The 144,179-nt window shown below is 47.4% G+C and overlaps 3 protein-coding genes and 1 long non-coding RNA gene across 6 annotated transcripts in view; 3 read left to right on the forward strand and 1 right to left on the reverse strand.

The window, feature by feature from the left end:
• Positions 1–2,319: 2,319 nt before the first annotated feature.
• ankrd1b (ankyrin repeat domain 1b (cardiac muscle)) lies at positions 2,320–12,278 on the reverse strand. The gene is made up of 9 exons (XM_070876932.1): positions 12,165–12,278; positions 10,534–10,740; positions 10,185–10,316; positions 9,993–10,100; positions 9,805–9,903; positions 9,372–9,470; positions 9,176–9,274; positions 6,059–6,157; positions 2,320–3,686 (listed from the first exon to the last, which is right to left on the reverse strand). Exons 1-9 carry the CDS (start codon positions 12,189–12,191, stop codon positions 3,588–3,590), a joined length of 969 nt encoding a protein of 322 aa, XP_070733033.1. The 5' UTR covers positions 12,192–12,278; the 3' UTR covers positions 2,320–3,587.
• A 538-nt stretch (positions 12,279–12,816) lies between these two features.
• On the forward strand, positions 12,817–83,160 carry LOC139260381 (uncharacterized). 3 transcript variants are annotated; one of them, XM_070876935.1, is made up of 5 exons: positions 12,817–12,945; positions 23,933–24,104; positions 74,892–75,043; positions 75,218–75,489; positions 80,253–83,160. In XM_070876935.1, exons 1-5 carry the CDS (start codon positions 12,891–12,893, stop codon positions 80,406–80,408), a joined length of 807 nt encoding a protein of 268 aa, XP_070733036.1. In that variant the 5' UTR covers positions 12,817–12,890; the 3' UTR covers positions 80,409–83,160. The 3 variants fall into 3 exon arrangements, with proteins under 3 accessions (XP_070733036.1, XP_070733035.1, XP_070733038.1); XM_070876934.1 differs by having other exon boundaries at positions 78,971–80,343; XM_070876937.1 differs by lacking the exon at positions 80,253–83,160 and adding an exon at positions 78,971–78,993 and having other exon boundaries at positions 75,218–75,319.
• On the forward strand, positions 12,988–13,923 carry LOC139260382 (uncharacterized). Its single transcript, XR_011592789.1, has 2 exons — positions 12,988–13,031; positions 13,113–13,923. It is a non-coding gene; the product is annotated as an uncharacterized lncRNA (long non-coding RNA).
• Positions 83,161–86,617: 3,457 nt separating the features above from the next.
• pcgf5b (polycomb group ring finger 5b) overlaps positions 86,618–144,179 on the forward strand; it is a 245,589-nt gene continuing 188,027 nt past the window's right edge. Inside the window, exon 1 of the mRNA XM_070876943.1 lies at positions 86,618–86,702. The gene's annotated coding sequence lies outside the window, so the exon portion shown is untranslated. The remainder of the gene's footprint in view (positions 86,703–144,179) is intronic.

Here is a 144,179-nt window from a genome sequence, read left to right on the forward strand (position 1 = left end):
AGTTAATACAGAGGAGGACTGCAGCAAAATACAGGAAGGCATTAATAAATTTGCAGCATCAGTGTATAATTGACAAATTAACTTCAATGTAGGTAAGTGTGAGGTGATACGTGTTGCTAGGAAAAATAAGGAGGCCACGTGCTCCTTGGAAAATAAGTCTAAATGGGATAGAGGAACTGGGGGTACAGATATGCAAATCATTAAAAGTAGCAACGCTGGTTAATAAGGCCATTTAAAAAAGCAAACAAAGCATTGGGGTTCATTTCTGGAGAGATAGAATTGAAAAGTGGAGAAGTTGTGTTAAACTTGAATAGACCACACTTGTGGAGTACTGAACAGTTCTGGTTTCCATATTATAAAAAGGATATAGAGGTGCAAAATAGATTTGCTAGAATGATACCAGAACTGAGAGGTTATACCTATAAGGACAAATTAAACAGGCTGGGGCTCATTTCTCTAGAAAAGAAGACTGAGGGGTGACCTGATGGAGGTCTTTAAAATAATGAAAAGGTTTGATGGGGTAGAAGTAGAGGTGTTTTCACTTGGGAAGACCAAAACTAGGGGCCATAAATATAAGGCAGCCACTAATAAATCCAATAGGGAATTCAGGAGAAACTTTATTACCCAGTTAATGGTTAGAATGTGGAACTCGCTTCCACAAAGAGTAGTTGAGGCAACGAGCATAGATGCATTTAAGGGGAAGCTAGACAAACACGAGGGGAAAAAGGAATAGAAGGCTATATTGATGGGGTTAGATGAAGAAGGGTAAGAGGAGGCTCGTGGAGAATAAATACCAGCATAGACCTGTTTGAATAAATAGCCTCTTTCTATGCTGTAAATACTATGTACTATTATGAAGAATTAACGAGACAAATGGGGAAATGATAACTAGAGACATTAAAGTACACAGGACTTGAGAATACCTGAGACCTTTGGGGTGTGAAAAGAAAAATCTGGTAAACTGGAACAGAATCTGGTAGCTTTGGAGAAGAACAAAGCAGGCTGACGCTATAGGTGCAGAACACCCTGAAGCGCTCGCACGGAGTGCCCACCTGTCACTGCCCACCCATCCCTGTGAAATGCTGCCATGCCCATCATACATTGCCTGAAAATCCTGCCCAAAGAAAACAGGAACTAAAGTTTAGGTGTGAAGATATAAAAATCAGTGTTAAAGCCAGACGGCTGAAAAGTGCAGGCATGGAGCGACAGGGTGCTGTTTTGCAAACTTAGGTTGACCTTCATAAAAAGTCAAAGACGGAGGTCCAAACAGGAGTGCGATGAGGAATTGAAGTGACAAGCAGTTGGGCTCGAGGTTGCCTTTGCAGGCACATGTTCAGGAGTGTTGTCACATAATCCTGCATTTGATTTCCCCAATGTAGAGGAGACTGCAACATGAATAGTAGATAAAGTATACTAGTTTGCAGGAAATACATGTAAAATGCTGTCTTACACAGAAGGAATGTTTGAGGCCCTGGACAGTGGTGTGGGAGGAGGTAAGTGGATAGATGTTGCAACTCCTGAACTTACATGGGAAGGTGCCAATGAAAGGACAGCAATCAGTAGGGGTCTCAGAAGATTGAATCAGGATATAGAGGGAGGGGAGAATGCATTTGCTGGTGGGATCATGTTGGATGCGGCAGAAATGGGGAGGGGGGGGGGGGTGATCTAGTGAATATGGAAGCTGACGGGGAGAAAAAATGAGTACCCTATCCTTGTGGGGTGGCTGGTGAAGGCAAAAGAATGTGAAATGGGAAGGACCACAGCAGAAAGCGATCATCGACTGAGAAAAGGACATTTCCAAACTCTGGTGTGGAAAGTGTCATCACCAGAATAAATGTGACAATTAGGAGAAAGGAATGGAGTCCAAAAGCAGCACAGGAAGAAGTATAATGTAGATAGTTATAGGGATTGGTGGGCTTGTGATAGAAATTAGTGGAAAGTCCATCACTAGAGATAAAGGGTTCCCTTAGCAACACTTTGTGTGAAGGAAGTTGTGGTTTAGATGCAATGTTGAAGTTGATCCTCAGTGCAGGCCTAACTTTTCAGCTCAATTATCAATTTCTATTTCATGGTTTCTGTAATGATTAGTTATCCAACTATTTGTATCTCTGCTCTGTCACACACCGAATTGACAGCATTAGCCTTACAGCAGAAGATTAGTGGGTCTTTTGAATTACTTAATCACACTTGCCTATCAGGTAGCATTGATATCTTAATGGGCTGTGGTTTTGTATCCTTTATCTTCACAAATGTCAGCACTGTGATATGGATATGAATATAGATGTAGTTACTAACATGCCTAAAATGATAGAAAATGTCTCAATGCCAGATTCATACTTTATTTTTGTTCTGCGTACAATGTTGTTTTCATTGTTTGGAGAAAATCCAAAGTAAAAGTCCAGAAAAAAAAATACAAAAGCTTTTGTTTAAAATAAAACTCAATATAACTTAAAATATTATGTGAGAAAACGTCCTTTTTATGTCGAAGACATGAGGGTGCTAGCAGAGCTCACACGCATGTAATCTCGGGCAGCCTGGCCATGATTATCCAAAAGGACAGATTGGGCACGAGAGCCCGCCAGAGGAGCAAGGGCCTCGCCAACATTTGCTGAGCTTGTGTTGCATTCTGTTCTGCCACGTGCCACATTGGTACAACAGTAAAAATTCCCAAGTCTTCCTGTCCTCGCAGCAGCCACTAATATCAACATTCGGAGACATCCGTCCTTGGTAAACTTGCCTCCAGCTGCACGCCATTATTGTGCACCCAATATTAAAGAAAACGCATTCATTCACATTTTATCCAAACTATTGGAATCATATCCCCTTTGTAAAAGTAACCTTGCTTCTCTTTGCTTCAGGTGCAGATAAATAACAGTAAATAATTAAAATGTGTTCAAAATTTACAAATTTAAAACCTATAAATATACAAATTATGCATCATAAATATAGCCAATTACATCTTAATGATTCAGTTCACAAGCTTCATATATCCTCAGTCATTGACATTCCATATACAGGACTTACCCATACCTTCATTTCATCCAAGATCCCAGTTTAAAATCCAACTATCTTTTACATAAAAATGTCTTAATAGCCGAATTGCCATTCTAATAGACATAACGGAGGGATGGTTATAAAAAATTAATTTCATCATTGCTAATTAGTTGTAGAATAATGAAACCCTTTAATCAGGTGTTGAAAAACTTCATCCCTCCCAGTTTGTCTAAAACCCTACATCAACAAACCACTCCAATTTTCAGCTCTCCAGTGCCCTCCAATCTTGTTCCTTCAAATTCAAATTCCCAGAGTAAACTTTGGTATTGACAGTCAAAAATGTCAACAGAGATTCCAATCTTCATTAAAAACAATCTTGACTTTCCAAGTCTCAGTCCATTTTCATCAAGTCACCAACTGAAGCGATTGCAATAGATTGTCATGTTATCACATCGAGATTTGATTATTGAACTCGATTCTAATGACATGTATATTATGAGTGTGTCAAATTTCTCAAAAAGTGTCACATCCTGAGAATGCACCTGGCATCCTTGGTGGAGGGGTGGTAATTTTTCTCCGCACTGCAGCAAACTTCATTTTGATGAATTCTGCGACTTTTCCATAAATTGGTTAAGGATTTCCTTTGTGCCAATTTGCCATTGCAGAACAAGATCTAATGGTGTCTGCCCATTCTGTAATAAGACAGCACTAATTACATAATGCAATTATTACAATGCAATATTGTAACAAGAAAGTGCTAAAATGATATTAAATTCTAATGGAAATACTCTTCTACTTATTCTCAAAACTTCAACGGTTTTACAGTGTGATTACATTATGTGTACATAACAGGAAAGGCTTTTGGGGCTTTGGTACTCCATTCTATTTGCCAGCTTCTGTTCTCATTTCAGACCTAATCTACAGGCTTTCAATCCAGTTTCTTCCCACTGCCTCAGCTATTCACATGTTCTTTGCCTCTCAAAAATCTTTCTCTCATATTTCTCTATTATCTGATGTAAAAATCATGTTGGTCATTGAATAATTTCTGCTTTTTCTTTTTAGCAGGTGTCAGGTTAGTCCACCAACACTTCTTTCTCTCCCCCTTAGTTCTGATACTATTAAATGCTCGCTAATCTTTCATTTTTTTCAGTTCTGATGAAGGGCTATATCCTGAAACATTAAGTTATCTGTTTTCTCCACTATTGCTGACTGACCTGTAATATTGCTAACTTTTGACTTTAAAAGGTTTGCAGTACTTCTCCTCTTTAGTTTTGTTTTGAAATTTGTGTTAAGTTACAAGATAAATATGTATTGATTTTGCAAACTGATCATATTTGGAGTCCAGACAATTCCTGTACTACACTTTACTCACATCTCCCAAAGCTCTCCCTAAGGACTACTGCTGAGTTTGAAGTGAGCAACCCTGTTGAGATCAATGCTGTGGAGATGTAGACTTTACAGAGCCTGTTGGGGTAAATATGGTGCTGTGGAGTTGAGCACAGCGTCTGCTGAATGTAACACTGCCTGGCACAGCAATCGGTTGGTCTTACATTCAACACGCACTTTATTCAATCGTACAAGAACATGTTTAAACAGGATCTGTAAACTTGTCAACTCCACAATAGTATCAATGGGGTGGATGTCTTTAAAATCAACTGATTACTCTGCAATCTATGCCGCTTATAGTTATTTAATTCAAATTATCTTGCAATTCAATTGTTTAAGCACTGAATTCCCAATTTGCTGTGATAGTTAATGGAAATTGTTGGACATTCAAATTTTCCAGTATGAAAAATTACTTCAGATAATCAGCAGTAGACATTACTCACTAATTTTGAAGATTCTCACTGCATACTCAATATATTGTATAGCCAATGTCTATCCACAAACAACACAATTATCATGGCTACACTGCCTGTCAATGAAGGTTGAGTGAACTTTGGAAATCAATGACAAAAAGTATTAAGTGTTTGAATGTATTTTGCATTCTATCTTAGGAATTCCCACTTGCCAATATTACTTTACAAAGTTTAAACAAGGAAGATGTGAAGATTTAAAAATATTTATAGCCTGTATACTGTTCCAACGAATCTGATACAGCATGTGGTCCTTCTAATTGTGTGTAATTGACTGAAGAGAAAATCGACTGATGTGCTTTCCGATATATTTGTTTATTCCACCGGTGTGTGAAAAACAATATGCTCCATCTAGTTATAATTATACATTATTAATCATAAATAAGCCTTCTGATTTCACGGTTCCACCTGATTAAACCCGATAACTACCACTCAAAACACAAATTCCGAAATTAAACTTAAATCCCCACGGAAATATACTCTGTTAAAAGTATTTTTTCCTTCCAAAATTGCTTTGCTGATTAAGCACGAAATGTTCTGGTTATGAAGATTCTTGACCTGAAAGCGCAGATATTAGGGCGAGGAGTGAATTCTCTCAGAGCTTCTTACGTTCCACCGCCGTAACTTTGACAAACTCCGCTTAAACTTGCAAACGGATTTTCCGCCGAAGTTACAGCGGTGGAGTGGAAAAAGCCCGGAGGAAATTCTCGCCCGCTAGCGGCGCTATGTATTTGCTGGTAGCCGATTTCCCCAAACTTTTTGATACACATTTAAGAGAAAAATAAAACTCGAAAATCAAAGGGCCTTATAGCAGGAATGTTTACAGTAGGTCCTAATGTTGTCTTGGTGATTGTTATATCATCTTCTCAAATGTGCTTTAACCTAACCTAACCATGGCATTAATCATCCATTCACTATCCTAATATAGGCTCTTCAAAGATGTGTCATAAATTGTGATTTTTTTTTTAACAATCTTCAAAGAATCTAACTTAAGCAATTCAGCTTTAAATCCTGTAAAGGTTTGTTGATTATTCAAGAGGGAGTTAGATATGGCCCTTACGGCTAAAGGGATCAAGGGGTATGGAGAGAAAGCAGGAAAGGGGTACTGAGGTGAATGATCAGCCATGATCTTATTGAATGGTGGTGCAGGCTCAAAGGGCCGAATGGCCTACTCCTGCACCTATTTTCTATATTTCTATTGTACTTACGCAGTTCTTTAAAGTCGGTTTGGCTCCGTAAATCATCAGAAGCTTCATAAATCGGTAACGGCTCAGTCTGATTGCATCGTGCATAGGAGTGTCCCCTTCCTTCAGAAAGTGAAAGTTAAAGGTTACTATTCAACAAAAAAAATCTTGCTTTCAACAGCTGCAGAGAAAGACACAAGCGAAAACCCATCTCCATGTTTAAAATTTTCCAAACCAAACCACTGATAAATCCGCAGAAGTAAAGCGTCCGTTTACCCCCAAAACCAGCGCATTCTCTGGATGTAGGGACACACCCCACTCACCCAAAGTTAGCACAGCTTAGGCACAGGTTGACAAAGCCAAGACTTCGGGAGCTAGCCAGTGATGTGAATATCCTCTATTACTAAGCAACAGGCAGAAGACAGGTACAGTACCCAAATTGAAGTGATTGCAATGCTGATACAATTGTAAGCTCCCATAAAGAAATATTAAAACGTGGGCTGATTTTCCTCCCCGCCCCCAGCCTGGGCACAATGTTCACAAGCCCTTCCATGACTGGCCTCCACTTGACCTGAAATGAACCAGCCTGAATTTCTAGGTTCTGATCATTTACAGATACCCAATGTTCCCCATGTGCAGACCCACCCCTTAGTAGGGGGTGGAGGAAAGTCAACGATTGCAGCAAGCCCACGAGGCCGTCAACTTTAACACCTTGGCCTAGAAATTGGCCTCTTTAGCGCCTCCCGAGGGGCGATAACAGGGCACTAACCACTTACTGACCGGGCGCGGAGAGATGGAATGGCTCCCTCTAACTTTGACGGAAGGTTTGCGACTGCAGTAAGACACTGCGCCCCAATCTCCTTCGCCCGGAGATCGTGATGTCATTGCCATGCGTAGTGCCCTGGACCAGAATTTCAGTTCTGCCCCCTGCAGTATCGGCGGATAAAAACACCGACAGCTGCAGGAGGTGTCCATCGGGAGGCCGGGTGCTTCAGGGGCGAAGGTTCAAGGGGAGGTGGCCAAGGTAAGTACAAACATTTCTACAATGCTGTTTCTCAATTTTTTTTTATACCTCTTTGGCTGCGATCAATCAGCCCGGCACTCTGCTGCAGTGCATCGTGCTGATCAAGCCCATGGCTGCCATCGAGGACCAGCTAACTGGTCCCAATGCATAGCCTGGAGTGATGGTCCTTCTCTTTAAGGGAGAGAAGGAGCGTCAGAACGCAACAATGCTGCACCACCCATTGTTCACAACTACCTCCCTGCCTGTGTCCTGTAGCACTCCAGGAAGGAAGTGGAGCACTTGATTTGGCACTCCCCTTCCTTCCTGGAGAGCAAGCACTATTTTTTTTTTTAAAGCTGGGAATCATTAACGCCTGGCGCAAATGATTCCTAGCTTTCAAAAGTTAGCGCCCAAACAGGGTGCTCCAGAATTTCTCCCCCCTTATGTCCAAAAACAGCAACCAAGGGCTTCCAGCCACAATAGTCATCCTGTTAAGCCCATGAAAAGTGGCCTACTTTTTCACTGCATGCAGAATTGTGCTCCCAGCCCTTTCTCAGATCGGAACGAGCTGGGTGCAAGTTAAGCCCATTTGTTAGGCATGCTTCTACAGTTGGATTCCACCTGTACATTGATCTGTTGGTGTGGCATTTTTGTTAAGGAATCAGGAGAACATGGTGAGCTTCAATGCCTGGTGTTTGGTACTTCAGTTAGTGAATAGTGTTAATCCTGGACATGGTATCCCAACATAGCACATGTAAGGGAAATATTTTCAGATCATTGGAGTTGTTGGAAATCGCCTTTTCAGCATGAGTGCTAGTATTTCAGACTTGCATATCAATTATAGTTCCATCTACTTTGCCCCAACAATCGGCTTTCATCTGAACTTTAACCAGGCATCTTCTGTTACCAGGATGGCATTTCCATTTTCCACACCAGGTTTCCTCGTGTGTTTAAATTTAACGCTCTCAGGATGTGGGCATCACTGGCAAGGCCAGCAGTTATTGCCCATCCATCGTCGCCTTGACAAGGTGGTGGTGCGCCTTCTTCTTAAACCATGATACAATGTAGTGGCTTGCTAGGCCACTTCAGAGGGCAGTTAAGAGTCAACCACGTTGGTGTGGAACCAGGGTCTCATATAGACCAGACCAGGTAAGGGTGGACGGTTTCCTTAACTAAAGGAAAACAGTAACCCAGTTGGGCTCTTTGGATAACCGGACAGCTTCATGGTCACTTTTACTGTTCAGTTTTAGCTCGTTTTGTGTTGTGGTTCCATGCTCCTTAAGAACTGGGTTGAAAAGTTCCAAACTCCTTGCAGATAGTATAATTCTATCTGAAAAGTTAGGGCTGGATTTGAACGCTGGTCCCAGTGGTCTAATGAGTTAACACGTGGTACCATTTGGTCATCGTGTTGTAATTTATATAACACTGAGGAATTAAGACACTGTGTAACAACCTGGTCTTTTACAACAGTCTTTTACAGAAGAAACAAGTCCAATGTAATCATACTATAATAGACAGATAGATAGCTAGCAGGAGTAGGCCATTTGACCTCTCGAGCCTGCTTGCCATTTAATACGATCATGGCTGATCTGATCATGGACTCAGCTCCACTTCCCTGCCCGCTCCCCATAACCCCTTATCGGTTAAGAAACTGTCTGTCTTAAGTTTATTCAATGACCCAGCTTCCACAGCTCTCTGAGGCAGCGAATTCCACAGATTTACAACCCTCTGAGAGAAGAATTCCTCCTCATCTCAGTTTTAAATGGCCGGCCCCTTATTCTAAGATTATGCCCCCTAGTTCTAGTCTCCCCCATCAGTGGAAACATCCACTCTACATCCACCTTGTCGAGCCCCCTCATAATCTTATACATTTCGATAAGATCACCTTCTCATTCTTCTGAATTCCAATGAATCCCAACCGACTCAAACTTTCCTCATAAGTCAACCCCCTCATCTCCGGAATGAACCTAGTGAACCTTCTCTGAACAGCCTGCAATGCAAATATATCCTTCCTTAAATATGGAGACCCAAATTGCACGCAGTACTCTAGGTGAAATATTAAGTTCACCTAGAAAGAAATTCCTCTAGAAAGAAGTTCATCTAGAAAGAAATTCCTCTGTACATGAGGTGATACTTACTATATCTCTGGCATTCAGATCTGCTCCGCATGCGATAAGGTGTTCTGCACATTCGTAATGTCCAGTTCTGACAGCAACATGTAAGGGAGTACTACATAACTGTATTAAACACAATAAAAGACAGCAATTATTGTCAAATTGACTTTACTGCAAGTAAATCTTGGTGAGATGTTTGGTTATATGGAAAACTGCTCACCTTGTCTTTGGCGTTTACATTTGCATCTTTGTTTAACAACATTTTCAGAACCTCCAGGCTACCTCCGCGACAGGACCAATGGGCTGCCGTTGCACTGAGCTGTATCAGAAGCAAGTTTACATTATTGTTGTTATTATGGGCAGTGAATAGTTGTCAATTAATGTGAATTAAAGTGTAATGACAAAGGTTTGCAATCTCATGATGTGATGGCATAAATCAGGCCAAATCAGACTCAGCTCCTTGTGCCTCGTGTCCCTCCTCAAACCAAAAAAAAATGGCTAATACTTCTCTATGCAGTCATTGTAAGTAATCATTAAAGTTAATAGTCTCTTAACCCAAAATGCTGCCTTTAAGTACATGACTTTTGCATCACTCAGTGCACCCGATGGCGTGTTTGAATGGTACAGAAAGATAATGATGAGGAGATCAGTACCATATCTCGGCACTCAGTGGAGGCTCCAGCTTCGAGTAGTTTCAAGACAATCTCTCCATTTCCCTCTGAGCAGGCGCGGTGCATGGCAGTCCTGTTAAACTGTAGGGAAGAAACGGAGATTGTTTCGTTTCTTTTCATCAACCAGGAGTACAAAAAACATTGCCTTGATTGGATTGGCCTTTGTGTACCTGGTCGCAGACATCTGGATTGCCCCCATCCGCCAGGTACTTCTCAATCACCAGAAGTTTATTGTCCACTGCCGCCTTCCAAAAGGTTTCCACATCTACAGCTTCAGTCTGGGACAGAACACAAGGTGGGTTAGTTTTCAGAGCTCCTTTTCATCATTCCCTTCCTTGTTTTATCTGTTGCCTTTAACTTACTATAGTGTCCGGTTCCCGCTCTTTTGGGGGTTCCACGACATTGGCCTTGGATTGCTTCTTCTTCTTCAACCTGACGATGAGCTGAAGATCGTCGATAGTTTCCAGTTTCAGCCTCTGTTCCGCCGGCTTTATCTAAAAACAGCAACAATCGTTAATGCAAGCTAAGCACATCCCAGCGCTGGGACGCCCCATCATCTCAAATACAAAGTCGGAAGGTAAATGAATTGTAATGCGGATGGTATCAGGTTGCATATAGAATTAAAATGAGACCCGCTGCTCGATATGAGCAGGAGCAAGACTCGGGAAGTCTGCTGGCCATGTTACATTCACGTGTTCCCATGGGACGTACATTTTTGCAGTGTGGCACTGGCTGCAGTTTCTCCGTCTGGTGCCTGTGGCTGGGTATGAACGGGAAGGGCTCAGTCTGTGTTTTCAAGTCATCCTGTTTCTCGATTGCCATCGCAGAACAGTACTCTCCATGTCCAAATTCCTGGTGAACCCTCCGCGGACCGGCCTCCCGGCCCCCGGATTTAACCTCACTCTTCTTCCCAGTCACCTGGTGGAAAAGACACACGATCAGTTTGGATGAAGGAGACTCCTTCCAGCCCCATTGAGCTCAGCCTTGCAGAACCCAGTTCACTGGCGCAGCTATCGTCCAGTGTCCCGGCCTCATCCAGTACAGAAGACTTGCAAGAACTCCAGTTTTCCAAATTCGAAATACAATTTAGGAGGAACTAGTGTCATTGTGGATGAAAGTACAGGCAATATCCTAGCCCAGTTAAACTGTTCGATAAGCCCATCTGAAATATATTTTTAAACAATGAATTTCACGTCTGAAAACATAGCCAGTGCCACCTAATGACATGCACTGTCCATGAAGTGTAGGAGTGTTGGCTGGCTTAATAATGTATCTTTCTCAGCAATAATATACCATCGCTGCTGTAGCCGTTTAAACGCCAAGTTATCCTGGTTCATTGTGTATCCAACTCCCACCAATAAAGACACGATTATATATACATGATATTGTGTCTTATTCTCATTCAGTAATTTATCATTACCAGTCTGTATAATCACATAAAAACATATGAAATAGGAGCAGGAGTAGGCCATACGGCCCCTCGAGCCTGCTCCGCCATTCAATAAGTTCATGGCTGATCCGATCATGGACTCAGCTCCACTTCCCCGCCCGCTCCCCATAAACCCTTATCCCCTTATCAGAAACTGTCTATTTCTGTCTTAAATTTATTCAATGTCCCGGCTTCCACAGCTCTTTGAGACAACAAATTTCACAGATCCACAACTCTTATCAGTTAAGAAACTGTCTGTCTTAAGTTTATTCAATGACCCAGCTTCCACAGCTCTCTGAGGCAGTGAATTCCACAGATTTACAACTCTCTGAGAGAAGAAATTCCTCCTCATCTCAGTTTTAAATGGGCGGCCCCTTATTCTAAGATCATGCCCCCTAGTTCTAATCTCCCCCATCAGTGGAAACATCCTCTCTGCATCCACCTTGTCAAACCCCCTCATAATCTTATATGTTTGATAAGATCACCTCTCATTCTTCTGAATTCCAATGAGTAGAGGCCCAACCTATTCAACCTTTCCTCATAAGTCAACCCCCTCATTCCTGGAATCAACCGAGTGAACCTTCTCTGAACTGCCCCCAAAGCAATGTATTAAATTGTTAACGCGTTTCCCTATCTGTTATTAAACATTTAGTTGTGACTGTTATAGGCATTGCTGAAATAAACGAATGCAAGATCATATGTAATCAAGTATTGTTCCTATTACCTGTATTAGCGAATCCTATGTTCTAAGACAATTTACAATTGATGAATGACAAGAGAGACACAAAACAAAAACCTGGGTGTAGGATATTTATCTCTAACAGGGACATACATATAAACCGTAATTCATGCTTAATTAAACATTGCATATGGTATCTTTAATAATATGGGTTGATTGCATTAAAGTTCCTACCAGATCTTCAACGCGTAGCATCACCATGTTGCCAGTAGTTCTTGGGACGCAGGACTCCTGGAATACAGCTGAGATTCCTCAGTGACCAACTGCAAGCTTCTGCTGAGACTCCCAGCGTCAACCTCGCTTATATCTAAAACTGGTGCCTCTGAATGAGGTCATGTTCCAAGCTGGGAGCTTTACCCAGGGCTCGGTCAGGGCCACAGCTTCCTTGTCATTCCGGGCATAGTGGTAGGCGTGATCTCATGTCACAAGACCTTTTTAACCCGGGATGAAAGGCGCCTTTAACACAGACAAAACCACATATATGAAAGATCTGAAATGTAATCCGGGTGCTATTAGAACTGACTAAAGAAGCAAACTATGCTAATCACGTTGCCACCTCATGTTTTGCGTGACAGCTGTCTTGCTGGATTCCAGAGATTTCTTTGAGCAGCCCAGTAGATCGAGCGAGAAACAAGAACGCGAAAAATGCATTCATGTTGCAATTCACCTTGACTCACATCAGGGCACAAACACAACCCGGACTGCGGTTGAGTTCCCGTTCCATCCTATTTTAAATTTAATACGCCTCTCGTTTTGCAAGACCGATTTGTCACCGAGACAAAAACAAGCACATTACCAACCCGTATGACCAACTTCTTGGTCAGAGCGACATTTCTGCATGACTTCATCTGCATTCGCATCGCCTGGTTGGGATCAACATCCCGACCGTGCTTCCCGCAGATGATGAAGTCACAGGCAGTGGAGGTCATGGTTTTCGGAAATGCTGCTCCCAAGGGTAAGAGGATTGGCTGCTCTGTATCGCTATCCAGTCTGTGCAAGGATCAATAGCTGGGCTGTGAGGTTTATTAACAAAACACAGAGGTGCCTGCAGCAGGTTCATCAACAGCTTCCCAATGGCGCTTTCAATGTGCATTTGACTGACAAATATTTCTTTTTCCACAGATGCTGCTGAACGTTTCCAGCAGTTCCAGTTTTTATTTCAGATTTGCAGCAGTAGTTTGCTTCAGTTTCCTCGATTCATTACTAAATGTAATGCATGTTATTACAGCCTCCCAGCTTTTATGTGTTGTACTAAATGGCGTTGTATGTGTCCTTCCTTCACTTTCCCCAGCCCCTATCCACTCGCTGAATTGTTGTATTTTCATTCTGTTAGCACTTTTAAACATGATTTAGTAAACCTCTTGTGAATTTCTTTCGACAGGATTCCATGAACCGGCAAAAGGAAAGGGCTCCCGGCGACCTAGTGAGGAGGGCTGGGGGCCATGCAGCTTTAGTAAACATTTTACAATTGCAGCCCACAGTGCTTTCAGTTTGCTAATTCAGTCTTGGCTTCGTGCAGTGTGATGATGAGTGACGCCTCTGTAGTGAGCGGGGCTGCAGATGGAGTTAGATAGATAGCCAAACATAGTATAAATTATTACCAATGACACGGCCACCGTTTGACAACGAAAACACAGATGTTATACAAATTCACAAAGTGCCAATGTTTATTATTGGTTGCCAAATCAGATAAGTAGACGAAATATTGCATTGGAGCCTGAATGGAAGATATGAAATCCGAGTTGCGGTTCTAATAATATTTACTTTGATTATGTAAGCGTGATATTTATTCATGGTATAACTTAACACGTTTATTTGTGCTTGTCTTCTAAGAACGTGACACACTCAATCCAAAGTGCTTGCCCCTTTGTGGATTTGATTGATATATATCGACTACATGCCCAAGTACAAATAAACAACCATTCATGAAGGACTCCTGAGACTCGGCTGTTTTATTTGTACTAAGAATAATAGCTTCCAGTCTCGCTAGCTATGAATTGAGTTCAAACTGCTGTACTGTACCTAAAATAAGGAGAATTGTACTGTACCGTTCTGAAGAAAACAACATTCTTTTCAAGTAGGCTGTCTGCGTCACGTACATTTATATTAATATTGGGACTGCAGGCATCATATCTGGGTTTGAAGTTATCCTGGTGTCTTATTATAGCATTTCTGGCCATGTTTAAAGTATTTGTGAAGACGTGTTAGCTCCCACAGTCTGTGAGGTTACCCCAAACACCATGTGCAGGGAGAGCACAATTCTTCCGCCGGAGAATGATAGAAGGACTCAACGGGGAAATGCATTCTGAGTGCAAAGATATTCGCACAGGAAACGTGCTTGTGCTTCGGATTTCTCAGCATCAGTCACTCGACCTGGCTGATTTTTGGGGGACTGGTGCGGGGAACACGTATATTCATTCTTCAATGGGGAAGGCGGGCAGGGAAACTATTTTGTGTTAGGGAAACTATTTTTTTGACTTTACCCTTTGAAGTTCCTCCTTAAATTACACGGGGCGGGGCAATTTCTAGTGCAAATCGCACTGTGAGAGTTGTAAAATACTTTTCAGTTCAGCTATGAAGAATATATGACGATTCAAAGTTTAAATTATATGAACTTTCAAGACTATCAGCTACCGATTTGTAACACTATTTTAGCAATCTATGATATGAATTAAATGCAAGAACATCAATATAATTATCGCTTGAAATCATCATCATCATCAGAGGCAGTCCCTCGGGATCGAGGAAGACTTGCTTCCACTCTTAGCATGAGTTCTTAGGTGGCTGTACAATCCAATACGAGAACTACAGTCTCTGTCAAAGGTGGGACAGATAGTCGTTGAGGGAAAGGGTGGGTGGGACTGGTTTGCCGCACGCTTTTTCCGCTGCCTGCGCTTGCTTTCTGCATGCTCTCGGCGATGAGACTCAAGGTGCTCAGCACTCTCCTGAATGCACTTCCTCCACTTAGGGCAGTCTATGGCCAGGGTCTCCCAGGTGTCAGTGGGGATGTTGCACTTTATCAGGGAGACTTTGAGGGTGTCCTTGTAATATTTCTGCTGCCCGCCTTTGGCTCGTTTGCCGTGGACGAGTTTCGAGTAGAGCGCTTGCTTTGGGAGTCTCGTGTCCGGCATATGAACTATGTGGCCTGCCCAACGGAGCTGATCAAGTGTGGTCAGTGCTTCAATGCTGGGGATGTTGGTCGGGACGAGGCCACTAATGTTTGTGCATTTGTCCTCCCAGGGGATTTGCAGGATCTTGCAGAGACATCGCTGGTGGTATTTCTCCAGCGACTTGAGGTGTCTACTGTACATGGTCCACGTCTCTGAGTCTCTGAGGAGGGCGGGGATTACTACAGCCCTGTAGACCATGAGCCTGGTGACAGTTTTGAGGTACTGATCTTCAAACACTCTTTTCCTCAGGCGGCCGAAGGCTGCACTGGCGCATTGGAGGCAGTGTTGGATCTCAGCATCAATGTCTGCTCTTGTTGATAGGAGGCTCCCGAGATAGGGGAAATGGTTATGGTGTCCAGGGCCATGCCGTGGATCTTGAGGTTTGGGGGCAGTGCTGTGCGGCGAGGACAGGCTGGTGTAGGACCTGTCTTACTAATGTTTAGCGTAAGGCCCATGCTTTCATATGCCTCGGTAAATACGTCGACTATGTCCTGGAGTTCAGCCTCCGTGTTTGCTAAATCACTGATTATAAGAACAATATGTGCTGATCAAATGTAACAGTACCTACAGTGACTTATCAAATATTTCATAGAATTACATAGAATTTACAGCACAGTAAGACCTCAACAAGTCCATGTCAGTGTTTATGCTCCATATGAGCCTCCTCCTGTTGTGTTCCGAACACAGATGAGACTGCACACAGGGAGCTTAAAATAACAGTGACCTCAGTCTTTATTAAGACACTCCAGAGTGAAGAACAGGCCTTAGGGGCCGGCTTATATATAGTGCTCCCAAGGGATGCTGGGATCCCTTGGGACTTCAGGGGACGCACTCCCTGGTGGCGGAACATGGGAGTGCATGCTTTACAGATACACAACATCACTCTCCCCGCAAAATCAAAGTGAAAACTATTTACAAGGTGAGGTGGTCAGGAGCCTTTCTTTCCCTGGTGGACTGCCTCCGTACAAATGTCTGTTCTGGTGTGTTGGCTGTGCCCTCGCTGGGCTGGCGTGTTGTTGGCCCTGCAGGGCTGCTGGGTGAGCCTGGCCTTGCTTGGCTGTTGGGCATGATGGGTTCAATTTCCTGGTCCGGCGGGGTGTTGTTGATCCTTTGGGTGTGTGCTGTGGGCTCGAAAAAGGTGGTGTCTGCTGTGGGTTGTTCAGGGCAGTCTGTGAACCGCAGCCTCGTTTGGTCCAGGTGCTTTCTGCAAATTTGTCCATTGTCGAGTTTGACTACAAACACCCTACTCCCTTCTTTAGCTATCACCGTGCCCGCGATCCACTTGGGACCATGTCCATAGTTTAGCGCATACACAGGGTCATTCAGATCAATTTCCCGTGACACAGTGGTGCGACCATTATTTACATTTTGTTGCTGCCGCCTGCTCTCTACCTGATCATGCAGGTTGGGGTGGACCAGCGAGAGTCTGGTTTTAAGTGTCCTTTTCATGAGTAGCTCAACCGGGGGCACCCTTGTGAGTGAGTGGGTCTCGTGCGATAGCTGAGCAGTACTCGGGACAGGCGGGTTTGGAGTGAGCCTTCTGTGACTCGTTTGAGGCTCTGATTGATTGTTTATATTGCCCGCTCTGCCTGCCCATTGGAGGCTGGTTTAAACGGAACCGAGGTGACATGTTTGATCCTATTGCAGGTCATGAATTCTTTAAATTTGGTGCTGGTGAAACATGGCCCGTTGTCACTGACCAGTGTGTCAGACAGGCCGTGGGTGACAAACATGGCCCTCAGACTTTCAATGGTGGTGGTGGCGGTGCTTCCCGATATTATTTCACATTCAATCCATTTTGAAAAAGCATCCACCACCACCAGGAACATTTTACCGAGAAACGGGCCCGCATAGTCGACATGGATCCTCGACCATGGTCTGGAAGGCCAGGACCACAAATTTAGTGGTGCCTCTCTGGGCGCATTGCTCAACTGAGCACACACGCTGCATTGCCGTACACAGGACTCTAAGTCAGAGTCGATACCGGGCCACCACACGTGGGATCTGGCTATCGCTTTCATCATCACTATACCCGGGTGTGTGATCTGGAGATCCGAGATGAACGTCTCTCTGCCCTTTTTTGGTAGCACTACGCGGTTACCCAACAACAGGCAGTCTGCCTGAATGGACAGTTCTTCCTTTCGCTGCTGAAATGGCTTGATTGGCTCTTGCATTTCAACGGGGATGCTGGCCCAACTCCCATGCACTATACAGTTTTTTTACTAGGGACAGCAGAGGATCTTGGCTGGTCCAAGTCCTAATCTGGCGGGCCGTGACAGGTGAGTATTCATTTTCAAACGCTTCCATGACCATCAACAAGTCTGCGGGCTGCGCCACCATCAACAAGTTTGCAGGCTGCGCCATTTCCACCCCCATGGTGGGCAATGGTAGCCGACTGAGAACATCTGCACATTTCTCGGTCCCTGGCTTGTGGCGGATGGTATAGTTATACGCTGATAGCGCGAGTGCCAACCTTTGTATGCGGGCTGAGGCATTGGTATTTATCCCCTTGTTTTCAGCGAACAGGGATATGAGGGGCTTGTGATCGGTTTCTAGCTCAAATTTGAGGCCAAACAGGTACTGATGCATTTTCTTTACCCCAAACACACATGCTAATGCCTCTTTCTCAATCATGCTGTAGGCCCTCTCGGCCTTAGACAAGCTCCTGGAGGCATAGGCGACAGGTTTCAACTTCACCGCAACGTTAGCTTGTTGTAATACACACCCGACTCCGTACGACGACGCATCACATGCTAGGACAAGTCTTTTACACGGGTTATACAATACAAGCAGCTTGATGGAGCATAAAATATTTCTGACTTTCTCAAAAGCAATTACTTGATTTTTTTCCCCATACCCAGTTCTCACCTTTATGCAATAACACATGTCGGGGCTCTAAGAGGGTGCTTAACCCCGGTAGGAAGTTACCAAAATAGTTGAGGAGTCCCAGGAACGACCGCAGCTCCGTGACATTCTGTGGCCTGGGCACGTTCCTGATAGCCTCTGACTTGGCGCCTGTGGGCAGAATGCCGTCCGCTGCGATCTTTCTCCCCAAAAATTCCACTTCTGTTGCCACGAAGACGCATTTCGACTTTTTCAGCCGCAGCCCTACATGATCCAGTCGCTGGATGACCTCCTCCAGGTTTTGTAGGTGCTCTACGGTGTCCCAACCCATGAAGAATATGTCATCCTGAAAAACCACCGTTCATGGTATCGACTTGAGCAGGCTCTCCATGTTTCTCTGCAGCTGACCGAATTCCAAACGGGCATCTGTTGGAGATGAACAGTCCCTTGTGCATGTTGATGCAAGTGAGGCCCTTCAAAGACTCCTCCAGCTCCTGCGTCATGTAGTCCGAAGTCAGGTCGAGCTTGGTGAACGTCTTGCCTCCTGCCAGCGTCACAAATAGGTCATCTGCCTTAGGTAGTGGGTATTGATCCTGTAGCGAGAAACAATTAATAGTTACTTTATAATTGCCGCAAATCCTGACCGTGCCATCACTTTTGAGTACTGGAACAATCGGGCTGGCCCACTCACTGAATTCCACTGGGGAGATGATGCCCTCGCGTTGCAAACTGTCCAGCTCGATTTCCACTCTCTCCCTCATCGTGTGAGGTACCGCTCGCGCCTTGTGGTGAATGGGTCGTGCCTCTGGGACCAAGTGGATCCGCACCTTCGCCCCAGAAAAGTTTCCAATGCCTGGCTCAAAAAGGAATGGAAATTTGTTAAGAACCTGGGTACATGAGGCCTCATCGACATGTGATAGCACTCAGATGTCATCCCAGTTCCAGCAGATTTTGCCCAGCTAGCTCCTTCCAAGCAGTGTGGGGCCATCGCCCGGGACAATCCAGAGTGGCAGTCCGTGCACCGTGCCCTTGTAGGTGACCTTGACCATGGCGCTGCCCAGGACAGTGATAAACTCTTTAGTGTACGTTCTCAATTTCGTGTGGATGGGGCTCAGGGCTGGTCTGGATGCCTTGTTACACCACAGTCTCTCAAACATCTTTTTACTCATGATGGATTGGCTAGTGGCAGTGCCCAGTTCCATGGCTATGGGTAAGCCATTCAATTTTACATTTAGCATTATAGGTGGACATTTCGTTGAAAATGTGTGCACCCCGTGTACTTCAGCATCTGCCTCCTCTTTCTGAGGCTCGAAATTGCTTTGATCCACCATTGACTGATCTTCCTCTGCCACGTGGTGGTTAGCAGGTTTTGCAGAGCTTGCAGCTCATCTGCAAGCTCGTTGGTGGTGCCCCATTGTTCCACAGCTCTTGCAAACATACCCTTTGAAGTGGCATGAATAGGCTGAATGGAAGCCTCCACAATGCCAACAATGTATGAATTGCCTTGCATTCATCCTTTGTTGCAGATTCTGAGTCATTTGGGTCACCTGAGGCCTGCTGGCAGTTGCAGACTCGTGGTTTCTGCCCTGTACATTTCTGCTCACAAACACAGTTCCAGTTCATTTATGAACATTGCTAGCACTTGTATGCTGAGAGATTTGTTTGGTGTTATCACTGGTGAACATAAACGCCTGTGCTATCGCAATGGCCTTACTGAGGGTCGGTGTCTCTACAATCAAAAGTTTTCGTAGGATGGTCTCGTGGCCAATGCCCAGTACAAAAAAGTCTCTGAGCATTTGCTCCAGGTAGCCATCACACTCACATTGTCCTGCAAGTCGCCTTAGCTCGGTGATGTAGCTCGCCACTTCCTGACCTTCAGATCTCTGGCACATGTAGATCCGATACCTCACCATCAGCACGCTCTCCCTCGGGTTAAGATGCTCCCGAACCAGTGTACACAGCTCCTCATACGACTTATCTGTGGGTTTCACCGGAGCCAAAAGATTCTTCATGAGGCTGTAGGTTGGTGCCCCGCAGACCGTGAGGAGGACCGCTCTCATTTTTGCAGCGCTTCCTTCTCCGTCCAGCTCATTGGCTACAAAGTACTGGTCTAGCCGTTCAACATAGGCTTCCCAGTCCTCACCCTCCGAGAACTTCTTCAGGATATCCACAGTTTGCTGCATCTTTGCGTTGGATTTGTGTACTCGTCGCCAGTTGTTGTGTTCCGAGCACAGATGAGACTGCACACAGGGAGGTTAAAGTAACAGTGACCTCAGTCTTTATTAAGACACTCCAGAGTGAGGAACAGGCCTTAGGGGCCGGCTTATATACAGTGCTCCCAAGGGATGCTGGGATCCCTTGGGACTTCATGGGATGCGCTCCCTGGTGGCGGAACATGGGAGTGCATGCTTTACAGATACACAACATCTCCCACCCCTTTTCATCTAACGCTATCTGCACACCTTCCATTCCTTTGTTCCTCATGCACTTATCCAGCTTCCCCTGAAAGGCATCTTTGCTCGTTGCCTCAACTGTTCCTTGTGGTACCATGTTCTACATTCCAACCACTCTCTGGGTAAAGAACTTTCTCCTGAATTCTTTATTGCATTTATTAATGACTGTCTCATATTTATTTTTAGTTAACAATTGTGGAACTGATGGACTGTTGATTTTCATCAGAGTGGTGCAACTCTAATTATACCATTCATCTTAAAGGTCATCACCATCACAGGCAGTCCCTCGGAATCGAGGAAGACTTGATTCCACTCCTGAAGTGAGTTCTTTGGTGGCTGAACAGTCCAATATGAGAACCACAGTCTCTGTCACAGTTGGGGCAGATAGTCGTTGAGGGATGGGGTGGGTGGGACTGGTTTGCCACACGCTCTTTCCGCTGCCTGCGCTTGATTTCTGTATGCTCTCGGCGTTCAGACTCGAGGAGCTCAGCGCCCTCCCGGATGCACTTCCTCCACTTTGGTCAGGGACTCCCAGGAGTCAGTGGGGATGTTGCACTTTATCAGGGAGGCTTTGATGGTGCTCTTGTAGTGTTTCCGCTGCCCACCTTTGGCTCGTTTGCGTGAAGGAGTTCCGAGTAGAGCACTTGATTTGGGAGTCTCGTGTCTGGCATGCGGACTATGTGGCCTGCCCAGCGGAGCTGATCGAGTGTAGTCTGTGCTTCAATGCTGGGGATGTTGGCCTGGACGAGGACGCTGATGTTGGTGTGCCTGTCCTCCCAGGGGATTTGTAGGATCTTGCAGAGACATCGTTGGTAATATTTCTCCAACAACTTGAGGTGTCTGCTATACATGGTCCACATCTCTGAGCCATACAGGAGGGCAGGTATGACTACAGCCCTGTAGACCATGAGCTTGGTGGCAGTTTTGAGGGCCTGCTCTTCAAACACTCTTTTCCTCAGGTGGCCGAAGGCTGCACTGGTGCACTGGAGGCGGTGTTAGATCTTGTCGCTTATGCCTGCACTTGTTGATTGGGTGCTCCGGAGATAAGGGAAGTGGTCCACGGTGTCCAGAGCCGTGTCGTGGATCTTGATGACTGGGAGGCAGTTCTGTGCGGTGAGGACAGGCTGGTGGAGGACCTTTGTCTTACGGACGTAGGCGTCGTCCGCGTACTGTAGCTCGACGACAGAGGTTGGGATGGTCTTGGACCTGGCCTGGAGGCGACGAAGGTTGAACAGGTTCCCACTGGTTCTGTAGTTTAGTTCCACTCCAGCGGGGAGCTTGTCGACTGTGAGGTGGAGCATGGCGGCGAGAAAGATTGAGAAGAGGGTTGGGGCGATGACGCAGCCCTGCTTGACCCCGGTCCGGACGTGGATTAGGTCTGTGGTGGATCCGTTGGTAAGGATCACGGCCTGCATGTCGTCGTGGAGCAGGCGGAGGATGGTGACAAACTTTTGGGGGCATCCGAAACGGAGGAGGGCACTCCATAGACCCTCGCGGTTGACAGTGTCAAAGGCCTTTGTAAGGTCGAAGAAGGCCACATATAAGGTACAATCGTGATAAATGACAATAAGATCACAACTCAGTTTAATATGTCATAAAACTATCGTGCAGACACGCAGGAGTTGACCATTCATACTTGTTTGATTATGTATGAAATGAGTCCACAGTGAGCCCTGTATATTTACTATCCCAGCCCAGGCAGCATATGTAGAAGATTGCGATGGCATTCGGAAGAAGCAGTCCTTTCACCATGTGTGGGAAGCTGTCACAGTCTCCCACTTGTGTAGAACACCCCTGTCTACTCAGAAAATGGACACAATATTACACCTTTGCCAGCTGTTTCCTTTTATTTAAATTTATAAATCTCCACTGACTGTTTCAGATTGCAGAGACCACACTTGACCCATTCAGCGAAACTGATAGAAGCAGCAAAAGAATCAGCCCACAGCAGTGACTTAAAGCAGAGAGAAGGAGAGGGAAAGAGAGAGAGATAAAGAGAGAGGATATTGTTACGATCCAGGCTTTCTCCCAACATTTTATTTGGTGCTCACAATAAAAGCAGATTAAGTTTTTATGAACCAAATCCTGCATCTTTTATGCATGCCATGATTATTATGATTAATATACCGGAAACCATATGGGATGCCCTCCATATTCTTCTGTACACGCCAAACGGTGGTAAATACCACACTATCAATCTGTTATAGCCTGATTTATTTATAAGTAGGGTAATTAAACAGAACATAAGCAATTATAGATGGCACAAATACTTAGAAACAATAAAGACAGAATCAGTCCACAAAGTGTCCAGAATATATTCCTCACACAGTCCCGTAACCTTCAAGATGTGTGGAAGAAGCAATCTTTCATAGACTTGCTGATGTGATGTTTGTATGAGAGTGAGAGAATATCCTTGCTCACTGTATGGGGTCCAAGTGTCAAGTTAGGGAATTAAACCAAGCTGGAAACTGAAGTAAAGATATTGACAAAGGAGAACCAGGAGGTGTGGTGGATTGGACACTGGCTTGTCACCTCTATGACTTGGGTTAAATCTGGTACAGACAGGATGTAATTGTTTTGTTTGATACATGGTAAAAGCACTACTTCTGGCTTAAACAAATGGAGGATTGGGAACTTATTGGGCCAAAATGTAAATGTTATTTTAATAAAACCTGCAGCTTTAACATACATTAGTATTGCTTCTCACTAAAGTAAGTAAATTAAAAAAAAAAAGCATTTTCTCCATTTCGGGTATCCCCCTGCATCTGTTTCCACCAGCTGTAAAATTTCCATACTTATTTTCTGGGCAATTGGTGGGCAAATAGCCCAACTCTGCACCAGCAATTAGGTTTTTGGTGGCGGAACGGATGGCCTGTTAATGCATACATTGACAGACCGCAAGTTCTGGATTGAGTGCATGCACTGAAGTCCTGAACCTGCAGTGGATTTCACAGGCGGTATGTCGGTGGCCCTTCAATGTACACCAACTTGACTCCAGCAAAGGAGGAGGAGCTGCAAATAGCTGGAGTTGCAGAGCTGCTGGCGGTGGGAGACAGAGAGAGGGACCTCCCAGCAACCTGGTGACAGAATTAAATACAACAATCACTCATGGTGACTTGATGGCAAAGCCAGTGAAATGTCATCATTTGCATAATGATAGCTGTCATGTATGTAACCTTCATACAACTGTAACCTTCATGCAACCACACTGTACACTGTATATATGTCCTGGAAATGCACACCTTGACCACAGGGGGTGAACTTGTGGGAGACACTCCTCACCCGGGCACTCAGGTACTTAAAGGGAGGTCCCACACAGGGTCAGCACTCCTTGGTCCTGGGAACAAAGGAAGGTCACGCAGTGACCGTGTCTGCAGTACATGCCTCGTGTGATTCAGTAGCAAGGTGCAGGGACACCACAATAGCGTCGCGCATTCTTATTACATTTCTAATTCATGTCTTTACTGTCCCACAGGTCCATCAAGTGCCCTCTCCCCACCCCCAACTGTCGAGTCAGAGGAGGAAGACAACTCCTCGGAGGAAGTTCCGCTCTATGAGGTTGCACTGTCACCAGACCCATGCGCACTCAGCACTTCGGTGGGTCCAGCGAGACATGGTGTGGTCACCTGGTGTCACACGGATCACAAGTGAGTAAGAGCAGATGGTAGAGCCAGAGACAGCAGTGGAGCATTCTCGCCAGAGGGCGCAGGACACTCCCAGCTCTGCTCAGCTGCATAGAGATGCTGAACCTCGGGGGCCGTGAAGTAAGAGGGTGATCTTGTAGCAGCAGCAACAAATGCGTGAGGCTCTGGCAGCTGATGCAGCTGTGATGTGTGCGACTGTACAGGGAATGGAGGAGTCCATCTCCAACACGAGCACCACCATCTCACAAGCAATGAGGACAATGTGTTGTTCCATGGAATGGATGGCAACCTGCACGGAACAGTAAATCCGCCAGTCAAACGAGAACGTGCTTGGTGTGAACAACAGATTGCAGACTCACATTAATCTCATCTTGAGGAAGGTTACCAACTTAGACTTGGGCGTTCATCACCTTACTGATATGCAGCAAGGCGCTCTCCAGCTCCTTGTTAGCAAGCAAGTGCGGGTGGCCCATAAGACGGATGATAGTGACAGGGGAAATGTGGGCTCTGCTCGGATGGCACTCTGCTCATGCTGCTTGGGATCCTGATGGCCAAGACTGCCCTGCACAGTCCAGGAGGAGCAGTCTTTGGCGGGTCCTCACAGACTTCAAAACTCAAGAGGACGTCCGCCAAAAGTGTCTGAGCAGCTCCAGCAGGGAAATGAGCATCCTGCCTCTACCTCTGCTGAAGCCACGGGGGTAGCACATCATAGGAGCACGCGGAAAAGAAAAAAGACACAATCATAGATGCACAAGGGTATGCACATGGTTGTTTGCTAAAATGCTAGTGTTAAGTTTTAGTTTTATTTATGACACACATACATTTATTTCTTTGCATTACTTTTTCATCTTGCCCATTTTTGCCTGCTACATGGGAAGTGACTTTGTCACTTGGAGTTAATGGTGAGACATTATTGAACATCAAGCAACAGGGGTTTAGGTGACAGGAATGGCTTGGTCATTGTCGGACTGCTTTGTGGTGCAGTTGGGGGTGGGAGGAAGTTGGCACAACATCTGGGAGCCAGATGTGTGCATTGGTGCAACTTAACTAAATGGGGCTATGATGAGACCATCCTGAGCCTCCCGGGCAGCAATGTGCGTCGCTGCTGCTGTCATCTCCACCTCAAGTTCCGTCTTTTCCTCCTCCTCCTCCCCCTAGTGTTCCACCTGTTCCTCCTCCGAAGAGGCAGTGTGCTCTGCACCTTGCTCCTCCTGCAGCTCAGACCCTCACTGCTGCACTATGTTGTACAGCGTGCAGCATACGGCGATGAGTCTGGAGAATCTGGCCGGTGCATACAGGAGGGCTCCTCCAGATCTCTCAAAGCATCTGAAGCGCATCTTCAGCATGCCAATTTCTTGCTCTGGGACACATCTGGTGGACACGTGGCTATCATTATAGTGCTCCTGGGCCCCATTGCCTGGCCTCCTCAACAATGTCACCAAACCCATTTTCAGTGGATAACCCTGGTCTCCAAGAAGCTAGCTGGAAAGTCTGTTTGGAGGAGCGAAGAGCTCAGGGAGGGTGGACTGGCGCAGCATGGAAGATTCATGACAGTTGCCAGGAAATCTGGCACAAATCTGGCATGATGATCTTCCTATGGTTGTAGACCAGCTGCACATTGAGGAAGTGGAAGCCCTTGCGGTTGCCAAAGACACCTGGAGGATGATAGGGTGCCCTGATAGCCACATGTGTGCAGTTGATGATGCCCTGCACCCGTGGGAAGCCAAGCAGAGCTGCAAAGCCGAGCGCCCGCTCAGTCACACTGGCTTCATCAGTGGCAAACTTCACATCATTGGCTGACTTGTGAAACATGGCGTCCGTCACCTGGGTGATGCATCTGTGGGCGGATGAGTGTGAGATGCCGCCAATGTCTGCTGTAGATCCTTGGAAGGAGCCTGAAGTGATGAAGCTGAGAGCACTGGTAAGGGCTCAGGACTTGTTCCAGCAAGCTACAAATGTCTGCGATGACCTGGCACAACAGCCTGAGCCTCCTGAAGCCGTGTCCAGGAAGCTCATCCTCTGCCTGTATTTGCTGTGTTGGGGGTAATGCCTCTGGTGCGCTGCAGCCCTGTGATGTCCCCCTCTCTCCTGTGGAGCATCAGGTCATTGAGGAGAAGACTGCTGTTGTGGTTACTGCTTCTGCTGCTGTGGCTTCTGTTGGTGCTGGGGCACATTTTGGTCTCATTCTGAGGTCCAAGATGAGACAGCATAAGCAGCACCCATAGATGGCAGGTAAAGTGGAGATCAGAGGCACAATCCTCCAATGTACTGAGAGCGACTAGCAATACGGTGAGAGTGGCTTCAGAGGTTGCAGAAATCAGCTGCAAACTGCGGAAGCTTAAATCTCTACATAAACTGGCGTCAGGAAGAGCCTTTCCCTCTGGCAAGGAAGCAGTTGTAAGGTGTGTGTATTAAAGTGCTTTTTTCAGAGGTCACTTAGTGAACTCGCACAATGGCCGCTAAACTTCCACCTCACGTTCACAGGCAAGGTTCCCGAGGTGCGTGAATCCTGTGCACAACCAGTTAAAGTTCAAACTTGATGTTAAAAAGGCAGTTAAGTGTCTGTAAATGAACAGTTAAGTACCTCAATGAGGTCACCCACCTCTCATGAGTGGGACCGTGACATACCTCGAAACGCGTCCCAATGAAAGGTGGAAGTTGGTGGGCTGACGGCAGGTTCCCGACGCGCTGTCAATTTCTGCGTTTATAACTGTTGACCCACCTCCAAACCCACACGCTCTCCAATATGAAAATTCCAGACCATAATCGAGGACAAATTAATTGGCATTTGGAAAAGTATGGGCTAATAAATGTGTTGCGTATGCAATAACTCAATAGGCTTAGTACCGTGAACTCAATCAGGTGTGACCTGACTCTACTTTATTAGTAATATGTCTCTATTTACCTGTAGAATAACTCCACAAGGACCAGTGCTGTGCTTGAACTGCTGTGACCTGAGTCTCTTTATTCAAACTGCAGAGTGAGGCAGCAGCCTTTTATACAGCTGCTGCCTGGGCCTCCCACAGTTGCACCCTCTAGTGATACCAGCATAGTATGTACAGAGTATACATATATGACAACATTCCCCCCCAAAGTCTTTGATGCGAGTTAGTTACAGGTTGAGGCGATCTGGAACTCTGCGCTCCCTGGTTGATCGTCTGAGTGTCACTTCTGGCATGGGTGAGTTGGTCAGGCCACTGCTGTCTTGCAGCGCTGTTAGTCTGACTGGATTGCTGGAGATGGTGGGATCATCCTCGTGGTTGGCAGCGAGGTCTGTTGCTGATTGGGTGTGTGTAGGTGGATCGCTGAAGGTAAGGTCCTCTCCCGGTAGTTCCTGGTTACCTGTAAATCGCAATTTGGTCTGGTCCAAATGCTTTCTGCATGTTTGTCCGTTAAGCAGTTTGACAAAAAAAACACTCTATTCCCCTCCTTGGCTAAAACAGAGCCTGTGATCCATTTGGGGCCATGACCATGATTCAGCACAAACCCCGGGTCATTTACAGTGATGTCATGTGATACAGCTGCGCGATCATGGTGCATGTTTTGCCGATAACGCCTGGTTTCCACCTGATCATTGAGATCAGGGTGGACTAAGGAGAGCCTGGTTTTGAGTGCTCGTTTCATTAGTAGCTCTACAGGGGGGACCCCGGAAAGTGAGTGGGGTCGTGTCCTATAATTGGTCAGCACCCAGGATAGGCGGGTTTGTAAGGAGCCTTCCGTGATGCATTTCAAGCTCTGCTTTATGGTTTGGATTGCCCGCTCCACTTGGCCGTTGGATGCGGGCTTGAACCGGGCAGATCTGACATGCTTGATGCCATTGCAGGTCATGAATTCATTGAATTCCGAGCTGGTGAAACACAGACTATTGTCGTTGACCAGAATGTCGGGCAAGCCATGGGTGGTGAACATGGCCATGAGGCTTTCAATAGTGGCGGTGGACGTGCTGGATGCCATTATTACACATTCAATCCACTTAGGCGTCCACTACAATGAAGAACATTTTTCCTAGAAAGGGGCCCGCATCATCTACATGGATCCTGGACTATGGTTTTGAGGGCCAGGACCACAGACTAAGTGGAGCCTCCCTGGGGGCATTGCTCAATTGTCAGCAAGTGTTACACTGGCGCGCGCATGACTCCAAGTCCGAGTCAATGCCGGGCCACCAGATGTGGGACCTGGCTATAGCCTCATCATGACTATGCCTGGGTGGGCACTGTGTAGGTCGTGTATGAAGGTTGCCCCGCCTTTTTTTGGCAGGACGACACGGTTGCCCCATAAGAGGCAATCCGATTGGATAGACATTTCGTCTTTACGATGGTAAAACGGTTTTATCTCATCTTGCATTTCTCTTGGGACCACGGACCAGCCCCCATTGAGGACGCAACATTTTACAAGAGATAACACGGGATCCTGGTTGGTCCAGGTCCTGATCTGGTGGGCCGTTACGGGTGACCCTTCGCTTTCGAAGATGTCCATGACCAGGCACAGGTCTGCGGGCTGCGCCATTTCCACCCCGGTGGTGGGCAACGGTAGCCGGCTGAGGACATCGGCGCAGTTCTCAGTGCCTTGCCTGTGGTGGATCGTATAATCGTAGGCCGACAGTGTTAGAGCCCATCTTTGGATTCGCGATGAAGCATTGGTGTTTATGCCTTTGCTTTCCGAAAACAGTGAGATTAGGGGCTTGTGGTTGGTTTCTAACTCGAACCTGAGTCCGATCAAGTACTGGTGCATTTTTTTTACCCCATAGACACAGGCCAAAGCCTCCTTCTCGACCATACTGTAGGCTCTTTTGGCCTTGGATAAACTTCTAGATGCATATGCAACCGGTTGGAGTTTGCCCGCTACGTTTGCTTGCTGTAAAACACGCCCGACACCGTACGATGATGCGTCACATTCTAAAACTAGACGTTTGCTTGGGTCATACAATACAAGCAACTTGTTCGAACACAGCAAGTTCCTGGCCTTTTTGAAGGCGGCCTCTTGATTTTAACCCCAAACCCAGTCGTCTCCCTTGCGTAGCAACTTGTGCAATGGTTCGAACAAGGTACTCAACCCTGGAAGAAAGTTACCAAAATAATTGAGGAGTCCCAGGAATGAGCGCAGCTCTGTTACATCTCGTGGTCTTGATGGCCTCTGTCTTCAAGTCCGTGGGCCTGATGCCACCTGCTGCAATCTTCCTCCCCAGGAATTCTACCTCTGGTGCCAGGAAGACACACTTGGATCGTTTCAGCCAGAGTCCAACTCTGTTTAGTCGACTTAAAGCCTCTTGCAGGTTGTGCAGGTGTTCGGTGGTGTCACGACCAGTGATTAGGATGTCATCCTGAAATACAACAGTGTATGGAACCGATTTCAACAGACTCTCCATGTTCCTTTGGAAGATGGTTGCAGCCAAGCGGATCCCGAACGGGCACCTGTGATACAAAAACAGTCCCTTGTGTGTTAATGCACGTTAATTTTTTCGACAACTCATCCAGCTCCTGGGTCATGTAAGCGGAGGTTAGATCCAGCTTGGTGAATGCCCTTTCCCCAGCTGATGTTGCAAAGAGATCATCGGCTTTGGGTAGCGAGTACTGGTCCTGTAATGAAACTCGGTTGATCGTTACCTTGTAGTTGCCGCAGATTCTGACCGTGCCATCGCTCTTTAGTACCAGAACAATCGGGCTGGCCCACTCATTGAACTCGACTGGCGATATGATTCCCTCGCGTTGAAGTCTGTCCGATTTGATCTCCACTTTCTCCCTCATCATGTAAGGGACCACTCGAGCCTTGTGATGAACAGGCCGTGCCTCGGGGACAAGTGGATCTGCACTTTGGTGCCTGTGAAGTTGACGATGCCTGGTTCAAATAGGGATGGAAACTTGCTCAGCACTTGAGCACAGGAAGCATCGTCCACTGAAGATAGTGCTTTGACGTCTTCCCAGTGCCACCGAATCTTCCCCATCCAGCTTCTGCCAAGCAACGTTGGCCCATCGCCTGGTACAACCCACAGTGGCAATTCGTGAATCTCTCCATCATAGGATACCTTTACGTTTGCACTGCCGCTAACTGGGATCAGTTCCTTGGTGTAAGTGCGCAGCTTTGTCTGAATTGGGCTCAGCTTAGGTCATTGTTCTTTGTTGCCCCACAGCCTCTCAAATGCCTTCTGGCTCATAAGTGACTGACTCGTCCCCGTGTCCAACTCCATGGAGACAGGAATGCCATCTATCTTGACTTTCATCATCATGGGGGGACTTTTGGTGGTGAAGGTGTGCACCCTGTGCACTGCTTCCTCGAACTGAGTCGCCTCTCTGGCTTGTACTTTATGATCCTTGTTGGATCGGAAACCTCCTGCCGATTCCTCTGCTACGTTTTGAGTCGCAGTTCTTCTGCACATTCGCTGTGGGTGGCTCTTTTGGCCGCAGCCTTTGCACACATAGTGTCTGAATCGACACAGACAGACCTGATGGTTACCCCAGCAACGCCAGCATGTTAAACGATTCACATTTACACCCCTTGGCGGACTCTGATTCTTTGATCAACAGTTATTTTCTGCACAGTGTTTGCCAGTGAGTTTTGATTCTGGGAGAATCTCAACGTTGGGGTCGTGAACGCCTGGCTTAAGGTGATGGTCTGCTTCATGGCCCGTCCCGTCGCAAAAACGTCCCGCAACACATTGTTGAGGAGTTCGCCAAATTCACACGGTTCCGCGAGCCTTCGTAGGACTGCGACATATTCCGCTAAATCCTGACCCTCGGTACGGCGGTGTGTGTAGAACCGATACCTGGCCAGCGTAACCCGAGTAAAGGCTTCATCCTCTGTAAACTTTTCTAAACTACCAACAGCAGCCATCTCTGCGTGTAAGTCCGTGATCTGTTCTCATCGCCAGTTAATATGTCTCGACCTATCTGTAGAATAACTCCACGAGGCCTAGTGCTGCGTTTGAACTGCTGTGACCTTAGTCTCTTTATTGTGTGGCAGCAATGTGGTGTCCAGCCTTTTATACAGCCGCTGCCTGGGCCTCCCACAGTTGCACCCTCTAGTGGTACCAGCAGAGTATGTACAGAGTATACATATATAACAATTAGCTCTAAAAGTGAGGATTAAACATGGAGGCTTTCTTTATATACATGCTGCACATGTGTGTCTGTGGCCCAATGACGGTCACTCCCCCTGGTGGCAGGTAAACCCAGGCATACCATGTTTGCCACACATGGTCTGCCAGACATCGTTGTCAGCGACAATGGACCGTGTTTCACAAGCCTGGAGTTTCAAGAGTTCATGAAACGCAATGGTATAAAACACGTAAGGTCAGCCCCGTTCAAACCCGTGTCCAATAGTCAAGCGGAGCGGGCAGTTCAAACCATCAAGCAGAGCCTGAAACGTGTAACTCATGGTTCCTTGCAGACATGCTGTCACACATACTGCTCAGTTACAGGACAAGGCCACACATGCTCACTGGGGTCCTGCCTGCAGGACTATTGATGAAGAGAAGCCTCAAAACCAGGCTCTCTCTAGTCCATCCTGACCTTAACGATCATGTCGAAACCCGACATCAACGCCAGCACTGGTATCATGACCGCGCCGCAGTGTCATGTGACCTATCTGTAAATGACCCAGTGTATGTACTTAACCATGGTCAAGGGCCCAAGTGGCTCCCGGGCAATGTTACAGATAAGGAGGGTAACCGGGTGTCTATGGTTAAGCTCAAGAATGGGCAGAAGTGCAGGAAACACATCGATCAAATCAAGCTAAGATACAATGACGAACCGGAACAGTTGGAAGGAGACACCGCGAGCTTAGACGACCAACCAACTCACATCCAGCCATCAGAAGAACCCACTGTGGTCAACGCCCAGCTCCAAGTTGTGAGAGACTCGGAAAGCACTGGGATTGTACTGAGGCGGTCAACCAGGGAGCGAAGTGCTCCGGACCGTCTGAACTTGTAATAAGGACTTGTGCCAAGAACTGGGGGGGAATGGTGTAATGTATGTACATAAGGTCTGTCCACCACCAGGGGGCACTACTGTCGGAGGTCCTAGGGTCACAGGTACGCTCGTGCTGGGCCCGGTATGTAACCTGAACTTCACCTTTGTATCTTCACTTCTGGAAGCCATTAAAGACTGACCAGGTTACACCTAGTCACTGGCTCACAGTACGGAGTTCATTGTATGATTTCATACACCACAATTCCCTCCCAAGATCTTGGTATCAGTCCTATTTACAAATTGAGAGGGTCTGGGGTTTTCCGCTCCCTAGTTGATCGTCTCAGTTCAATTCCAGATCTGGGTGAGCTCTCCGAGTCATTCATGACAAGGCTGGGTAGCCGATCTAATGGGAGTGGCAGTGTCCATATCGGGGATTGAAGGTCCAGATTCATTGACAACAGCAGGGTCTTCTGATGGCTGAATATGACTCAGTTGGTCATTGATGGTGTCTCCTTCAAGCTGTTCCAGTTCGTCTGTGTGCCGCAACTTTGTCTGATCAATGTGCCTCCTGCATGTTTGCCCATTAGTGAGCCTGACAATAAGCACCCTGTCACCCTCCTTGGCCGTAACAGTACCAGTGACCCACTTGGGGCCTTGACCATAATTTAACACATACACAGGATCATTAATAGAGATGTCGCGTGACACGGCAGTGCGATCATGGTACCACTGCTGATGTTGACGTCTGTTTTCGACGTGATCATTAAGATCAGGGTGGACAAGCGAGAGCTTGGTCTAGAGACCTCTCTTCATCAACAGTTCAGCAGGGGGGACCCCGGTAAGCATGTAGGGTCTCGTCCTGTAACTAAGCAGTATGCGTGATAAGCGAGTCTGCAAAGAACCATGAGTTACGCGTGTCATGTATCTCACACTACTGTACACAACTGTATCTTACCATGCTATATATGACTGTAATAAGATATGACCTGTAGTCACCAGCATACCTTACCACCAGGGGTGCACTTGCAGGAGAAACTGGATACCTGTTCCAGACAGGTATATAAGGACAGGTCTCAGGCAAGTGTGGTATTCGAGAGCTGTGTAATAAAGGTGCAGGTCCTGAGTGACCTTGACTTCACTATGTGCCTCGTGTGAATCTGTACTGAGGGGACAGGACTTTACAATGCGTTTCAGGCTCTGCTTGATGGTTTGGACGGCCTGCTCTGCTTGACCATTGGACGGGGGTTTAAATGGTGCTGACCTTACGTGCTTGATACCATTGAGTCTCATAAACTCTTGAAACTCCAAACTCGTGAAGCACGATCCGTTGTCGCTCACAACAATGTCGGGCAGACCATGAGTGGCGAACATGGCACGAAGGCTCTCAATGGTGGCTGTGAATGCGCTGGATGACATGATTACACATTCTATCCATTTGGAATATGCATCCACCAGCACCAAAAACATTTTGCCCAGGAAAGGACCCGCATCGTCGGTGTGGATCCTCGACCATGGTTTGGATGGCCACAACCACAGACTTAGCGGAGATTCCACTGACTGCATTGCTTGACTGCATGCAAGTGTTGCACTGATGCACACATGACTCCAAATCAGAGTCAATGCCAGGCCAGCAAACGTGAGAGCTGGCAATGGCCTTCATCATCACAATACCGGGATGGGTACTGTATAAATCCCGTACAAATCTCTCCCTGCCTTTCTTGGGAATAACAATACGATTACCCCAGAGCAAACAATAAGATTGAATGGATAATTCGTCCTTGCGACGGTTGTAAGGTTTTGTCTCATCACACACTTCCCTGGGGATGGCCGACCAATCACCAATAAGGACACAATGTTTTACAATCGATAAGATAGGACCCTGGCTGGTCCAGGTCTTGACTTGTTGAGCAGTGACAGGCGACCCTTCACTCTCAAAGGCATCCATGACCAACAGTAGGTCTGCGAGCTGTGGCGTTTCCACCTCCGGCGTGGGCAACAGTAAATGGCTCAATGCATCGGCACAATTTTCGATGCCAGGTCTATGGCGAATGACATAATCATAGGCAGATAATGTCAGCGCCCACCTCTGGATGCGGGACGAGGCATTGGTATTGATACCTCTATGCTCTGAAAGCAAAGATATGAGCGGCTTGTGATCGGTTTCAAACTCTAAATTAAGTCCAAACAGATACTGGTGCATCTTTTTAACCCCATATACGCAGGCTAAAGCTTCTTTCTCTCATTTCATAGGCTCTTTCCGCTTTAGACATGCTTCTCGATGCGTACGCAACGGGTTGTAGTTTGCCCGACTCATTGGATTGTTGGAGCACGCAACCAACCCCAAGTGATGCAGCGTCACAGGCCAATACTAAACGCTTGCACGGGTCATAATGTAGCAGCAATTTGTTGGAACAAAGCAGACTTCTAGCCTTCTCGAAGGCCCTGCCTTGAGATACACCCCAAAGCCAGTTGTCGCCTTTTCTAAGCAGCATGTGCAGTGGCTCTACTAATGTGCTCAATTTAGGTAAGAGATTACCGAAGTAGTTGAGAAGACCAAGGAACAAATGCAGCTCCATCACATTCTGGGGTCTGGGTGCATTTTAGATGGCCTCTGTTTTCGAGTCTGTAGGCCTGATGCCGTCTGCAGCAAACTTCTTTCCCAGGAATTCGACTTCCAGTGCCATAAAGATGCACTTTGAATGTTTCAGCCTGAGACCCATTTTGTCCAGACGACGTAGAACCTCTTCCAGGTTGTGCAGGTGTTCGGCAGTGTCACGACCTGAGACCAGAATTTTGTCTTGGAACACCACGGTTCTAGGGACGGACTTCAGTAAACTCTCCATGTTTCTCTGAAATATGGCTGCAGCCGAGCGAATTCCGAAAGGACACCTGTTGTAAATGAACAGCCCTTTATGTGTATTGATGCACGTAAGTTTCTTCAATAATTCGACAAGCTCCATTGTCATATAGGCCAACGTCAGATCCAATTTGGTGAACGACTTCCCCCGGCTAGCGTTGCAAACAGGTCATCGGCCTTTGGTAACGGGTACTGATCCTGTTTCAAAACTCGGTTGATTGTAACCTTGTAGTCTCCACAAATCCTGACAGTGCCATCACTCTTCAGCACAGGAACAATGGGACTAGCCCATTCATTAAATTCGACCGGTGAAATGACCCCTTCACATTGGAGTCTGTCCACTTCGATTTCGACATTCTCCCTCATCATGTACGGGACTGCCCTGGCTTTGTGATGGACGGGTCTTGCGTCCGAGTCCAGCTGGATCTGCACCTTGGCTCCCGTGAAGTTGCCGATGTTCAAACAGAGAGGGAAATTTGCTCAGCACTTGAGCACACAACGCGTCATCCACCGATGACAAAGTTTTAATATCGTTCCAGTTCCACTTTATTTTTTCGAGCCAACTCCTGCCAAACAGCGTTGGACCATTGCCTGGAATGATCCACAGCGATAGATCATAAACCGCCCCATCGTACGACACCTTGACTGCTGCGCTGCCAATCACTGGTATGAGCTCTTTGGTGTCGGTACGCAATTTTGCATTTACTGGACTCAGCTTGGGTTTCACGGCCTTGGTGTCCCACAACTTTTCGGATGCCCTCTGGCTCGTAATTGACTGACTCGCACCCGTGTCTAATTCCATAGATACCGGCACGACGTTCAGTTTTATTTCAATCATTATCGGTTGGCTCTTTGTCAGGAACGAATGTACACTATACACTTCCCCCTCGGGTATCTCGGGTTGCATTGCCGGATCCGCTCCGGATCGGTCATCATCATCCACGTGGTGTGTTGCAGCACGCTTGCTGAGCTGTGACACATCCGCTGAAGGTGCCCCATTTACGCACAGCCTCTACAAATATACTGACTGAAACGGCACTGATGAGGTCGATGATTGCCCCCACAACGCCAGCAGGGTGAAATCGGATTCGTGCCCAATGGCGGACTTTGAGCAGCTACAGGTTTTGCAAACACAGTCGGGTAGGCCCTGCCAGGTGCAGCTCTGCCAACCGACGACACAATCTGGTGCACAGTACTTGCCGTGGAGTTCCGACTCTGCGAGGATATCTGCTTTGTACTATCGACCGTGGTCAGGCAAGCCTGGGCGATCGTGATGGCCCTGCTCAGATCCAGCGTCTCCGCAGCCAGCAGCCTCTGCAGGATCACCTCGTGGTGTATGCCTATTACAAAGACGTCATGCAGCATGTCTTCCACCGCGGTTCCAAACTTACACGGCCCAATGAGAAGTCTCAGGTCGGCAATAAATTCCGCCACGGCCTGGCTCTCAGAACGAACATGCTTGTAAAAGCATTATCTCGAGATAATGATGCCTTCTTTAGGTTTGAGATGGTCCCAAATCAGAGCATACAATTCCTCATAGGTCTTTTCCGTTGGACGTGCAGGTGAGAGCAGATTCTTTATGAGGCCATAGATTTTTGGACCACAAACCGTGAGGAAAATCGCCCTGTGCCTAACTGCGTCTTCATCCATCTTGTTGACCACGAAGTACTGGTCGAGGCGATCTGTAAAATCTTCCCAGTCTTCTCCCTCCACGAATCGCTCCAGGATTCCAACGGTGCTCATTTTTTTTTGTGCGTGAAAGTTCATATTGTGCCTTGTCGCCAAATGTTGCGTATGCAATAACTCAATAGGCTTAGTCCCGTGAACTCCATCAGATGCGACCTGAATACTTTATTAGCTCTCAAAGTGAGGAGTAAACATGGAGGCTTTCTTTATATACAAGGGCTGCACGTGTGTGTCTGTGGCCCAATGACCTCCGATGGTCACTCCCCCTGGTGGCAGATAAACCCAGGCATACATACATTACAAAATGAAAGTCAGCATGGATTTGTTAAAGGCAAATCGAGTTTGACTAACGATCGAATTCTTTGACAGAAACTGTTGATGAGAGTAATCCGGATGATGTGTATATGGATTTTCAAAAGGCGTTTGACAAAGTACCACATAATTGACTTGTTAGCAAAATTTAAGCCCTGGAGATTAAGGGGACAGTGGCAGTATGGATACAAAATTGGCTAAGGGATACAAAGCAAAGAGTTGTTGTAACGGTTGTTCTTCAGACTGGAGGGAGGTGTTCCCTGGGGTTCAATAGTAGGAGTACTGCTCTTTTTGATATATATTAATGACGTGGACTTGGGTATACAGGACTTAATTTCAAAGTTTGCAGATGATACAAAACTTGGAACTGCAGTAAACAATGACGAGGATAGTAACAGGCTTCAGGAGGACATAGACAGACTGGTGAGGTGGCATGGCCAGACATATGATGGATGACATTTAATGCAGAGAAGTGTAAAATGATACATTTTGGCAGGAAGAATGAGGGGAGGCAAAATGAACTAAATGGTACAATTTTAAAGGGATGTAGGAATAGTGAGACCTGGGGTGTATGTACACATTTTTTTGAAGGTAGCAGGGCAAGTTGAGAAGGTTGTTAAAAAAGCATATGGGATCCTTGGCTTTATTAATAGACGACTAGAGTACAAAAGCAAGGAAGTCATGCTAAACCTTTATAAAACGTGGCAGGGCAAGTTGAGATTACCATTAAAAAAGTATACGGGATCCTGGGCTTCATAAATAGAGGCATAGAGTACAAAAGCGTGGAAGTTATGATAAGCCTTTATAAAACACTGGTCCGACATCAACGGGAGTATTGTGTCCCATTCTGGACACCACACTTTAGGAAGGATGTGAAGGCCTTGGAGAGGGTGCAGGAAAGATTTACGAGAATGGTTCCAGGGATGAGGGACTTCAGTTACGTGGATAGACTGGAGAAGCTGTTCTCCTGAGAGCAGAGAAGGTTAAGAGGAAATTTATTAGAGGTGTTCAAAATCATGAGGGGTCTAGACAGAGTAGATGGAGAGAAACTGTTCCCATTGGCGGAAGGGTCGAGAACCAGAGGGCACAGATTTAAGGTGATTGGCAGAAGGCCCAAAGGCGGCATGTGGAAAACTATTTTACGCAGCAAGTGGTTAGGATCTGGAATGCACGGCCTGAGAGGGTGCTGGAAGCAGATTCAATCGTGGTTTTCATAAGGGAATTGGACAAATGCCTGAAGGAAAAACATTTTCAGAGCTACGGGGAAAGGGCGGGGGAGAGGGACTAGCTGAAGTGCTCTGGCAGAGAGCCAGCACGGGCTCGACGGGCTGAATGGTCTCCTTCTGTGCTGTAATCATTCTATGAAACACTGGCTAGGCCTCAGCTAGAGTATTGTGTCCAATTCTGTGCACCGCACTTTTCGAGGGATGTTAAGTCCTCGGAGAGGGTGTACAAGAAATTCACTAGAGTGGTACCAGGAACGAGAAATTTCAGTTATGTGGAGGGACATACAGTCCCTGACCACTACGTGTGCGGGAAGTGTATCTGCCTCCAGCTCCTGACGGACTGCGTTGCGGAATTGGAACTGGAGGTGGATTCATTCTGGAGCATCCACGATGCTGAGAATGACATGAATAGCACGTTTAGTGAGTTGGTCTTACCGCAGGTAAAGGGTCCACAGCCAGATAGGGAATGGAAGACCAACAGGAAGAGCAGTGCAGGGAAGGTAGTGCAGGGATCCCCTGCGGTCATCCCACTGCAAAACAGATACACCGCTTTGAGTACTGTTGAGGGGGATGACTCATCAGGGGAGGGCAGCAGCAGCCAAGTTCATGGCACCATGGGTGGCTCTGTTGCACAGGAGGGCAGGAAAAAGAGTGGGAGAGCGATAGTGATAGGGGATTCAATTGTAAGGGGAATAGATAGGCATTTCTGCGGCCACAACCGAGACTCCAGGATGGTATGTTGCCTCCCTGGTGCAAGGGTCAAGGATGTCTCGGAGCGGGTGCAGGACATTCTGAAAAGGGAGGGTGAACAGTCAGTTGTCGTGGTGCATATTGGTACCAACGATATAGGTAAAAAAAGGGAAGAGGTCCTACGAGACGAATTTAAGGAGCTAGGAGCTAAATTAAAAAGTAGGACCTCAAAAATAGTAATCTCGGGATTGCTACCAGTGCCACGTGGTAGTCAGAGTAGGAATCACAGGATAGCTCAGATGAATACGTGGCTTGAGCAGTGGTGCAGCAGGGAGGGATTCAAATTCCTGGGGCATTGGAACCGGTTCTGGGGGAGGTGGGACCAGTATAAATCGGACGGTCTGCACCTAGGCAGGACCGGAACCAATGTCCTAGGAGGAGTGTTTGCTAGTGCTGTTGGGGAGGAGTTAAACTAATATGGCAGGGGGATGGGAACCAATGCAGGGAGACAGAGGGAAACAAAATTGAGACAGAAGCAAAAGACAGAAAGGAGATGAGTAAAAGTGGAGGGCAGAGAAACCCAAGGCAAAAAACAAAAAGGGCCACTTTGCAGCAAAATTCTAAAGGGTCTACGTGCGTTAAAAAGGCAAGCCTGAAGGCTCTGTGCCTGAATGCGAGGAGTATCCGCAATAAGGTGGATGAATTAACTGTGCAGATAGCAGTTAACAGATACGATGTGGTTGGCATCACAGAGACATGGCTCCAGGGTGACCAAGGCTGGGAACTCAACATCCAAGGGTATTCAACATTTAGGAAAGATAGACAAAAAGGAAAAGGAGGTGGGGTGGCGTTGCTGGTTAAAGAGGAAATTAATGTATTGTAAGGAAAGACATTAGTTTGGATGATGTGGAATCGGTATGGGTGGAGCTACGGAATATCAAGGGGCAGAAAACGTGAGTGGGAGTTGTGTACAGACCTCCAAACAGTAGTAGTGATGTTGGGGAGGGCATCAAACAGGAAATTAGGGGTGCATGCAATAAAGGTGCAGCAGTTATCATGGGTGACTTTAATATGCATTTGGATTGGGCTAACCAAACTGGAAACAATATGGTGGAGGAGGATTTCCTGGCGTGCATAAGGGATGGTTTCCTAGAACAATATGTCGAGGAACCAACTAGCGGGGAGGCTATCCTAGAGTGGGTGTTGCGTAATGAGAGAGGATTAATTAGCAATCTTGTTGTGCGAGGCCCCTTGGGGAAGAGTAACCATAATATGGTGGAATTCTACATTAGGATGGAGAATGAAACAGTTAATTCAGAGACCATGGTCCAGAACTTAAAGAAGTGTAACTTTGAAGGTATGAGGTGTGAATTGGCTAGGATAGATTGGCGAATGATACTTAAGGGGTTGACAGTGGATGGGCAATGGCAGACATTTAGAGACCGCATGGATGAACTACAACAATTGTACATCCCTATCTGGCGTAAAAATAAAAAAGGGAAGGTGGCTCAACCGTGGCTATCAAGGGAAATCAGGGATAATATTAAAGCCAAGGAAGTGGCATACAAATTGGCCAGAAATAGCAGCGAACCCGGGGACTGGGAGAAATTTAGAACTCAGCAGAGGTGGACAAAGGGTTTGATTAGGGCAGGGAAAATGGAGTACGAGAGGAAGCTTGCAGGGAACATTAAAACGGACTGCAAAAGTTTCTATAGATATGTAAAGAGAAAAAGGTTAGTAAAGACAAATGTAGGTCCCCTGCAGTCAGAATCAGGGGAAGTCATAACTGGGAACAAAGAAATGGCAGACCAATTGAACAAGTACTTTGGTCCGGTATTCACTAAGGAGAACACAAATAACCTTCCGGATATAAAAGGGGTCAGAGGGTCTAGTAAGAAGGAGGATCTGAGGGAAATCCTTATCAGTCAGGAAATTGTGTTGGGGAAATTGATGGGATTGAAGGCCGATAAATCCCCAGGGCGTGATGGACTGCATCCCAGAGTACTTAAGGAGGTGGCCTTGGAAATAGCGGATGCATTGACAGTCATTTTCCAACGTTCCATAGACTCTGGATCAGTTCCTATGGAGTAGAGGGTAGCCAATGTAACCCCACTTTTTAAAAAAGGAGGGAGAGACAAAACAGGGAATTATAGACCGGTCAGCCTGACATCGGTAGTGGGTAAAATGATGGAATCAATTATTAAGGATGTCATAGCAGCACATTTGGAAAGAGGTGACATGATAGGTCCAAGTCAGCATGGATTTGTGAAAGGGAAATCATGCTTGACAAATCTTCTGGAATATTTTGAGGATGTTTCCAATAGAGTGGACAAGGGAGAACCAGTTGATGTGGTGTATTTGGACTTTCAGAAGGCTTTCGTCAAGGTCCCACACAAGAGATTAATGTGCAAAGTTAAAGCACATAGGATTGGGGGTAGTGTGCTGACATGGATTGAGAACTGGTTGGCAGACAGGAAGCAAGGAGTAGGAGTAAATGGGTACTTTTCAGAATGGCAGGCAGTGACTAGTGGGGTACCGCAAGGTTCTGTGCTGGGGCCCCAGCTGTTTACATTGTACATTAATGATTTGGACGAGGGGATTAAATGTAGTATCTCCAAATTTGTGGATGACACTAAGTTGGGTGGCAGTGTGAGCTGCGAGGAGGATGCTATGAGGCTGCAGAGTGACTTGGATAGGTAGGTGAGTGGGCAAATGCATGGCAGATGAAGTATAATGTGGATAAATGTGAGGTTATCCACTTTGGTGATAAAAACAGAGAGACAGACTATTATCTGAATGGTGACAGATTAGGTAAAGGGGAGGTGCAACGAGACCTGGGTGTCATGGTACATCAGTTATTGAAGGTTGGCATGCAGGTACAACAGGTGGTTAAGAAAGCAAATGGCATGTTGGCCTTCATAGCGAGGGGATTTGAGTACAGGGGCAGGGAGGTGTTACTACAGTTGTATAGGGCCTTGGTGAGGCCACACCTGGAGTACTGTGTTCAGTTTTGGTCTCCTAACTTGAAGAAGGACATTCTTGCTATTGAGGGAGTGCAGCGAAGGTTCACCAGACTGATTCCCGGGATGGCGGGACTGACCTGTCAAGAAAGACTGGATCAACTGGGCTTGTATTCACTGGAGTTCAGAAGAATGAGAGGGGATCTCATAGAAACGTTTAAAATTCTGACGGGTTTAGACAGGTTAGATGCAGGAAGAATGTTCCCAATGTTGGGGAAGTCCAGAACCAGGGGTCACTGCCTAAGGATAAGGGGTAAGCCATTTAGGACCGAGGTGAGGAGAAACTTCTTCACCCAGAGAGTGCTGAACCTGTGGAATTCTCTACCAAAGAAAGTTGTTGAGGCCAATTCACTAAATATATTCAAAAAGGAGTTAGATGTAGTCCTTACTACTAGGGGGATCAAGGGGTATGGCGAGAAAGCAGGAATGGGGTACTGAAGTTGCATGTTCAGCCATGATCTTATCGAATGGCGGTGCAGGCTAGAAGGGCCGAATGGCCGACTCCTGCACCTATTTTCTATGTTTCTATGTTTCTCCTTAGAACAGAGAAAGTTAAGAGGAGATTTGATAGAGGTGTTCAAAATCAGGAATGGTTTTAATAGAGTAAATAAGGAGAAATTGTTTCCAGGGCAGAAAGGTCGGTGACCAGAGGAGACAGATTTAAGGTGATTGGGAAAAGAACCAGAGGCAACATTTTTTTACAGAGCAAGTTGATGTGATCGGGAATGCACTGCCAGATTCACAAGTAACATTCAAAAGAGAATTGGATAAATACTTGAAGGGAAAAAAATTCCCTGGCCATGGGGAAAGAGCGGGGAGTGGGATTAATTGGATAGATCTACCAAAGAGCTGGCACAGGCAAGATGTGCCGAATGGCCTCCTTCTGTGCCAAACCATTCTATGATTCTACTTTTATAACAGAATCTTGACGATATCAGCCTAAGTATGGCTGAACGGGTAACTTCATGCTTGCTGAAGTGATAAGTGAATTATGATCATGTTCCTGAGCAGAGATACTCACACGGCTGGACATAGCCTTTTCTCTGTCGAACATGTGATTGTTATAAAACAAAAACTATGGTATTTTAATCATTTCTGGAGTTCACTGTGATATCTGATCAGTGAAAATGTGATTTTATTTCAATCAAAGCATTTTCAACATGTATTAAGTAGTTAGCCAAGATAAGAAATATTTTAGTAGAAGGATAAGACTGTGCAATCAAAAGAACAGGGAACCCGATCTTAATGCTGCATCCCAGAGTACTCCACTACATTCTCGTGATAAAGCAAAATTGTTAAATGCCACATTTAATAACACGTTATTTGACATCCAAGGTAAGGTACCAAGATTCCTACCGAAGTGTAGCAACCCATGAGTTATGACATCAGAATCCCATGGGTGTTTCACTGCCTTTTAACACACTTCATTGTCTTTGATTATTCTCCATTTTATATATCAGTTTGGTTATTTCCATGTAACATTCAGTTAAAATAAAAATATACTTAATTACAGATACTACATCCTGCGAATTTACTGTTCTACCCCAGGCCCAGGAATACCCCATCTCAATGCTACTAGCCCAATGTGCCCTTTTGCTACTATCTTGTCTCCTCCCAGTAATAACATATCTTGGGACCCTCAGCTCCCACTGTACCCCCACCCCTCACCCCACTGTTCATAGTCCATAAAATTCCACTCCCTAGCATTGCCAGACACCAGCACCCCCATCCCCCGCTAGGCCTGAGCCCACTCTAGTATATGCAGCTAGACCTATGCCCCTCTCCCAGAGCTCCAGACACTGGCACCACCTAAGGACTTACTGTTCTATGTACCCCAGTACCACTCCCCAATGCTCGCAGATGCCTGGCTGCTCCCACTGTGATATAATAGCTGGGAGCCAGCAAGTACTGCCAAATCTTGGGTTCCTCTCCCACTACTGGCAGTTTCCAGGAATCGCCCAACCAATCAATACCCACATTCTGCCCTCCATTGCTGCTAAAATCCAGCTTCTCCCCTCCAGAGTGCTACCACGCCTCCGAACTCCCCCACCCCCTTCCATAATGTTGTTGGTAAACCCAAAAACAGCCCCTTCGACTTTCGTTGCACCAGCCTCCAATCTGCTGCAGGTTGCCTGACATTTTTCTTTGTGTCCTGGGCTTTAAAATAGATAAACGATAAACACTAGGGGCTAGACTTTCCACTTTAATTGTTATCGCCCCAAAATGGGTGCTATTTCTGGCCTTAGTGGATTTTTTATTTTTCAGGATCGCTGGACTATCGCCTATTTTAAAAACCGCTAGTTTTGCCTTTTTAATTTGGGCGACATCCTTAGCATTGTGAAATGGGCGACAGCCATGTATTCAGTTGTGCAAAGCCGAAGTCCATAGCAACGACCGTTCTGCGCATGCGCGTTTTCTTTTCGGACAAAGAACTTTTCCCGCGATTCGGGAGGCCAGGGGTAGTCTGCGCATGCTCAGAGGGTAAAGGGAGGGAGAGAAAGAAGGAAGCTTTTTGAGGAGATATTTTTTTGAAGGAGCTGTGAAGAATTTAAGATGGAGATGTCCCACGAGGAGTCGGGAGAGAATCTGGAGGAGGTTTCAGGGAGAAGGAGGGCGAAAGCCTTCTCGGAAGAAGCAAACGAGGCCTTAGTGCACGAGGTCGAGACTCGGTGGGGCCAATTAACCCGGGGTGGGTGTGAGAAACCTCCACCTCAGAATTACCAAAGACTCTGGGCGGATATTGTCACTGTTGTCTCATCTGTGGCCCACGATAGGTGTGAGGCAGACCAGTGCCGCAAGCGTTGGAACAGTCCTGTTTCATCGGCAAGAGTAAGTATTAAATTATTACATTTAAAATTGTAATGATGCACTGACTCATTAATTAGAATGTAAATCTGCTGGATTGTAATTAAACTGTAATCTTGGGTAGCTTCCCTGTTCAGATTTGGACTGGGGTCGGAACCTGCGCCCTTTAGCTCTAACTATGCTGAGATACCTTAAACTTAATCGACAGTATTAATTATTACTTAAACGCATTGATCAAAAATTGGGGCCAAAGGAATGATTGGAAACAGACAGACCGCAAACACTCGGCATTTCTATCACTTTAGATTAGAAGGAGAGGAGAATTATTTAATTATATCGCTGCTTGTGTGCTGTGAGCAGCTCTTTAACTTGGGCACCGTCTCCGTTTTGGTTACGTTGGTGGATGGGGCACGACTGAGCATTGAGGGGTTTATGGTCTTGTCATTGCCGAGCTCACCAGCGGTCCTGATTTCCCCCCTCCCCGGGGACCTCCATCAATTCAAATAAACCGCCTACCTCCCCTCAGGCACCGAATGGCACGGCACGTGGATGGAGCCTTTTGTGGAGATTGTACGCGAGATGTTTGCTGTCAAGCATTAGTTCCTAAACACGATCTTATTAAATATTTTCTCTGAACGTAGATGTTATAACCATGCATCCATTGTAGATAAACACCGTATTAGCATTTAATGTTAAAGTTATGGATGAATAGAATGTGGGATTGCAATATCTGTTGTGTTTCCGTAATAGTACCTAGTCAATTAGCTTATGCCATGCTCTTGTCACGTTTGCAGAGGAAGCTATCTAACAATCAGGCAGAGCAGAGGCGGACTGGAGGAGGGCCTACTGACTTGCACCCTTTCACTGATCTCAAGGAGCATGCCACAGCCTTAGTGGGTAGGCATAATCGTTCTACCACCCGTGGTGGTGCAGATCCCGTTGTTGCACCACGAGAGTAATGTGTAAAGCAGTGATAAACCAGTGGTAATTTAAAGTCATTTAATGCCACTTGATTATAATCTATGAATGATGCAATGTTATGCATGCAGCTTCTGCACTCTTCTGCACTCGCATGTTAATCATCAACGGATGAAGTAGCGGGGTCAAAAATTTTAATAATTTAACAACTGCTTTAATTTTTTTTAACAAACTATATATAACACCACCCCCCCCAAGTCATCCAGTGCCCACGCCAACCCCGCAGAGGTTGAGTTGGCGAGGTAGGCACGCACAGTGATGGGCAAATGTGAACAAGGACATGGTGTCACTGTTTGAGGGCAAGTGTTGACATAGGTCGAGAGCTCCTCCAGGCGCTTGGTGGGTTGACTGGCAACACTTGCTGCCAGAATATCGGAGGGTATGGGGCAGATGGTTGCGGCAAGGGGTACTGAGGTGAATGATCAGCCATGATCTTATTGAACGGTGGTGCAGGCTCGAAGGGCCGAATGGCCCACTCCTGCACCTATTTTCTATGGTACTATGTTTCTATGAATGACCGACTCTGTCGATGTCTTGCGGCACGCGATAGTTTCGCGAGACGGCACTGCGCCCCAAGGTGCCGTACCACCAACCAGTACGACAGATGCGAGATAGTAGGAAGAACTTCCTTCTGACTCGGAAGACGTTTCTTCGCAAACGTCTTCTCCTCCAGCCACTGAGGTCATTCTGCCAACGTCACCCCCACCCCACAGCAGCAGGTGCTGTGCTGCAAGACGTCTTGGTTCTGTTACTAGGGCATTACATGGGAAACTGGGGGTTATAACAAGGGGGGGTTCAAGTTAGAGAAGGGAAGTGTGGCCGCAGGTAGGGTGGGGGGGGGAACGTATATTATTGTTTTATTATTATTAAAAAATGTGTTGATTGTTGACTGTTGGGGATGGTGGGAGCGGGGGGGTGTTATATACAGTTTGTTAAAAAAAATTGTTATATTGTTGTTGAAAAAATGTTGTTCACTGTTGGGGCTTGGGGGGGTGGGGGGGGGGGGTGGTGGTGTTATATATAGTTTGTTAAAAAAAATTAAAGCAGTTGTTAAATTATTAAAAATTTTTATTTAAATTTACAATTGTTGGGAGTGTCTTCTAATGATGTAAGGTAAAAGATCAATACAAGAGTTGGAACGAATGGCCAGGCCAGGCCAGGCAAGGATGAAACGTCATGTAACTGTAACTCTCGCCAATGTAATTTCATGCAAAGCATTCATTTATGAGCTGCTGATGCAAGAGTTTTGCAGCTGTGTAACTACCACGGGGCTTTTCCAGTGTTGTGTGGGAGGGGCAGTGGAGGCGGGGGGGAGAGACGGGACAGGCATGGGGGCATGGGTTCATCGCCAGACTGATTGTTCTTCCCGAGATCCTCGTCCCCCTCTTCCGCCTCCCCTCTCTCCTGAGGTGTGCCGGCAGTCCCATCTGGCAATTGTTGTCCTCTCCTGATAGCTAGGTTATACAACATGCAGCACACCACAATGAACTCAGCGACCTGCTCAGGGTGGTATTGTAGGTTGCCTCCTGAGTGGTCCAGGCATCTCCAACACTGCTTCAGCACTCCAATTGTCTTTTCGACGATATTGCATGTAGCTATATGGCTTTCATTGTAGCATTCTCAGCTTCCATCTGGGGATTACGCAGGGGGGTCATGAGCCAGTTGGCAAGGCCATATCCTTTATCCCCCAGCATCCAACTGTGACCTTGTGGCTGACTCTTAAACAGGTCAGAGACGTTGCTCTCACGCAAGATGTGCGCATCATGGGTGTTGCCTGGAAAATTTGCATTTACTGCCATGATTATTTGCTTGTGGTCGACAACGAGCTACACATTCAGGGAGCGGAATCCCTTTGGGTTCCGAAACACCTCTGCATCCTGTAAAGGTGCTCACAGGGCGATGTGCATGCAGTCTATTGCTCCCTGCACCTTGGAGAAGTTTGCTATTCTTGAGAAACCCAAAGCCCTCTCACTCTGTGCCTCCCTGGTCATAGGGAAGTTTATAAAATCCATCCTGCGTGTGTAAAGGGCTTCAGTCACCTACCGACTGCAGCACTGTGTGGCATGCTGGGAGATACCGCAAATGTCGCCAGCTGAGGCCTGAAAGGAGCCCGATGCGTAGAAGGAAAGTGCCGCAGTTACTTTAAACTCAAAGGGTAGTGCGGTCCTGATGGTGCTGTTAGGCTGCAGATCTCCCTTAATTAGCTGGCATATCTCACTGATGACCTCCTTTCAGAATCGCAGCCTTCTAACGCACGTGTTATCGGAAAAGTCCAGGTATGATCGCTTATCCCTGTAAATGCGTTGGGTGTAAGGTCTCCTCCTCCTCAGCAGTCTGCCATCTCTTTGATTGGGCACATAATGCTCTTCAGTGAACCTTTTCCCATCTCTATTCTGCAGCATGTGAATAGTCAGCAATACTGGTTGAGAAATTACAGGCCCATCACTATAAGTCATTATAACTGCCCTAATATGTCTTCTTAAATTGTCCTCAACAAATTCAGTGATTAGATGATTGGCAAGATTCAAAAACGCCCTTAAAATCGCTCACAAATTGCTTCTCCTCCCAACCACTTTAAGCAGCCTTTTATTAAAGATCCTCCGAGTTACAAAATGGCGTCTGTAGTGCTGAGTTAAGGTCAGGTGAGTGCAGCTTTTCTTGAGTGTCTTTTTGGGCAAGCGATCATTTGGGTGAATTATGGGTGAAATGCTTTCCATTATAAGCAGTATTCTGTACCTTGCATGAGGATGTCGTCGTATATTTTTTTTTAAATTGGCCGGGCAATGCAGCTCATTCCTGTATGCTGAAAGTTGCGCTGATGATAAATGGCCTCTAGTTTCCATTATTCATCAAATATGGGCGATAGCCTGAATCTCAGCGCTTATATGGGCGCTAAATGGGCACTAAATGGGCGCTAAATGGCGATGATGTGCTGTAGGGGGTGATCTCGGGGTGGTCAAGTTCACCTCTGACCTTCTGAGCGGTTCGAATCGCTCCCACTTCCTGGGTTCTAGACTTTAGATTTATTTGGGGATGTGACGATGTGCAAGAGACAACTGTTTTTGGTGCAAAGAACTTCGATTTTATGAAGGACAAGAACGTACAATGTCGAGCTTATAATTACTAGAATAAAAACCACTTTATTACACATTCAAAGGGGGTTACAGAAAAATAATACACCTCCCACCTCCCAATGCCTAACTCTGACTAGGTTGAACTCCAGGGCAAACAGGGATTATGCTCACCGATCCTTTTATTGTCAGTTAGCGATGGCTCGCGAATTTGGGGTTTGCTGGACTCTGTAGGTTCTGCTTGCCGTACCCCGAACGTCGTGGAAGACTTCTTACTGCGTAGTCTTCAGTTGGGTGGTGTCCGTTGCTGCGGTAGGGTGCGTATTGGACTTATGGGGTGAGTACCCACTTTCTTCCGTCAGCAGTAGGTTTCAAAGTCTCCTTAGGTAATGTTTCACCTGTTGGTAGCTAGGAACAGATTGTAGAGGGGAAACTTTCCAATCTTCAGTTTCTTCTTGAGGAGTTTTGTTGATAGAATTTGTCGATCGCGGTGTTTTCGATGTTACCACGTTGGCTATGGTCAGTTGCTGCCACGATGATGATGTCCGAAGTTACTGGGAACTGCTTTCCCTGCCGTGATGATGTTCTTTCTTCTCCTTCGGTAGCAAGGCAGTGTGGCCCAGGAGTGTCGTCGAGGCTGGAGATGTTGGTGCTCAGAACAGCTGCGTAGGAGGTTGTGTTGCAAGCTCTCTCCTGTTTCCCTCCTTCCCCTTCTCCTTTCGTTAAAAAACAGAGCTCCAATTATACTTCGGGAGCCGTTCTAATCTGCGCGCCAAATCAGCCCCGATTCTTTGTTTTAATTTTGGCGGGCTTGATATCTCTTTGTTATATTTTGGCGGGCCCATTAATGGTAACCTGTCTCGGATGTGTCGATCTTTCAAATTTGTTTCTTGATCGGGAAAATTAGCTTTTTTGGTATTTGCAATGTTTGTCTAGGCCTGGGTTTTCCATGCGGGCTGGATGGCCCATTATGTATACGCTGGATGGGTTTCCTGCTCAGAGTGATGGCTGGCTATCTCTGGGTTGATTGTTGCTATGTTAAAGTCTCCCGGGGAGAAGGGTTTTCGAGTTTACACAATTCCCCAGGCAATTTGTTTAGCTTCAATACCCCAGACAACTTCAATACCCAAAACTGGTTTCCTTGAAGGATCATTATCCTTTAGTTCTCAGCCCTTTCCACATGGACCCAATCCACCTTGTAATATCCTAAATTCGATTAAAACTCGTAGTTTCTTCCATATGCACTTTAGGATCCCAAACTTTCTGGTTGATAGTTCCAAATTAAATTTCCTTTCTAGTGAGTCCAAACACTGGGGGGGGGGGGGGGGGGGGCGGGGAGGTTCCCACGAATTTTGCAATCCTACAGTGCCGAAAGTCTAGCCCCTAGGTGCCTAGGTAAATGAGCATATAACAATCAAAGTCACTCATTTATCATTTTCATGGGAAAATTAAAAATCTGAGAATTGAATGCTAAAAATACAAGTAAAAATCTTTTAACACCATCTAATAAAAATAGACTTTGGTTTTTAGTCACCATAAATCAGTAATAATACATTTTGCATTACATGGTAGAGAATTCCTGTCATTATATAACAGCCTATTCTTCAACTCACTAAGCAATTCTTCAAGAGATTCACTGTCCATCTATGTATGTATATATATATATATATATATATATAAAAATATAACAAACAAAAGCTGGAGCTGCAGGGCCGATAATTGGCACATGCAGAAATTCTTCTCCGTCGAATTCAGCATCTCTTTTTGCTCTCTCTCAGGCAAGAGAGTCAAGACAGTGGTTAAAACAGCAGCTTTATTTAGGTACTAGGATCATTTCATCCAGGACTGGCCAGCACTGCCAAATAGAACACCAGATGGCAGATTGTCACATTCAGAACAGACATTTTCTCAGGAAATCAAAAACCGCTGGTATAAAATTTTTAAATCTAAATTTATCTGACCTGCGTTACATGAACTAAAGACTGTCAACAATGGGTATAACCCTCTGTTTTAACCGTGTTTTTCTTTCAATTTTAAACACATCTTTAAACATTAATAGTTTGTGTTAGACATCTTTTTACTTTACCTTCATGGTTAGAGGTTTAAAATACAATATCCTCAAAATGACTGATTAATGATATTAGTGGATCAATGCCCAACATTTTTATATAACATTCCACTTTCTGATGTTTTAATGAGAGCCTTAACCCATTTAAAATAGATATAATATCTCCATTATAATAGAGGCTGGAGGAATGCCATCAGTAACTTGAATAATACAAATTATGTTTACTTTCTAAAGTTTTCTGAGAGAGACAGCAATTTGTTACCGAGTTTCTCAAATGGACAGACTGTCCCACTTGATTTGGGTTAAACTTTGTTTTAAAGAAGGTCAAAGGTTAAATTAATATATATCTTTCTTACTTGTCTAAGTATAACTACAATAGTACTTATTGTAACTCAAATATTCTGTTTAAATAAGCATAGTTTCAAAAATGAACATGTCAAATGAACATATTTAAATCTTGAACTTTTATTCAGACCTCCCTACAAAGTTGAATAATAGTCTAATCCCTCCAAGGCATGTGACTTTTTTCTTTTGGTTGCTTCTGAGACATCAAAAATTGGCAACACTTCATGTCACACCTATAGAGAGAGAACTGAAAAGTGCCAAGAGCAAAGGCCAAGCTGAACAAAGCAAACTCTGGGGAAATAGCAAAACCCAAGCCCTAGGCTCTTGCGAGCTTTGGAGGCAAAACGAATTGGGTAGATTTCCAAGAGGATGTAAAAAATGTTATCAATAACTTTAATTTATTCTATTGCAAATCAGTTACTTTTTATGCAAATTTTTTTTGTACTTTGTTCCTCAGGTTACTGACAAAACAAGAGGGCAGATGAAGGAGCTTCAAAAAATATTTAGAGCAATTTCCCTGGGTCCCTTTCTTTGTTTATTGGTATGGTTTGATGACTGCCAATTTATGATTGGTGATTTTCATTTGCATTTGCTACTCGTTCATTGGAACATTGAATATTTGTTGATGCTTTATGAAAACAATACTTGAACCAGTCAAGGTGCAAGTGTTTAATGTACGCCTTGAAGTGAGATACTTTGAGATGTCACAGTGTGACAGTTTGAGGCGTGATTGATGTGAGCAGGTAAAACAGTGACAGATGGAGTTCAATGTGAAAAAGTGTGAGGTCATCCACTTCGGATTCAAGAAAGATAAATCAGAATGATTTTCTAAATAGCGAAAGACTAGGAATTGTGGAGGATCGGAGATATTTGGGCATTCAGGTATACAAATCACTAAACACTAGTGCACAGGCACAAAGAGTAATCAAAAAGAATAATGGCGGCCTTTATCTCAAGGAGGCTGGAATACAAAGGGGAGGAAGTGATGCTTCAGTTGTACAGAGCCTTGGTCAGACCCCATTTAGAGCATTGCGTTCCCTTTGGGCACCACACCTCACGAAGGATATATCAGTGGAGATTCAGCAGAATTATACCAGGGCTTACAGGCTTAAATTATGAACACAGGTTGCGTAAATTTGACAGGTATTGCCTTGAGTTCAAAAGGTTGAAGGGTGGTCTAATTGAGGTGTTTAACATGATAAAAGGATTCATTAGGTAAATACAGAGAAACTATTTCCTCTGGTGGAGGAATCCAGAACAAGAATCTTAAAATTTTAGCAAAGCCATACAGGAGTGAAATCAGGAGGCACAGAGTGCAGTGGATAATAGCTCAATATAAATATTCAAAGACTGAGATCGACAGATTTTTGTCAGGTAAGGGTGTGAAGGACAATGGATCAAAGGCGGGTAATTGGAGTTAAGGAACAGACCACCAGGATCTAATTGAATAGCAGAGTGGGTGCGATGGTCTCTCCTGTTCCGATGTGCGTTAGACGCAAGGCATTTACGTATATCAGTAGATCTCCTGTGGCATTGTTCACAGCTGGGAGAGGACACTGTGCAGAGAATAGAGCGGCCAGTTGGGGAAATAAAGCACAAGGCCAGAAAGTGAAGCTGTGGATGAAGATGTAGAGGTCCATGTTGAAGCAGGGTTGGAATACGCTCAGTTGTTGGGGAGCAGCTACCCAGCTGTTAAAAATCAGGCAGCAGGAGGTCGCGGCCGGGGACCCAGGGGAACCGACCCCGCCACAAGGTAAGTGGAGCTCAGCAGGAGAATTGTGGTCCCCAGGAATGGAGGGGGAAGCCCAGGGGAAGGTTGGCGCAAGTCTTCCTTGTGGGGCCCCAGTGGAGCACGCCTACTCCTCCTGGCCCACAAGGAAGCAAATATAATTTAAAAAACTTACCTTGCTGAGCCTTGTCTGACCCTCCCTGCTGTTCCTGGCCTGCTGGGGAAGCCATCATTAATCTCTGGCTCAGGTCTCAGGTTAAAATAGCAGATTGGGCCTTGATGACATCACCAGATCCAATCTGCCAATTTAAACAGGACCCTGCCAGCTTGTGGCAGATGTCCTTGCCACCTGCAATTTAAAACTCCTCTCTTTATTTTAACTGTCTGGTTTCCACCAGACAGAGCGAGTTCAAATTGAGGTCGTTATTTCTACCTACATATACTGATCCAAGCAAAGAACGAAAATAGTGGTCAAGACCAGTGTGAGGAAATTATTTGAGAAATTTTCAGTTCTGTGGTGTTTGTTGGTTCGTGACTGATAGCTTTGAAAAATATTGAGGATTTGTTTAGTCTTCTGCTGGTTGCTTGTTACTTGTGAGTGTTTTTTGCTCATTTTTATTCCTTAACATTTAGACAAACAGACGTTTCATTGGTAACTTAGCAGATGAGGCATTCGTTCTTTCTGATGTATGACACTTCTGAGGAGTGATGAGTCTGTGGCAAACTGTGACGCTGTTTGAAATGTGTTGCACTGTGGATATGCGCTCGACACACAACTTTTAATTCTAAAATTTAAAATGAGCCATTTTGCATCATGGAGTTTAAGATACTGACAGAGATGTGCAGCTGTTCACTTGTGGAGTCATTTGTCTGGGAATTTTAAAGAGATAATAAATGTGTGAATGGGAGAGTTCAGGCTAGATTCTCCATGTAACCTCAACAGCTGTCGAACTTCTGGTAATGAATATGCTAGGAATGCAAGTGCTGCGCTTAAATATTACCCTCAGACATAGTTAGAGCTGCAAGTGTTGGATCCCAGCTACAATGACTCAGATATCTCAGATCTGCATTGTTTGATAACCAACTCAATATTATGGTTCGTTTTGTCAATATTTGTACAGTTGTGAACCATTTTAACCATCATTATGCGTATCCACAATTTATCAATGATCAGGAGCTCTTTACTCTTTTTGGAGTTCACCTGCAAAACATAAAACATTAAACGGTGCCACCCGACCTGGGTGACACTCCAGACATTTATAAGGCCCTTTTTTTTTCCCCCCCTTTTTTTTGTTTTTTTTTGTGTTTTTCTTTTTTTGGTTTTTTTTTTTGGGCACTAAAATCACAATTTTCCCCAGTGCCCCCTATAAAAGGGAAGGGGGACACTAAAAGCACCGGCAATTAAAAAAAAATTAAACTTAAAAAACGTAAAATCAAATTAAAATTTGGTTGCCGGGCGTGATGATGCACTCCAGTCCCTCCGGTGCCCACCTCTCGCGGAAGGCCGCGAGCGTACCGGTGGACACCGCGTGCTCCATCTCCAAGGACACCCTGGACCGGATGTAAGAGCGGAAGAGAGGCAGGCAGTCAGGTTGAACGACCCCCTCGACCGCCCACTGACTGGACCGGCTGATGGCACCCTTGGCCGTGCCCAGGAGCAGTCCTACGAGGAGGCCTTCGGACCTACCCGCTTCAGGAGCTCTTTTGACTGATTGCCATCTGTCAGCTGTAGCTCATTGTCAGCACTCTCGTCACTGAGTCAGGAAGTCATGGGTTCAAATCCCACTCCAGAGACTTGAGCATAAAATTTAAGCTAGCATCTCAGTGCAGTACAGAGGGAATGCTTCAATTTCAGAGATTCTGTCTTTCAGATAAGATATTAAACGGAGGCCTCTCAGGTTGATGTTAAAGATCCCATGTCACGATTTGAAGAAGAGCAGGTCCTGGCCAATATTTATGCCTCAACCAACATTGCTAAAAACAGATTATCTGGTCATTATCTCATTGCGGTTTATGGGACCTTGTTGTGCACAAAGGCTGTCATTGTCAGTAAAGTACTTTGGGGCTGAGGTTGTGAAAGACATTATATAAATGCAAATCTTTCTTTCTGTTGGCGACCTCGGCAATTTTGCAGTCTGATCTTCAGTCCATTAGCATGAAGCAACTGTTATTTTCATCAACCCTGGCGCCTTTATTACAATTTCCAGTTTATCCTCAATTTCTAATGTTGCTGCGTACGACCTTCCTTTATAACAGCTCATTACGTCTCATCGTCGGAGCGATGGCCCACCACATCATCATCGGTTACCATTCTGCAATTAAGACTGCTTCCTTTGTCATCATGTGATCTTCAAAATTAAAATCCAGCAGCATCCAGCCCAACCATTGTCAGTTGCTGCGTCGGGGAGGACTGCAACTGTTCAAGGGAAAGTCCCACCACCCGGGGTAATTAGAGTTGGGCAATTAACGCGGCCTTGCCCATACCCTGAGAACAATACACTTGTTTTTAAAAAGCAAGAAACTGGCAACAAAACTCGAGAGACAGGATCCATTGGGAGCACTCACTCCATCAGAGTCTTAAAAAAATACAAACCACTGCAGCATTTCCTCACAGGAGAGCTTCACTCCATATATTACTGTTGGTAGGTGGCTTGTGGAAAAGAGGACATTTTAAAAGAGAGCACCAGGGAGAAGAACATTTAAAAGGGGAATGCATCTACCAGAGAGAGTAAGATTTGTACACTCTCCAGATTCAAATTCTAGGTTTCTCAAGCTTAATGGGGACATTCTTTTTTTTGATTATCGACATGGAAAACTCTCTAAATGTTTTGGCCTGGATTCTCCTGCTAGTGTGGTGGGGAGGTGAAACAGTCATTAACCGACCCCAATTTCCTCCCGGAATCCTGATTAGCCCTGCAGAGCGGTTTGGAGGCTCGAGATATAGCCTTCGTTGGACTACCACTGCTGGGTAGTGATAGAAATGCTGTTCCGGTGTATCACTTTTCAGCAAGGCGGGAGAAGGAGCAGCAACCTCGGGATTATCAGCAACTGTCAGGACTCAGATTTTCCAGTGTATCCATGGAGCTGTTGCTGGCAGAACTGAGGGCCAGGAGAGACCGTCCGATGGGTAGGAGGCCCCATAAGAGAATGCTCTAGGCTGCCTGGGGTGAGATGGCAGAGGCGGTCAGTTCACCACTTCAAGAACTGCCACACAATGCGGGAAGAGGTTCAATGATCCCACAAGGCCGGTCAAGGTCAGTCAAGGCTCTGGTGCCAATACAGACAGCTTCAGTCATCTTACCTATCATATTCTTTCTCTCTCAGCAGCTGGGTGTCAAGGAAACTCATTTCTGCAAAGGGAAACATCTGTAAACACGTAAGCACAGGTTTTACTCAAAATCACTCTCTCCACTCACTTTTCCGGCCACAAGGCCTGCGACTAATCTTCACTTAAAGGGGCATTCACCTCATCATCATCATGGTGTACGTGACCTCATTTCGGGCAAGTCTCCATTACACTCACAGGCCTGTAGCATTCAATAGTAGTGATGTAGTGGCAGTAACTCATTGGGGGCAAAGGTATTAGTCACGCCCACTTGACACCATTGAAATATAGTGGAATGGTCTTCTTACAGGCTTTAAAAGGAACAGGTGGGTTTTTGTGAGGAGAATGGAACTGCATGTTTTTTTGTGGCAGGTTTGAGGTAGTGGCTTTTGAGAACACATTTTGTTCTTTATAATGTTCCAAATCCACCACAAATGGGCAGTAATTCAGAGGATAATCCAGGCCTGGAAGTTATTAGTAGGATAAAGTCTGTAGGAAAACTGCTGTTATCTTATCTATTTTCTTGGATTCCTTCAGCTCTTACCTTCTTATCTTGGTGACTCCATACCTGGGGTTGAATTCTCTCTCAGGTTACGCTGGGAGAAGGAGCTAAGAGGTGGGGAGAGCCCATCATGCTGGGTCCTCACCACTTTTTATGCCCAGCAGAAAGAGACAAAGAATGGGATTTGTGAGGTATCGATGGTCAATATGAGGAAGCCAATGAATGCTGGGGGAGGAGGTGTTCCACTAGACTGGAAACAAACTAATGTGATGCCTATTTTCAAAACATCTGATAAAACAGACTAAAGTTCTGCAGACCCATCCGCCTCACATTTATGTCAGGCAAAATAATGGAATTTTTCAGGAGCAAACAAAAAATTCCTGTAAATAACCTAGTAAATAGCACCCAATTTGGATTCAGAAAGGGTAGGTCTTGCCCGACCAGTCTCCCTGTTTTTTTGAGAATTGACATCCCAAGCAGGCTGTGAGATGACACAGGATACCCAGACCACCAAAAAGTCTTTGACAAAGTGCTGCAGGAAAGACTGATACTTAAAGCAGTAGGGATACAGGATAAAACCTGGGAATGAATAAGAATTTCGATGAAGAGAAAGTAGCAGCGAGATATTGTTAGAGAAGCGATGTCAGGGTAGATGGAGGCAAAGGGGTTGAAATTCATCAACTCACCGCCCGCTGCAGACCCACCCAGTGCCACTTTCGAGGTGCCCTGGAGCGGGCGGGAGGAGAGAGCCGCTAGGAACCACCCGCTGATGTCAGCGGGCGACCGAGTGTGGCACAACTGACCACCTGCCCGCCGAGCTCCCATATCGATGCGGGCGGAAGTCGGCAACAGAACGGGGTGGACCACTACAAGGAGGCTGGTCCGTTCCCAACGGTAAGTATGAGGAACCTGAAAAAAAGCTAAGTGAACATTTTTTTAAAAAAAAACCCCACAGCAACTTACCTGGATGGGGTCCCCTGAAGGTCTTCCGATTAGTGCTTTTTTTTTTTTGCTGATGATTTTTTTTTTCAGGTCTTCGATCCTCCGTGGGCCCAACTCCATCCTCGGCGGCACTTGGACGGCAAGCGCCTCTGCCGCCGAGAATGGGACCTCCCGCCCGCTACCGCCCAGATTGGCGGCGTACGTCGTCCATTTTCCGCCCGCTGACCTTCGAGGGACCTCGGCGATGAATATCCCGCGCCAAAGTACCGTCCGGTACCCTGGCGACCATCAGCGGCACTTTGGGCGGGTGGAGGCCCTGATCAACATTGGCCCCAAAGTCTGAGTGGGATGCTCCAGGGATCAGTGTTGGGACCCCCTATGGTTTCTAATCTACATTAATTGTCTAGATTCACAAGTTCAATGCAAACTCATGCAATTCACAGTAGAGGGCAATTCAATGTGAAAAGGCAGCCAAGGAACATAGAATGAATTTTATAACATGTATAAATTGGCAGAACAGTGGTGAAGAAATCCTAACATGGACAAGTGTAAAATATTGCACAAAGGAAAAAAATGTTGTCACACATACTCTGTGGATGGTGTCAAAGTAGCAAGAGATCAGCACTCGGCACTTCCATTCACCATGGAGCAGCAATCAACAAAGCAAGTTGAATACTGGACTATATAGCCAAAATGGAACACAAGAAAGAGGGACTCACCCTCAAACTCAGATCACACCTTGAATACTGTATCCAATCTGGTCAGCACGACACAGGTGAATCATTCAAGTTTTGGAGGTATTGCAGAGTAAGGCCATGAAGTTGGTCTCTCGTGTTACAGCACAGATTTATGAAGAAAGAATCGAGAAACATGGGCGTTTCAGCATTGAAATGACGTGATGCCGGAGTCCATTATTAAGGAAGCAGTAGCAGGACATTTGGAAAAGCATAGTTCAATCAAGCAGAGTCAGCATGGTTTTATGAAACGGAAATCATGTTTGACGAATTTGCTGGAGTTCTTTGAGGATGTAACGAGCAGGGTGGATAAGGGGGAACCAGTGGATGTGGTGTATTTGGATTTCCAGAAGGCATTTGATAAGGTGCCACATAAAAGGTTACTGCACAAGATGAAAGCTCACAGGGTTGGGGGTAATATATTAGCATGGATAGCGGATTGGCTAACGAACAGAAAACAGAGAGTCAGGATAAATGGGTCATTTTCCGGTTGGCAAACAGTAAGTAGTGGGGTGCCACAGGGATCGGTGTTGGGGCCTCAACTATTTACAATCTATATTAATGACTTGGATGAAGGGACCGAGTGTAATGTAGCCAAGTTTGCTGATGATACGAAGATGGGTGGGAAAGCAAATTGTGAGAAGGACACAAAAAAGTTTGCAAAGGGATATAGACAGGCTAAGTGAGTGGGCAAAAAGTTGGCAGATGGAGTATAATGTGAGAAAATGTGAGGTTATCCACTTTGGCAGAAAGAATAGAAAAGTAAATTATTTTTTAAATGGAGAAAAATTGCAAAGTGCTGCAGTACAGAGAGACCTGGGGGTACTTGTGCATGAAACAGTTAGTATGCAGGTACAGCAAGTGATCAGGAAGGCAAATGGAATGTTGGCCTTTATTGCAATGGGGATGGAGTATAAAAGCAGAGAAGTCCTGCTACAACTGTATAGGGTATTGGTGAGGCCACACCTAGAGTACTGCGTACAGTTTTGGTCTCCGTACTTAAGTAAGGGTATACTTGCATTGGTGGCAGTTCAGAGAAGGTTCACTAGGTTGATTCCGGAGATGAGGGGGTTGACTTATGAAGATAGGTTGAGTAGGTTGGGCCTCTACTCATTGGAGTTCAGAAGAATGAGAGGTGATCTTATTGAAACATATAAGATAATGAGGGGGCTTCACAAGGTGGATGCAATGAGGATATTTCCACATAGAGGAAACTAGAACTAGGGGGCATAGAATAAGTGGCTGCCCATTTAAAACTGAGTTGAGGAGGAATTTCTTCTCTCAGAGAGTTGTAAATCTGTGGAATTCTCTGCCCCAGAGAGCTGTGGAGGCTGATCATTGAAAATATTTAAGGCGGAGATAGACAGATTTTTAAGCGATAAGGGAATAAAGGGTTATGGTGAGCGGGCAGGGAAGTGGAGCTGAGTCCATGATCAGATCAGCTATGATCTTATTAAATGGTGGAGCAGGCTCAAGGGGCCAAATGGCCTACTCCTGCTCCTATTTCTTATGTTCTTATGTTATAGAGGTATATAATGTCATAAAAAGTAGATCCCCAAAAATATTTCAAATTAAATTGTTAGAGTAGAACAAGGTTGATGTTGAGGCCGAATTTAGAACTGATGTTTTCACACAAGTGAGCATCACATGGAATGGACTTCTGGGTAGAATAGTGGAGATGATAACTCTGAAATCAGTAATAGTCAACTGGATGCTGTGAAAGAGAGGCCATAGGTCCTATTTGGATGATTGAAACAAGATGAATTGAATGACTTCCCTCATCTGTGAATCTTCTGATGTTGTATTTATTGTGATGTACATTCATCATCTATACATGCTGGGTGGGACCTCACCAAACAGAATAGTAGCAAGCGTTTGTAATTAATGATTCATTTGTTTTCTAGGTTTAACAACAGCAACAACAACTTTTAATTATATCGCGCCTTTAAAATGTCCCAAGCTGCTTCAAGACAAGACAGATGAATGTGACCCCAAGTCACATAAGAAGAAATTACAGCAGATGACCAAAAGCTTGGTCAAAGAGGTAGGTTTTAAGTAGCGTCTTAAAGGAGGAAAGAGAGGTACTGAGGCAGAGAGGTTTAGGGAGGGAGTTGCAGAGCTTAGGGCCCAGGCAGCTGAAGGCACGGCCACCGATGGTTGTTATAATCAGGGATCAGTTCAAGGGGGCAGAATTTGAGGAGCGCAGACATCTCATGGGGTTGTGAGGCTGAAAGAGATTCTATGACAATCTCCCTTGTTTCAACTTCACATCAAAATCTGCCCAGTTAGATATCTACACAAAAATACAAATCAGAAGCAGAGCTACATTGTCATCTTCTATCCCACAAGACATTATGGGGCATCAATTACAATCTCGGGCATTTCTAAAGTACAATTTCTCTCTCAATGCTTTCACAACTATAAATCGATCCTTTCTACTCTGACACCAAAGCAATATCTTTTTTTTAAATTTGCCTTTATTGATTATTATGATCAGAGGCCTAACAAAGGCCCTAATTGCAGTAATCCGTTTTTTTTTAGATTAAACATCATTGGAGCAATATGATGGGGTTTGGGAGTGAAAATACCACAGGCATCAAACTTAGGCCACCCGAAACCCGCTGGGGTTAAAATCTATCCCGTATTTTAGTTTTTGTAATATTAATAAAAATGAATAAGAATCCTTTTAAAACAGTTCTTCAAACTGCATGCTTTTAATAATAAATATAATAACAATGTAATAAAATAATGGTACTGACTGATCAGTCTATTTGTCTGACAGTTCTGAAAATATGTGATACTGGAAGCCTGGAGGCAGAACACCATCCCACTTGTCAGACAAGCAGTATACTGTTGCTACAATCTCATCTTTAATTTAAGTGACCTGTGGGAGGTTGGCATTGAATATGTGAACTGGACTTTTAACCTAGTCCTGTAGGGGGCACTAACTATCAATGTTCTTAAATTATTGACTGTTGTGAATCAAGAAGCTTTCAGGCTACTTTCTGATAACGTGTTCAAATTATTAATTCAACGCAACACACAAAGTGCCAAGAGCTGTCCTTACTGCATTTACAATACAAACTCAGTGTGAGTGCAATGTCACCTGGTTAGGATAGACTGCTCGAAGCTCCTGCAAAAGTTTCCTAAGTCCACTTCCATCAACTCGTATCCTGCGCCTGGTGCCATTTCTCCTCTCTGCAGTCTTTGCCGCTCACCTTCCATGTATGTGCCCATTGTCAGTTTCAGCAGGTTCACCACTGAAACCTCCCACTTAAACTGGCTTTGTCTCTGCTAACCAAGGCATGCAACCCTCAGTGCCTCCGACGTAGTGCCTTTAGCCTCAACAGTCATCCAAGCATCCAGACCTCTCTCTTACTGTAGCACTCGAAAATCCGACCTGGTCCCGTATTCCTCATTCACCAGCTAGACATGAACTTCACCCCCATAATTTTTTGGTTGCCACATTCTGTCTTTGTGGGATCTTGTTCCTTTCCTGTTGTGGTGATGAATGGTGTTTCATCACCACTATCTCTGCTTCTTGTCCAGTCTCCAGCCTCACAGATGCCTCTGTCCCTGACTGGCTCCTGGCTGCCCATCAGACAAGAGCCCACTCCCTCTCCAGGATCATTAATACCCTGACCAAGGAAACCAATCATGAGTTGAGCATGCATTCAAACCCCACGCATAGCTGTGGGCAAAGGCACCAGGACACCAAGACTCTAAGCTGCTGTTGAGGAGACACCAAACTCTGCAACAGGTGAGAGATAGCTCATGCAATGCTAGACCAATGCCAACAAAGCCCCAGGCCTTCATGTCATGCTCCCTCACGACCAGTCTTATCCATTAAGTACCCACAGACTACTGCTCTCTCCAGATCATCACTTTCCTTGCAGTCTCTGACCTTCAGACTGCCTCACATTTCCCCCACCTCCTGACTGCCTGCTTAACAGCTATGCACCACGACCACAAGACAAACATGGACCGCAACTATCAGTGTTTTACCTCAGGATCAATTAATACAGGCCCTAGTCTCTATTCACATTCGAGGCCTTAGCATGCAATCTTCAAGGCATGCCTGGATTCTCGATTGGTTACCTCTACTCTTCAAGTTCTGAAATTAAGGACTTCCTTACTAGACTTTGTCCTAAACCAAGCCCTCACCCCCACCACCAACCGCCCCGCCCCCAACCCCGCCCCCACCCCACTGCCATTCTCGCCTTCAACAACAACTTGCATTTATATAGTGCCTTTAACATAATAAAACATCCCAAGGTGCTTCAGAGGAGCGTTATCAAACAAACTTTGACACCAAGCCACATAAGGTGATAGTCGGACAAATAACCAAAAACTTGGTCAAAGAGGTAGGTTTTAAGGAGCATTTTAAAGGAGGAGAGAGAGGTGGAAAGACAGACAGGTTTAGGGAGGGAATTGCTGAGCTTGGGGCCTAGGCAGATAAAGGCACTGCCGCCAATGGTGGAGCGATTAAAATAGGGGATGTGCAAGAGGCCAGAACTAGAGGAGTTCTCGGATGGTTGTAGGGCTGGTGAAGGTTACAGAGATAGGGAGAGGCGAGGCCATGGAGGGATTTAAAGCAAAGATTTGAAAACAATCTTTCAGCCAAATGCTGGCCGTTTTTTGTGCTATTTTCCCCTTCCATCTCCTACTCCCCCGGGATCATCCTGGAGGGTAACAACAATCCATAATTCTTTACTCCATGGCCAACTACCTTCTCAAACCCTCTTCCATCTTCATTTGTAACATTAAATGCAAGGAGCTCATAGATTTATTCATCGCAAGTGTTGGAGGATGGATTCTAATTATGATTACATGTGCTATCTATTTCTCAAAATCAATAAAGTTCTTGAAATATTGAGATTAAGCATCATAGATTTATTAAGCACACACTACATGCAGTATTACTAAAATATACACTTAATAGATACACTTACAACCGGACCCTGAAATGAGCTGTCGACCACATAACTAAGACGGCCTATTTCCACCTGCGTAACATCACCCGTCTCCGCCCTTGCCTCAGCTCATCCGTTGCTGAGGCCCTCATCCATGCCTTTGTTACCTCTAGACTTGATTATTCCAACGCACTCCTGGCCTCCCACATTCTACCCTATGTAAACTAGAGGTGATCCAAAACTCGGCTAACTCCCGTGTCCTAACTCGTACCAAGTCCCACTCAACCATTACCCCTGTGCTTGTTGACCTATATTGGTTTCCGGTTAAGCAATGCCTCAATTACAAAATTCTCATCCTTATTTTCAAACCTGTCCATGGCCCTCGCCCCTCCCTATCTCTGTAATCTCCTTCAGCCTCACAACCCCCCGAGGTGCCTGCGCTCCTCTAATTCTGTCCTCTTGAGCATCCCTGATTATAATTGCTCAATCGTTGGTGGCCGTGCCTTCTGTTGCCTGGGCCCCAAGCTCTGGAACTCCCTGTCTAAACCTCTCCACCTCTCTACCTCTTTCCTCCTTCAAGACGCGAATAAAACATAACTCTTTGATGTAGCTTTTGGTCACCTGCCTCTACTTATGTGGCTCGCTGTCAAATTTTTATCGCATAATATTCCTGTGAAGTGACTTGGGACGTTTTGCTACGTTAAAGGCACTATATAAATACAAGTTGTTGTTGTTGATGGTTGGGGACACATTACAGTTCTGAGCTCAGCATATAAGTTGATCAAAAACTTTTGAATCCTAACTTTCTGTACAAATGCACGTTTTACAGATTTCTCTCACCCCAACAACATGTCAATTCACACATTTCTGCTTTACACGATTATACAAAAGTTAAATTGCAACTCCATATAAGGGAAATTTAATTGAGCTCGTCCCTCATCAATGGGAGTCGGGATAAATGGGTCATTTTCAGTTTGGCAAACTGCAACTAATGGGGTGCCACAGGGATCAGTGCTGGAGTCTCAACTATTTACAATTTATATTAATGATTTGGATGAAGGGACCGAGTGTAACGTAACCAAATTTGCTGATGATACAAAGATAGGTAGGAAAGCAAGTTGTGAGAAGGCCATAAAGAATCTACAAAAGGATATATATAGGCTTAGTGAGTGGGCAAAAACTTGGTAGATGGAGTATAATGTGGGAAATGTGAGGTTATCCACTTTGGTAGGAAAAATAAAAAAGCAATTACTGTTTAAATGGGGAGAGATTACAAAATGCTGCAGTACAGAGGGATCTGGGGGTTCTTGTACACGAAACAAAAAGTTAGCATGCAGGTACAGCAAGTAATCAGGAAGGCAAATGGAATGTTGGCCTTTATTGCAAGGGGGATAGAGTATAAAAACAGGGAAGTCCTGCTCCAACTGTACAGGGCATTGGTAAGACTACACCTGGAATACTGCATACAGTTTTGGTCTCCGTATTTGAGGAAGGATATACTTGCATTGGAGGCAGTTCAGAGAAGGTTCACAAGGTTGATTCCTGAGTTGAAGGGGTTGTCTTATGGAGACAGGTTGAGAAGGTAGAAGAATGAGAGGTGATCTTATTGAAACATATAAGATTCTGAGGGGTCTTGACAGGGTAGATGCAGAGAGGATGTTTCCCCTTATGGGGGAATCTAGAACTAGGGGACATAATTTCAGAATAAGGGGTCATGCATTTAAGACAGAAATGAGGAGGAATTTCTTCCCTCAGTGGGTCGTGAATCTTTGGATTTCACTATCCCAGGGAGCTGTGGAGGCTGGGTCATTGAATATATTTAAGGTGGAGATCAACAGATTTTTGAATGATAAGGGAGTCAAGGGTTGTGGGGATCGGGCAGGGAAGTGGTGTTGAGGCCAGGATCAGATCAGCCATGACCTTATTGAATGGGGGAGCAGGATCGAGGGGCCAAATGGCCTACTCCTGTTCCTATTTCTTATGTTCTTTTGTTCTTATGAGAGAAACAGAGTTAACGGGCCATAAATTGCTGCCTCTCTGGGTGCGTTCAAAGTGCACACGTGTCCGAAGAGACCCCGTAAATTCTGGGTTTAGGCGCACAAAATGCATGCACTTGCGATCCGTTAACATTTCCTTCGACAGATCGCACGCATCCCCAGGAGAAAGGCCTTCGCGGCTGGAGATTTGGGCTATTTGCACAACACTTGCCCAGTGAATGACCTTAAAACTCTTACGTCTGGTAAAAGCAGGCGTAAGTCTTGCTTTTACCAGCGTATGAGTTTGAAGAGATAGAAAAATTAAATTTTATCACTAATTTTTGTATTAAAAACCCTGCCTATTAAGATAAAAATAAAACGGGGATGATGGCTCAACTGTGGCTAACAAGGGAAATTAGCGATAGTGTTAAATCCAAGGAAGAGGCATATAAATTGGCCAGAAAAAGCAGCAAACCTGAGGACTGGGAGAAATTTAGAATTCAGCAGAGGAGGACTAAGGGTTTAATTAGGAGAGGGGAAAATAGAGTATGAGAGTAAACTTGCAGGAAACATAAAAACTGACTGCAAAAGCTTCTATAGATATGTGAAGAGAAAAAGAATAGTGAAGACTAATGTAGGTCCCTTGCGGTCAGAATCAGGTGAATTCATAATGGGGAACAAGGAAATGGCAGACCAATTGAACAAATATTTTGGTTCTCTCTTCACTAAGGAAGACACGAATAACCTCCAGAAAATAATAGGGCACCGAGGGTCTAGCGAGAAGGAGGAACTGAAGGAAATCCTTATTAGTCAGGAAATTGTGTTAGGGAAATTGATGGGATTGAAAGCCGATAAATCCCCATGGCCTGATAGTCTACATCCCAGAGTACTTAAGGAAGTGGCCCTAGAAATAATGGATGCATTGGTGATCATTTTCCAACATTCTATAGATTCTGGATCAGTTCCTATGGATTGGAGGGTAGCTAATGTAACCCCGCTTTTTAAGAAAAGTGGGAGAGAGAAAACAGGGAATTATAGACCGGTTAGCCTGACATCGGTAGTGGGTAAAATGTTGGAATCAATTATTAAAGATGTAACAGCAGTGCATTTGGAAAGCAGTGACAGGATCGGTCCAAGTCAGCATGGATTTATGAAAGAGAAATCATGCTTGACAAATCTTCTAGAATTTTTTGAGGATGTAACTGCTGGAGTGGACAAGGGAGAACCAGTGGATGTAGTGTATTTGGACTTTCAAAAGGCTTTTGACAACGTCCCACACAAGAGATTAGTGTGCAAAATTAAAGCATATGGTATTGGGGATAATGTATTGACGTGGATAGAGAACTGGTTGGCAGACAGGAAGCAAAGAGTAGGAAGAAACGGGTCCTTGTCAGAATGGCAGGCAGTGACTAGTGGGGTACCGCAGGGTTCCGTGCTGGGACTCCAGCTATTTACAATATACATTAATGATTTAGACAAAGGAATTGAATGTAATTTCTCCAAGTTTGCAGATGATACTAAGCTGGGTGGCAGTGTAAGTTGTGAGGAGGATGCTAAGAGGTTGCAGGGTGACTTGGACAGGTTAGGTGAGTGGGCAAATGCATGGCAGATGCAGTATAATGTAGATAAATGTGAGGTTATCCACTTTGGTTGCAAAAACAGGAAGGCAGAATATTATCTGAATGGTGACAGATTAGGAAAAGGGGAGGTGCAATGAGACCTGGGTGTCATGGTACATTAGTCATTGAAAGTTGGCAGGCAGGTACAGCAGGCGGTGAAGAAGGCAAATGGCATGTTGGCCTTCATAGCGAAAGGATTTGAGTATAGGAGCAGGGTCGTCTTGCTGCAGTTGTACAGGGCCTTGGTGAGGCCACACCTTGAATATTGTGTACAGTTTTGGTCTCTTAATCTGAGGAAGGACATTCTTGCTATTGAGGGAGTGCAGCGAAGATTCACCAGACTGATTCCCAGGATGGCAGGATTGACATATGAAGAAAGACTGGATCAACTAGACTTATATTCACTGGAATTTAGAAGAATGAGAGGGGATCTCATAGAAACATATAAAATTCTGACGGGATTGGACAGGTTAGATGCAGGAAGAATGTTCCCGATGTTGGGGAAGTCCTGAACCAGGGGTCACAGTCTAAGGATAAGGAGTAAGCCATTTAGGACTGAGATGAGGAGAAACTTCTTCACTCAAAGAATTGCGAACCTGTGGAATTCTCTACCACAGAAAATTGTTGAGGCCAGTTCGTTAGATATATTCAAAAGGGAGTTCGATGTGGCCCTTATGGCTAAAGGGATCAAGGGGTATGGAGAGAAAGCAGGAATGGGGTATTGAAGTTGCATGATCAGCCATGGTCATATTGAATGGTGGTGCAGGCTCGAAGGGCCAAATGGCCTGCTCCTGCACCTACTTTCTATGTTTCTTTTTTTCTATGTAAGTTTATTTTTTACCCTTTTAAAATATTTTTAAAAAAATGAATTATTTTCTAAAACATTTAATTTAATTGAATTTCAATTAATTTTAAATATGTGAGGTGTTTTTTTGTTAATGTATTGTGTTTCTGTGTTTTGGGGGGTATTCTCATTGACAGTAATGGGAGGTCTGTACAAACGGAACTCACCAATATTATCAATGAGAATGCTCCATGTTCATTGGTGGTCCAGGCCCACGTGATCGCAGGGCGCGCCTGCGCTCCTGGGATGTGTGGGCCTCTGCGCTGGGCTGCACACCTCGGCCTCGGAGCCAAAGTGTTCATTCCTCCACGGTCACCAGCTGCATTCGTAAAAGAAATTCTGGTTGGAGACCTCCAACCTCAATTTCTGGCCCACTGCTTCATGTCAATGACCCTCCGTCAGAACTGGAAAAAGATAGAGAATAACAGAATTTTAAGTAAGTGTCGGGGCAGTGAAACGGGGGAGGGGAGGAAAGAACAAAAGGGAAGGTCTGTGGTAGGATGTAAAGCAGAAGAGATTAAGAGACAAAAGGGATGTTGGTGCAAGGCAATAGGAGATGGTAATGGGACAAGTTAAGAAAGAAAAGATGAGTCTAGTTGAGCTGTTCTAACGAAGGGTCACAGACCTGAAACGTTAACTCTGTTTCTTGCCACAGATGCTGCCTGACCCGATGAGATTTCCAGCATTTTCTGTTTTTAGTTCAGATTCCAGCATCTGAGGTATAAATGGAATTGGCAGAGTAACCAACAGCTGCCATGGGGCAGAGAAAAAATAGGGCCAGAGGTTATGGTCTGAAATTGTTGAACCCGATGTTGAGTCCAGAAATGCTGTAAAGTGCCTAATCGAAAGCTAAGCTGCTGTTGCTCGAGCTGACGTTGAGCTTCATTGGAACAGTGTAAGAGGCCGTGGTCAGAGAGGTCAGAGTGAGAGTGGAGCGGAGAATTAAAGTGACAGGCGACCGGACGCTCGGGGTAACATTTACGGACTGAACGAAGGTGTTCCTCGAAGCGCTCACCCAATCTGCATTTGGTTTCCCCAATTTAGAGGAGACCACATCGTGAGCAGCGAATACAGTATACTAAATTGAAAGAATTACAAGTAAATCGCTGTTTCACCTGGAAGGAGTGTCTGGGGCCCTGGACAGTGGGAAGGGAGGGGGTCAAAGGGCAGGTGTTGCATCTCCTGTGCTTGCACGGGAAGGTACCGTGGGGAGGGGAGGGGGTGCTGGGGGTGACTGCGGAATGGACCAGGGTGTCGCGGAGGGTGCGGTCTCTTCGGAATGCTGAGGGGGGGGGGGGGGGGGAAGATGTGATTGGTGGTGGGATCGCGCTGGAGGTGGTGGAAATGGCGGAGAATGATCCGTTGAATATGGAGGCTGGTGGGGTGAAAGGTGAGGGCAAGGGGAACCCTGTCATGGTTCTGGGAGGGAGGGGAAGGGGTGAGAGCAGAGGTGTAGGAAATAGAGCAGACACGGTGGAGGGCCATGTCAACCATGGTAGAGGGAATTCTTCATTTGAGAAAAAAGGAAAACGTATCAGAAGCACTACTGTGGAAGGTGGCATCGTCAGAACAAATGTGACAGAGAAACTAGGAAAATAGAATGGAATCCTTACAGGAAGTGGGGTGGGAGGACGTGTAGTCCAGGTAGCTGTGGGAGCCAATGGGCTTTTAGTGAATGTTTGTCAATAGCGTATCTCCAGAAATGGAGACGGAGAAGTTGAGGAAGGGAAGGGAAGAGTCAGAGAGGGACCATGTGAAAGTGAGGGAAGGGTGCAAAGTGAATGAAATTTTCTGGTTCAAGGCAAGAGCAGGAAACGGCACCGATATAGTCATCAATGTATTGGAAAAAGGGGTGCGGGCAGAGACCTGAGCAGGACTGGAGCAAAGAAGGTTCCACATATCGCACGAAAAGGCAGGCATAGCTAGGGCACACGTGGGTTCGCATAGCAACACCTTTAATGTGGAGGAAGTGAGTGGAGTACCGGTTTCCAATTCAGTGCCAGAAAACCACAAGAAGGCAAAAAGGGGAGTTTGGATCCAATGAGCAACCCCTCTTCAAAAGAAGGCAGTCAGTGTCCATCACTAAGAATTTCTGGATTTTATATCACTTCAAAAATAGTTATAGAATTAATTAAGAATAGTTCTGTCACCATATAGATCTGTAGGGAATGAAATTGGGCTTGGTGGCCCCCGTATTCTGGGCGCTAAGAGTGTCATTAGGGTTCCGAAATGGCTTCTGTGGCGTGCGTGCACACTTCTGATGGGAAATGGCTCAACGCCATCTTGGTAAAGGGGTCAGCGCTCACTTGGGAGTTCCAGGTTTCCCCACACGCTGTGGAACTCCACAGCATGCTTGCGACGTAATGGACAGGCTTGGCTTCCAGTCGGGCAGGAAACGCTGGCTAGGGACACCGCAGGGCCAGTTAGCTGCGGGGTCCGGTGGGGGGTGGGGGTTCCAAGCCGGGGGGGGGGGGGGTCCGATTCCCGACCCCGAGGCTGAGTTTTATCCCCGGGGTGGGGTTGGGGGTCTCCGGTCCCTTACCCCGGGGACGGGGTGGTTGTAGGCTGGTGGTGGGTGAGATTTAGGGGCCGGGAGGAAGCGGTCCTGCTCACCTCGACCCACAAGGATTGCCACCCAAGGCTGCGCTCGCCTTGCTGCAGCTATGGGAAATCCCGAGCCCCAGGATCCCTGGCTGCCTGCAGTAAAACCTGTACAGCAGGTTAAAGTGGAGGCTTCACGCCTCATTATAATATCGAAATTGACAACCCACCTACTGGCAATGGGTTGGCTGCCCGCCCCCTGTCCCGCCTGAATAAAAGATGAAAGTGGACAGGTTGGAGGTGGGTGTGGGGTCAGATTTTAAAGATTAAAATTTTAACTTCCCAGCCTCCAACCTGTCTATCTTGTCAGGTGAAAGTTCCCGTCTTAATGTCCCTCGGAAGTATGCAGGGCAGGCAGATCATGACGTCAATCAGTATGCAATGCTGAATTGACACCCATCAGTGCTATTTAAAGGGATCATCAACTCTTTATCGATTAGTTACTGGTTAATTTCTTCTGGCTGTTATTACAATTCTACACATTTTTGGCGCTTTGCATAGTTGTTTCACGTTTCAAAAGTAGTGGGGCAGGTGCTGAGGTACTTTTTTGCTGATTTAAAAGCTTCTGCACAAATCAGTTGCTCGCGGACGTGGGCGCGCGAGGAGGCCTTCCTCTTGGAATCGAGCATGATTGGGAGAATGAGCAGAGGCCACGCAGAGCAGGACAAGCTGCTCGAAGAGGGAGGAGGAGGAGGGGGAGCAGGGTTCTCAGCAGAACTCCGTATCTGCCCAGGGTGTTCAGGGAACAATTGTTCAGTGACGACCAGTATTTGAGATGTTTGCGTTCTTTAAGGAGGCCGTCACTGAAATCCTCCGACTGCTGCAGCCAAAACTGTAACCTCAGAGCAGGGCACGGACCACATTGCCAGTGGCTGTGATGGTGACCGTGGCGATGAAGATTTATGGGTCTGGCTCCTTCCAGGCTGGTGCTGGGGATATTAGCAACATCTCGCAGTTTGAAGACCACTGTTGGGTAAGGGAGGCCACTGACGCTCTCTATTCAAAGAGAGACAACTTCCTTTCTTTCCCTCTCGCCAGAGACAAACAGCTGGAGCGAGCACAAGGGTTTGCTCATCTTGCACTCCTCCCCATGGTGCAGGGTGCCATTGACTGCATGCACGTTGCTTTGTGGGCGCCACATGTTAACTCTGCCTTGTACTGGAACCAAAAGCGATTGCGCTTGCTCAACGTGCAGCTGGCGTGTGACCAGCAGCGTGCAGGTCAATGCTCGGTATCCTGGCAGCAGTCATGATGACTTCATTCTGCGGCAGTCCGCTGGGCTCGCTGTATTTCAGCCAGTAGGGAAAACCAAAAGATGGCTACTGGGCGACAAGGACTATCCTCTGACAACATGGCTCATGATTCTGGTTTGCAACCCATGCACATGTGCGGAGCTGCCACAAGACACCCTGATAGAGCAGACCATTAGCACGCTGGAGTAATGACTCTCCGGCCTGGACCGCTCTTGAGGAGCCCTGAAGTACTCGACTGATCGGGTATCAAGATTTGTCGTGGTGTGCTGCATGCTGCACAATCTGGCCATCATGAGGGAACAGCCCTTGCCACCACCTATCAGGCAAGAGGCTGAGGAGCAGGAGCGTGAGGAGGAGGAGGAGGAGGAAGAAGAGGATAAGGAGGAAGAGGAACGGAGGATGCAACCTAGACAGTCCCTTTCTGCCCAGACTGCACGTGAGAAATTAATTCAAGTGTGATACAAGTAACCTTAACCCCAATTCCCCATTCACCAACAGTCCCACACGCTTTTACCTTCCCTCTGTAACTGGCCATCACGTCGTCCTCTTGGCCACAATACAAAAACAAAAGCCAACACAAAATACACATTCCAAACAAAATTTATAAATTAAATCATGCCATACTGCATACAAACATTAACTGATCACCCTCGTGCATTCCCTTAGTTCAGGCAACTGAGGAAGAGAGTGTTCGAAGATCAGGCCCTCAAATCTGGCACCAAGCTCATGGTCTACAGGGCAGTAGTGATACCCGCCCTCCTGTATGGCTCAGAGACGTGGACCATATACAGCAGACACCTCAAATCGCTGGAGAAATACCACCAACGATGTCTCCGCAAGATCCTGCAAATCCCCTGGGAGGATAGACGCACCAACGTCAGTGTTCTCGATCAGGCCAACATCCCCAACATCGAAGCACTGACCACACTCGACCAGCTCCGTTGGGCGGGCCACATTGTCCACATGCCCGACACAAGACTCCCAAAGCAAGCGCTCTACTCGGAACTCCTACACGGCAAACGAGCCCCAGGTGGGCAGAGGAAATGCTTCAAGGACACCCTCAAAGCCTCCCTGATAAAGTACAACATCCCCACCGACACCTGGGAGTCCCTGGCCAAAGACTGCCCTAAGTGGAGGAAGTGCATCCGGGAGGGTGCTGAGCACTTCGAGTCTTGTTGCCGAGAGCATGCAGAAACCAAGCGCAGGCAGCGGAAGGAGCGTGTGGCAAACCAGACTCCCCACCCACCCCTTCCCTCAACCACTGTCTGTCCCACCTGTGACAGACTGTAATTCCCGTATTGGACTGTACAGCCACCTGAGAACTCACTTTTTGAGTGGAAGCAAGTCTTCCTCGATTTCGAAAGACTGCCTATGATGATGATGGGGTTAGTTCCTGCTGCCTACGGTTATGCGCCATCTTCTCTTGCAAGAGAGAGAGAAGTGTGTCAGTAAGTATCATGCAATATTTTCATTTGGCTGACATGGTTGAATAGCTGGTAGAGTGTGCAAACTGTGAGACATGGGTGTGAGGCTTGCAGCAGTGCTAAGTATGTGAGGGTAAGGTGATGTTATGAATGTGAGGTATGAGGCCTGACTGATAGAGATTGTTGGTAGGTGAGTGATGGGGGTGTGGTGAATTGAGCAGTGTGTGAGGCTAGTGGTGTAGTCAGTAAGATATGGCATTTGAAGATTCATTCACTGACCTGAACCACTCTTGTGAGGTCAGTAATCTTCTTCCTGTATCCTCATCCTTGAGACTGCACTCCTGGCATTAACCTCTGCAGGTATCTGTTCCCACTACCTTCTCGTTGTGTGTCTGGAGGGTTTCCTGCCCCCCTGCCGAGACAGGACATTTCTGTTCCTTTCCAGCTCCTCCACCAAGACCTGCAGTACAGCGTTGGAAAACCTTGGTGCATGCTCTCTTCCATGGTCAGCCATTGTTCTTTGTTGCACAGCACTATTCCAAATGATGTCAGCACCTCCAGCAACCACAATGCACCTTCCATTTAGGAAGTGCAGACTAGCTTTAAGCAATGCAAGCTAGTTTTAAGTCGTGCCAGCAAGTAACAATATTGAGCCCCCAATTGTGCGTCTGGAGGTTCTCCTGCCCACCTGCAGAAACAGAACATTTCTGTTCCTAGCTGCACACAGAAATCGTGATAATGACCACTATGGGGCACCTTCACACAGTTAGCATCGTTATCTCCGTGCCTGTTTTCAGGGGATATCTAATTTAGCTCCCATAGTGTGAGTGACCAATCGTGTGTGTGGAGCTTACCTCAGTGCTTTATCCTATCCTTGTTTCTACATCCTTGTGGGACTGTTTTCAGGGCTACAGTGTCAAAGATGTCTTACCTGCAGCTCAAACTTGGGGGGAAAAAAATGAAGAAAAAAAGTTTGGTTGAGGGAGGTTGCCAAGTAAGTGAGCAAAGATGTAACAGTGGGCTGGATTTTCATTTTTTTTGTGTTTTTGAGCCTTTCTGGCGCAATTCACAGCGGAGCGAAAAATTTAGCGCCGGGATAATGTTAGCACCAGAACGAGGAACTTTTGCCAAATGAAAGTTCACGAGGAGCATTAGCGTTAACTCCGGCGTGGCAGCACAGACTGTGCGCCGGAGCTGAAAGTTTCGGCGTTGACGCAATCTGCCGTTTTGCATATGCGCTTTTTTCCCCCCTGCCCTTCCAAGCGCTAATGCAGGGCACGGCCACTTCCTGCGCGCGCATGGGCAGTACAACCGGGGCAGAATCAGCCATTTCGGACTTTGAATTTGATGATGGAGGAGGACGAGGGAAGACAGCATGCAAGGAGCTTCAGCCACGAGGCTAATAAGGCTTTAGTGGGGGCTCTGGGATGGAGATGGCAGGAGTTACATCTTCGGGGTGGTTCTAGGCCACTGCCCGCTATATTCAAGAGGATGTGGAGAAACATCGCAGAGGAGGTCTCTGCCTCGGACACTGTGGTGAGGTCTGGCACACAGTGCCAAAAGAAATTTAACGATCTCACCAGGGTCGTCAGACTGAGTACCATTTTCATCGATGCACTCCTTCATTACTTCAAGGATAAATCCAACACACTATTTGTTCTCTTGCTGTTGGTGCCTCTCAACACTCTGTGGGTTGCCTCCAAAAATGCATGACACATAGGTAGGCTTAGTTCGACACCCTATTTGCCATGAATGATCTCCACACATTATTAAGATTGCTTTCTGAGATTTCATAAGATGGCTCCCCACTTCAATGTCCTCCTGATGAACCACGTGGCTACGTCCAAGGCCATTAAACAGAGGACTGTATTACATTCAGACAGTATGGTATAAGTGCTTTGATGGCTAGCTGTGCCACAAGAGCTGATGGACCCTCTTGTAACCACTCCCATTTTCATCTTTGCAGACCAAGATATCTCATAATCACCGCGAGCAGGTGCAGGCCGTGGCGGTGGTCCACCTTAGATCCTGCCATTCACCAACATCGAGGAGGCCTCATCGGCATCACAGGTCTGGCAGCTGCCACTGGGGGCGCTGACCCTCGCTCGGATACTGAGGGTAGGTCCTGTACTCTCCCTGGGCTGGGTTGGGGCAATGTCATGCAGTGCCTCTGGACTAGATATAATGGAGTAGCGGCGGTGCTTCAAGTGGCCCTGTGTTATGCGTCCTTCCTCATGTCACCCTGCTCCCTCCCCTGCTGCTAACCACTCGTCTGTTGCTTTCTACTTCCAGATGACCAGCCACAGGCACCACATCCCTCAAGGGACCCCTCCACATCAGGCCACCATCTGGAGAAGGAGGCAGAGGAGGAGGAGGAGGAAGAGGAGGATAAGGGTGAGCCGAATTCAGCGCAGCATCCTACAACCCCTGCTCCACCACCGGCACTCAGCTCCTCTGGGGACGACATGACGTTCTCGGGGTTCGAGGATTGCGAGGCTCCTGGAACCAGTGGCGTGCAGCAACGCAGTGCGGGGGTTGAATCCCGTGGGCCAACTCTCCAGAGGGTGAGTCGGCAAAATTGGTTTGCTGACAGACAGGCAAATATGGAATTGGACATGGTGGGAATGTCCAGGGAGAGCATCCTAATCAGCCGTCAGCTCCTTGATGTTTTGGGAAGGACTCCCGCGAGCATTGACAGTCTGAAAGCGACAATTACTGAGGTAGGGTCGCACATTGTCAGTGCGAGCAGTGATACCAGCAAGGCCATCAATGCCCACACGAGGCTGGTGGCCTGCAGCAGTGACAGTGGAGTCCCGGAGAGTGTGGCGTGAGCCCTTGCAGAAGGTGGCGCATCACGGGCATGAGCTCTGCTTCAGCTTGGGCAGGTGATGTAGTCCATGCCTGCCACCATACTCTCTACGTCACACGGGGAAGTGACGGTTCCGAAGCAGGCCAGCAAGGCTTACATCGTGCTTCGGTTGTTAGGGGCCAGCCATATCAGCGACTGAGTGGCTCCAGGGATATGGGAAGTGGTTGTCTTTCCTCCAGATGACAGCATTCCGTCTCCCCCGACTCAGTCACCAACCAAGCATCAGCGACGGCTTTCACCCAAACCACCTGTGACTGGTGATGCCGATGAAGAGGTTAGCCAGTCAGAAGTCAGGCCTTCCACGCCACGAGCTGGTCCAGTGCATCCCTCGATGCCATCTGCATTGTCTCTCCCCCCAACACAGTAGCACTCTGGCAGCCTTACTGGTGCCACTTTGATGAGGAACAGCAGGCAAGGGAGAGGGATGAAGGGAAGGAGGGCAAAAGACAGTGGCAAAAAATAGTGGGGCAGGATTTGATATAAGTATCACACTGCTGGATTATGTTCTTGATGCTTGATGCTGGATGTAGCTTATTTATGTTACGGTAACTAATGGGAGAAATGAATGGGACTGAAAGACGATAAATCCCCAGGGCCCGATGATCTGCATCCCAGAGTACTAAAAGAGGTAGCCATGGAAATAGTGGATGCATTGGTTGTCATCTTCCAAAATTCTATAGATCATGGAACAGTTCCTGCAGATTGGAGGGTGGCAAATGTAAGCCCACTATTTAAAAAAAGGAGGCAGAGAGAAAACAGGGAACTGCGGACCGGTTAGCCTAACATCAGTATGGAAAATGCTAGAGTCTATTATAAAGGAGGTGATAACGGGACACTTAGATAATATCAACGGGATTAGACACAGTCAACATGGATTTATGAAAGGAAAATCATGTTAGACAAACCTAGTGGAGTTTTTTGAGGCTGTAACTGATAGAATAGATAAGGGAGAACCAGTAGATGTATTGTATTTGGATTTTGAGAAGGCCTTTGATAAAGTCCCACATAAGAGGTTAGTGTGCTATATTAAAGCACATAGGATTGGGGGTAATATACTGGCATGGATTGAAAATTGGTTAACTGACAGAAAACAGAGAGTAGGAATAAATGGGTCTTTTTCGGGGTGGTGGGCAGTGACTAGTGAGGTACCACAGGCCTCAGCTATTCACAATATATATAAATGATTTGGATGAGGGAACCAAATGTAAACCGAGTGTAACATAGCCAAGTTTGCTGATGATACAAAGATGGGAGGAAAAGCAATGTGTGAGGAGGACACAAAAAACCTGCAAAAGGACATAGGCAGGCTAAGTGAGTGGGCAAAAATTTGGCAGCTGGAGTATAATGTTGGGAAGTGTGAGGTTATGCACTTTGGCAGAAAAAATCGAAGAGCAAGTTATTATTTAAATGGAGAAAGATTGCAAAGTGCTGCAGTACAGCGGGACCTGGGGGTCCTGGTGCATGAACCACAAAAGGATAGTCTGCAGATACAGCAAGTGATCAGGAAGGCCAATGGAATCTTGGCCTTTATTGCAAAAGGGGATGGAGTATAAAAGCAGGGAAGTCTTGCTACAGTTATATAAGGTATTGGTGAGGCCACACCTGCAATACTGCGTACAGTTTTGATTTCCATATTTAAGAAAAGATATACTTGCTTTGGAGGCAGTTCAGAGAAGGTTCAATAGGTTGATTCCAGAGATGAGGGGGTTGACTAATGAGGAAAGGTTGGGCCCCTACTCATTGGAATTCAGAAGAATGAGAGACGATCTTATTGAAACGTATAAGATTATAAGGGGGCTTGACAAGATGGATGCAGAGAGGATGTTTCCACTGATGGGGGAGACTAGAACTAGAGGGCATAATCTTAGAATAAGTGGCCGCCCATTTAAAACAGAGATGAGGAGGAATTTCTTCTCTCAGAGGGTTGTGGATCTGTGGAATTCACTGCCTCGGAGAGCTGTGGAAGCTGGGACATTGAATAAATTTAAGACAGAAATAGACAGTTTCTTAAATGATAAGGGAATAAGGGGTTATGGGGAGCGGGCAGGGAAGTGGACCTGAGTCATGATCGGATCAGTCATGATCGTATTGAATGACGGAGCAGGCTCGAGGGGCCGTATGGCCTACTCCTGCTCCTATTTCTTATGTTCTTATGTAATATTTCCAAGTTTGCTGACGGCACAAAACTAGGTGGGATTGTGAGTTGTGAGGAGGATGCAAAGACTCTGCAAGGTGATTCAGATAGGTTGCTTGAGTGGGCAAACACATGGCAGATGCAGTATAACGTGGATAAATGTGAGGTTATTCACTTTGGTAGAAATAACATAAAGACAAAGTATTATTTAAATGGTGATAGCTTGGGAAATGTCGATGTACAAAGGGACCTGGGTGCCCTTGTACATCAGTCATTGAAAGCAAACGTGCAGGTACAGCAAGCAGTTAGGAAGGCAAATGGTATGTTGACCTTCATTGCAAGAGGATTTGAGTACAGTTATACAGGGCCTTGGTGAGACCGCATCTGGAGTATTGTGTGCAGTTTTGGTCTCCTTACATTGAGCGAGTACAACGAAGGTTCATCAGACTGATTCCTGGGATGGCAAGACTATGAGGAGAGATTGGGTCGACTCGGCCTGTATTCACTAGAGTTGAGAAGAATGAGCGGGGATCTCATTGAAACGTATAAAATTCTGATGGGGCTGGGCAGACTGGATGCAGGGAGGATGTTTCCCCGGGCTGGGAAGTCTAGAACAAGGGGGTCACAGTCTCAGGATACAGGGTTGGAAATTTAGGACCGAGAAATTTCTTCACTCAGAGGGTGATGAACCTGTGGAATTCTCTACCACAGAAGGCTGTGGAGGCCAAGTCACTGAATATATTTAAGAGGGAGATAGATAGATTTCTAGACACAAAAGGCATCAAGGGGTATGGGGAGAAAGTGAGAATATGGTGTTGAGATAGAGGATCAGCCATGATCATTATTGAATGGCGGTGTAGGCTCGAAGGGCCGAATGGCCCACTACTGCTCCTATTTTCTATGTTTCTATGTATCACACTGCTGGATGCAGCTCATTATTTTATTTAAGTATCACAATGAAGGTTAAAAAGGATACAATGTTACAATGTTCAATACATTTTTTCTTCATCTTAACCAGTCCTGTGTATTGTCTCATTTGCAGAAAAAGAGGGGGAATAATCAACATGGTGGGATAGAGTGGTCAGGCAACGCTCAAACCTGCCGTTCAATTATGAGCTGCCAACGTAAGGCTTTTGAAGTCTCCACGATGCCTCTGGTTGTGGTGGTGGCATGGGTTCCTCGCCAGGCTCCTCACAAACAAACTATAAGCCCGAGCCTCCCACGACTCAGAGTCCACCATCAAGGGTGATGAATGCAAGGCCATTAACACCTTGTTGGCGCTGCGGGGGTGATCATCGTTTCCATTCATGCCGATTCAAAGGATACGTTTGCAAGGGCTGTGGAACAATGGGACACTTCCAACGAGTGTGCAGGCGAGCTGCTAATCCTGTTAAACCTGCAAACCACCATGTTGCAGAGGAGGACAGATCCACGACGAACCAGAGCCTTAGACCCAGGAGGCAGAGGTACATGGAGTGCATACATTCACCACGAATTGTCCCCCGATAATGCTGAATGTTGAACTAAATGGACTCCCGGTGTCAATGGAGCTGGACACGGGCACAAGCCAGTCCATCATGGGCAAAAAGACTTTTGAAAGATTGTGGTGCAACAAGGCCTCAAGGCCAGTCTTAACTCCAGTTCGCATGAAACTAATAACTTACACAAAAGAACTGATTCCTGTAATCGGCAGTGCTACCATAAAGGTCTCCGACAATGGAGCGGTGCACCAGCTACCACTCTGGTTGGTACCGGGCGATGGTCCCACACTGCACGGCAGGAAAGATACGCTGGAACTGGGATGACATCCGAGCGCTATCGCCCGCTGACAACACTTCGTGTGCCCAGGTCTTAAACAAATTTCCTTCACTGTTCAAACCAGACATCGGGAAATTCCAAGGAGCAAAGGTGCAGATCCACCTAATTCCGGGGGCGCGACCCATCCATCACAAGGCGAGAGCAATACCGTACATGATGAGAGAAAGGGTAGAGATCGAGCTAGACCGGCTGCAAAGAGAGGGCATCATTTCACCGAAGAGTTCAACGAGTGGGCCAGTCCTATTGTTCCTGTCCTCACTGGAGATGGCACCGTCAGAATCTGTGGCGATTATAAATTAACTATCAATCGTTTCTCCCTGCAGGATCAATACCCACTACCAAAGGTCGACGACCTCTTTGCAACGCTGGTGGGAGGAAAGATATTCACGAAGCTGGATCTGACTTCAGCCTACATGACGCAGGAACTGGAGGAATCATCAAAGGCCCTCACCTGCATCAACATTCACTTGCATCAACATTCACAAAGGTCTTTTTGTTTATAACAGATGCCCATTTGGAATCCGATCAGCGGCGGCGATATTCCAGAGAAACATGGAAAGCTTACTGAAGTCGGTCCCGCACACCGTGGTCTTCTAGGACGACATCTTAGTCACAGGTCAGAACACAGTCGAGCACCTGCAGCACCTGGAGGAGGTTCTTAGTCGACTCAACCGCATGGGGCTCAGGTTAAAACGCTCGAAGTGCGTTTTCCTGGTGCCTGAAGTGGAATCCTTGGGAAGGAGAATTGCGGCGAATGGCATCAGGCCCAACAACACGAAGATGGAGGCATCAAAAACGCACCGAGGCCACAGAACGTGACGGAGCTGCAGTCGTTTCTGGGACTCCTGAATTACTTTTGTAACTTCTTACCGGGTCTTAGCGCAGTGTTAGAACCACTGCATGTCTTACTATGGAAAGGGGACGAATGGGTTTGGGGCAAAAGCCATGAAAATGATTTTTAAAAGTGAGAAAATTGTTATGCTCAAACAAATTGCTTGTGATGTATGATCCATGCAAGCGTTTGGTACTAGCATGCGATGTGTCGTCATATGGCGTCGAGTGTGTATTGCAACAAGCTAATGATTCTGGCAAACTGCAACTGGTTGCTTATGCATCCAGGAGTCTGTCTAAGGCTGAGAGAGCCTACAGCATGATTGAGAAAGAAGCGTTAGTGTGTGTCTATGGGGTAAAGACAATGCATCAATACCTGTTTGGGCTAAAATTCAAATTCGAAACTGACCATAAGCCACTTATAGCCCTGTTTTCCGAGAGTAAAGGGATAAATACCAAAGCATTGGCCCGCATCCAGAGATGGGCGCTCACATTGTCCAGATACAACTACGCCATCCACCACAGGCCAGGCACAGAAAACTGCGCCGATGCTCTCAGTAGGCTGCCATTGCCCACCACAGGGGTAGAAATGGCAGAGCCCACAGATCTAGCCATGCTTATGGAAGCATTTGAGAGTGAGTGAGCAATCACCCGTCACTGCCCGGCAGATCAAAACCTGGACAAACATAGAAACATAGAAAATAGGTGCAGGAATAGGCCATTCGGCCCTTTGAGCCTGCACCACCATTCAATAAGATCATGGCTGATCATTCTCTCAGTACCCCTTTCCTGCTTTCTCTCCATATCCCTTGATCCCCTTAAATGTAAGGGCCATATCTAACTCCCTACTTTAACTTCAATTACTTTTAAATATGAGTGGTGCTTTTTTTATTTATTATGTTGTGTTTGGGTGTTTTAGGGGGTTATTCTCATTGATAGCAATGGGAACTCGTAAAATCAGAGTTCCCATTACTATCAATGGGAATACTGGACCGTGATTGGTTGTCCATTCCCACGTGACTCCTGCTTCTCCGTCCGTATCTAGAGGACAAGCCAGGATCCCTTATTATCTCTAGTCAAAAGCTGTGTGCTTCACAGGAGCTGGTCCAGTGTCCCAGTGGAAATGCAGGAAGGGATTAAGCCGTTCCAGCAGTGCAAAGATGAAATGTCTATACAAGCAGACTGCCTTCTGTGGGGCAATCGAATAATGGTCCCCAAGAAGGGCAGAGACACCTTCATCAATGATCTCCACGGTACCCACCCAGGCATTGTAATGATGAACGTGATAGCGAGATCCCACGTGTGGTGGCCCGGTATTGATGCGGACTTAGATTCCTGCGTTCACAGATGTAATACATGTTCGCAGTTAAGCAATGTACCCAGTGAGGTGCCGCTAAGTTTATGGTCTTGGCCCTTCAAACCGTGGTCTAGGGTACACGTCAACTATGCAGCCCGTTCTTGGGTAAAATGGTTGTAGACGCGTATTCCAAGTGGATTGAATGTGAGATAATGTTGGCTAGTATGTCCGCTGCCACTACTGAAAGCCTGCGGGCCATGTTTGCCACTCACGGCTTACCTGATGTCCTGTTGAGCGACAATGGTCCTTGTTTTAGTGCTGAGTTCAAAGAATTCATTACCTGTAATGGGATCAAACATGTCACATCTGCCCCATTTATACCAGCGTCCAATGATCAGGCAGAGAGAGCAGTGAAAACCATCAAGCAAGGCTTGAAGAGGGTAACTGAAGGCTCACTGCAGACTCGCCTATCCCGAGTCCTGCTTAGCTACCGCACGAGACCCCACTCGCTCACTGGGATCCCACCTGCTGAACTGCTCTTAAAAAGAGCACTTAAGACAAGGCTCTCATTAGTTCACCCTGATCTATATGAACAGGTAGAGAGCAGGCGGCTTCAACAAAGTACACACCATGATAGCGCAAATGTGTCACACGAGATCGAAATCAATGATCCTGTATTTGTATTGAATTATGGACAAGGTCCCAAGTGGCTTCACAGCACTGTCGTGGCCAAAGAGGTGAGCAGGGTGTTTCAGGTCAAACTTTCAAATGGACTCATTCACCGGAAACACCTGGACCAAATCAATCTCAGACTTACGGACTACCCTGAGCAACCCACCTTGGACCCCACTTTATTTGATCCCCCAACATACACACCAGTGGAAACCAGCACCACAGTTGACCACGAAGCAGAACCCATCATCCACAGCAGCCCAGCAGGACCCAACACACCAGGCAGCCCAGCAAGGCCAGCTGCACAGCAGCCCAGCGAGGGCCCAACAAATGATTCAACAACATCAGCTTTCACACTGAGACGATCAACCAGGGCAAGAAGGGCCCCAGATCGACTCACAGTGTAAATAGTTACACTATTGACTTTGGGGGGGGTGAGTGTTGTTATATATGTGAACTTGTCTTTACTCTGTACAGCCAGCAGAGGGCTCATCCCCTGGAGTCCCAAGGGATCCCATAATCCCTTGGGAGCACAGGTATTTAAGGAGGCCTCACAGGTTGGAGAGGCACTCTGGAGACCTGAAATAAAAGACTAAAGTCACACTTTACTTTGAGCTCACAGTGTTCAGTCTGACTCTTTCTCCATACATAACAGAAACCCTTTTGGTTTCGGAAAACCTCTCGATTCTTTAAAGGTGCTCACAGGACAATGTGCATACATTCAACGGCACTCTGAACCTTGGGGAAGCCAGAAAATCGTTGAAAGCCTACAGCCCTCTCATTTTGGGTCTCCCTGGTCATTGGGAGGTTTATGAAGTTCATCCTGTGTGCGTACAATGCAGTAGTCACCTGACGAATGCAGCAATGTGTAGCATGCTGCGACATGGGGCATATGTCCCCCGCTGATGCCTGAAAGGAGCCGGAGGCATAGAAGGCAAGTGCCGCAGTCACCGTCACCTCGACAGGCAGTGCAGTCCTGTTGCTGCTGCTAGTAGGTTGTAGGTCCGCCTGAATGAGCTGGCATATCTCTGTGACCATCTCTTTTCGGAAGCGCAGCCTTCTAACGCACTGCACTTCAGAGAGCTGGAGGTATGAGCGAAGTTCCCTGTGAACTCGTGGGGGGTAAGGCCACCTCCCCATACGTCTGCGACCTCTTCAATTATGTTGCAAATGATCAACAATAAGCCGTCTTCCAGCTTGAAGCCATATGGCAACAACAGCCAGGATTACTGGCTCCCCACGTAGCATGGCCCCCATCTTTTAAAATGTCCTTAAATATCCTTTATAAAACAAACTAGAAACTCACATAAAACTTCACAATCAAAAGTATGCAGTAACGTAACGTTCTTTTCCCAACCGCCTTATTCACTCACAACTGTGACTTCCTCCTTCACTTTCAACATGGCGTCATTAGCACCTGGTACGCCCTGGGTCGGTCTGGTTCTTCTGGGCGGGTTCTCGAAAGTCCTGCCCGGGGCGCGAGTGCAGCGATGCACGACGATTTACGTCATCCAAATAGTCAAAACAGCATCGGGGCGCTAAATTTTAGTACCGCCGCAAAACCCTTGGCGCAGGTTCCACCTGGGCGCGAAATCTTGTGCGCCTCATTTGACGCCCCAAAAAAACATTTTCTCGCCCCGCTGAGGCGCTAAATGGGGCTCAAATTAACCGAAAATCCAGCCCCGAATGTTAATAGGTTGTCTTGCCAAGCTCCTTTCCTGCTCCTCGTCGCAAACTTGGTACAGTATCACCGAGGGAAAATGCAGGGGACTTTACAAACTGCTGATCTTTGTAAATGCTGAAGCATGATGGTTTCCTTGTTTGAAATGGGCCAAGTTACCGTATCACAATGCTGTCCATCTTGGCCATTAAATGGGTCAAGTATGAAACATCAAGCACTGTGGCAGCACAAGGTTTCTTACAATTTCATGTTTACACGTTGATATCAAATTGCTCTTATCATCAGCACTTTGGTACAACTCATCATCTCTTACAATCCAATCATTGACGGGATAATGTACAAGAATCTGGGAAAAATGTAATCCTGTCTCCTATCATTCACATCATTGATTTAAACATATTCTATCATTTGATACACTTGGGCTATCACACCAGCATAATGTAAAAAATGTCCTGTATGCTAACATGAATAGAGTGATTCCTTCCTTTCATACTCCTGCTATATATCGTCCCTAATTAGGCACAGCATTTTTATTTGCTACTAACCTTTTTGAAGTGGTAGCACTTTCAACTCTGAGTCAAAAGGTCAGGAGTTAAGCTTCACTCCAGGACTTGACCTCATAATCCAGACTGACACTTTAGAGTGTTACACAATTGGAAGTACCATATTAGATTAGATGAGACATAAATTTAGGAGATGAGATGAGGAGAATTTATTTTATCATGTGTCGTGTATGTAGATACCTTTAGCAAATGACTCCACGAGGCAGGGTATGAATCTGAAACTGTGTAGACCTGTAGTTCTTTATTTGCAGCTCCCGAGTGAGGACACCAAGCTGTGAGCTTCCTTTATATACTGGGTTACCCCTTAGGTCTCCAGCAGCAGCACCCTCTGGTGTACAGGTAAGGTGTGTACAAGTGTAAGGGTACATTCAGTGTTGCATAACAGTGTTACAGATATCACACAGTAAGCAGGCATGCATATACAACAGCACGGGTTGTTATTATCTGGAATTAACTGTCTGAAAGGGCGGTGGGAGCAGATTCAATAGTAACTTTCAAAAGGGAATTGGATAGATACTATAAAAAGAAAACAATGCAGGGCTATGGGGAACAGCAGTTGAGTGGAATTAATTGTAGAGCTCTTTCAAAGAGCAGGCACAAGCACGTTGGGCCGATTGTTCTCTTTCGGTGCTGTATTCTATGATTCTACGTTAAATAAATATTTCAGTTGCCTGTTCAGATGGATGTAAAACATCCCGTGGCACTATATAAAGAAGAGCGGAGTTCTCCTGGTATCGGGTGGCCACTCATCCTTCAAACAACACTACCAAAAACAGATCAATTGATCATTTATCTCCACGCTGGTTGTGGGCCCTGCTGTTTAAAAATTGACTGGCTCATGTGCCTATAAAACAACAGTGACTACCCTTCAAAAGTAATTCATTGGTTTAAACATGCTTTGGGACATCCAAGATGTGACAGGCAATATATAAATGCAAATTATTTTTTTATATGATACGGCCAATTTTCATTTAGCAGCATGCACTTTCTTAAATTAAAATCTTAAGGACCAAATGTTAACATTAATTTTAACAACTTTACTTTAGCTGGAATGTGAATGGAGAGAAAATTGAAATTAGAGAGAAAAATTTTGGGTGATATGATTAACTGAGGTAGAAGATAATCATTGAGAAAGGAGAAAAAAACAGAAAGAAATGCTTAACCAATGGAGAGGAGGAAAATTAACGGATGGCTCGAAGGTCACGACAATGATAGGCCCGGCAGGCTCAACATGTGAAATTAATGGCCCTGAAATTTCGACCTCTCCGGGTCCATATGAAGTTTTTACAGACCCGGGAAGGCATCGGAAAAGCTGGTTTTCAGCTGGAGTTTGACAAATCGCACGCATCTCGGAAGCGAGGACATTTGCACGGGCAAGATTGCAGGATTTACCCAAATCTTGCCCAGCAAATATCCTCAAAACTCTTGTGCCTGATAAAAGCAGGCACATAGCCTACTGTTACAGGTGTAAGAGTTTTAAAACATACAAAAATATAGTTAAATTAAATTTAAAAAACACATATTATTTTTAAAAACTCTGCCCACTGTGTTACATTTACTTTTAACCATAATTAAAAAAACTTTTAAAAAACTTGGAATCATTTTTTTTTCTCTCAGATATTTATTAACTTTAATTTCAATTCGTTTTAATTATGTGAGGTGTGTTTTTTTATTTTTTATTACGTGTTTAGTGTCTTTATTTTTTTTTCTCATTAATAGCGATGAGAACTGGTAGATACGGAGCTCCCATTGCTATTAATGAGAAAGCTGTGGAATACTGGACCTGATTGGCTGAGCGGTCACACGTGACTGCACCGTCTCCGTGGGAACCTGGAGGAACGGGAGCGCGCTCCGCAGCGCGGGAAGAGAAGGCCTCCCCACCGGAATCCCACGCTCCTCCCGGAACCACCAGGTAATTACGTAGAAATGTTTCAGGTCGGAGGCATCCGCCCGCGGGAAGCCTCCGACCGCAATTTCTGGGCCAATTTCTTTCAAGATAGCCTAAAATCATAGACGGCACAGGCAGCTTTCCCAAATAAAGCAGATCAAATTAACACTATTTAATTTGAACATGCAGATTGATTAATTGTTTAAATTACAGTGACATTTTTGACTGACACATTATATGGATATCAATCACACGATTCTTCTCAAAATAGTAGACTGCTTGTCAAACATTCATTTAGTCAGTTGGATAGTCACATCTGAGAGCATTGAGCGTGACTTCTAAAATACTCTGTGACAGTTTCTGAAGAATCTATGAGATCACTTGGTGTGTGGGCAACTTGCACAAAGTAACAGCCGACTCATTCTAAACCTGCTTGCCTGACAGGTTAAGGTTGAACTGAAAGTTTTTATTAAGTGTTATTCTGGTGAATTTTTGATGATTGTTCGAAACATGTGGGACCCGGTACTAATAAAACCAAGCAAAAAAATAATCACTGTACGAGAGGTTTTAAATCTGTCCCTTACCTCCTGGTACTTTATATGAAATTGTGCCCCAGTTAATTATCTTTAGACTGACATCAAAGTACTTTACCAAAGACTTGGAACATCTGCTTTCCTTCTTATTTTTATCACTATGTCTAATGTTGGCTCAGGAGGGGTGGGTGTATCTGAGACATGAAGGATGATCCATGGAGATTTTGTGTGTCAAAACAAATACGGAAAGTGGAGGAGTCTGAGAGCTAGACTGTCCACTTCACATCGCCCATCTATGGCCCATCTATCGCCCAAAACGGATCTCTATCGCCCATTTTGAGCAAAAAGTGGAAACTGGGACCAAACCATCGCCGGAAGAACATAAGAAATAGGAGCAGGAGCGAACCATACAGCCCCTCGAGCCTGACTCCATCATTTAATGAGATTATGGCCTCTCTTCCATCTCAACTCCATTTTCCTGCCCTAGCCCCATAACCTTTGATTTCCTTCGTGTCCAAAAAACCCGGAGCCACTTCATTTCTTTTCATTCCTTATGTCCCCATGCTCCCTCATGCACAGGCAGACATTGCAGCATTTCATCCTAACACACTGCAATATCTTGCCTTGGGCAGCAGTATTTTCAGGCTTATTGCAATATATTCTTCTTTTCTTCCAAAGCCCAAGAGCAGAGCCTCACCAGGACCTCACAGTACCCTGTGTCACCTACTCCCACACTGGCGAGCACCACCCTAGATCGTTCTACTCCGACGACAATAACAACAACTTATATTTAGATGTATTCCAGAGAGGGCCAGTTAGTTAGTTGCAGGAGGGAACACTTGATGAAGCATTGAGTATGAGAGGATGGAGCAGTAACGAGTGTGGGTGGAACTGCAGGACACACACCTTCTGGCCAAAGGGCAAGTGCGAGGACTTCTTCAACTGCTTAGCCCAGGAATTTCTGCTGCTAATTTGGAACTGAGAGTTTTGTCTACAAATTGCACTTTTGTGGCTCAACATCAGCAGTTAATAGGGTTACCTAAGAATGTGTCAAGCAATCTGCACAATTAGGGGTCATCTATGGAAGAATTCACAACATACAAATGTGCAATACTGCATGACTGCCTGACCGAGCTGCAGACAATCAAGGAGATTGTGATCAATTAGGGCTCAATGCAGTGCAACCCTCACTGGCTGAAACTGCATAGCTAACTTCAAAAGTGCTCTGACTGAGGCTCTACAGATCCTGGGCTCCAATCTACATCAGTTTGTCTTGTCTGGAATCACTATGTTGGGGAACCAAATTGAGACAGTCATGATGCAGGGCTTCAACAACCTCATTGATGTCCAATGGACTGTTGTCACACAGATCTCTAACCGTGTTGAGGGAGCATCTAGTAACAGGGGAATGGAAGCAATAAGTACAGATGACAGCAATGTCTCTCAGCCAATGCCACATCTGTAACTCCCAGAAAATTCACACTTAAATGATTAGCAAAGTTTGCAAAGCCTACAGGCCCAAGTATTCATAGCGTTAACCCCATGGTGCCTGTAGTTCCTTGAGGCACTCACTAGCCATTAACTTAATTTCCTCCTCCCACTTTGGAACACTTAGCAGACACACATGGTTAGGAAATAGAAGACACCCATAATATGATTTCATTAATAATAACTTAAAAAAAAATTTTATTTATAAGAACATAAGAAATAGGAACAGGAGTAGGCCATACGGCCCCTCGAGTCTGCTCCACCATTCAATAAGATCATGGCTGATCTGATCATGGATTCAGCTCCACTTCCCTGCCCATTCCCCATAACCCCTTATCCCCTTATCGTTTAAGAAACTGTCTCTTTCTGTCTTAAATTTATTCAACGTCCCAGCTTCCACAGCTCTCTGAGGCAGTGAATTCCACAGATTTATAACCCTCTGAGAGAAGAAATTCCTCCTCATCTCAGTTTTAAATGGGCAGCCCCTTATTCTAAGATCATGCCCTCCAGTTCTAGTTCCCCCCATCAGTGCAAACATCCGCTCTGCATCCACCTTGTCGAGCCCCCTCATAATCTTATATGTTTCGATAAGATCACCTCTCATTCTTCTGAATTCCAATGAGTAGAGGCCCAACCTACTCAACCTTTCCTCATAAGTCAACTCCCTCATCTCCGGAATCAACCTTGTGAACCTCCTCTGAACTGCCTCCAAAGCAAGTATATCCTTTCGTAAATATGGAAACCAAAACTGCACACAGTATTCTAGGTGCAGCCTCACCAATACCTTATATAGCTGTAGCAAGACTTCCCTGCTTTTATACTCCATCCCCTTTGCAATAAAGGCCAAGATACCATTGGCCTTCCTGATCACTTGCTGTACCTGCATACTATCCTTTTGCGTTTCATGCACAAGTACCCCCAGGTCCCGCTGTACTGCAGCACTTTGCAATCTTTCTCCATTTAAATAATAACTTGCTCTTTGATTTTTTTCTGCCAAAGTGCATGACCTCACACTTTCCAACATTATACTCTATCTGCCAAATTTTTGCCCACTCATTTAGCCTGTCTGTGTCCTTTTGCAGATTTTTTGTGTCCTCCTCACACATTGCTTTTCTTCCCATCTTTGTATCGTCAGCAAACTTGGCTACGTTACACTCAGTCCCTTCTTCCAAGTCGTTAATATAGAATGTAAATAGTTGGGGGTCCCAGCACTGATCCCTGCGGCACCCCACTGGTTACTGGTCGCCAACCAGAGAATGAACCATTTATCCTGACTCTGTTCTCTGTTAGTTAGCCAAACCTCTATCCATACTAATATACTACCCCCAACCCAGTGAACTTTTATCTTGTGTAGTAACCTTTTATGTGGCACCTTGTCAAATACCTTCTGGAAGTCCAAATACACCACATCCACTGGTTCCCCTTTATCCACCCTGCTCGTTACATCCTCAAAGAATTCCATTAAGTTATTTATATATAACTTTAATTTATATAGCGCCTTTAATGCAGTAAAATGTCCCAAGGTGCATCACAGCAATGTTACAAGACAAAACTACGGCAGATGACCAAAAGCTTGTTTAAAGAGGTCGGTTTTAAGGAGCGTCTTAAAGGAGGGAAGTGAGGTAGAGAGGTGGAGAGGTTTAGGGAGGGAGTTCCAGAGCTTGGGGCCCAAACAGCTGAAGGCACATCCTCCGATGGTTGAGCAGTTATAATGAGGGATGTTCAAAAGGCCAGAATTTGAGGAGCGCAGACATCTTGTGGGATTGTGCAGCTGAAAAAGAAGACAGAGATAGGGAGGGGCAAGCCTTGGAGTGATTTGTAAAGAAGGATGAGAATTTTGAGATCGAGGCATGGTTTACCCGGGAGCCAATGTAGGTCAGAAAGCACAGGGGTGATGGGTGATTGTGACTTGGTGCGAGTTAGGACACGGGCTGCTGAGTTTTGGATGACCTCAAGTTTACATAGTGTTGAATGTGGGAGGCCGGCCAGGAGTGATTTGGAGTAGTCAAGTCTAGAGGTAACAAAGGCATGGATGAGGGTTTCAGCAGCAGAAGAGCTGAGGCAGGGACGGAGGCGGGCAATGTTATGGAGGTGGAAATAGACGGTTTAAGTTATGCCGCGGATATGTGCCTGGAAATACATTTCAGGGTCAAATATGACACCTAGTTTGCGAAAAGTCTTGTTCACCCTCAGATTGATGCTAATGAGAGGGATGGAGTCAGTGGTTAGGGAACGCAATTCGTGGCGGGAACCAAAGATAATTACTTTGGTCTTCCCAATATTTAATTTGAGAAAATTTCTGCACATCCAGTACTGGATGTCGGACAAGCAATCTGACAATTTAGATGCCAAGCAGGGGTCGAGAGAAGTGGTGGAGAGGTAGAGCTAGGTAGAACTGACTCCGTGTTTCCGGATGATATCGCCAAGGGGCAACATATAGTTGCGAATTAGGAGAGGGCCAAGGATTGATCCTTGGGGGACACCAGAGGTAACGATGCGGGAGTGGGAAGAGAAGCCATTGCTGGAGATTTTCTGGTTACGATTAGATAAGAATGGAACCAGGTGAGTGCAGTCCCAAGCAACTGGGCGACGGTGGAGAGGCATTGGAGGAGGATAGAGTGGTCAACTGTGTCAAAGGCTGCAGACAGGTCCAGAAGGACGAGGAGGGATAGTTTACCTTTGTCACAGTCATAAAGGATGTCATTTGTGACTTTGATGAGAGCCATTTCGGTTCTGTGGCAGGGGTGAAAACCAGACTGAAGGGATTCAAACATTGAATTCAGGAAAAGATGGTCACGGATTTGGGAGGTGACAACACGTTGGACAGGAAAGGAAGGTTGGAGATGGGGCGATTGCTAGCAAGCAAAGTGGGGTCAAGGGTTGTTTTTTTGAAGAGAGGGGTGATGACAGCAGAATTGAAGGAGAAGTGAACAGTACCTGACGACAGAGAACCGTTAACAATGTTGGCCAACATGGGACCTGTTAAGCTGAGAATAACTCTACGAGTCTGTGTTGTAAGCTCAAACCATTGTGCCCTTGGTCTCTTTAATATAACTCCAAAGTGTGGCAGCAGCGTGGTGGCCTGCCTTTTATAACTGCTTGCACCAGGGTACCGGGTGACCCATAGGTCTCCCACAGGTGTGCCCTCTAGTGGCAAGTCTTACACACAGGTGAGGTTCACATACATAACATCACTTCCCCCCAAAGTCTTGAGTACAAGTTATTTGCAGGTTGAGGCAATCTGGCGGTCCGCGTTCCCTGGTCGATCGCCTGAGTTGACATCCTGGCATGGCTGAGTTGGTCCGACCATCGCTGCACGGCAGCTCGGCTGGTCTGGTCTGACTGTCGGGCAAGGTGGGTTCATTCTCGTGGTTGACAGCGAGGCCAAATGCTGGTTGGGTGTGTGTTGGTGGATCATAGAGGGTAGGGTCTTCTTCAAACTGTTCTTGGTAGTCCGTGAATCGCAGTTTGGTCTGATCCAGGTGCTTTCTGCATGCTTGCCCATTCAACAATTTCACAACAAACACTCTATTCCCCTCCTTGGCTAAGACGGTGCCAGCAATCCACTTGGGACCGTGACCGTAATTTAGAACAAACACCGGATCATTGACTTCTATGTCACGCGAGGCCGCCGCGCGATCATGGAACGCCTTATGCCCGTGCCGCCAGGTTTCTACGTGATCATTGAGGTCCGGGTGGACTAAGGAGAGCCTGGCTTAGAGTGCTCTCTTCATTAACAATTCTGCAGGCGGAACCCCGGTGAGCGAGTGGGGGTGCGTCCGGTAACTGAGCAGGACCCGAGATAACCGGGTCTGCAAGGAGCCGTCCGTTACGCGTTTCAAGCTTTGCTTGATGGTTTGGACTGCCCGTTCCGCTTGACCGTTGGATGCGGGCTTAAATGGGGCAGACCTGACATGCTTGAACTTGTTGAATTCCGAGCTGGTGAAACATGGTCCATTGTCACTGACAAGGACATCGGGCAAACCATGGGTGGCGAACATGGCCCTAAGACTCTCAATGGTGGCAGTGGACGTACATGACATTATTGTTATTCAATCCATTATTCAATCCATTTTGAGTAAGCATCCACTGCTACTAGAAACATCTTCCCTAGAAAGGGGCCAGCAAAATCTACATGGACCCTGGACCACGGTTTGGAGGGCCATGACCACAGACTCAGTGGGGCCTCCCCGGGTACGTTGTTCAGCTATGAGCAAGTGTAACATTGGTGTATGCATGACTCCAATTCCAAATCAATGCCGGGCCACCAAACGTGCGACCTGGCGATAGCCTTCATCATGACTATACCTGGGTGGGTGCTGTGTAGGTCGTGTATAAACGTTGCCCTGCCCTTTTTGGGCAAAATCACGTGATTCCCCCATAGGAGGCAATCCGATTGGACTGACAGTTCGTCCTTGCGTCAGTGAAAAGGCTTAATTTCATCTTGCATTTCCCCGGGAACCCCTGACCAGTTCCCATTGAGGATGCAGCTTTTTACTAGTGATAACAGGGGGTCCTGGCTGGTCCAGGTCCTGATCTGGCGAGCCGTGACGGGTGACCCTTCGCTCTCAAAAGCATCCATGAACAGAAGCAAGTCTGCGGGTGGCGCCATTTCCACCCCGGTGGTGGGCAATGGCAGCCGACTGAGGGCATCAGCGCAGTTCTCTCTGCCTGGTCTGTGGCGGATTACATAGTCATTAGCAGACAATGTTAGTGCCCATCTTTGGATGCAGGATGAAGCATTGGTGTTGATTCCTTTGCTTTCTGAGAGCAGTGAAATAAGCGGTTTGTGGTCGGTTTCGAGCTCGAACCGGAGACCAAATAGATATTGGTGCATTTTCTTAACCCCGTATACACAAGCCAACACTTCTTTCTCAACCATATTGTAGGCTCTTTCAGCCTTAGATAAACTTCTGGATGCTTATGCAACCGGTTGCAGTTTGCCTGACACATTTGCTTGCTGTAACACACAACCGACGACGCATCACATGCTAGTACTAAGCGTTTACATGGGTCATACCATACAAGTAACTTGTTAGAGCATAGCAGGTTTCTGGCCTTTTAAAGGCTGTTTCTTGAGATTTACCCCAAACCCAGTTGTTACTCTTGCGTAGCAACAAATGCAAGGGTTCCAGCAAAGTGCTCAACCCCAGTAGAATGTTACCAAAGTAGTTGAGGAGTCCCAGGAACAAACGCCGCTCCGACACATTCTGTGGTCTGGGTGCATTCTTGATGGTCTCCGCCTTGGAGTCCGTGGGTCTGATGCCATCCGCCGTAATCTTTCTCCCCAGAAATTCGACTTCTGGTACCAGGAAAACACACTTGGAGTGTTTCAGCCTGAGTCCCACTCTGTCCAGTCACTTTAGAACATCTTCCAGGTTGTGCAAGTGTTCGGTGGTGTTGCGACCAGTGATCAGGATATCATCTTGGAACACCACTGCACGTGGAACAGATTTCAGCAGACTCTCCATGTTCCTCTGGAAGATGGTCGCCGCCGAACGAATCCCAAAGGGGCACCTGTGGTATATGAACAGTCCTCTGTGTGTGTTGATGCACGTCAACTTTTTTGACGGTTCAGCCAGCTCCTGTGTCATGTAAGCGGAGGTGAACGACTTTTCCCCATGCTAGCGTTGCGGATAAGTCCTCCGCTTTGGGTAGTGAGACTCAGTTGATCGTCACCTTGCAGTCCCCGCAGATTTTGACCGTCCCATCGCTCTTTAATACCGGCACGATTGGACTGGCCCACTCGTTGAACTCGATTGGCGATATGATTCCCTCGTGTTGAAGTCTGTCCAGCTCGATTTCGACTTTCTCTCGCATCTTATATGGGACTGCTCGGGCCTTATGATGAACAGGCCGTGCCCCAGGAACAAGATGGATCTGCACTTTGGCGCCTGTGAAGTTGCCGATGCCTGGCTCAAATAATGCCGGGAATTTGTTTAGCACCTGGGCACACGAGGTGTCATCCACCGAAGACAGTGCTTTGATGTCGTCCCAGTTCCACCAGATCTGGCCTAGCCAGCTTCTGCCGAACAGGTTTGGGCCATCGCCTGGTACAATCCATAGTGGTAAATCATGCACCTTTCCGTCATACGATATTTACACTGCTGCACTGCCGATAACAGGGATGAGTTCTTTGGTGTAAGTGCACAGCGTCATGTGAATCGGGCTCAGGTTTGGCCTCTGTGCCTTGTTACTCCAGTTTCTCAAAAGCCTTCTGGCTCATAATCGATTGACTCGCCCCCGTGTCCAATTCCATGGAGACTGGAATGCTGCTATGTTTGACTTTTAACATTATCGGAGGGTTTTTTGGTGGTGAAGGTGTGTACCCCATACACTTCTTTCTCATCCTCCGGTTGAGTTGCCTTCCTGCTCGTTCAGCGTGATCCACTCTAGATCGGTCGCTCTCTCCTGACTCTGCCACGTGGTGAGTCAGAGGTCGCTTGCACATTCGCTGGAGGTGACCCATTGTTCCACAGCCCTTGCACACATAGTGCTTGAATCGACATTGATGGGCTCTGTGACTGCCCCCGCAGCGCCAGCAGGATGTTAATGGATTCACATTCGCACCCCCCAGTGGCCTCTAAGTCACCCTGGGACTGGTCTCTGTGGTCGTGTGGGCCCTACCATGACCCTAGGTGGAGAAAGTACATCCGGGAGGGCGTTGAGCGATGGTCCATGTAAAAGCGGTACCTGGCTATCAGGATGCTCTCCTTTGGCTTGAGGTGTTCCTTAGCCAGTGTACACAGCTCTGCATAGGATTTGTCCGTTAGTTTGACCGGTGCCAGCAAATTTTTAAGGAGGCCATATACCGATGACCCACATCCTGTGAGGAGAATCGCCCTACGCTTGATCTCTGTTTCAGCCGTGTCCAATTTGTTGGCCACAAAGTACTGGTCAAAGCACTCAATGAAGGCTTCTCAATCATCACCCTCAACAAATCTCTTGAGAATACCAGTGGCAACCATTTCTGCGTGACAGTTTGTGATCTGTAACTCGTCGCCAGTTGTTAAGTTCAGAATAACTCCATGAGACTGTGTTGTAAGCTCAAACCTTTGCGACCTTGGTCTCTTTAATATAACTACAAAGTGCAGCAGCAGCGTGGTGGACTGCCTTTTATACCTGCTTGCACCAGGGTACCGGGTGACCCATAGGTCTCCCACAGGTGTGCCCTCTAGTGGCAAGCCTTACACACAGGTGAGGTTTACATACATAACAGGAGCCAAAAAGGTGGTCAACAGTTTAGTGGGAATAGGGTCAAGAGAGCAGGAAGTGGATCTCATGGAGAAGATGAGTTTGGAGCGATCAAGAGGGGAGATCAAAGAGAAACTAGAGAAAGATGTGAGTTTAGGGCTAGGGCTGGTGGGAGCCTCAGATGAAGTTTGGCCTGTGAGCTAGGTGAAGGAAGGGAACTCTGAGACAGCTGATCTGATGGTCTCAATCTTTGAGACAAAAGTCCATGAGCTCCTCACATGTTGTTATTGGAGGTGATTGTGGTGGAGACAGGGGAGAGGGGCTTAAGGAGACGGTTGGCAGTAGAGAATAGTAGCTGGGGGTGATTTTTGCTTTCCAGAATGATCCTGGAATAGCGAGCAGCTTTTGTAGACAAGAGTAGGAACCGATAATGTTTTGTGTGTTCGAGCCAGATCTGGCGGTGAATGGCCACATCCGTTCAAGTCTGTGCCCTTTTGACTTGAGTGAGCGAAGATGAGTGCTGTACCAGGGGGAACAGCCAGCGTGGGAGAGAATAAACTTTTTAATAGGGACTAGGGCATCAAAGCTGGTGGTGAGGGTTTGGTTGAGCAGATCGGTGGCTTCAGAAATGTCATTGTTAAAAGAGGGCCAAAGGTTAGAAGGAAGGGAAGCACTGGAGCAAAACTGAATATACCTGCCCCAAGCATTGTATGGGTTAATAAAAGATGGATTGACTTATCCTGGAATGTGCCCAGACAGTTAGTTTGGTATGAGGTTGGGTGATTTGATGTGACATTCGTAGCTCTTGATGTACCCCTGGACCCAGTGGAGGTAATGGTCTGTAATTTGCAGTCAGCGGTGATGCGACGGTGTTCGGGCTAACCTCGAAGAAAGCTTCCCACAAAGATCTTGCGATCAGTGTGGTGAGAACTTTAGCTGTGTAATTGATCGGAGCGCTGTCAATCGGGAGCAGCAGTGAAGTCATCAAGTTGTCTGAGCAGCTAATCACGTTGGAGGATTCTCAGAGACTATGGGGCTGGAATTCAGCACCCCACACCCACCCCCCCCCCCCCCCCCGCTGCAGCCGACTGCCGCCCACTGCCGGCAACATCCCCCGGTAAAGATCTGCCGAGTGCCACTTTGGAGGTGGCCTCCTGGAGCGGGCTGGAGCGGGCGGGAGGGGAGAGCCCGCTGGGAGCCGCCCGCTGACATCAGCGGACGGCCGAGTGGCGCAAGCAACGTCCCCGCCCACCGAGCTCCCAGATTCCTGCGGGCGGGAGTCGGCGGCAGAACAGGGGTGGGAGGAGGCTGGCCGGTCCCCGACGGTAAGTATGAAGAATCGGAAAAAAAGGTAAGTGAGCATTTAAAAAAAAAAATGTCCACAGCGACTTACCTGGATGGGGTCCCCTGAAGGTCTTCCGATAGTTTTTGGATTTATTACTGACGAGTTTTTTTTCAGGTCTTCGACCCTCCGTTGGGCCCAACTCCATCCTCGGCGGCACTTGGGCGGCAAGCGCCTCTGCCGACGGGAATGGGACCTCCCGCTCGGATTGGCAGCGTACGTCGTCCATTTACTGCCTGCCGACCTTCGAGGGACCTCAGCCATGAATATCTCGCCCCAAGTACCGTCCGGTACCTCGGTGGCACTTTGGGTGGCACTTGGGCAGGCGAAGGCATGGATGAAAATCGGCCCCGTTAAACCAGGAAATGAAAAGCATTGATTATCTGCACTTTTAAAAAATGTTACAGAGAGCGAAATAAAGATTGGGACATACACAAGGGATTAAGCTGAAATAGAAGCTGAAATATGAACAATTTTTGTTATTATTCTGTTTAAATCCAGTAATTTTTATCATAATGCAGAAATTTGACATTCCACGAACATAAAATTAGTCTTTCAGGGCCAGAGTGGTTGTTTAGCAGATACAAGATTATATAAGTGGTAGTGGCCCAAAAGCTCAACTTGTGTTGGAACAGTGAATGACTGACTGTAACATTGGGTATATTCAAGAGGGAGTTAGATATGGCCCTTACGGCCAAAGGGATCGAGGGGTATGGAGAGAAAGCAGGAAAGGGGTACTGAGGTGAATGATCAGCCATGATCTTATTGAATGGTGGTGCAGGCTCGAAGGGCCGAATGGCCTACTCCTGCACCTGATTTCTATGTCTGTAGAGCTGTTGCCATCTTACCATTGGGTGGAAGTGGGCGTCCCCGATGGAGTGCTCTCTACCCGGGATTCCTTCCTCTATTTATTGGGGAGGGTGTTGCAAGGAGCAGTCCCATGCAACAAATTTTTAAGCCGGTTCACGGGCTCCCAGGCCGCCTGCAATTTCTGCGGTCTGGAAGAGTCCGTGTTCCACGTGTTTATGGACTGTGTGAGGTTGCAGCCCCTGTTCCATTATTTAAAGGGACCGCTCCTCAATTTCTGGCTGCACTTCAGTCCCACACTCCTGATCTTTGGGCACCCTGTGCGGGGGGGAGCGGGTAGGTCTGAGGGCCTCCTCGTAGGACTGCTCCTGGGCACTGCCAAGGGTGCCATCAGCCGGTCCAGGCAGCGGGCGGTCGAGGGGGTCGTTCAGCCCGGCTGCCTGCCTCTCTTCCGCGGTTACATTCGAGCCAGGGTGTCCCTGGAGATGGAACATAAGAACATAAGAACATAAGAATTAGGAACAGGAGTAGGCCATCTAGCCCCTCGAGCCTGCTCCGCCATTCAACACGATCATGGCTGATCTGGCCGTGGACTCAGCTCCACTTACCCGCCCTCTCCCCGTAACCCTTAATTCCCTTATTGGTTAAAAATCTATCTATCTGTGACTTGAATACATTCAATGAGCTAGCCTCAACTGCTTCCTTGGGCAGAGAATTCCACAGATTCACAACCCTCTGGGAGAAGAAATTCCTTCTCAACTCGGTTTTAAATTGGCTCCTCCGTATTTTGAGGCTGTGCCCCCTAGTTCTAGTCTCCCCGACCAGTGGAAACAACCTCTCTGCCTCTATCTTGTCTATCCCTTTCATGATTTTAAATGTTTCTATAAGATCACCCCTCATCCTTCTGAACTCCAACGAGTAAAGTCCCAGTCTACTCAATCTATCATCATAAGGTAACCCCCTCATCTCCGGAATCAGCCCAGTGAATCGTCTCTGTACCCCTTCCAAAGCCAGTATATCCTTTCTTAAGTAAGGTGACCAAAACTGCACACAGTACTCCAGGTGCGGCCTCACCAATACCCTGTACAGTTGCAGCAGGACCTCCCTGCTTTTGTACTCCATCCCTCTCGCAATGAAGGCCAACATTCCATTCGCCTTCCTGATTACCTGCTGCACCTGCAAACTAACTTTTTGGGATTCATGCACAAGGAACTTTCCGTCTTCAGACCCTGCAGAGATACCTTTACGTCGAGCCCCCTCCTAGGTGGTGCGCTCTGGCGAGGTATTTCTTCCGCCAGCAGCTCGACCTCAATTATGACACGCAGCTGGGGTGCCAGGACCGCCCTCCGGGAGCTGCCTGTCTTTTACAGGGAACTCATCAGGGTCTGGAACAAAGTCTCCACCAAGCGCAGCTCTCCGCCGGCTGGAGTGGCGGCCGTCCTGCAGGAGCCGCTGCTCGGGAATCCGTACCTCCACGGCCGAGGCTTTATGTGGCGGTCGGAAGAGAGGGCTGTGGCTGGTGAGGTGACCAGGGTCAGGGACCTGCTCGATGGCGGAGGAGCGGGCTGGATGGCGCCAGTCACGCTGGCGCGGCGCCTAAATTCTGCCAACGTCCGCCGCGCGGCCGATGCCATCGAGTCGCTAAAAACAGCTCTGGGCCCTGACTCCGTTAGGTGTATCGAGGAGGCTCAAGCACGTGGGGAGATCCCGTCCGAACTGACCCCCGTCCGGACGGAATTCCTCATCGGCGCCAAACCCCGGAACCTCCCTCGGGGGCCGGCGCCTCACAACTTGAGCCGCCTCGGGGAAATCCCCTCCGTGCCTTTCAGTTCCGCGCGGAGGGGTTTCCTGTACGGGCTGCTCCTGCACACCCTCAACTTTGCCATCCTCGCCGGCCGTCCGGACACGCCATGGCGTACCATCTTGCCGTCCGGAGGAGGCGGGGGTCCCCGATGGAGGGCACTCTACGCAGGGGTCCTCCCACTATTCATCGGGGACTTGGCCTGGAGGGTGGTGCACGGAGCAGTGCCGTGCAACAAATTTTTAAGCCGGTTCACGGACTCCCAGGCCGCCTGCAATTTCTGCGGTCTGGAGGAGTCCGTGTTCCATGTTTTTATGGAGTGCACAAGGTTGCAGCCCCTGTTCCATTATTTGAAGGGGCTGCTCCTGAAATTCTGGCTGCACTTCAGTCCCACTCTCCTGATCTTTGGGCACCCTGTGCGGAGGGGAGCGGGTAGGTCCGAAGGCCTCCTCGTAGGACTGCTCCTGGGCACGGCCAAGGGTGCCATCAGCCGGTCCAGGCAGCGGGCGGTCGAGGGGGTCGTTCAACCTGACTGCCTGCCTCTCTTCCGCTCTTACATCCGGTCCAGGGTGTCCTTGGAGATGGAGCACGCGGTGTCCACCGGTACGCTCGCGGCCTTCCGCGAGAGGTGGGCACCGGAGGGACTGGAGTGCATCATCACGCCCGGCAACCAAATTTTAATTTGATTTTACGTTTTAAAGTTAATTTGTTTTAATTGCCGGTGCTTTTAGTGTCCCCTTCCCTTTTATAGGGGGCACTGGGGAAAAATTGTGATTTTAGTGCCCAAAAAAAAAACCAAAAAAAGAAAAACACAAAAAAAAACAAAAAAAAGGGGGGAAAAAAAGGGCCTTGTAAATGTCTGGAGTGTCACCCAGGTCGGGTGGCACCGTTTAATGTTTTATGTTTTCGCAGATAAACTCAAAAGAGTTTCATGCACAAGGAACTTTCCGTCTTCAGACCCTGCAGAGATACCTTTACGTCGAGCCCCCTCCTAGGTGGTGCGCTCTGGCGAGGTATTTCTTCCGCCAGCAGCTCGACCTCAATTATGACACGCAGCTGGGGTGCCAGGACCGCCCTCCGGGAGCTGCCTGTCTTTTACAGGGAACTCATCAGGGTCTGGAACAAAGTCTCCACCAAGCGCAGCTCTCCGCCGGCTGGAGTGGCGGCCGTCCTGCAGGAGCCGCTGCTCGGGAATCCGTACCTCCACGGCCGAGGCTTTATGTGGCGGTCGGAAGAGAGGGCTGTGGCTGGTGAGGTGACCAGGGTCAGGGACCTGCTCGATGGCGGAGGAGCGGGCTGGATGGCGCCAGACACGCTGGCGCGGCGCCTAAACTCTGCCAACGTCCGCCACGCGGCCGATGCCATCGAGTCGCTAAAAACAGCTCTGGGCCCTGACTCCGTTAGGTGCATCGAGGAGGCTCAAGCACGTGGGGAGATCCCGTCCGAACTGACCCCCGTCCGGACGGAATTCCTCATCGGCGCCAAACCCCGGAACCTCCCTCGGGGGCCGGCGCCTCACAACTTGAGCCGCCTCGGGGAAATCCCCTCCGTGCCTTTCAGTTCCGCGCGGAGGGGTTTCCTGTACGGGCTGCTCCTGCACACCCTCAACTTTGCCATCCTCGCCGGCCGTCCGGACACGCCATGGCGTACCATCTTGCCGTCCGGAGGAGGCGGGGGTCCCCGATGGAGGGCACTCTACGCAGGGGTCCTCCCACTATTCATCGGGGACTTGGCCTGGAGGGTGGTGCACGGAGCAGTGCCGTGCAACAAATTTTTAAGCCGGTTCACGGACTCCCAGGCCGCCTGCAATTTCTGCGGTCTGGAGGAGTCCGTGTTCCATGTTTTTATTGAGTGCACGAGGTTGCAGCCCCTGTTCCATTATTTGAAGGGGCTGCTCCTGAAATTCTGGCTGCACTTCAGTCCCACCCTCCTGATCTTTGGGCACCCTGTGCGGAGGGGAGCGGGTAGGTCCGAAGGCCTCCTCGTAGGACTGCTCCTGGGCACGGCCAAGGGTGTCATCAGCCGGTCCAGGCAGCGGGCGGTCGAGGGGGTCGTTCAACCTGACTGCCTGCCTCTCTTCCGCTCTTACATCCGGTCCAGGGTGTCCTTGGAGATGGAGCACGCGGTGTCCACCGGTACGCTCGCGGCCTTCCGTGAGAGGTGGGCACCGGAGGGACTGGAGTGCATCATCACGCCCGGCAACCAAATTTTAATTTGATTTTACGTTTTAAAGTTTAATTTGTTTTAATTGCCGGTGCTTTTAGTGTCCCCTTCCCTTTTATAGGGGGCACCGGAGAAATTGTGATTTTAGTGCCAAAAAAAAAAAAAAAAAAAAAAAAAAAAAAAAAAAAGGAAAAAAGGGCCTTGTAAATGTCTTGTGTGTGTCATCCAGGTCGGGTGGCACGGATACATGTTTTATGTTTTCACAGGTAAACTCAAAAGAGTTTCATGCACAAGGACCCCCAGGTCCCTCTGCACCGCAGCATGTTGTAATTTCTCCCCATTCAAATAATATTCCCTTTTACTGTTTTTTTTTCCCAAGGTGGATGACCTCACACTTTCCGACATTGTATTCCATCTGCCAAACCTTAGCCCATTCGCTTAACCTATCCAAATCTCTTTGCAGCCTCTCTGAGTCCTCTACACAACCCGCTTTCCCACTAATCTTAGTGTCATCTGCAAATTTTGTTGCATTACACTCTGTCCCCTCTTCTAGGTCATCTATGTATATTGTAAACAGTTGTGGTCCCAGTACTGATCCCGTGGCACACCACTAACCACCGATTTCCAACCCGAAAAGGACCCATTTATCCCGACTATCTGCTTTCTGTTCGCCAGCCAATTCTCTATCCATGCTAATACATTTCCACTGACTCCGCGTACCTTTATCTTCTGCAGTAACCTTTTGTGTGGCACCTTATCGAATGCCTTTTGGAAATCTAAATACACCACATCCATCGGTACACCTCTATCCACCATGCTCGTTATATCCTCAAAGAATTCCAGTAAGTTCATTAAACATGATTTCCCTTTCATGAATCTATGCTGCGTCTGCTTGATTGCACTATTCCTATCTAGATGTCCCGCTATTTCTTCCTTAATGATAGTTTCAAGCATTTTCCCCACTACAGATGTTAAACTAACCAGCCTTTTGCCTGCCCCCTTTTTTAAATAGAGGCGTTACATTAGCTGCTTTCCAATCCACTGGTACCTCCCCAGAGTCCAGAGAAGTTTGGTAGATTATAACGAATGCATCTGCTATAACTTCCGCCATCTCTTTTAATACCCTAGGATGCATTTCATCAGGACTAGGGGACTTGTCTACCTTCAGTCCCATTAGCCTGTCCAGCACAACCCCCGTAGTGATAGTGATTGTCTCAAGGTCCTCCCTTCCCACATTCCTATGGCCTGCAAATTTTGGCATTGTTTTTGTGTCTTCCAGTGTGAAGACGGAAGCAAAATAATTGTTTAAGGTCTCAGCCATTTCCACATTTCCCATTATTAAATCCCCCTTTTCATCTTCTAAGGGACCAACATTTACTTTAGTCACTCTTTTCCGTTTTATATATCTGTAAAAGCTTTTACTATCTGTTTTTATGTTTTGCGCAAGTTTACCTTCGTAATCTATCTTCCCTTTCTTTATTGCTTTTTTAGTCATTCTTTGCTGTTGCTTAAAATTTTCCCAATCCTCTAGTTTCCCACTAACCTTGACCACCTTATACGCATTGGTCTTTGGACACACGGTGTCCACCGGTACGCTCGCGGCCTTCCGCGAGAGGTGGGCGCCGGAGGGACTGGAGTGCATCATCGCCCCTGGCAACCAAATTTAAATTTGATAGTGTAAAGTTTCCAAAAGTTTTATTTGTTAATTTGGCGATTCTAGTGCCTCTTTAATAAGGGGGCACTTGATTTAGAGTTCTACTTTAAAATAGTTGTAGAGCTGTTGCATTGTGAGTGGCTTAGCCAGTCACGTGATGTTTACAAGACTCAATAAAACCTCAATCAGTTGGGTCCAGCTCATACACTGAGGTATGCAGTTGTGAGTATAGTGGATGAACTGGTAATGTGCAGTATGATTGTTAAACCTTTGTTAATAGGCCAACTAGTTCTTAATAGCAATGTGTTGCTATGTATTCTTTAGAAAAGAACCCATGAAGCAAGTACATAGGGCCAAAAATTCAGGCCTCGCTGGGTCGATACGAAGTGTGCATGGATACGGCAAGGCTTTGCAAAAGCCAGTTTTCAGGGCAAGATAGGCATGTGCCGAAAACCGGCTTTTCTGATTTGTCAAGATTTCTAAAGAGAGATCCTCCGCAGCCCCGCAGGAAGAACATTCGTGCGGCAGAGATTGAGCTATTTGTCCAACTCCTGGCCAGTGAATGTCCTTCAAACTTTTATGCCTGACCAAAGCATGCGCATAGCTTACTTTTACCAGCGTAAGAGTTTTAAAACATATAAAAATTAAATTTAAACATTCATTCTTAGATTAAAAACCCTGTCGATTAAGGTAAGTTTATTGATAACACCATTAAAAAATTTCACAAAATATATATATACTTTTCTAAAATATTTAATTACATTTAATATCAATTAATTTTACATATGTGAGGTGTTTTATTTAATTATTATGCTGTGTTTCATTTTTTAGGATTTTTTTCTCATTGATAGTTATGGGAACTCGCACAGAGTTCCTATTTTTATTAATGAGAATACTGCATTGTGATTGGCGGTCCAGGCCCACGTGACTCCACCTTGTCCATCTCCCCATGCGCTGCACAGCTAATCTAGGCCTCTGACCGGGCTCTTACCTTCCTCCGGAAGCACCAGGTATGTTCGTGGATTTTTTTCCAGTCAGGGGCGTTCGTACGAAGGCAGACTCTGACAGCAATTTTACCCTCACTACATTACCCACCGCAAAATCTGGGTCAATGCTTTATTTAGCAAAGATTTCTGGGCACATGTGGAAACAACTGTTCGCAGTGGAGATGTGGAAAATTAAAGGTTGAGGCCGAGAAATTCCATTGGGCCCTGTTTGGGGGCGGTAACATCCAGGAGGTGGGGTATTTTGTGGCAGGTGCGGAAGTCCTGCCCTGCTAGCTAAATTCGGGTTCCAGCCCCCGAATGGAAGTGGGGTGCAAAATAATGCACTCCACTTCCTTTCTGGGGCGTTTGTGCGGCGGACAATTGGGAGCAGGACACAGCGCTACATCACACTGCCACGTAGGGGGGGCTCTTCCCTTCACTAAACATAAGAGCCCAAGCTGCAAACTCTGCAGTTAGGAGACGGGACTCCATGTGTAGTGTATGAGCAAAGAGTCTGACCAGACACTGTGAGCTCAAAGTAAAGTGTGACCGTAGTCTTTTATTGCAGGTCTCCAGAGTGCCTCTCCAACCTGTGAGGCCTCCTTAAGTACAGGTGCTCCCAAGAGATTGTGGGATCCCTCGGGACTCCAGGGGATGAGCCCCCTGGTGGTTAAACAAGGTATTTACAGGTTTACATATATAACAACACTCCCCCCCGCCAAAGTCAATAGTGTAACTATTTACAAGGTGAGTCGATCTGGGGCCTTTCTTTCCCTGGTTGATCGTCTCGGTGTAAATGCTGGTTTTGGTGAATCATTTGTTGGGTCCTCGCTGGCCTGCTGTGCAGCTGGCCTTGCTGGGCTGCCTGGGGTGGTGAGTCCTGCTGGGCTGCTGCGGGTGATGGATTCTGCTTTGTGGTCAACCGCTATGTCGGTTGCCCCTGGTGTGTGTGTTGGGGGGGTCAAAAAAGGTAGGGTCTAATGTGAGTTGCTCAGGATAGTCCGTGAATCCAAGTTTGGTTTAGTCCGCGTGTTTCCGGTAGATGAGTCCATTTGAAAGTTTGACCCGAAACACTCTGCTCCCCTCTTTGGCCACGACAGTGCTGGGAAGCCACTTGAGACCTTGTCCATAGTTCAACACAAATACAGGATCATTAATCTCAATTTCGCGAGACCCATTTGCGCTATCATGGTATGCACTTTGTTGAAGCCGCCTGCTCTCTACCTGTTGATGTAGATCAGGGTGGACTAACGAGAGCCTTGTCTTAAGTGCTCTTTTCATGAGCAGTTCAGTAGGTGGGATCCCAGTGAGTGAGTGGGATCTTGTGCGGTAGCTAAACAGGACTCGGGATAGGCGAGTCTGCAGTGAGCCTTCAGTTACCCTCTTCAAGCCTTGCTTGATGGTTTGCACTGCTCTCTCTGCCTGACCTTTGGATGCTGGTTTGAACGGGGCAGATGTAACATGTTTGATCCCATTGCGGGTCATGAACTTTTTGAACTCGGCACTGGTGAAACACAGCCCGATGTCACTCACAAGGACATCAGGCAGGCCGTGCATGGCAAACATGGCCCGCAGGCTTTCAGTGGTGGCAGTGGACGTGCTTGCCGACATTTTCTCACATTCAATCCATTTGGAGTACGCATCTATTATCTGTGGAGAAAGAGTCAGACTGAACACTGTGAGCTCAAAATAAAGTGTGACCTTAGTCTTCCTGCATTTCCACTGGAACACTGGACCAACTCCCATGAAGCACACAGCTTTTCACTAGAGATAATAAGGGGTCCTGGCTTGTCCAGGTTTTAATCTGCCGAGCAGTGACGGGTATTTGCTCACTCACTCTCAAATGCTTCCATAACCATGGCTAGATCTGCGGGCTGCGCCATTTCCACCCCCGTGGTGGGCAATGGCAGCCTACTGAGAACATCGGCGCAGTTTTCTGTGCCTGGCCTGTGGCGGGTGGCGTAGTTGTATGCGGACAACGTAAGCGCCCATCTCTGGATGTGGGCCGCTCCATTGGTATTTATCCTTTTACTCTTGAAAAACAGGGATATGAGTGGCTTATGGTTGGTTTCCAATTTGAATTTTCGCCCAAACAGGTATTGATGCATATTCTTTACCCCATAGACACACGCTAACGCTTCTTTCTCAATCATGCTCTTGGCTCTCTCAGCCTTAGACAGACTCCTGGATGCATAAGCAACCGGTTGCAGTTTCCCAAAATCATTAGCTTGTTGCAATACACACCTGACACCGTATGACGGCGTAGCACATGCTAGTACCAAACGCTTACATGGATCATACAACACAAGCAACTTGTTTGAGCATAACAATTTTCTCGCTTTTCCAAAGGCCTTTTCTAGGCTTTTGCCCCCAACCCATTCATCCCCTTTCCGTCGTAAGACATGTAGTGGTTCTGGCAGTGTGCTAAGACCCAGTAAGAAGTTACCAAAGTAGTTCAGGAATCCCAGAAACGACCGCAGCTCCGTCACGTTCTGTGGCCTCGGTGCGTTCTCGATTGCCTCCATCTTTGCGTTGTTGGGCCTGATGCTGTCCGCCGCAATTCTCCTACCCAAGGATTCCACTTCAGGCGCCAGGAAAACGCACTTCGAGCATTTTAACCTGTGCCCCACGCAGACTAAGAACCTCCTCCAGTTGCTGCAGATGCTCGACTGTGATCCGACCTGTGACTAAGATGTCGTCCTGGAAGACCACGGTATGCGGGACCGACTTCAGTAAGCTTTCCATGTTTCTCTGGAATATCGCCGCCACTGATCGGATTCCAAACAGGCATCTGTTATAAACAAAAAGACCTTTGTGTGTGTTGATGCAGGTGAGGGCCTTCGATGATTCCTCCAGTTCCTGCGTCATGTAGGTTGAAGTCAGATCCAGCTTCGTAAACGACTTTCCTCCCACGAGCGTTGCAAAGAGGTCGTCGGCCTTTGGCAGTAGGTATTGGTCCTGCAGGGAGAAACGATTGATAGTTACTTTGTAATCGCCACGTATTCTGACGGTGCCGTCTCCCTTGAGTACTGGGACAATAGGACTGGCCCACTCGTTGAACTTGATCGGTGAAATGATGCCCTCTCTTTGCAGCCAGCCTAGCTCGATCTCTACCCTTTCTCTCATCATGTACGGTACTGCTCTCGCCTTGTGATGGATGGGTCGCGCCCCCGGAATTAGGTGGATCTGCACTTTTGCTCCTTGGAATTTCCCGATGCCTGGTTTGAACAGCGAAGGAAATTTGTTTAAGACCTGGGCACACGAAGTGTCGTCAGCGGGCGATAGCGCTCGGACGTCATCCTAGTTCCAGCGTATCTTTCCTAGCCAGCTCCTCCGAGCAGTGCGCGACTATTGCCCGGTACCACCCAGAGTGGTAGCTTGTGCACCCCTCCATCGTAGGAGACCTTTACGGTAGACTGTCGATTACAGGAATCAGTTCTTTTGTATAAGTTCTTAGTTTTGTGCGAACTGGAGTTAAGAATGGCCTTGAGACCTTGTTGCACCACAGTCTTTTGAAAGTCTTTTTGCCCGTGATGGACTGGCTCGCGTCCGTGTCCAGCTCCATTGACACCAGGAGTCCATTTAGTTCAACATTCAGCATTATTGGGGGACAATAGGTGGTGAATGTGTGCACCCTACGTACCTCTGCCTCCTCGATCCGAGGTTCTGTTTCGTCGTGATCCTCCATGGATCTGTCCTCCTCTGCAACATGGTGCTTTGCAGGCTTAGCAGGCTTTGCAGCTCGCCTGCACACTCGTTGGTGGTGTCCCGTTGTTCCACAGCCCTAACAAACGTACCCTTTGAATTGGCATGAATGGAAACAATGATCACCCCCGCAGCGCCAACAATGTGTTAATGGCCTTGCATTCATCACCCTTGATGGTGGACTCTGAGACACCTGCGGATGTGTAGCTGCAGGTATGTGTGACCTGCCCTGTACATTACTATTCGAAAACAACATCACTTTGTTCACAGTGCTTGTGTGCTGAGAAATTTGCTTCGTATTGTCAATGGTGGCCTGGGCTATCGCTATGGCCTTGCTCAAGCTTAGGGTCTCTACAGTCAAAAGTTTGCGAAGTATGGTTTCGTGGCCAATGCCAAGTACGAAAAAGTCTCCGAGCATGTGCTCCAAATGTCCTTCAAATTCGCAATGTCCTGCAAGGCGTCTTAGCTTGGCGACATAACTCGCTACTTCCTAGCCTTCAGACCATTTTTAGGTGTAGAACCGGTACCTCGCCATCTGAATGCTTTCCTTCGGGTTCAAATGCTCTCGGACCAGTGTGCACAAATTGTCGTATGATTTCTCCATGGTTTTCGCTGGAGTGAGCAGATTCTTCATGAGGCCATACGTTGGTGCCCCACAGATGGTGAGGAGGATCGCCCTTCGTTTGGCAGTGTTCTCTTCCCCATCTACCTTGTTGACTACAAGGTATTTGTTGAGTCACTCCACAAAAGTTTCCCAATCATCTCCCTCCGAGAATTTCTCCAGGATTCCCACTGTTCTCTGCATCTTTGGGTTCGCTATCTTTATCTCGTCGCCAGTTGTTATGTATGGAAAAAGAGTCGGACTGAACAATGTGAGCTCAAAGTAAAGTGTGACCGTAGTCTTTTATTGCAGGTCTCCAGAGTGCCTCTCCAACCTGGGATGCCTCCTTAAATACCTGTGCTCCCAAGGGATTATGGGATCTCTTGGGTCTCCAGGGGATGAGCCCTCTGGTGGCTATACAGAGTAAATACAAGTTTACCTAGATAACAGCATCTACAGCCACTAGGAACATTTTACCCAAGAACGGGTCTGCATAGTCTACATGGACCCTAGAGCAGGGGTTTGGAGGGCCAAGACAATAAACTTATTGGTGCCTCCCTGGGTGCATTGCTTAACTGTGAACATGTGTTACATTTGTGCACGCAGGACTCTAAGTCCGCATCAATACCGGGCCACCACATGTGGGATCTGGCTATCGCTTTCATCATTACAATGCCTGGGTGAGTACTGTGTCTCTGCCCTTTTTAGGCACCACTACCTAATTACCCCACAGCAGGCAGTCTGACTGCATTGACATTTCATCTTTGCGCCGCTGGTACGGCTTTATTTCTTCCTGCATTTCTAATGTGACACTGGACCAGCTCCCGTGGAGCACACAGTTTTTTTTACTAAGGACAGTAAGGGATCCTGGCTCGTCCAGGTTCTGATCTGTCAGGCGGTAACGGGTGATTGCTCACTCTCGAATGCTTCCATTACCATGACTAAATCTGCGGGCTGTGCTATTTCCATCCCCGTGGTGGACAATGGCAGCCTACTGAGAGCATCGGCACAGTTTTCCGTGCCTGGCCTGTGGCGGATGGCATAGTTATATGCGGACAACGTGAGCGCCCATCACTGGATGTGGGCCGATGCATTCGTATTTATCCGCTTACTTTCAGAAAAGAGGGATATCAGTGGCTTATGCTCAGTTTCCAATTCAAATTTGAGCCCAAACAGATATTGATGCATTGTCTTTACCCCACAGACACACGCTAACACTTCTTTTTCAATCATGCTGTCGGCTTTCTCAGCCTTAGACAGACTTCTGGATGTATAAGCAAACGGTTGCAATTTCCCAGATTCATTAGCTTGTTGCAATATACACCTGACACCGTATGATGATGCATCACATGCTAGTACCAAACGCTTACATGGATCACACAACACAAACAATTTGTTTGAGCATAACAGTTTTCTAGCTTTTACAAAGGCATTTTCTTGGGTTTTGCCCCATACCCATTCATCTCCTTTATGCAGTAAGACATGCAGTGGTTCTAACAGTGTGCTGAGACCCGGTAAGAAGTTAGCAAAGTAGTTCAGGAGTCCTAGAAATGACCGCAGTTCCGTCACGTTCTGTGGCCTTGGTGCATCCTCGAATGCCTCCGTCTTCGAATCGGTGGGCCTGACGCCATCGGCCGCGATTCTTCTCCCCTGGAACTCCACTTCAGGCACCAGGAAAATGCACTTCGAGCGTTTTAACCTGAGCCCCACGCGATTGGGCCGCCTAAGAACCTCCTCCAGGTTCTGCAAATGCTCGACTGTGTCCCGACCTGTAATCAAGATGTCGTTCTGGAAGACCACAGTGCACAGTAAGCTTTCCATGTTTCTCTGGAATATCGCCGCGGCTGATCGAATCCCAAATGGCCATCTGTTGTAAATGAAGAGACCTTTGTGCGCGTTGATGCAGGTGTTTCCTCCAGCTCTTGTGTCATGTAGGCCGAGGTCAAGTCCAGCTTCGTGAATGTCTTTCCTCCTGCCATCATCGCAAAAAGGTCATCTGCCTTTGGTAATGGGTATTGATTCTACAGGGAAAAACGATTGATAGTTAATTTGTAATCACCACAGATTCTGACGGTGCCATCTTCCTTGAAGGCTGGAACAATCGGACTGGCCCACTCGTTGAATTCAATCGGTGAAATGATGCCCTCTCATTGCAGCCGGTCCAACTCGATCTCCACCCTCTCTCTCATCATGTACAGTACTGCTCTCGCCTTGTGATGGATGGGTCGCTCCCCCGGAATTAGGTGAATCTGCACTTTTGCTCCTTGGAATTTCCCGATGCTTGGTTCGAACAGCGAGGAGAACATGTTTAAGACCTGGGCACACGAGGTGCCGTCAGCGGACGAGAGCGCTCGAAACGTCGTCCCAGTTCCAGCGGAACTTTCCCAGCCAGCTCCTGCCGAGCAGCGTGGGACCATCGTGCGGTACCACCCAGAGTGGTAACTTGTGCACCGCTCCATCGTAGGAGACCTTTACAGCAGCGCTGCCGATTATGGGAATCAGTTCCCTTGTGTATGTTCTCAGTTTAGTGCGAGTGGGAGTCAAGACTGGCCTTGAGGCCTTGCTGCACCACAATTTATCGAAAGTCTTTTTGCTCATAATGGACTGGCTCGCGCCCGTGTCCAGCTCCATTGACACTGGGAGTCCATTTAATTCAACCTTCAGCATTATCGGGGGACACTTTGTGGTAAATGTGTGCACCCCATATATCTCTGCTTCCTTGGCCGTGGATCTCTGCTCCTCTGCAACATGGTGGTTTGCAGATTAGCAGGGTTTGCACTCCGCCTGCACATATGTTGGAGATGTCCCATTGTTCCACAGCCCTTGCAAACGTATCCTTTGAATCGGCATGAATGGAAACGATGATCACCCCCGCAGCGCCAACAAGATGTTAATGGCCTTGCATTCATCACTCTTAATGGTGGACTCTGAGACATCTGCGGACGTGCAGCTGCAGGCATGTGAGGCCTGCCCTGTATGTTATGATTCGAAAACAACATCACTTTGTTCACAGTATTTGCAGCAGCACTCGTGTGCTGAGGGATTTGTTTGGTATTGTCACTGGTGGCGATGAACGCCTGGGCTATCGCTATGGCTTTACTCAAGGTTGGGGTCACTACAGTCAAAAGCTTGCGAAGTATTCATTCGTGGCCAATGCCAAGTACAAAGAAGTCCCTGAGCACGTGCTCCAAATGTCCTTCAAATTCGCAATGTCCTGCAAGGCGTCTTAGCTCGGCGAGATAACTCGCCACTTCCTGGCCTTCAGACCTCTTGCACGTGTAGAACCTGTACCTCGCCATCAGAATGCTTTCTTTCGGGTAAAGATGCTCTCGGACCAGTGTGCACAAATCGTCGTACGATCTCTCTGTGGGTTTCGCTGGAGCGAGCAGATTTTTCATGAAGCCATACGTTGGTGCCCCACAGACGGTGAGGAGAATCGCCCTTCGTTTGGCAGCGTTCACTTCTCCTTCCAGCTCGTTGGCCACGAAGTATTGGTCGAGTCGCTCCACGAAGGTTTCCCAATTATCTCCCTCCGAAAATTTCTCCAGGATGCCCACTGTTGCAGTGGGGTTCGTCATCTGTATCTCATCGCCAGTTGTAGTGTATGAATAAAGAGTCTGACCAGACACTGTGAGCTCAAAGTGAAGTGCGACCGTAGTCTTTTATTGCAGGTCTCCAGAGTGCCTCTCCAGCCTGTGAGGCCTCCTTAAGTACAGGTGCTCCCAAGGGATTGTGGGATCCCTTGGGACTCCAGCGGATGAGCCCTCTGGTGGTTAAACAAGGTATTTACATGTTTGCATATAACACCATGGACCACCGGGGAGCAGGGGTGCCCTGTCAACAGTAGAGATGCCGAGCTGACCAATCGCGGCTTGGACCCCGCAATCATGGCGGCAAAGAAATCCGCCACATTTATTTTAACATGGTCATCGCCTCCCCTTTAAGTAGTGCCCAGCGAGCGGCCTACATCCCAGTTCATGTCTCCTGAAGCTGTCGCTGGCAGCTTCAGGGAGTGCTCCCCAATTTTTGTTTTGGGGGCAAAAACGGGGCGCAGTGCATGATGATGACGTCGTCATCGCCGGCCCAGCGGAGCGGGGTGTTACGGGTTACTGCCGGTGCTAAACCCCCGTGGAATTTGGAGCGAGTCATTAGCGGTGCCGCGCCCCAACGGAAAGTCATTTGCACCTCCCGTTAGTGTTCCCGGGAGCACTAACGAGAGGTGCAAACAGCTCGAATTTCTCGGCCTAAGACTCTGCCTGCTGACTCTGGTTGATCGATCGGTTCATTGTGTAGGTAAGTGTTTTGTCTTGTGGTTGGACTCATCGTCTTCCTCTGGTTACTGCTACTTTACTTCTCCCTGCTCCATGCCTATGCCCCTTTAAAAGACAATGATGCGCTGGAAACAGCGAACTGCAATCACACTTAAGACCTTGGCCGAGCTTTACTTGCCCTGATTTGTCAGACATCTGAATTTTTGCTTCAGGAGGGTGTGCTTGACTGAGACCTTTGCCATGCATTGTACTTCTCCTCAGTTTTGCAATGGTGTAAACAACCATGGGTGCAGTGTATTCACCCACTACAATATTTGTGTAAACAAACCTAACTTTAAGAAAAATCAAAGCAGCATTGATCCAATTTTTATCTTTCCATATCAGTGAATGAAGATCAGGCTGAAGGCAGAGTTCCCCATTGGAGTCAGCACATAGGTTTTGGGTCAGTGAATGAACTGATAAAGGGTCAGCTGAAAAGAACATAAGAACATAAGGAATAGGAGCAGGAGTAGGCCATGCGGCCCTTCGAGCCTGCTCCGCCATTTAATACGATCATGGCTGATCCGATCATGGACTCAGCTCCACTTTCCCGCCCGCTCCCCATAACCCGTTATCCCCTTATCGTTTAAGAAACTGTCTATTTCTGTCTTAAACTTATTCAATGTCCCAGCTTCCACAGCTCTCAGGCATCAAATTCCACAGATCAACCCTCTGAGAGAAGAAATTTCTCCTCATCTCAGTTTTAAATGGGCAGCCCCTTATTCTAAGATCATGCCCTCTAGTTCTAGTCTCCCCCACCAGTGGAAACATCCTCTCTGCATCCACCTTGTCGAGCCCCCTCATAATCTTATATATTTCGATAAGATCACCTCTCATTCTTCTGAATTCCAATGAGTAGAGGCCCAACCTACTCAACTTTCCTCATAAGGTCAACCCCCTCATCCCCGGAATCAACCTGGTGAACCTTCTCTGAACTGCCTCCAAAGCAAGTATATCCTTTCGTAAATATGGAAACCAAAACTGCACACAGTATTCCATGTGTGGCCTCATCAATACATAATATAGCTGTAGCAAGACTTCCCTGTTTTTATACTCCATCCCCTTTGCAATAAAGGCCAAGATACCATTGGCCTTCCTGATCACTTGCTGTAACCTGCATACTAACCTTTTGTGTTTCATGCACAAGTACCCCCAGGTCCCGCTGTACTGCGGCACTTTACAATCTTTCTCCATTTAAATAATAACTTGCTCTTTATCCTGTCCCACACCAAATCCAGTTGGTCCATCACCCTTTGTCCTCCTCAACCTTTCCTGGCCTGCAGTGCATCGAATTCAACATCCTTGTTTTCATTTACAAATCCCTCCTAAGCCCTGGGCCCATCTTACCTCCACAATCACCTCCATCTTACCTCCACAACCATGCCCCAGCCTACAGTTCTCGGCCTCTGGCTTTCTGTGCATTCATTGTCCTGGTATTCTTGGGCTCAGCTCCACTTCCCTGCCCACTCCCTCATTGCTCAAAACTCTGTTTGTCTCCACATTAAATATATTCAATGTCCCAGCTTCCGCAGCTCTCTGAGGCAGCGAATTCCACAAATTTACAACCCTCAAAGAAGAAATTTCTCCTCATCTCAGTTTTAAATGGCCCATTCTTCTAAGATCATGCCCTCTAGGTCTAGTCTTCCCCATCAGTGGAAACATCCTCTCTGCATCCACCTTGTCAAGCCCTCTCATTATCTTACATGTTTCGATAAGTTCATCTCTCATTCTTCTGAATTCCAATGAGTAGAGGACCAACCTACTCAACCTTTCCTCATAAGGTCAACCTTCTCATCTCCGGAATCAACCTAGTGAACCTTCTCTGAACTGCCTCCAAAGCAAGTATATCCTTTCATAAATATGGAAACTAAAACTGATACCAAACTGGTCCCAGACAGTGCATGACTGAAGGCAATGTCCCTGAGAGATATGGTAGAGAATGGTAGTCTCGACTAGGAGCCTTATGTCTAGCTTCAGTGCTCCTGCTCTGCCTAATGCTGCCTTGCGCCATTTCTCCTGCCTTCCTCATTACTATATCTACCTCCTGATTAAGAGTGGGAAAAAGAAACATACATGGAGGAGGAGAGCGGGTGAGAGAATGCAACTTCTTGTGGCTAACACTACCCTTATGGTGGGGGGCGGGTGAGAACTTTTACTCTCCAGTGGTAAGCCCAGCGGGAAGGTTCTTGGGTGTTCTTGAATTGTGATGCCTGTGATGCTCATTATGGCCCCAAGTTTCCACACGCGGCAAAACAGGCGCCCCTCCGAGCTGGGCGCCCGTTTTTGGCGCCGAAAACGGCGCCTGAAAAAAAACGCGCTATTCTCGAGCACTTTGCAGCTCGATGTCGGCTTGGCGCGGCGCCCAGGGGGGCGGAGCCTACCACTCACGCCAATTTTGTAAGTGGGAGGGGGCGGGTACCATTTAAATGAGTTTTTTTCCTGCCGGCAACCCTGCGTGTGTGCGTTGGAGCGTTCGCGCAGTGTGAAGGAAACATTGGCACTCGGCCATTTTTGTAGTTCTTTGTAGCTGTTCAATGTTTAACATTTTTTAATAAAACCACATTGCCCTTCCATGATCAGCACTGAGGCTTCTTGCAGCTTTCTCCCCCTGCCGTCGGTCGGGCCCGTCGGGAAACGGCTGCCTCAACTTCTGAGGCTTCCTGCAGCCTTCTCCCTGCCTCCCCCCACCCCCTGCCGTCGGAAAACCGCTGTCTGAAAGGCCTGCCTGAAGCACTTTCACACAGGTAGGAACATGGTTTATTTAATCTTTTCTTTGCTTATAAATTTTTATTCAGGTTGGATTTATTTGTATAATATTTCTATAAGTATAACTAAGGATTTATTGTAGAATGTAATGACTTCCCTTCCCCCCCCTCCCCCCTCCCCCACCTTGTTCCCGACGCCTAATTTGTAACCTGGGCCTGATTTTTTAATGTGTAGACAAAGTTTTTTCAAGCCGACAAAAATCTTCACTTGCTCCATTCTAAGTTAGTTTGGAGTACGTTTTCACTGTGGAAACTTTCAAATCAGGCGTCAGTGGCCGGACACGCCCCCTTTTGAAAATAAAATTCTGTTCAAAAGTGAAACTGTTCTACCTGACTAGAACTGCAGAAAACTTAAATGTGGAGAATTCCGATTTCTAAGATACTCCGTTCTCCACCAGTTGCTCCTAAAAATCAGGAGCAAATCATGTGGAAACTTGGGCCCTATAAGTCAGAAGTGCGTCGTTCGCCATATTGGTGTTGACAATAAAATAGGCATCCAGGGCCCATTCCTGAAACAGGCGTTAGGCTCCATGCACATACAAAAAGGATCTCCGGCTCCGACTTATTCCACATGGGTTCCAACTGAAATTCCACCCTTCATGTTTCAGATCCACCCAGGGTTACAGATATCTCCAAGATATTCAGCGTTCCTTGAATGACTGCTCTCGCAGCGTGGGAGCCCCGAGCTGCGTGAGATCATCAGCGGCAGGTCGGGGCCATAAAAGGAGCGGTGAGTGGTGGCCTGGGAGCAGCGTGGCGACATGCCACTACGCGGTACAGCGCTAGCCGGTCCAGGGGGGTGACGGCTGTGAAGAGGGCGGCTGGATTGGATCACCATTACCCAGGTCGGTGATTGGAGCGTGGACAGGTGCAGCAGGAGCGGCGAGGTCGGGGCAAAGGAGCGGCAAGAGATTGAGTGATGTGGTCGGGGCCCAGGAGAGGCGTGAGGTCGGGGCCCAGAAGAGGCGAGGGCCCAGGGGCAGCACGGGCCCAGCCCACACTGCGATATGTGCGTGCACTAGGCCCGTGCAGCAGAGCTGGTCTCCAGTCGTCCTGGTTAACCCTTGCCACTGGACCAAGACCCAGCTCTGTCAAGCCGTGTGGTGGCCGGTGTACAACGGCCACCCCACGTTAAAAAACATCCACGCACAGGCATCTTCCACCCTTCAACATGTAGTTCGGGATCTGGAATATTAGGTCCTTCATGGAAACATCTGTGAACTCATTGAACTCAGCCCTTTTTTGGCGTGGTAGCAAGTCATCCTCGATTCGAGGGACCGCCTACTGTTCTCGCTGCATCCTGAGATCCACGTTCAACACCATGTGCACACTCTCGATCATTCTCTTCAGCAACACTGACTCACTCTGTCTCAAAGCTATCCTGGTCCACAGTTATATTTCATCCATTGCCTCATCCGGTGCTTCAACAAAAAAATGTTTTCCTTCCTGTCAGGCGCCAAGAATCGCAAGCTCCAACAACGCCTGGACACCAACGCCCCTCTGGAGCTTTCTTCCCCTTCACTTTCCTCTGACCCCAACGCTTCTACCAATCTCACCACCTGCCATGATTTCACTATCCCCTCTGACCCTCCCCTCTCTGACCCTGAACGATCGGTCCTCAGCAAAGGCACGATGCCAAGCTCTTCTCCAGTCACCTTCGTCTCTGTCCCCACTTCTTTGGCCAGGAGTCTTCCCCCAGCAGAGCGGACCGCTTTCTCCCACTTTCAGAATTCTCGTTCGACCTGGAACCCTCTCTCTGGCCTCTTACCCCCTCTAGATCTTTTCATTGCAAACTGCCAACGTGATATCAATTTCCCTGCTCCCCTCACTCACTCCATCCTACCTCCCTCTGAACTTGCAGCACTCTCAGATCAACCCCAACATTGTCATCAAACCTGCTGACAAGGGTGACGCTGTTGTTGTTTGGCGAACTGACCTCAACCTTGCAGAGGCTGAACACTAACTCTCTGACACCTTCTCCTACCTCCCCCTGGACCATGACCCCACTACCGAACATCAAGCCATTGTTTCCAAGACTGTCACTGACCTCATCTCCTCTGGAGATCTTCCCTCCACAGCTGTTAACCTCACAGTCCCCCAACCCCCCACAACCACCTTCTACCTCCTTCCTGAGATCCATAAACCAGACTACCCTGGTAGACCCATAGTTTCAGCCTGTTCTTGCCCCAGGGAACTGATTTATTCCGATCTCAACTCTACTTTTTTCTCCCTTTGTCCAGTGTCTTACCACCTACATTCGCGACTCTTCCGATGCCCTCCGCCACTTTAACGGTTTTCAGTTTCCTGGCCCCAACCGTCTCCTTTTCACGATAGACATCTAACTCTTCCATGCCTCCATTCCCCACCAGGACGGCATGAGGGCACTCCGCTTCTTCCTTGAACAGAGGCCCAATCAGTCCCCATCCACCAACACCCTCCTCTGCCTAGCTGAACTTGTTCTCACATTGAACAACTTCTCCTTTGACTCTATTCACTTCCTCCAAACTAAAGGTGTCGCTATGGGAACCCACATGGGTCTGAGCTATGCCTGCCTTTTTGTGGGATATGTGGAAGATTCTTTGTTCCAGTCCTACTCGGGCCCCCTCCCTCACCTCTTTTTCCGGTACATTGATGACTGTATCGGTGCCATTTCCTGCTCTCGCCCCGAACTAGAAAATTTCATTCACTTTGCATCCAATTTCCACCATTCCCTCACCTTCACATGGTCCATCTCCGACTCTTCCCTTCCCTTCCTCAACTTCTCTGTCTCCATTTCTGAGGATAGGCTGTCGACAAACATCCACTATAAGCCCACTGACACCCACAGTTACCTGGACTACATTTCCTCCGATCTTGTTTTCAGTAAGAAATCTATTCCATTCTCCTAGTTTCTCCATCTCCGCCGCATCTGTTCTGACGATGCCATTTTCCATACTAATGCTTCCGATATGTCTTCCTTTTTCCTCAACCGAGGATTCTATTGTGTTCCTAACACAGATGAGACTGCACACAGGGAGGTTAAAGTAACAGTGACCTCAGTCTTTAATAAGACAGTCCAGGGTGAGGAACAGGCCTTAGGGACCGGTTTACATACAGTGCTCCCAAGGGATGCTGGGATCCCTTGGGACTTCAGGGGATGCACTCCCTGGTGGTGGAACATGGGAGTGCATGTTTTACAGATACACAACATTACTCCCCCCCGCCAAAGTCAAAGTGAAAACTATTTACAAGGTGAGGCAGTCGGGAGCCTTTATTTCCCTGGTGGACCGTCTCGGTACAAATGTCTGTTCTGGTGTGTTGGCTGTGCCCTCGCTGGGCTGGCATGTTGTTGGCCCTGCAGGGCTGCTAGGTGAGCCTGGCCCTGCTGGGCTGTTGGGCGTGACAGGTTCGATTTCCTGGTCCAGGGTGGTGTCGTTGATCCTTTGGGTGTGTGTTTTGGGCTCGAAGAAGGTGGTGTCTGCTGTGGGTTGTTCAGGGCAGTCTGTGAACCGCAGCCTCGTTTGGTCCAGGTGTTTTCTGCAAATTTGTCCATTGTCTAGTTTGACTACAAACACCCTACTCCCTTCTTTAGCTATCACCGTGCCCGCGATCCACTTGGGACCATGTCCATAGTTTAGCACATACACAGGGTCATTCAGATCAATTTTCCGTGACACAGTGGCGCGACCATCGTTTACATTTTGTTGCTGCTGCCTGCTCTCTACCTGATCATGCAGGTTGGGGTGAACCAGCGAGAATCTGGTTTTAAGTGTCCTTTTCATGAGTAGCTCAGCTGGGGGCACCCCTGTGAGCGAGTGGGGTCTCGTGCGGTAGCTGAGCAGTACTCGGGACAGGCGGGTTTGGAGTGAGCCTTCTGTGACTCATTTAAGGCTCTGTTTGATGGTTTGTACTGTCCGCTCTGCCTGCCCATTGGAGGCTGGTTTAACCGGGGCCGAGGTGACATGTTTGCTCCCATTGCGGGTCATGAATTCTTTAAATTCGGCACTGGTAAAACATTGCCCGTTGTCACTGACCAGTATGTCAGGCAGGCCGTGAGTGGCAAACATGGCCCTCAGGCTTTCAATGATGGCGGTGGCGATGCTTCCCGACATTATTTCATATTCAATCCATTTTGAAAAAGCATCCACCACCACCAGGAACATTTTATCGAGAAACGGGCCCGCATAGTCGACATGGATCCTTGACCATGGTCTGGAGGGCCAGGACCACAAATTTAGTGGTGCCTCTCTGGGCGCGTTGCTCAACCGAGCACACACGCTACATTGCCGTACACAGGACTCTAAGTCAGAGTCGATACCGGGCCACCACACGTGGGAACTGGCTATCACTTTCATCATTACTATACCTGGGTGTGTGCTGTGGAGATCCGAGATGAATGTCACCCTGCCCTTTTTTGGTAGCACTACGCAGTTACCCCACAACAGGCAGTCTGCCTGAATGGACAGCTCGTCATTTCGCCGCTGGAACGGCTTGATTAGCTCTTGCATTTTAACGGGGATGCTGGCCCAGCTCCCATGCAGTACACAGTTTTTTACTAGGGACAGCAGAGGATCTTGTCCAAGTCCTAATCTGGTGGGCCGTGACAGGTGATTTATCATTTTCAAACGCTTCCATGATCATCAACAAGTCTGTGGGCTATGCTACCATCAACAAGTTTGCAGGCTGCGCCATTTCCACCCCCGTGGTGGGCAATGGTAGCCGACTGAGAGCATCCGCACAGTTCTCGGTGCCTGGCCTGTGGCGGATGGTATAGTTATACGCTGATAACGCGAGTGCCCACCTTTGTATGCGGGCTGAGGCATTTGTATTCATCCCCTTGTTTTCAGTGAACAGGGATATGAGGGGCTTGTGTTCGGTTTCCAGCTCAAATTTGAGGCCAAACAGGTACTGATGCATTTTCTTTACCCTGAACACACACGCTAATGCCTCTTTCTCAAGCATGCTGTAGGCCCTCTCGGCCTGAGACAAGCTCCTGGAGGCATAGGCGACAGGTTGCAACTTCCTCGCAACATTGGCTTGTTGTAATACACACCCGACTCCGTACGACAAAGCATCACATGCTAGCACAAGTCTTTTACACAGGTTATACACTACAAACAGCTTGTTGGAGCATAAAATGTTTCTAGCTTTCTCAAAAGGAATTACCTGTTTTTTCCCCCATACCCAGTTCTCGCCTTTACGCAATAACACATGTAGGGGCTCTAAGAGGGTGCTTAACCCCGGTAGGAAGTTACCAAAATAGTTGAGGAGTCCCAGGAAAGACCGCAGCTCCGTGACGTTCTGTGGCCTGGGCACGTTCCTGATAGCCTCTGTCTTGGCGTCTGTGGGCTGAATGCCATCCGCCGCGATCCTTCTCCCCAAAAGCTCCACTTCTGTTGCCATGAAGACGCATTTCGACCTCTTCAGCCGCAGCCCTACACGATCCCGTCGCTGGAGGACCTCCTCCAGGTTTTGTAGGTGCTCGATGGTGTCCCGACCCATGACCAATATGTCGTCCTGAAAAACCACCATGTGTGGTACCGACTTGAGTAGGCTCTCCATGTTTCTCTGGAAGATCGCTGCAGCCGACCGAATTCCAAATGGGCATCTGTTGTAGATGAACAGTCCCTTGTGCGTGTTGATGCAAGTGAGGCCCTTCGAAGACTCCTCCAGCTCCTGTGTCATGTCGGCCGAAGTCAGGTCGAGCTTGGTGAACGTCTTGCCTCCTGCAAGCGTCGCAAATAGGTCGTCTGCCTTAGGTAGCGGGAATTGGTCCTGTAGCGAGAAACGATTAATAGTTACTTTATAATCGCCGCAAATCCTGACTGTGCCATCACTTTTGAGTACTGGAACAATCGGGCTGGCCCACTCACTGAACTCCACTGGGGAGATGATGCCCTCGTGTTGCAACCTGTCCAGCTCGATTTCCACTCTCTCCCTCATCATGTGAGGTACCGCTCGCGCTTTGTGGTGAATGGGTCGTGCCTCTGGGACTAAGTGGATCCGCACCTTCACCCCGGAAAAGTTTCCAACGCCTGGCTCAAAAAGGGATGGACATTTGTTAAGAACCTGAGTACATGAGGCCTCATCGTCATGTGATAGCACTCGGATGTCATCCCAGTTCCAGCGGATTTTGCCCAGCCTGCTCCTTCCAAGCAGTGTAGGGCCATCGCACGGGACAATCCAGAGTGGCAGTTCGTGCACCATGCCCTCGTAGGTGACCTTGACCATGGCGCTGCCCAGGACAGTGATAAGCTCTTGGGTGTACATTCTCAGTTTCGTGTGGATGGGGCTCAGGGCTGGTCTGGATGCCTTGTTGCACCACAGTCTCTCAAACATCTTTTTACTCATGATGGATTGACTAGTGCCAGTGTCCAGTTCCATGGCTATGGGTAAGCCATTCAATTTTACATTTAGCATGATAGGTGGACATTTCATCAACAATGTGTGCACCCTGTGTACTTCAGCATCTGCCTCCTCTCTCTGAGGCTCGAAATTGCTTTGATCCACCATAGACCGATCTTCCTCTGCCACGTGGTGGTTAGCAGGTTTTGCAGAGCTTGCAGCTCATCTGCAAGCTCGTTGGAGGTGCCCCATTGTTCCACAGCTCTTGCAAACATACCCTTTGAAGTGGCATGAATAGGCTGAATGGAAGCCTCCACAATGCCAACAAAGTGTGAATTGCCTTGCATTCATCCTTTGTTGCAGAGTCTGAGTCATCTGGGTCACCTGAGGCCTGCTGGCAGTTGCAGACTCGTGGGTTCTGCCCTGTAAATTTCTGCTCGCAAACACAGTTCCAGTTAATTTATGAACATTGCTAGCACTTGTGTGCTGAGAGATTTGTTTGGTGTTATCACTGGTGGACATAAACGCCTGTGCTATCGCAATGGCCTTACTGAGGGTCAGTGTCTCTACAGTCAAAAGTTTTCGTAGGGTGGTCTCGTGGCCAATGCCCAGTACAAAAAAGTCTCTGAGCATTTGCTCCAGGTAGCCATCAAACTCACATTGTCCTGCAAGTCTCCTTAGCTCGGCGACGTAGCTCGCCAACTCCTGACCTTCAGATCGCTGGCACGTGTAGAACTGATACCTTGCCATCAGCACGCCCTCCCTCGGGTTAAGATGCTCCCGAAGCAATGTACACAGCTCCTCATACGACTTATCTGTGGGTTTCACCGGAGCCAGAAAATTCTTCATGAGGCTGTAGGTCGGTGCCCCGCAGACTGTGAGGAGGACCGCTCTCCTTTTTGCAGCGCTTCTTTCTCCGTCCAGCTCATTGGCTACAAAGTACTGGTCTAGCCGTTCAACATAGGCTTCCCAGTCCTCACCCTCCGAGAACTTCTCCAGGATGCCCACAGTTTGCTGCATCTTTGCGTTGGATTCGTATAGTCGTCGCCAGTTATTGTGTTCCTAACACAGATGAGACTGCACACAGGGAGGTTAAAGTTACAGTGACCTCAGTCTTTATTAAGGCACTCCAGATTGAGGAACAGGGCTTAGGAACCGGCTTATATACAGTGCTCCCAAGGGATGCTGGTATCCCCTGGGACTTCAGGGGGTGCACTCCCTGGTGGCGGAACATGGGAGTGCATGCTTTACAGATACACAACAGATTCCCCGCTACCGTGATTGACATGGCCCTCGACCATGTTCGTTCCATTTCCCGCACTTCTGCTCTCACCCCTTCCCTCCCTCCCTGAACCACGAGAGGGTTCCACTTGTCCTCACCATTCACCCCACCAGGCTCCACGTCCAAAGGATCATCCTCCTCCATCCCACTACCAAACACATCTTCCCCTCTCCTTTCAGCATTCCAAAGGGACTGCTGCATCTGCGACACCCTGGTGCACTCCTCAATCATTCCCAACAGCCCCTCCCCTTCTCACGGCAAATTTCCATACAAGCACAGGAGATGCAACACCTGCCCTTTAACTCCTCCCGTTCCGTTGTCCAGGGTCCCAAACACTCCTTCTCGGCGAAGCAGCGATTTATTTGTTGTACTTTCAATTTAGTGTACTGTACACGATGTGGTCTCCTCTACATTGGGGAGACCAAACACAGATTGGGTGACCGTTCCGTTCAGTCCGTAAGGATGACCCCGAGCTTCTGGTCGCTGGTCACTTTCATTCTCCGCTCCACTCCCACTCTGACCCCTCTGTCCTTGGCCTCTTACACTGTTCCAACAAAGCTCAACGCAAGCTCGAGGAACAGAACCTCATCTTTCGATTAGGCCCTTTACAGCCTTCTCAACTCAACATCGAGTTCAACAATTTTAGACCATAACCTCTGCCTCTATTTTTTCAGATGGCAGTTGTTGATGTTTCTACCATTTGCAGCATTTAACTCTCCTGCCTTCAACCCGATCACAAACTGTTCCTTTTGTTCATTCCTCCCCTTGTTCCTTTCCCTGCCTCTGCACCTGGTTAAAATCTGTTGCATCTCTAACTTTTTCCAGTTCTGACGAAAGGTCACAGACCTGAAACGTTAACTCTGTTTCTCTCTCCACAGATGCTGCCTGACCCGCTGAGCATTTCCAGCTTTTTCTAATTGAGCCCCCCTCTGCAATATTGTGTTTCCCTTAACGCAGCCGGCACCAGGTAAACCAGATCTACTTGTGGCCTCGCAGGTGGTCCTTAAAGGGCCGCTGCAGGCTACAATCAACAAGGTAAGTGTTTAAAATATATTTACCTGAATGTGAAGTCGGGAAGAGCTAGAGTGCTCCACATTCAAATCACGTGGGCATCTGCCGACTCCTGCTCACCCGCTCCCCTGATCACGACCTTGATCACCAACATCACCCCTCCCGATGCTGGCTGCTACCTTTCCTCATTGCCGACGACTGCTACCCTCCCTCCCAATCGCCCCCTTTGCGGTTGCCCCTCTCCAGATCGTCTCCTCCCTTTAAGGACTTACCTGAGGGTCGCTGCAGGGGTTGCTTCGAGCCCTCTTCTCTGGCGAGCTGCCTGGGACGTCCATTAGCTGTCCGTAGCCTTCTGGCACGGAGATAAGGGGATCTGAGGCCCAAGATTACGTTCGCCTCGGGCCTCTCCTTTTAGGCGCAGGGATTGATCTCTGCATCCCCTTTGCGCCTGCTTTTGGGAGCACTCGAATTCCAAGACTGAAGTCTTCCTAACCCTTCATAATTCAGTTCTCAGGCATTTGGGTTCACTTTTGTTGTGTTCCTTCTCTGCACTGCTTCCAGTGCTTGGATAGTTCCCTTGTGTCTCGGTGAACTGAACTAACTGCAGTGAGGCCTGACCAGAGCCCTTTTCAGCTTATGTGTGATATCGTCCTACTCTACTCTACTGATGGCTCAGTATTATTTTTGATTTTTCAATTGCTGTTGTGCAATGACTGGACATTGTAAGTGTTGAGTCCACTCTCACTCCCAGATCTCTTTCTGTCTCTTGTCCAGTTAGTATGACACCGTTCATTGATCACGTCCTTGTTTTTTCTTCCAAAGTGTAGCACTTAACTGTATTGAACTTCTTCAGCCATAGTTCTGCCTACTTACAAATATTGTCCCTGTCATTCTCTAATTCCTTGGCTTCTTTTGTTCGACTGTAAAGCTGTCATTCCTCCCCGCCCAACCCAAATGTAGTATCGCTTGAGAATTTATTTCCAAATCAAGGTCATTTACACAGTGGTGGGAGTCTCAGCATTGACCCCCGAGGCTTCCCACTCACTCCATCGCCTCAACTTGCCATCATTCCCCTAACTGGCTGCTTCTTCTCTATCAGCCAGTTCTTATCCACTTGCAAGTTTTACTCTCTTCCTTAAGCTCATGTAGCAGCTTTTCAGGCAGATCTTCATTGAGGCTTTCTGGAAGTTTAGGCATATCCCTAGTCCAGGGGTCGATTTTTGTCTCAGTACCGACCCGCTTGCATTTAAAAATCGGGTGGCAGAGAAAACGCCAACTTACTGTTGGAGGTACGCCCGTTCGGTTTTCGGCTGGACTTTGAATTAGGCAACTAGTGCTTGTGCTGGAAACAGCAAGGGGATATCTCATAAAGATGCTGCATGTGCTCATACAATTCCCCTGCTGCTGGAATCTGCTGCTCCATTTAACCCTCAATGCTCCCACCCCTGGCCTTTAAAGTTCTGCAGCAGGCCCATGATGAACCTCTGCTCCACCTATAAGCAACGCAATTCGTGCTGGCAGCCCATCTCTTCATTTTAAATGAAGCCCACCCACTAAAATCACCCACTAAAACCCGCTGATATCACTGGTCGGGCACTCACTGCCATTCCAATCTGTGATCCACACCAAGATCAACCCATCAGTACCATAAGGCCTTTCAAGATGAGTTGCTAAGGGATGTCACTTCCTCACTAAAGTTGACGTTAGTCTTGCAGGGTCTGCCCCTTCTGAAGCCACGTTGACTACATAAACTAAGTTGTTTTCATTTGCATACTCTTCAGCTTTGTTCCCAAAGGTTGATTCCATTATGTTGCCTGTTACTGAGGTAAGACTAATGGGTCAGCAGTTACCTTGGTTCATTTTATCACCTTTCTTAGAAATAAGTTCCAATCCAGTGGGGCCCCTATGCCCCATGTATTCATTGAAGATTTTCAGCACTTCATAGATTTCAGTCCCAGTCTCACAGAGTTAGTCCTGTCTGGTGTATTGCATAGTTCGCTTCAGCTTTCTTTGTTTTGAATGCTTGAAGCCAGTTGATTCCTGCAATTAAACACTGGGAAGTCCAAAGCCATTGTTTTTGCTTCCCTGCCACAATCTCCATTCTCTTGTCACCAATTCCATCCCTGTCCCTGGCCACAGTTGCAGGCTGAACCAGACTGTTCGCAACCTTGTCGTCCTATTGAGCCAGAGCTAAGCTTCCGACCCCATTTCCTCTCCATCACAAAAATCGCCTACTTCTGCCCCCATAATATTGCCCATTTCTGCCCCAGCCTCAGCTCATCTGCTGCTGAAACTCTCAACCATGCTTTTGTTATTTCCAGACTTTACTATTCCAATGCTCTCCTGGCCAGCCTCCCAGCTTCCATCTTCCATAAACTTGAACTCATACAAGACTCTGCTGCCTGTATCCTAAATCGCACCAAGTCCAATTCATCCATTACCCCTGTGCTCGCTGACTTACACTGGCTTCCAGTCCACCAAGCCTTGATTTTAAAATTCTCATTGTCATGCTCAAATCCCTCCATGGCCTCACTCCTCCCTATCTCTGTAATCTCCTCCAGCCCTCTCCACAACCCTGCAAGAACTCTGTGTTCTTCCAACTCTGGCATCTTGTACATCACCTATTCCCTTTGCCTCATAATTGGCAATTGTGCCATCAGCCGTCTAGGCCCGAGTAGAAAAGGCCGACAGGTCCAGAATAATCCCATCGTAATAATACATCTATTGGTCTGGAAAAAAAGCTTGTGCCTCCCTGAAAGTATTGGCACTCTCCTTATGTTATCCCAACGGGGCACCTCCTGGTGCATTCACTACAGGTGAATTGCAAACTTGGCACAGGAAAGGCTAGACCAAACTCTCGATAAGGACATCATTCTGCTTTTTCAAAAGTTGACAAGTTCCACTGCAGCAAGAAAGACCGATACACTTACCTCTGAATTAACCATTTCCTCCAAAACCCAGCTTACCCTCCAAAAAGCTCTGACACAAGCTTTTCCCACCCTACAAGTTACAACCTGCAAGATCACTTAGCTTCCCTGTTCTCTTAATAATCCTAAATACCTTCTGGTCAAGAACCCCACAAGGGCAATTGTGCTAAACAGTAACTTTTGTAATTGATGAGCCACAAATAACTCTAAGATCTTCAGAACAAATTGCTTTCACATACTATCATAGAACTTTACATTTTACAAAGTTATACACAGTTCAATTAACTTAGTTCCAGTTGTGGATTAACAGCATTTTGTGCCTGCAGGTCTCAAATAACCGAATGTGCAATGACCAGATTACTGCTTGTTGTCGTCATCCTGCTCAAACTTGGATGAATTCTGGCTGGGCTGTTCCGGCTGGCTTCCTCAGACTCAGTCTCTCTTTGCCTCTTTGTAATGTTGTCAGGACTCTTGGTATCTCTCCGTATCTAGATTTTGTACATTCATGGCACAACTTGCATTTATATAGTGCCTTTAACATAGAAAATATCCCAAGGCGCTCCACAGAAACGTTGCACGAGGATTTGTAGTGGAAACCGTGATCTCGCCAACTTGAGCTCGAGGCCTAGCAACGGCAAAAATACAGGCCCTGGGAAGGGAGAAAACACACAAAAAAATGGTAAAAGTCAAACAATAAAAAAATCAGAAAACATTCACAATACACTTAAGTAATGAATCACTGAAAAAGAATTTAAAACTAAAAACTTCAACGTACCTTTTTTGTAGATCTTCCTACTTACCGATGTTTCTGAGGCTGCATGTCGGCTTTTCTCATGCGTTGTTTTTTCACCTGAGTACGGGTTTGCTGAGCGGACAAATTTAGGCGGTCATATATTTTGTTTGCGTTGTACCTTGGCAATCTACTTTTCGGTGATATTTCAAAACTGCCATTCTTAACCTTTGGGCAATTTTGTTAGGTTTCTTTTAGCGACAAAAAAACACTTTTAACGCGAAAATCGTGTTAAAACGTGTGTTAGGCTGGCTAATTTCTAGCCCATAGTGTCTGTGCACCTACTCCCTTGTAAGCTTCTGGTTTTAGAGTTTATAACAATCTTGAACGTATTCTTGTGGTTCAATTTATTCTGTTAAGAATCTTGGCTACTTGAATAGTACCTCTTCCTCCCCAAAGTAAACAATCCCAGCCTCTTCAACCTCACCTCATAGTTCCGATGCTTTAACTTGGGTATCAGTTTGGTTTCCCTTTTCTGCACTGCCTTCAGCGCCTATAGATCATTGTTGTAGGATTAGAATTGTACACTTCAGGTTGGCTGTACAATTGTGTCGTACAGGCTCACTGTCACCTCCTGAAATTTGTTCCCTATTCCTCGGGTTATGCATCCTAGATCCAGTTTCCTTACCACTGAAACACACTGTGCTACTGTTGACATAGTAGCATAGCGGATATGTTGTTGGTCTAGTAATCCAGAGGCCCGGATGAATAATCCAGTAGAACTAAGCTCAAATCCCACCACAGAAGCCGGGGAATTTAAATTCAGTTAATTAAATAAAATCTGGAATAAAAAGCAATGTCAGTAATGGTGACAACTATCGGATTGTCATAAAAACCCATCTGGTTCACTAATGTCCATTAGAGAAGGTAAACTGCCATCCTTACCCGGTCTGGCCTATATGTGACTCCAGACCCACAACAATGTGGTTGTCTCTTAACTGCCCTCTGAAATGGCCTGGCAAGCCATTCAGTTGTAACAAACTGCTACGATAAATAATAATAAGAATAAAGCCTGAGTGATAGAGAATTCAAACAGGCTGCATTTAGACAGGCTGTGAAAATTCACAGACACCAAGTCAGAGATGCTACGTGAGTGGGAGCATGTTGCATTAAGTCATCAATCAACTTGACATTTTAGGACCTTGGGTAGCGAGCCAATTAAAAGGTTAAAAGACTATTAATTGAGCCAATAAGGTCAAAGAAGGCGAGTTCTTTTCTGTAAATTGAACCCGGTATAAATACAGCCATTTTGACCATGTGGTCTCAGAAGGACAAAGACCTGACTTAAAGCCAAGAGCTTGTTACTGCGGCCCAAATAAAGTGACATTAAAACTACAATTGGAGTTCGTATTTCATTGGAAATTAAGAGATCCAACACTGAGGGACCACCCAACATTGACCTCAGAAACGGCTTCGGAGGTGACAATGGCACACCCAGCCCAGTCGACCCTGCAAATTCCTCCTCACTAACATCTGGGGACTTGTGCCAAAATTGGGAGAGCTGTCCCACAGACTAGTCAAGCAACAACCTGATATAGTCATACTCACAGAATGATACCATTCAGTTAATGTCCCAGACTCCTCCATCACCATTCCTGGGTATGACCTCTCCCACCAGCAGGACAGACCCACCCGAGGTGGGGGCACAGTGGTATACAGTCGGGAGGGAGTGGCCCTGGGAGTCCTCAACATTGACTCCGGACCCCATGAAGTCTCATGGCTTCAGGTCAAGCATGGGCAAGGAAATCTTCTGCTGATTACTACAGACCGCCCTCCCTCAGCTGATGAATCAGTTGTTGAACACCACTTGGAAGAAGCACTGAGGGTAGCAAGGGCACAGACTGTACTCTTGGTGGGGGACTTCAATGTCCATCACCAAGAGTGGCTTGTTAGCACCACTACTGACTGAGCTGGCCGAGTCCTGAAGGACTGGGCCTGTGGCAGATGGTGGGAGAAACAACATGAGGGAAAAACCTACTTGACCTCATCCTCACCAATTTACCTGTCACAATTGCATCTGTCCATGACAGCATTAATATTAGTGACCACCGCACAGTCATTGTGGAGGCGAAGACACATTTTCACACAGAAGACACACTCCATCGTGTTGAGTGGCACTACCACCGTGCTAAATGGGATAGATTCAGAACAACTCTATCTGCTCAAAACTGGGCGTCCATGAGGCACTGTGGGCCATCAGCAGCAGCAGAATTGTATTCCACCACAATCTGTAACCTCATGGCCCGGCATATCCCTCACTCTACCATTACCACCAAGACCGGCGACCAACCCTGGTTCAATGAGGAGATCAGAAGAGCATGCCAGGAGCAGCACCAGGCGTATCTAAAAATGAGGTGCCAACCTGGGGAAGCTGCAACACAGGACTACATGCATGCTAAACAGCGGAAGCAGCATGCTATAGACAGAGCTAAGCGATCCCACAGTCAACGGATCAGATTAAAGCTCTGCAGTCCTGCCACATCCAGTCGTGAATGGTGGTGGACAATTAAACAACTAACGGGAGGAGGAGACTCCATGAATATTCCATCCTCAATGATGGCGGAGCCCAGCACGTGAGTGCAAGAGACAGCTGAATCATTTACAACCATCTTCAGCCAGAAGTGCCGAGTGGATGATCCATGTAAGCCTCCCCACCATCACAGAAGCCAGACTTCAGCCAATTCGATTCATTCCATGTGATATCAAGAAACAGCTGAGTGCTCTGGCCACAACAAAGGTTATGGGCCCTGACAACATTCCAGCTGTCGTGCTGAAGACTTGTGCTCCAGAACTAGCTGTACCTCTAGCAAAGCTGTTCAAGTACAGCTATAACACTGGCATCTATCTGACAATGTGGCAAACTGCCCATGTATGTCCTGTCCACAAGAAGCAGAACAAATTCAATCTGGCCAATTACCGCCCTATCAGTCTACTTTCATGTAACGAGCAGGGTGGATAAAAGGGAACCAGTAGATGTGGTATATTTGGATTTCCAGAAAACATTCGATAAGGTGCCACATAAAAGGTTACTGCACAAGATAAGAGATCATGGAGTTGGGAGTGTAATGTATGTACATAAGGTCTGCCCACCACCAGAGGAGGTCCTAGGGTCATAGGTACACTCGTGCTGGGCCTGGTATATAACCTGAACTTCACCTTTGTATCTTCACTTCTGGAAGCCATTAAAGACTGACCAGGTTACACCTGGTCACTGGTTCACAGTACGGAATTCATTGTATCATTTCATACAACACAACTGGCGATGAGTATGGTGAGCACAGCACGATCGAATACTGTTGGAATTCTCGAGAGATTCCAATAGTGGGAGAGGATTGGGGAGATTTCACGGATAGTCTTGACCAGTATTTCGTGGCAAACGACCTAAACAAAGACAGGGATGCAGAGAAGCGCAGGGCAGTTCTTCTCACCGTCTGTGGCCCTACGAGAACCTGCTCTCATCAAGAACCTGCTCTCACCCACTCTTCCTACAGAAAAGGTTTATAAAGAACTGTGTGCTCTAGTTCGGGAACACTTTAAACCCACGGAAGGAATCCTCATATCCAGATATCGCTTCTATACGCACATTCGTCCAGAAGGCCAGGATGTAGCGGCATTTGTTGCCGACCTGAGATGTCTTGCAGGGCCTTGCAAATTTGGGCCTGCGTTGGAAGACATGCTGCGTGACTTTTTTGTGATCGGGGTCAACCATAAGGCGATCTTAAATAAGCTGCTGGCTGCGGAGACACCGGACCTCAGCAAGGTCATCGCCATCGCCCAGGCTTGCATGTCCACGCAGAAAAGCACGAAGCAGATATCGCGACAAAACAGGAACTCCACGGCAAGTACTGTGTACAAAATTGTATCGACGGCCGGCAGAGCTGCACATGGCAGGGCCTACTCGACTGTGTATGCAAGACCAGGAGCCGCTCAAAGTTCACCATAGAGGGCCTACTCGACTGTGTATGCAAGACCAGGAGCCGCTCAAAGCTCACCATGGAGGGCCTACTCGACTGCGTCTGCAAGACCAGGAGCCGCTCAAAGCTCACCATGGAGGGCCTACTCGACTGTGTCTGCAAGACCAGGAGCCGCTCAAAGCTCACCATGGAGGGCCTACTCGACTGTGTCTGCAAGACCAGGAGCCGCTCAAAGCTCACCATGGAGGGCCTACTCGACTGTGTCTGCGAGACCGGGAGCCACTCAAAGTTCACCATGGAGGGCCTACTCGACTGTGTATGCGAGAACGGGAGTCACTCAAAGTTCACCATCGAGGGCCTACTCGACTGCGTATGCGAGAACGGGAGCCACTCAAAGTTCACCATCGAGGGCCTGCTCGACTGTGTATGCGAGAACGGGAGCCGCTCAAAGTTCGCCATCGGGCGCCAATCCGAGCTCAACGTGTTGGCGTTGCGGGGGCATTCATCGCCCCCATCAGTGCCGTTTCAGGCAGTATGTATGCAGAGGGTGTGTGAAGCCGGGTCATCTTCAGCGGACGTGTCCGCAGTGGAGCAAGCGAGCTGTGACGCACCACGTGGATGATGATTAATTCAGCGTGGATCTGGCGATGCAGCTCAAGGTATTTGAGAGCTCCGAAGAGGAAGTGTATAACGTACGTGCGTTCCGAACAAAGAGCCAACCGATAATGATGGAGGTAACATTAAACAGCGTGCCGGTATCCATGGAATTAGACACGGGTGTGAGTCAATCGATAATGAGCCAGAGGACTTTCGAAAAGCTGTGGGAGACCAAGGCAGAGAGACCCAAGCTGAGTCCGATAAATACGAAGTTGCGTACCTACACCAAAGAGCTCACACCAGTGATCGGGAGTGCAGCAATAAGAGTGTCGTACGAGGGAGCGGTTCATGATCTACCGTTATGGATTATCCCAGACAAAGGCCCATCGTTATCCGGCAGGAGTTGGCTCGAGAAAATAAAATGGAACTGGTACGATATCAAAGCTTTGTCATCAGTGGATGATGATTTGTGTGCTCAAGTGCTGAGAAAATTTCCCTCACTGTTTGAACCGGGAATTGGCAGCTTCAAGGAGCCAAGATGCAGATTCACCTAGGCCCAGACGCAAGGCCCATCCATCACAAAGCCAGGGCAGTCCCGCACATGATGAGAGAAAAGGTCGAGCTCGAATTGGATAGGCTACAAGGCGAGGGGGTCATCTCACTGGTCGAATTTAATGAATGGGCCAGTCCCATTGCTCTGGTGTTAAAGAGCGACGGCACGGTCAGGATTTGTGGAGACTACAAGGTCACGATCAACCGAGTTTTGAAACAAGATCAGTATCCACTACCGAAAGCTGATGACCTGTTTGCAACGCTAGCCGGGGGAAAATCGTTCACCAAATTGGATCTAACGTTGGCCTACATGACACAGGAACTGGTTGAATCATTGAAGAAACTTACGTGCGTCAACACACACAAAGGACTGTTTATTTACAACAGGTGCCCTTTTGGCATTCGTTCGGTGGCAGCCATATTTCAGAGAAACATGGAGAGCCTATTTGAAATCCATCCCCAGGACCGTGGTATTCCAAGACAACATCCTAGTCACAGGTCGTGACACCGCCGAGCACCTGCACAATCTGGAAGAGGTTCTGCATCGTCTGGACAAAGTGGGACTCAGACTGAAACGTTTGAAGTGCGTCTTCATGGCACCAGAGGTCAAATTCCTTGGACAAAAGATTGCTGCAGACGGAATCAGGCCTACAGACGCGAAAACAGAGGCCATCAAAAATGCGCCCAGGCCCCAGAATGTGACGGAGCTGCGTTCGTTCCTGCATCTTCTCAAGTACTTCGGTAACTTCTTACCCAAATTGAGCACAGTATTAGAGCCTTTGCACAAGCTGCTCAGGAAAGGAGATGACTGGGTGTGGGGTGAACTTCAAGACAGAGACTTTGAATAGGCTAGAAATCTGTTGTGTTCCCACAAGCTACTGGTACTGTATGACCCATGCAAGCGTCTAGTTTCGACCTGTGATGCTTCGTCCTATGGGGTCGGCTGCGTACTCCAGCAAGCCAACGAGTCAGGCAAACTACAACCAGTTGCATACGCGTCTCAAAGCCTGTTCAAGGCGGAAAGAGCCTGTGGCATGGTGGAAAAAGATGCTTTAGCATGTGTTTATGGGGTAAAAGAAAATGCACCAGTACTTGTATGGACTTCGCTTCGAGCTGGAAACCGATCACAAGCCGCTTATATCGTTGTTCTCGGAACATAAATACCAACGCGTCGTCCAGCATCCAGAGGTGGGTGCTGACATTATCTGTCGATGATTATGTCATTCGCCATAGACCAGTCACCAACAACTGCGCTGATGCACTGAGCTGGTTACCATTGCCCACACCGGAGGTGGAAACATCAATGCCCGCAGAGCTACTCATGGTCACCCGAAGACTGCCCGAGGTGGAGAAAGTGCATCCGGGAGGGTGTTGAGTTCTTCGAGTCTCAACGCAAAGAGTGTGAAAAGGTCAAGCGCAGACAGCGGAAGGAGCGCGCGGCAAACCAGCCCCACCCACCCCTTCCCTCGATGAATGTCTGTCCCACCTGTGACAGAATCTGTGGCTCTCGTATTGGACTGTTCAGCCACAAGAGAACTCACTTTCGGAGTGGAGGCAAGTCTTCCTCGATTCCGAGGGATTGCCTATGATGATGACTCATGGTCATGGATGCCTTTGAGAGTGAAGGGTCGCCTGTCACTGCTCAACAAGTTAAGACCTGGACCAGCCAGGATCCAACTCTATCGGCTGTAAAACTTTGTATTCTTAACGGGGACTGGTCGACCATCCCCAAGGAAATGGGTGATGAAACCAAACCGTACAGCCGTCGCAAAGATGAGCTTTCCATCCAGTCCGACTGTTTGCTGTGGGGTAAACACGTTGTAATGCCCAAGAAAGGCAGGGCGAGATTTGTACGGGAGATACATAGTACGCATCCCGGTATTGTCATGATGAAGGCCACCGCAAGATCCCATATTTGGTGGCCTGACACTGACTCGGACTTAGAGTCATGCATGCATCAGTGCAGCACTTGCATGCAGTTAAGCAATGCCCCAAAGAAGGCTCCGTTCAGTCTGTGGTCATGGCCATCCAAACCATGGTCTAGAATCCACATCGACTTTGCGGGCCCCTTCCTCAGTAAAATGTTTTTTGTGATGGTGGATGCATACTCCAAATGGATAGAATGTGTGATCGTGTCATCCAGCACTTCCACTGCCACCATTGAGAACCTGAGAGCCACGTTTGCCACACATGGCCTGCCAGACATTGTTGTCAGCGACAACGGACCGTGTTTCACGAGCCTGGAGTTTCAAGAGTTCATGAAATGCAACGGCATAAAACACGTGAGGTCAGCTCCGTTCAAACCCGCGTCCAGTTCAAGCCATCAAGCAGAGCCTGAAACATGTAACTCATGGTTCCTTACAGATACGCCTGTCACGCATACTGCTCAGTTACAGGACAAGGCCACACATGCTCAGCGGGGGCCCGCCTGCGGAACTATTGATGAAGAGAGGCCTCAAAACCAGGCACCCTCTAGTCCATCCTGACCTTAACGGTCATGTCAAAACCCGACGTCAACGCCAGCAATGGTATCAAGATCGCGCCACAGTGTCATGCGACATATTTGTAAATGACCCAGTGTATGTACTTAACCATGGTCAAGGGCCCAAGTGGCTCCCGGGCAATGTTACGGATAAGGAGGGTAACCGGGTGTATATGGTTAAGCTCAAGAATGGGCAGAAGTGCAGGAAACACATTGATCAAATCAAGCTAAGATACAATGACGAACCGGAACAGTTGGAAGGAGACACCGCGAGCTTAGATGACCAAGCAACTCACATCCAGCCATCATAAGAACCCACTGTGGTCAACGCCCAGCCCCAAGTCGTGAGAGACTCAGAAAGCACTGGGATTGTACTGAGACGGTCAACCAGGGAGCGAAGTGCTCCGGACCGTCTGAACTTGTAATAAGGACTTGTGCCAAGAACTGGGGGGGGATAGGGGGTGGGGGAATGATGCAATGTATGTACATAAGGTCTGCCCACCACCAGGGGGCACTACCGTCGGAGGTCCTAGGGTCACAGGTACACTCGTGCTGGGCCCGGTATATAACCTGAACTTGACCTTTGTATCTTCACTTCTGGAAGCCATTAAAGACTGACCAGGTTACACCTGGTCACTGGCTCACAGTACGGAGTTCATTGTATCATTTCATACACTACAGGGGGTAATATATTAGCGTGGATAGAGGATTCGCCAACTAACAGAAAACAGAGAGTCGGGATAAATGGGTCATTTTCAGGTTGGAAAACTGTAACTAGTGGGGTGCCACAGGGATCAATGCTGGGGCCTCAACTATTTACAATCTATATTAATAATTGGATGAAGGGATTGAGTGTAACGTAGCCAAATTTGCTGATGAAAAAAAGATAGGTGGGAAAGCAAGTTGTGAGGAGGACACAAAGAATCTACAAAGGGATATAGATAGGCTCAGTTAGTGGGCAAACATTTGGCAGATGGCGTATAATGTGGGGAAATGTGAGGTTATCTATTTTGGTAGGAAAAATAAAAATCAAATTACTATTTAAATGGGGAGAGATTACAAAATGCTGCAGTACAGAGGGATCTGGGGGTTCTTGTACATGAAACACAAAAAGTTAACATGCAGGTACAGCAAGTAATTAGGAAGGCAAATGGAATGTTGGCCTTTATTGCAAGGGGGATGGAGTATAAAAGCAGGGAAGTCCTGCTCCAACTGTACAAGATGTTGGTAAGACCACACCTGGAATGCTGCGTACAGTTTTGGTCTCCTTGTTTGAGGAAGGATGTATTTGCATTGGAGGCTGTTCAGAGAAGGTTCACAATGTTGATTCCTGAGATGAAGTGGTTGTCATATAAAGAAAGGTCAAGCAGGTTGGGCCTATACTCATTGGAGTTTAGAAGAATGAGAGGTGATCTTATAGAAACATATAAGATTCTGAGGGGTTTTGACAGGGTAGATGCAGAGAGGATGTTTCCCCTCATGAGGGAATCTAGAACTAGAGTCATAGTTTCAGAATAAGGGGTCACCCATTTAAGACAGAAATAAGGAGGAATTTCTTCCCTCAGTGGGTCGTGAATCTTTGGAATTCTCTACCCCAGGGAGCTGTGGAGGCTGTGTCATTGAATATATTTAAGGTGGAGATAGACAGATTTTGAATGATAAGGGAGCCAATGGTTATGGGCAACGGGTGGGGAAGTGGAGTTGAGGCCAGGATCAGATCAGCCATGATCTTATTGAATGGCGTAGCAGGCTCGAGGGGCCAAATGGCCTACTCCTGCTCCTATTTCTTATGTTCTTATGTTTTAATCATCAACAAAGTGATTTAAGGTGTCGTGGACAGTGCTATCAAGCGGCACTTACTCACCAATAACCTGCTCACCGATGCTCAGTTTGAGTTCCACCAGGACCACTCGGCTCCAGACCTCACTACAGCCTTGATCCAAACATGGACAAAAGAGCGGAATTCCAGAGGTGAGGTGAGAGTGACTGCCCTTGACATCAAGGCAGCATTTGACCGAGTGTGGCATCAAGGAGCTCTAGTAATACTGAATTCAAGTGGAATCAGGGGGAAATCTCACCACTGGCTGCAGTCATACATAGCTCAAAGGAAGATGGTTGTGGATGTTGGAGGTCAATCATCTCAGCCCCAGGACATCACAGCAGGAGTTCCTCAGGGCAGTGTCCTAGGCCCAACCATCTTCAGCTGCTTCATCAATGACCTTCTCTCCATCATAAGGTCAAAAATGGGGATGTTCGCTGATGATTGCACAGCGTTCCATTTGAATCCCCCACCACCAACATCCTGGGGGTCACCATTGACCAGAAACTGAACTGGACCAGCCACGTAAATATGGTGGCACCAAGAGGTCAGAGGCTGGGTATTCTGTGGCGAGTGTCTCACCTCCTGACTCCCCAAAGCCTTTTCACCATCTACAGGGGTCAAGACAGGAGTGTGATGGAATACTCTGCACTTGCCTGGATGAGTGTAGCTCCAACAACACTCAAGTGGCTCGACACCATCCAGGATCAAGCAGCCCGCTTGATTGACATCCCATCCACCACCTTAAACACTTAAACATTCACCCCCTCCACCACCGGCGCACCGTGGCTGCAGTATGTACCATCTACAAGATGCACTGCAGCAACTCGCCAAGGCTTCTTCAACAGTATCTCCCAAACCTGTGACCTCTACCCCCTAGTTCCCCTCCAAGTTACACACCATACTGACTTGGAAATATATCACCGTTCCTTCATTGACACTGGTTATAATCCTGGAACTCCCTCCCTAACGGGAGTACCTTCACCACACGGACTGCAGCGGTTCAAGAAGGCGGCTCACCACCACTTTCTCAAGGGCAGTTAGGGTTGGGCAATTATTGCTGGGCTTGCCAGCGATGCCCACAAGCAGAAAAGAGTAAAAAGAAATCAGTGAACTATGCACCAATACCTGCAAACCCCTTCCTCTGTTGTGTCCTATGGCCTAGAACCTATTATTTTATATTATCACAGTTTAATACTCATCTCTAGTCTCACTGCCTTGCATTCATCCTTGTTACTCATCAGCCCATCATGCCAACCAAGCTGACTTCCCGTTGTATTTAGTTTTCCTTTTCCCTCTTATTTGAAAGGTTCCACAATTTGGTGGCATCTGTAAACTTAAATGGGGCTAATTTGGATAAGGCCCAAAAACGCGCACAGGGATCGCAATGCACACTCTGCCCACATCCGTTGAAAATAATGTAGGCGGCACACTAAATTTGTGCTGTCCACGCATTAACATGATTGTAGCCAAGTGATAAATGTGCTGCTGCTTGGCTCAGCACTCAACAGTGGGACCAATATTGTGGGAAGTCTGCACTCTATTTAAAGGTTGACCGCACAATCAAAGGCTGTCTGCACTTCTTAAAGGAGAGGTGCTTTGTGAGGGAAGTACCTCATTCTGACTGGAGCTGGAAGTCAACAATGTCACTGTTCCCCAGTGCAGCACCTGGAAGGCCTTGGTGCAAAGCGTCTATCGGAGGAGACAGGTCCTCTCCCCGCAGTGGTCCAGGAGGTCTTCCAGACACACTGTTCGAAGGCAGAGGGAGGAGATTGCTGAAGCGGTCAGTGCCGCCAGTCTTTTCCCAGGACATGGATCCATGTGGAAGAAATGTAATGACCTCACAAGAGTGGTTGAGGTAAGTGAATGCATCTTCAAATGCTATTTCCCACCAACTGCACCACTAACCTGAAACAGTGCTCAATGCACCACATCCCCATCACTCACCTACCAACAATCTCTATCAGTCAGGCCTCATATCTCACAATCATAACTTCACCTCACCCTCACACATTTACCACTGCTGCAAGCATCACACCTACATCTCACACCCCGCGCACAATACAAGCTATTCAACCATGACAGGCACATTACCCAAACACATTGCACAACACTCACTGACACACTTCCCTTTCTCTTGCAGGCTAAGGTGGCTCAGAACCGGCGTGAGCAAGAGCAAGCAGGTGGTGGGGAACAGGGAGGCAAACACGGCTGCAGTACCTGACCCAGCTGGATGGGACAGTTCTGGAGATAATTGGAGAGGCCAAGGCAATCAGTCAGGCTGAAAGCATTGATGGTGACGGTGTGCTCATACCTAACCCTACCTCTCACATTCCACTTCCCCCTCATACCATCATCCCTTCTCGCTTACAAGCTGCTGATGGTGTAAGCATGCACATCTTGCTTCAGCCCACTCCCCTCAACACTCACTGACACACTTCCCTTTCTCTTGCAGGCTAAGGTGGCTCAGAACCGGCGTGAGCAGGAGCAAACAGGTACCTTGCCCTTCAGATATCCAAGAACTGCCACCAGCCCAGTCTGTGGAGGAAGAAGTAGAGGAGGGGAATGATGGGAAAAAAAGAGTCGCCATCACTCGATCTGACAGGCAGCAGCTCTGAAAAATGGCACTGCACGAGTCACCGGTCACGAGTGGGCTGCAGCCAGGTCAGGGGGAAAGGTTAGCGCAGGTGGCAGCTCCCAATAGGGCGAGGTCGCACACAAGGTCTGCTGCAGAGCAGTGGGGACTTCGATGGGGCAGCCTTCAAATGAAGCCTGATGGGCATGCACACATAAATGTTTGTTGCAATGACAGGCCTGCCAGAGAGCCTCGTGTCACCTTCAAGGAGCATGGAGGAGCCAGTTCCAACATTGCACGGGGCTTTGAGCAGAGCTCGGAGCCCATAATTTCCAAGATGGAAGTGAAGGGCAACTCCATTGGAGCACTTGTGCACCCAACCATGCTGGGCGTGATGGGTGAGGTCACAGCTTCTATTGCAGCACAAGTTGAAGTGGCCCAACACCTAAGTGCTGCAGTGGAAGTTCAGACTTGCAGGCTTAGCTTGCTACCACGTAAGCTCAGATTGCTGCCATTGTGGCTGCATTTACCAGTGTGGCAAGGGGCTTGCAGGGTTTCACAGCAGTCCAGCAATCTGTCCTCCAACAGATGGCTCGGTATGCTGAGGCGCAGTCCCGGGGAGGGGGTGGGGAGGGCAGTGGCTCCGTGGAGCAAGAACATGCCGGCCTCTGTCAGGATGATAGCATTCGTACTTCCACCAATCCATCCACCAGTGCCATTGCTGTTGCCTTCCATCCAGCCAGCCCAGACTGCGACCGCCCAATGCTGAGGTGGTGCCGTCTACAGCCGGGCCTTTTAGGCCCAGAGCTGCCCGAGGCTGCCCTGCAAGGCCATCTGTAGTTTTCCCCTTGAAAAGTCAGCAGCCTGTCGCCAGTCATGCTGCAGCCACTGGACTAGAACATAAGAAATAGGAGCAGGAGTAGGCCATACAGGCCCTCGAGCCTGCTCCGTCATTCAATAAGATCACGGCTGATCATCGACCTCAGTTGCACTTTGCTGCCCGGTCTCCATATCCCTTGATTCCCCTAGACTCCAAAAACCCTATCCATCTCAGCTTTGAATAAATCTCTCAGAGACTTAGCATCCACAGCCCTCTGGGGCAGAGAATTCCAAAGATTCGCCACCTTCTGAGTAGGAGCACTATAGTCAAAGGAACACGAAAGACAGACACTAATGGAATGCACAAGTGTGATTAGTTAACATTGTAATATGATATTGGAACGAATCATTTATATCTTGGATGCGACTGTTAACAACGACCCGGGAGTAGACTGCACATGCGCGCTGTCCGTTTGTCATGGGAGCGCGTTTGTTAAAAAAAATGTAAATGCTGGATGAGAGCAAGCTTGTTCAAAGATGCCGGGAGGGTGCAGGAAACATGTCGGGAGGGAGCGGGCTGCTTTAAAAATGCCGGGAGGGAGAGAGCGGGCTGTGAGGAAAAATGCTGGGCAAAAATCCTCTGTGGGAAAAAAAAAAGCTTCCGGTTCCAAATTTGCTTCTGCACAGCTTCCGGTCATTGGCAAGGAGTCAATCTGTTATAAATTATGTTTGGAATGTTTGTTTTGTGATGGCTTTCATTTCAGCATTGCGCCTAATGCTGTGATGGTCCATGACAGAGGGATGGTAATGTGGGGGAGTGTTGAGCAACGGGGATCTGGGGTTTCGTTCAGGGGAACCAGAGCCTGATGACCCATCCCAAATGGAGATTTTCGGGCTGCCCCCCTCCCTTCTTCCTCTCCCTCTTCCTCCTCCTGAGGTGGCCGTGGAACCCTTGGTGGCAAGGGCTGTGCCCTCGTGATGGCCATGTTGTGGAGGGTGCAGCAGAATTGGGACACCCGCTCCGGTGAGTACTGGAGCGCTCCTTTAGAGCGGTCAAGGCAGTGGAATCATTGCGTGAGCACACCGATGGTCTCTCGATGAGTTTCCTCATGGCAGCATGGCAGAACTATCTGATCGCTGGCCACGAATGGTGGGGTTTGGGAGGGGAGTCATCAGCCAGCAGTAGAGCAGATAGCCCTTGTCTCCGAGCAGCCACGCTCGGGATCGACGTGGTGGCTGGACGATTGCTGGCACACTGGCATAGGATGAAGGCATCGTGAATGCTGCAAGGATACTCATAGGCAGTCCCTCAAAATCGAGGAAGACTTGCTTCCACTCTAAAAGTGAGTTCTCAGGTGACTGAACAGTCCAATACAGGAATTATAGTCTCTGTCACAAGTGGGACAGACAGACATTTGTTGAAGGAAAGGGTGGGTGGGGTGTCTGGTTTGCCGCACGCTCCTTCCGCTGCCAGTGATTGTTTTCTGCATGCTCTCGGCGATGAGACACTTGGTGTCGAGACACTCCCGGATGCTCTTCCTCCACTTAGTCTTTGGCCAAGGACTCCCAGGTGTCGGTGGGGAGTTTGCATTTTATCAAGGAGACTTTGAGGGTGTCCTTGAAATGTTTCTTCTGCCTACCTGGGGCTCGCTTGCAGTGTAGGAGTTCCGGAGTAGAGCGCTTGCTTTGGGAGTCTTGTGTCAGGCATGCGGACAATGTGGCCTGCCCAACGGAGCTGGTCGAGTGTGGTCAGTGCTTCGATGCTGGGGATGTTGGCCTGAACGAGGACACTGACGTTGGTGCGTATGTCCTCCCAGGGGATTTGCAGGATCTTGCGGAGACAATGCTGGTGGTATTTCTCCAGCGATGTGAGTTGTCTACTGTCATGTATTTCACCATCTTGCAATGACAATAGTTATGTAACTGTAACTCATGCACACTGTACCTGTACCCTTGAAATGCACACCCTGACCACAGGGGGTGAGCTTGCGGGAGACACTCCTCACCTAGGTTTCCAGGTATAAAAGGGGAAATCCCACCCAGGGTCAGCATTCCTTGGTCCTGGGAATAAAGTGAAGGTCACAGAGTGACCGTGTCTGATATATACATGCCTCGTGTGAATTTGTAACAAGGTGCAGAGACACTACATTTACTGTATAAGGTCCATGTCTCTGAGCCATACAGGAGGGAGGGTATCACTACAGCCCTGTAGACCATAAGTTTGGTGCCAGATTTGAGGGCCTGATCTTCGAACACTCTTCCTCAGGCGGCCGAAGGCTGCACTGGTGCACTGGAGGCGGTGTTCAACTTCGTCGTTCATGTCTGCCCTTGCTGATAATAGGCTCCCAAGGTATGGAAAGTGGTCCACGTTGTCCAGGGCCGCGCCGTGGATCTTGATGTCTGGGTGGCAGTGCTGTGTGGTGAGGTCAGGTTGGTGAAGGACCTTTGTCTTATGAATGTTTAGTGTAAGGCCTATGCTTTTTTACACCTCGGTGAAGATGTTGACTATGACTTGGAGCTCAGCCTCTGAATGTGCGCAGACACAAGCGTCGTCCGCGTACTGTAGCTCGACGGCAGAGGTTGGGGTAGTCTTGGATCTGGCCTGAAGGCGACAAAGGTTCACAGCAACAACAACTTGTATTTTTATAGCGCCTTTAACGTAGTAAAATTTCCCAAGGCGCTTCACAGGAGTGTTATAAGACACAAAAAAAAGGTAATAAATAAATAAATTTGACACCGAGCCACATAAGATGAAATTACGGCAGATAATCAAAAGCTTGGTCAAAGAGGTAGGTTTGAAGTGCGTCTTAAAGGAGGAAAGAGAGGTAGAGAGGTGAAGAGGTTTAGGGAGGGAGGTCCAGCGATTAGGGCCCAGGCAGCTGAAGGCACGGCCATCGATGGTTGAGCGATTATAATCAGAGATGCTCAAGAAGGCAGAATTAGAGGAGCGCAGATATCACAGGGGGTTGTGAGGCTGAAGGAGATTACAGAGATAGGGCGGGGCGAGGCAGTGGAGGGATTTGTAAACAATGATGAGAATTTTGAAATTGAGGCTTTACT

The sequence above is a fragment of the Pristiophorus japonicus genome, chromosome 3, assembly GCF_044704955.1.
Source record: "Pristiophorus japonicus isolate sPriJap1 chromosome 3, sPriJap1.hap1, whole genome shotgun sequence".
NCBI lineage: Eukaryota > Metazoa > Chordata > Chondrichthyes > Pristiophoridae > Pristiophorus > Pristiophorus japonicus.

Excerpts from the sequence above, each read along its gene's own strand:
- ankrd1b (XM_070876932.1), bottom strand. The coding sequence starts at position 12,191 with ATGGTGATGCTACGCGTTGAAGATCTG. Across the intron at positions 10,101-10,184 it reads AGCGGGAACCGGACACTATA|ACTGAAGCTGTAGATGTGGA; the intron begins GTAAGTTAAAGG and ends GTTCTGTCCCAG. Across the intron at positions 9,275-9,371 it reads ATGTAAACGCCAAAGACAAG|TTATGTAGTACTCCCTTACA; the intron begins GTGAGCAGTTTT and ends TGTTTAATACAG.
- LOC139260381 (XM_070876934.1), top strand. The coding sequence starts at position 12,891 with ATGATGAAGTCACAGGCAGTGGAGGTCATGGTTTTCGGAAATGCTGCT. Across the intron at positions 24,105-74,891 it reads TGGTGTCACACGGATCACAA|ACCAAGATATCTCATAATCA; the intron begins GTGAGTAAGAGC and ends TCATCTTTGCAG. Across the intron at positions 75,490-78,970 it reads GTGGGCCAACTCTCCAGAGG|AAAAAGAGGGGGAATAATCA; the intron begins GTGAGTCGGCAA and ends TCTCATTTGCAG.